General features: G+C 39.9%; 1 protein-coding gene across 4 annotated transcripts; it reads left to right on the forward strand.

The window, feature by feature from the left end:
* The first annotated feature begins 55,962 nt into the window (after positions 1–55,962).
* On the forward strand, positions 55,963–100,413 carry LOC126267161 (guanylate kinase-like). 4 transcript variants are annotated; one of them, XM_049972110.1, is made up of 8 exons: positions 55,963–56,139; positions 68,971–69,024; positions 73,374–73,461; positions 79,980–80,179; positions 80,295–80,562; positions 83,313–83,536; positions 86,241–86,351; positions 99,779–100,413. In XM_049972110.1, exons 4-8 carry the CDS (start codon positions 80,101–80,103, stop codon positions 99,796–99,798), a joined length of 702 nt encoding a protein of 233 aa, XP_049828067.1. In that variant the 5' UTR covers positions 55,963–56,139; positions 68,971–69,024; positions 73,374–73,461; positions 79,980–80,100; the 3' UTR covers positions 99,799–100,413. The 4 variants fall into 4 exon arrangements, with proteins under 4 accessions (XP_049828067.1, XP_049828066.1, XP_049828070.1 ...); XM_049972109.1 differs by lacking the exon at positions 73,374–73,461 and having other exon boundaries at positions 55,988–56,139; XM_049972113.1 differs by lacking the exons at positions 73,374–73,461; positions 79,980–80,179 and having other exon boundaries at positions 56,021–56,167.
* Positions 100,414–140,794: the final 40,381 nt, after the last annotated feature.

Raw genomic sequence — 140,794 nt, forward strand, 5'->3', positions numbered from 1 at the left:
ACTGGGCACCCTATAATTGACGAGTGGGCAGAACACAATAGAGGCAACGAATAATCCTGAGTTGAAAACGAGCATCAAAGCGGATACAGAGATCAGTGAACATAGGGTTGTCGTAGGCAGATTGAATACCGTAGCTCATAAATCAACCTAAAATAAATAGAGAACATATCTATTCAAAAAAAACTGATAAAAATTCGCCTGGTGGCTTGCTGAGAGACTATCACCACTCCTTCGAAATGGACAATGTAAGTGTAGAACAGATGTGTCTTGAATTTATAGAAACAGTATCGACAGCAACAGAGAGACTTATACCAAATAAATAAACAAACGACGAAGCTGATCCCACATGGTAGACAAAGCAGGTCGGAACCCTGTTGCAGAAACAACGGAAAACGCATGCCAAATTTAAACGATCGCAAAATCCGAAAGACATGCAATCTTTTACGGAAGCTCGAAATTTAGTGCGGACTTCAATGCGAGATGCTTATAATAGTTTCCCAAACGAAATTTTATCTAGAAATCCGGCAGAAAATCCAAAGAGGCCGTGCGAGATGGCGCAGTGGGTAGCACACTTGACTCTCCATATGAGCCAACACAGGTATGTGGTTGAATTGAAAGACTTTATGCCAAATCGCAGACAGTATTTCCACCAGAAAGTGCAGCACTACAGATCTGAAACGCCTGTGTACATTTCTTACTACCTCAATCAGCACACCATCTTCCTTCTCAATCAACCATAGCCTATAAACCAGTGGAAGATATATTGCAGAACATCTGACATGGGATCCAGACAGAATGCATTACAAATACTGGAGAAATATCTGGCAGCAGCATGAGGGAGTTACAAGTACAGGCTTCATACGCGTTCCTTAGTCGAATCATTTCCTAAATTCGGCGGTTCTATCACGAGCTTAAAACCGTCGGCGACTTGTAACCGCACTGTTGGTCTGATAATATACACTCCTCCGGTCACCGTCTATATTCAGTCTCAAGGTATTTGTCTGGAAAAACCACTTCATTCAGAGGTAATGACAGACCTCGATTTGCCGGCCGCGGTGGCCGTGCGGTCCTAGGCGCTGCAGTCCGGAACCGCGGGACTGCTATGGTCGCAGGTTCGAATCCTGCCTCGGGCATGGATGTGTGTGATGTCTTTAGGTTAGTTAGGTTTAAGTAGTTCTAAGTTCTAGGGGACTGATGACCTAAGATCTTAAGTCCCTTAGTGCTCAGAGCCATTTTCGAACAGACCTCGATTTATAAGGCTTGTATAGTTTTAAGATGGATAACGTTAGTGATACCTGTGTGAGCACCTGGATAAACAAGACCTATTATAATAGTAACACGGTCGTTGAGATAGTGTTTAAAACATCTGGCAGTTCGTAAGACGATTACACCTCTCTCTCTAAGACACAGGGTCACCACTCCCAGGAAAACCTTATGAGAAATGTCCACCCATCGCTGGTTTTCGTTCGCTATTGCTTCGTATCGCCAGCAATCAGTTATCGGGGAAGGATGAAGTTTCCTAGGACGAGTATCTCCGGGGAGTGCAGGGAGCCTGGCGGCGATGACCTATAGTGGGAATGATTCTCGTTTCCAGCTAACAGCAGGAGCTGTTGAAGTGGAAAACCCCGTTGGGATACAGGACTGTACTTGATCTAACCGAACTAATAATCAGTATGTGTTGGACAGCCTTCATGATCACGTGTGTTCCCTGAGGAAATTTGAGAACATTCAATATGGACGTGTGTTTGCGGTGGACCATTATTCCCTCCAATGTAAATTCTCTGGTTGACTGCTTCTGCACATTTCCCATCTTTATTTGGTTGAGAGAACATCCATTGTGGTGTGTGTTGTGTGTATCTAGCAGGTGAAAGGCGGGTGGAAGAACGTTTGCTCGTTTTCTAGACAGGAGAAACACCTTAGCTGACTCTGTGAATTACAAGAATTTGTTATATCACCGACATGGTATTCGCTACTGGAAATATCAGTTTCCTCTATCTTTTTAAAAAAATTTCACGTAAATGTCTTCATAGATGATATATGTGTCTAGTTAGTCAGTGGTTTACAACACGCTCCACCTCGCTAAAGTTTTGGCCTCCTATAGAAATAATTTCTAGTCTATATCTTCGAAATTATATTGCACAAGCAATACTTCTATGGAAGCGACATTGCTGTGTGCTTGATATCGGGAAGTATCTCGAAAATGGAATAAAATTCTAGTAAACCATGTGAAAATGCATATGGTCTTGTAATGCCAGAGTCTGGAGATGGGTGTAGAAAGCAAGCAAGCAAGCAGGTCGGCGCCAGAAACAGTAACGCCTTTGTGACGAGGGAAACTGACCCAGTCTTAGTACAACAGTTTGGAGAGTGGCGTCAGTCTGCTGAGGGTGCTCTGGTCACATGTTGGGCCAGTGTGTGTGCGGGGGAAGATGACTTGTGACTGTCGGCAGCCGTGAATGACCTATCGAGCTCGTGGGAAATACCTAGTTCTCTGAGGACTATATATAGTCCATTTACTTATGCTATCTGTCTTCGTGGATTATGTACGACTGACTGGTGGTAGATAGCTATATGCAAGATGCAGAGGTGGTGATTCTGTATGGCGCAGGATATGAATTGTGTGTTTACGAGTACTACATCGAAAGAGTAGCCAAATTGTATATTGGTTTCTCGCTGACATATTCAAGCTTCTGTCGTCATCAGCTGAGTGGTGTAATTGAGGAAGTGTCTTTCCATACTTGATGATCTGTAGACCACATTTGGAAGGTTTAACTGACAGTGCAATATGTCGATCTGTACAAAATAGTTTTGCCGCTGAAAATCTCATCTGCAGAAAAAAAAATGGTTCAAATGGCTCTGAGCATTATGGGACTTAACTTCTGAGGTCATCAGTCTCCTAGAACTTAGAACAACTTAAACCTAACTAACCTAAGGACATCACACACATCCATGCCCGAGGCAGGATTAGAACCTGCGACCGTAGCGGTCGCGCGGTTCCAGACTGTAGCGCCTAGAACCGCTCGGCCACTCTGGCCGGCCATCTGCAGTAAACAAAGGCAGACAACGCTTCCACAACAGCCGCATCAGCAATTTGGTGGTTAAATTCAGTCAGAGCCATTCAGAATGCTCCACTTATTCACAAGACATCCTTTATATTGGGACATAGCAGCCTGTACTTAGCCGTGAGAATGTTTACTGTTTCGGAGATGTTTGTTGAAAGTATGACGGCACGATTTCTAGGAAAGGTAACAAGGGATGGATGGGGTGCCTCGTTAGAACTATCATGAAGAATGCTTTTGGTGTTACTCTGCGCTATTTGCGTGAATAGGTGACTCTTAGGTCAAGAATTTCCATGCAGACAAGCCGAGACATCATGAAAGCTCCCACAACAAGAAAAGCAACCATTAACTATTTCTGCGACTCTTTAATGTTTCAGAAAGGGAGATTTGGCTCTTGTTTACATAGTCATATGACGTCAGTATAACACTGACAACCTTTTAGCTGCTCCTGTGAGGGAGAGCTGCTGTGCAAACATCTCACTTGGCACTGGACCCACACCTATAAAAGCCACATCAGTCACAGTCACTAGGTAAACATGTATGTGGTCAGAGGCGTCTTGGAGATGTCAGCATAGCACTTGATTGTCAAATATTACCAATTCATTTATGTCATCTCATGTCATTATAAACTATCACTAGAAGATGATTGCACGAAGTGCTCCACTTATGAACAAACACAGAACTTCAAATTGAATGAAATACTTATACACCAAATCACTTAGGTATGAAGCAATTACTCAAATCTTATCAGTATTAAAATGTGAATCATAATTTACACCAATGAATGAAAAAATACAGTAATTTACTTTCCTTTTAAATAATAATCCAGAATGAAACACAATCACAGCCACTGCTACACATTTTGCTATTTAATGTTGTGTACATTTAAATAAAATCTTAAAAAATTGTTGAACGAATGTTTTAAATAAAATCAATTATTACTTCAAGGTACACACTCCTGTAACATACAGTTTTATACAATAAACTCAGATCAAATTATCCATCCATTCAGATTCAAATATCACTTGCACATTCAAACAAATCTCACTTGCACATTCAAACAAATCTCACTTGCACATTCACACATGCATAAGAATGCGAATGCAGAAAAACATTACTTACAGAAGCTGTGGCTGTGCAGGTGAGTCACTAGGGAGTCATCTCATGGCTACACATCATCGCGCCAGCGACGATGCCTAGGTAAACACGTGCGTGCAGTCAGAGGCGTCTCGCATATGAGACAGATTGGACTGGCATCAGCATGCCACCCCAGAGTGAGTGCCTTGGAAACTCTGTAGGGAACAGTTCACTAATATGTCGCAGTCGAATATCTTAACGATAGATCAAAAGCTTTTTCTAGTGCAATGTGTGTGCACTGCATATTTGCGGCTGTCGTGAGCGTGTTTGCCGAGCATTATACATGCATTATTCTTTGACAGTTTTATGTATAGTCAATGAGTCGGTGCATCAGGGTACTGTATTATTTTGTGAACAGGTCTGTTGGCTGTGCAATGCATTATTTCTACAGTTTATAATTAAAGAGCTGTTTGCAATTTGCTTTACATGCATTATTTTGACAATTTACGAGTTGTTTGCGCCTCTGTACATCAGTGTACTGCATTATTTCGGTAATTTACGAGTAGTTTGCAGGTTTGTAGGCTATTTACTCTGATCCCAAACACTCATGGCAAGTGTTTTACATCAATATAATAAATAAACGACATGAAATCCAGTCCTAAATAAATTGTTGTAACTCCCCAGTGAAAAAAAATAATAAAAGTACACTGCTTCCTCTCTCCAGCAGCTGGACATATATTAGGTCCTTTTCCCGCCATTTTTTCCCAGACCGCCATGGGACAATAGCGTCCTTTGGTTGCAGTACTGTGTAGTAGGTCAGTTGGACTCCTTACTGCCTGGCGAACACACTAGATGGAGCTACTGCCTATGAAATCCCAAATTGTTTAAATAAGCACTGCATGCAAAATAAAGTCTTACGTCCGTCCTATCCAGCAGCCCTGCACAGGCTGAGTCGTTTTCGCGCCAATTCCAGGGAAGTGGTAGTGGTTTGATGACTTAGGTTAGTGGAGTTAGCCGAGGTGACCTTTTTCCCACCATTTTCTTAGGGTAGTGGAGGTAGCCCAAGTGACCTTTTTCGCACCAAAATTTGAACTTCCCGCCATTTTCTTGGGAGGGGGATGGGGAGGGGAGGGGAAGGGAGGAGGTTAGGTTAGTGGGGGTAGCCCAATTGACCTGTTTTTCCGCCAAAATTTGAACTTACCGCCATGACGTTATTGCGATATTGTCACATCTAGGTTGGATCCGCCATCTTGAATGAATTTGGCAACAATGCAACGTTGGATGGTACATAGTCTACCCAGATTTTGAAAACATCGCCCTTTACTCACACAGAGTGTTGAATGCTATCCACAAATGATTTCAAATTGATTCCGCATTTCTAGATTTCCAGATTATTTTGGACACCGTAGCTCACAAGCGGCTTGTAATCAATTTGCGTTGTTATGGAATATCGTCTCAGTTATGCGACTGGATTCGTGATTTCAGGTCAAAGATGTCACAATATGTAGTAGTCGGAAAGTCGTCGAGTAGAACAGAAATGATTTCTGGCGTTCCCGAAGGTAGTATTATAGGCCCTCTGCCTTTCGTTGTCCATATTAACGATTTAGGAGACAATCTGAGCAGCCGTCTTAGGTTGTTTGCAGATGATGCTGTCGTTTATCATTTAGTAAAACCATCAGAAGATCAAAACAAATTGCAAAACGATTTAGTAAATATATCAGTATGGTGAGAAATTGGCAGTTGACGCAAAATAATGAAAAATGTTAGGTTATTCACACGAGTGCTAAAAGGAATCCGTTAAACTTCCGTTACACGATAAATAAATTCAACTAAATACCTAGTAATTAGAATTACGAACAACTTAATTTGGAAAGAACACATAGAAAATGTTTTGGGGGTTTAACGTCTCGTCGTAGAAAATGTGATAAAGACGAACCACAGACTGCGTTTCAATGACAGAACGCTTAGAAGGTTCAGCAAGTCTACTAAAGAAACTGATTGCACTACGCTTGTCCGTCCTCTTTTGGAGTACTGCTGCGTGATGGGGGACCCTTACCAGATGGTATTAACGGAGTACATCGAGAAACTTCAAAGAAGGGCAACACGTTTTGTATAATCGAGAAATGGGGGAGAGAGTGTCACAGACATTATACAGGATTTGGGGTTTGACGACGATGCTTGGTCTGTGGGACGCTCAACTGCGCGGCCATCAGTGCCCATACAGAGTCCCAACTTTTACACAGTCCAATTTTTTGACACAATGCAGTCTAGCCATGTTACGAATGGTGATAAAGATGAAATGATGAGGACAACACAAACAACCAGTCCCCGGACAAAGATAATCCCCAACCCGGCCGGGAATTGAACCCGGGACCCCTTGATCCAGAGGCAGCAACACAGGATTTGCGGTGGTCTTCATTAAAACAAAGGCGTGTCTCGTTACGGCGAAATCTTCTCACCAAATTTCAATCAGCAATTTTTTTTCCTCCAATGCCAAAATATTTTGTTGACGTCGACCTCCATACGGAAACACGAAATAAGGGAAATCAAAGCTCGCAAGGAAAGATATAGGTGCTCGTTTTTTCCGCGCGCTGTTCGGGAGTAGAATAATAGAGAATTATTGTGAAGGTAGTTCACTGAACCCTCTGCCAGGCACTTAAGTGTGATTTGCAGTGTATCTATATAGACGTAGACTAGCGCCACTCTAATGCGACTGGCGTGAAAGTGGAATAGACGTCATCTTTCAGATGTAGAAATACACCTACCAATTTCCATTTATGTCGCACAACTCCTTCTTGTTACTGTGATTTTTTCTCTCAGTGTGTAAATATGTATATATATATTTCAAGTTGTACGTTAACCGGGGACCTATAAACGACGGAGAGGCTCCGTCCCCGCGTCAGCTGCAGTGGTCCACAACCCCACGACGACTACCGCAGTCCATTTCAACCCGCCCCCCTCCCCTTCCCCCCACCCCATACAGAACACAGGATGATTGTGCGATTTAGCCTCCGGTGGACCTCCCCCCCCCCCCCCCCCCCAGGGGACTTCTCACACCAGACGAGTGTAACCCCTATATTTGCGTGGTAGAGTAATGGCGGTGTACGAGTATGTGGAGATCTTGTTTGCGCAGCGATCGTCGACATAGTGTAGCTGAGGCGGAATAAGGGGAACCAGCCAGCATTCGCCGAGGCAGATGAGATGGAAAACCGCCTAAAAACCAACCATAGACTGGCCGGCTCACTGGACCTCGACACAAGTCCGCCAGGCGGTCTCGTGCTGGGGACCAGGCGCTCCTTCCCTCTCCGGAAAGCCGTGCGCTAGACCGCTCGGCTAACCGGGCGTGCTTTTTCAAGTTACTCTGAGATATATTTGTTCGCTATGATTATTCTCTATATTAGAGGAAACACTTCTTCTGAAACGCCCACTTAATCTTATACCCTGACAGTTGTGCAGTTGCTTTTAGATATTTGATGTGTAGTCATATTCTTCTGTCCATGAGTTCCGGTCACTGACAACTGTTTGCGAATCGCTGTCTAATTGTCTGCATGCTCTCTCTATCTGGAAACTGAGTCTACTGAAAACGACGTGATCAACACAACGATCTTCTCCACATTGACAGACTGGTGTGTTACTACCTCCACACCACTCGGTGCAGATGTTCGGGAAACGGGCCATGACCTGTAAAACACTTGCATCAAATCTCGAGTAGGGGCAACATCACGTAATGTGAATTTGTTCCTAGTGCTTGGGAATACGCTGTATACCCGCCTTACAGTGCTCCCAGTGTCCCAGACAGACTGCCATTCATCTGACTTCCAGGCTCTTCAGTGTGTTTTATCGGTAATATGAGCTACTGTGATACACACAGTCATATACTTCTCGCCCCAGTCAATGAAAAGCTACCCTACAACGTACCGCTGTTTACATCGGACACATCCTGAGAATCACCAATAAACCCTCGACAGATATAGTGCAAAAGGCACGAGTGAGCCTCAGAAGTACGCTCTGGTGAATTCCTAGAAAGGATGTATTGCTCTGTAGCTCTCTAGTCAAAGGCGACGAGACTAGACGCTGGCAGCGAAACGCACAATAAGGCTGAAGATAGTTTCGTGATATGACCGCACCACATGCAATGGTAATTTATAGTAGGGATTATCAAAATGGTTCAAATGGCTCTGAGCACTATGCGACTTAACTTCTGAGGTCATCAGTCGCCTAGAACTTAGAACTAATTAAACGTAACTAACCAAAGGACATCACACACATCCATGCCCGAGGCAGGATTCGAACCAGAGACCGTAGCGGTCGCTCAGTTCCAGACTGCAGCGCCCAGAACAGCACCGCCACTCCGGCCGGCTAGGGATTATCAGCACTGCAATCTTATGCATAACCGTAGCTACTTTCGGAGTAAGGGATCTGATATGTTCTATAAAACTTGTTGCCTGTCTAGAATCATGCCTGGATACCTGCAAACAGTGCTGTGTTTTACAGGGATACCGTCAAACTTTAAGGAATCACTTGTGGCAGAGAAGGTTTTCCCTTCAGAAGTACGAGGACAGGCTGAAAGGTAATACACTCATGCTTGTAGAAGACGAACAAAATACTAGAGTGAGACAAATGAAAACCTTAAACATTGTTTATTGTGCAGAAGTGGTACAAAGCTGTATCATTTTTCAACATAATCTGCTCCAAGGTCAATGCAAGTCCTCCAGCGCTTACAAAGTGCATAAATTCCTCTAGAAAAAAAAAAATCTTTTGGTAGTCCGCGCAACCACTCATGCACCGCGTGGCGTACCTCTTCATCAGAATGGTACTTCTTTCCGCCCACTGCGTCTCTGAGTGGTCCAAACATATGGAAATCACTTGGGGCAAGATCTGGTAAGTATGGTGGATGAGGAAGACACTCGAAGTGCAGCCCTGTGATTGTTGCAACTGCTGTACGGTCAGTGTGGCGCCTTGCATTGTCATGTTGCAAAAGGACACCTGCTGACAGCAATCCGCATCGCTTTGATTTGATTGCAGGCCGCAGATGATTTTTTTAGGAGATCTGTGTATGATCACTGGTGACAGTGGTCCCTCTAGGCATGTAATGCTCCAAAATGACGCATTTTTCGTCCCAAAAGAGAGTCAGCATAACCTTCCCTGCTGATGGTTCTGTTCGAAACTTCTTTGGTTTTGGTGATGAGGAATGGCGCCATTCCTCGCTCCGCTCTCTTCGTTTCCGGTTGGTGGAAGTGAACCCAGGTTTCGTCCCCAGCAACGATTCTTGCAAGGAAGCCATCACCTTCTCGTTCAAAGCGCCGAAGAAGTTATTCACAAGCATCAACACGTCGTCTCTCATTTCAGGAGTCAGCTGTTGTGGCACCCATCTTGCGGACACTTTTGAAACTGGAGCACATCATGCACAATGTGATATGCTGACCTATGATTAATCTGTAAAAATGCTGCAATGTCATTCAGTGTCACACGACGGTTTTCCTTCACTATGGTCTCAACTGCTGCAATGTTCTGTGTAGTCACAACTCGTTGTGCCTGACCTGGACGAGGAGCATCTTCCAGTGAAGTCACACCATTTGCGAACTTCCTACTCCATTCGTAGACTTGCTGCTGTGACAAACATGCATCACCGTACTGAACCTTCATTCGTCGATGAATTTCAATAGGTTTCACACCTTCACTACGAAAAAACCGAATAACAGAACGCTGTTCTTCCCTGGTGCAAGTCACAGGTAGGGCGGCCATCTTTATACTGATACTGCGGTGGTATGTGTGCATCTGCACTATGCTGCCACCTACAGGCCATTCTGCACGTTGTTTGTAGCACGCTCACCAACTTACAGGATAACGGCGCGAAATTTCGATTTGTTCTTACAAATCTAAGGTTTTCATTTGACTCACCCTCGTAATTAGGAACTTTAAGGTACAATTCTTAAGCTTCAAAATCATATATTTATTTTTTAAATCAGTCATCTTTAAGAACAGCGCATGCCTCCCAATGTGTAACTTTTTTTTCCATTTGGTCACTGAAAAATTCTACCGACTGTTCTCGAATCCAGGACTTGGCAGCTGCCTTCACCTCATCGTTCGAGGCGTAATGATTATGCTTGAGGTCCCTCTTGAGTAGAGGAAGAAAATAAAAATCGCAAGGTGAAAGATAGAGGGAATAAAAAGGGTGTGGAATTGGTTCAAACTTCAGGTTTCGCAGAGCCTCTTCTGTTGCGTGCGAGGTGTGAGGACGACGTTGTCATGTTGTAGGATTATTGGCACCAGACTGCCTCTAACACGACAAACACCATGTCGGTGATGTTTTAGAATCTCTATGTGTTAAGAAGAATCAGATAATCGGTCACATAAACTCGCTCATGTAGAATAAAATCGTCTACGAGTTTCCGATGTTTATCGTCTGCATCAGAGATCGGACGTCCGCAGCGTGTTTCGTCAACAATTATGGCTTGGTCACGGAAAAATTCTACCGACTGTTCTCAAATCCAGGACTTGGCAGCTCCCTTCACCTCATCGTTCGAGGCGTAATGATTATGCTACAGGCCATTCTGGCTCATTGCCACGAAATTTTTTACCCTATCAATTCACAGTAGAGGAGTCATACAGCCAAGAGTTTTGAAAGAATTTTACTAAATCGAATAAGTGAAAAGATAGCAAAGGAGCTGAGTGAAGAACAGCATGGGTTTAGGAAAGGAAGGAGCACGATCGACCTGATATTTTCTATCCGTCAACTGATGGAAAAAAGTTGGGAGTATAACAAAAGGGTGATAATGTTTTTTATAGACATAGAAAAGGCATATGACTCAGTTGACAGGGAAAGACTCTGGGAAGAACTGAATAAGATAGATATAGAAGACGGATACATTAATGTTATAAAGACAATGTACAGAGGCCACAATTGTAGAATTAGAACACCATTGGGGAACTCTGAATACTTCGAAATAAGACAAGGACTTAAGCAAGGAAGTATTCTACCTCCTGCGCTTTTTAATGTTGTGATGGAGGGAATGAATAGGGCAGTTAAAGATATAGTAAAAGAAAAAGACAAAAAGATGATTTTTGCAGATGATATGGTAATATGGGGTGATAAAGAGGTAGATGTACAGTTACAGCTTGATGTGTGGAAGGAAATAATGAAAAGGTATGGATTAAAAATAAATAAAGATAAGAGTGAAGTAATGATATTTGGAAGAGAGAAAGGAATCAATGGAAATATTACCTTGAATTACGCCTCAAAGTGGTAGAAAGTTTCACTTATTTAGGGAGTGAAATATCTAGGGATGGAAGAATAACTAACGAAATTAATAGGAGGTTACAGAAGGGAGGCAATTTCTACCAAACAATAAAACATCTGATTTGTAATAATGAGGTTTCAGAAAGAGCAAAACTCCTTATGTATAAGTTTTATTACATCCCTATTGTCACCTATGGTGGAGAAACATGGACAATGACAGAAAGGGACTGGAGCAGACTGCAAGCAGGGGAAATGAAATTTCTCAGAGCAGTTAAGGGAAAAACAAGAATGGGCAGAGTAAGGAATGAAGAGATTAGAAAGGACCTCAAACAAGAAAATATGAGAGAAGAAATTGAAAGCAAGAGATTAAGATGGTATGGGCATGTTAAGAGGATGCATGGGCAGAGACTCGCCAAAATTATCGAAGAACTAAAGATGGATGGGAAAAGACCTAGAGGGCGCCCAAGAACACGGTGGAAAATGAGAGTGAGAATATCTGTTGAAAGGAGAGGTGTGATCTGGCAGCAAGTGGAGGAAGAAAAGTGGTGGGAGGACCGGGCCAAATGGAGAGGACTCGTCAGCACCCAGACCCGGCAGTAGCTGGAGCGGGATTCGGATATAGATAGATAGATAGAATTCACAGTAGACCTGTCAACAGCATCGTCACCATAAACCGGCATTAACGACGATGAATCTCACTAGGAGACTCCTTTCCATCAATTAAAATTTGATAACAACGCCCTGTTTAATCGCGTTGACATATCTGTAGAACGTACCTCGATGCTTCCGCTACTCAAAATACAGTGAATGAACGCAACGCATTCAAACAGCGCATGCGTATAGAGGGAAAGTTACCTTCCACATGCCACCAGCGAGTGCTCGAGGTCAATTTGGCTCTGAGCACTATGTGACTTAACTTTGAGGTCATCAGTCGCCTAGAACTTAGAACTAATTAAACTTAACTAACCTAAGGACATCACACACATCCATTCCCGAGGCAGGATTCGAACCTGCGACCGTATCGGTCGCTCGGCTCCAGACTGTAGCACCTAGAACCGCACGGCCACTCCGGCCGGCTCTCGAGGTCACTTAAGTCGCTTTCTACAAGCATGTGTGCATTACTTCTCAGCCAGCTCTCGTATCTACGTGGTTTTATGAACAACTATTGACAGTTTGTTGTCCGTGCACCACCATTGCATCTGAACGAGCACATAATTCGTCTTATCCTCAGTTCTCACCCTGGAGTCAGCAAACGTAAGTACTGGGAGTCATCATCGTATGCAACAACAGCTTCAGCAGTATCTGCCCGGTCTAACCCATGTAATAGGAGTGTAATGGTAAGATACTAGAGCAACGGACCATTTATGGAGCCTTGAGGACGGCCTATGGTAATTCTTTTGATTACCTTGCTGTGCCCAGCAAACCACTGGACGCTAAGTCCACTGCAATAATCGACAAAGTTCTTGTACAGACATTTGGGGAACTCTGAGATATAGGAGGTGCGTGAACACCGCAGGCCACCAGACATTACCGAAAGCGCCTGAAATGTAAATCATGATCGCAGCTGCATACACAGGGTCGAATTTTTTACAATCTGAAGAGCTTTATTAAGCCTATCATCTATAGACTTCCCTTTCCTGAATCCATACTGATATTGTTTCACACCCTGTGCCTTCTTGGAATACGGCCAAAACGTTTAGTAGGCAAATGGGCCCATAACTTTTCTGTACTCGACGTTAGGTCGCTTACACTTTTCATTCACTAACTTATACTGTCTTCCCCATATACCAAACTGCAATTGTCTTCGAAGAAACTTCTCCCAGTGTGTTCTTTTAGTTTCCTGTAGCAATACGATATTGCAGTGCCTGTGTTATTCTGATTACAATACAGAGTTGCTTTGGACATGCCAGACGCAAACTTCCATATGTTGTCAACCATACATCTATTATGTATATTCCCGTACAGGTGAGACGTTGTACTTGGAAGTCGCTTGCCCGGTATCGGCAGATAAATACTATGTTGAAGTGCTTGTGTTATTCTGATTAGGTGGCCCTGAGTCGTGCACAGATAGCCGAAATGTAAGGTGACTGCTCGCGACAAGCGGGAAGTCCGAGTTCGAGTCCCAGTCTGGCACAATTTTTCATTGTCGTAATTCCATTCTACAGCTAATTGTTGTAGCAATTGCGAATACATTAAAAGTATTTCATAACGGCTGTAGTCGCCGCAGTGCCTGTTCCTTGTAGTAGAATGCGAAGTTGCTGATGCCAGGGTATGCCACGATGCCAATTCCTGGCTACTACGGACTTAGATTTCTGTTTCCTGTGTAACGTGTCTTCTGCCAACTGACTGACATACACTACTGGCCATTAAAATTGCTACACCAAGAATAAATGCAGATGATAAACGGGTATTCATTGGACAAATATATTATACTAGAACTGACATGTGATTACATTTTCACGCAGTTTGGGTGCATAGATCCTGACAAATCAGTACCCAGAACAACCACCTCTGGCAGTAATAACGGCCTTGATACGCCTGGGCATTGAGTCAAACAGAGCTTGGATGGCGCGTACAGGTACAGCTGCCCATGAAGCTTCTACACGATACCACAGTTCATCACGAGTAGTGACTCGCGTATTGTGACAAGCCAGTTGCTCGGCCACCATTGACCAGACGTTTTCAGTTGGTGAGAGATCTGGAGAATGTGCTGGCCAGGGTAGCAGTCGAACATATTCTGTATCCAGAAAGGCCCGTACAGGACCTGCAACATGTGGTCGAGCTTTATCCTGCTGAAATGTAGGGTTTGGCAGAGATCGAATGAAAGGTAGAGCCCCGGGTCGTAACACATCTGAAATGTAATGTCCACTGTTCAAAGTGCCGTAAATACGAACAAGAGGTGACCGAGAAGTGTAACCAATGGCACCCCATACCATCACGCCGGGCGATACGTCAGTAAGTCGATGACGAATACACGCTTCCAATGTGCGTTCACCGCGATGTCGCCAAACACGGATGCGACCATCATGATGCTGAAAACAGAACCTGCATTCATCCGAAAAAATTACGTTTTGCCATTCGTGGACCCAGGTTTGTCGTTGAGTACATCATCGCAGGCGCTCCTGTCTGTGATGCAGCGTCAATGGTAACCGCAGCCATGATCTCCGAGCTGATAGTCCATGCTGATGCAAACGTCGTCGAACTGTTCGTGCAGATGGTTGTTGTCTTCCAAACGTCCCCATCCGTTGACTCAGGGATCGAGACGTGGTTGCACGATCCGTTACAGCCATGGGGATAAGATGCCTGTCATCTCGACTGCTAGTGATACGAGGCCCTCGGGATCCAGCACGGCGTTCCGTATTACCCTCCTAAACCCACCGATTCCATGTTCTGCTAACAGTCATTGGATATCGATCAACGCGAGCAGAAATGTCACGATACGTAAAACCGCAATCGCGACAGGCTACAAGCCAACCTTTATCAAAGTCGGAAACGTGATGGTACGCATTTCTCCCCCTTACAGGAGGTATCACAACAACGTTTCACCAGCCAGCGCCGGTCAGCCGCTGTTTGGGTATGAGAAATCGGTTCGAAACTTTCCTCATGTCAGCACGTTGTAGGTGTCGCCACCGGCACCAACCTTGTGTGAATGCTCTGAGAAGCTAATCATTTGCATATCACAACATCTTCTTCCTGTCGGTTAAATTTCGCGTCTGTAGCACGTCATCTTCGTGGTGTAGCAATTTTAATGGCCAGTAGTGTAGATTAGATATGGAGTTGAGCACTTACGTCTGCTTGCATTTTAGATGGGTCCTTGGTCTGTGCTAAGTATTTCTCTTTCTACCAGCATTGCGTAAGTTACACAATCTTTTCCAGGTGAGATACATGTTCTGTTCCGATTGCAACATGGAAAGCACACAAGTTTCTCTTTGATTTTTGTACTTCTGATTTTTGTACTTGCGCTTTTCTGGTGGCCATCTGTTCCGCACTGGGAGCGCACTCACTCCTTACAGTTAGAAATCATCTTGATGTGACCGAAGCCACAACATTTATAATTTTCTGGCACGTCCACATAATCGTTCATTCTTAGAGCGCGGAGACCGAGAAACATCTTTTGCTTTTATTGCAGAAGCTTACGAACACGAGGAGTGACTTCCAATACGTGACTGGCAAAATTTTCTCTCGGGGCCCCGTTCGGAGTATCAGTCATACATATTCTTCAAATTCCTTCTTTTGCATGTGCTCAGGCAGGTGAAGCTCAGATATACACTCCTGGAAATGGAAAAAAGAAAACATTGACACCGGTGTGCCAGACCCACCATACTTGCTCCGGACACTGCGAGAGGGCTGTACAAGCAATGATCACACGCACGGCACAGCGGACACACCAGGAACCGCGGTGTTGGCCGTCGAATGGCGCTAGCTGCGCAGCATTTGTGCACCGCCGCCGTCAGTGTCAGCCAGTTTGCCGTGGCATACGGAGCTCCATCGCAGTCTTTAACACTGGTAGCATGCCGCGACAGCGTGGACTTGAACCGTATGTGCAGTTGACGGACTTTGAGCGAGGGCGTATAGTGGGCATGCGGGAGACCGGGTGGACGTACCGCCGAATTGCTCAACACGTGGGGCGTGAGGTCTCCACAGTACATCGATGTTGTCGCCAGTGGTCGGCGGAAGGTGCACGTGCCCGTCGACCTGGGACCGGACCGCAGCGACGCACGGATGCACGCCAAGACCGTAGGATCCTACGCAGTGCCGTAGGGGACCGCACCGCCACTTCCCAGAAAATTAGGGACGCTGTTGCTCCTGGGGTATCGGCGAGGACCATTCGCAACCGTCTCCATGAAGCTGGGCTACGGTCCCGCACACCGTTAGGCCGTCTTCCGCTCACGCCCCAACATCGAGCAGCCCGCCTCCAGTGGTGTCGCGACAGGCGTGAATGGAGGGACGAATGGAGACGTGTCGTCTTCAGCGATGAGAGTCGCTTCTGCCTTGGTGCCAATGATGGTCGTATGCGTGTTTGGCGCCGTGCAGGTGAGCGCCACAATCAGGACTGCATACGACCGAGGCACACAGGGCCAACACCCGGCATCATGGTGTGGGGAACGATCTCCTACACTAGCCGTACACCTCTGGTGATCGTTGAGGGGACACTGAATAGTGCACGGTACATCCAAACCGTCATCGAACCCATCGTTCTACCATTCCTAGACCGGCAAGGGAACTTGCTGTTCCAACGGGACAATGCACGTCCGTATGTATCCTGTGCCACGCAACGTGCTCTAGAAGGTGTAAGTCAACTACCCTGGCCAGCAAGATCTCCGGATCTGTCCCCCATTGAGCATGTTTGGGACTGGATGAAGCGTCGTCTCACGCGGTCTGCACGTCCAGCACGAACGCTGGTCCAACTGAGGCGCCAGGTGGAAATGGCATGGCAAGCCGTTCCACAGGACTACATCCAGCATCTCTACGATCGTCTCCATGGGAGAATAGCAGCCTGCATTGGTGCGAAAGGTGGATATACACTGTACTAGTGCCGACATTGTGCATGCTCTGTTGCCTGTGTCTATGTGCCTGTGGTTCTGTCAGTGTGATCATTTGATGTATCTGACCCCAGGAATGTGTCAATAAAGTTTCCCCTTCCTGGGACAATGAATTCATGGTGTTCTTATTTCAATTTCCAGGAGTGTATCTTCAAGAAGTTTTCTGTCGCCCACTTCATTGGGCACATTGTACACCATTGTTAGAGGCCTCCTCTTCTTCAATGGTTCACATTTAGTGCTGTATATCTGATTATCTTTCTCCTGAAACTTTTTGTAGTTATCATCACTCTTCGTTCCACCATAACAATGCTACTGTCTGTCTTGATGGATTTGATCCTAATTTTGTCTATTCTCAGGTTTAGTGAATCACTAAATTTCCTCTTGAAATCTTTGGAACCCTTGTCCATTGTTTTCTTGCCTGCTGATTTCTGTATTTTAGCTGTTGTACTTACCTTTCTATCCTCCTATCGCAGTTCCTGCATCTGACCAAGCAACCTGAACTGAAATATGGCCTATTTGGGAATTTTCTGGATCAGTTCATTTGTTGCAGCAGCAGGAACCTTCTTCGTTTCGTGAAGGATATTGACGATGTGATCGTGTAATGCCACAAGTGATTCTCCTGCCATATTCAGTGGTCGGTGAGCACCTAGTTTTACGTCGCTAGTTGACGGTGCCTTCGAAGCACTAGCACATACTTGGTGTGATATGGTCTATACCATATCATTCGTTACTGAACGATGCATAACAGCTCCTCATTTAGATTGAGAATACAGCGCAATTAAAAGTATCAGAGGTGGGGAGTCTCTAAAATTCAGACCATTGTTGACAGTACATCAGGTGCCTACTGACAAGGACTTTCTCGAAGAGCTGTGTGAAGTAAATCTTAATGGACACACCACCAAGGACGAAATCAATGAGGAAATAAATACTAAATTTGAAACAGGACAGAGAGGAAAACGTACTGTTAACAATGTTCTGGAAGTTACTCCAATGGCCCACCTGCTGCTATTACGAAGTGAGAGAGTGTTGTTGTTGTTGTTGTGGTCTTCAGTCCTGAGACTGGTTTGATGCAGCTCTCCATGCTACTCTATCCTGTGCAAGCTTCTTCATCTCCCAGTACCTACTGCAACCTACATCCTTCTGAATCTGCTTAGTGTATTCATCTCTTGGTCTCCCTCTACGATTTTTACCCTCCACACTGCCCTCCAATACTAAATTGGTGATCCCTTGATGCCTCAGAACATGTCCTACCAACCGATCCCTTCTTCTGGTTAAGTAGTGCCACAAACTTCTCTTCTCCCCAATCCTATTCAGTACTTCCTCATTTGTTATGTGATCTACCCATTTAATCTTGAGCATTCTTCTGTAGCACCACATTTCGAAAGCTTCTATTCTCTTCATATACATGGGTGAAAATGCACCACCAATATGAGGAATCAATGCTCAGGGTCTCTTTGAAAAATGGAACACTCAGACATCTGTGGCCCTGTCACTGAAAGATGAGATTAACGTAGAGGTCATCAACTTTGGAGAGCTGTTTGGAAACATTCCACAAGGCAGCAAACTCGTCCAGTTTCCATAAGGAGGAATGTCCTCCACATTTTTGTCAATTAGAAATACTGCCCTTGTCTTTCATTTCAACCATCATGTCTGTTGTGGGAGCAACATACTTTACACCATGCGATGTCCAGCTTTCTCTGAGGGCCAATGGATCGAAACACGTTAGCGTCTGTTTAGCACCTGACACAGACTTCGAAGTCATGATGGTAGAGGAAAATGTATGACAGGCTACAAACCTAACACTGCTTGGATGAGTTACATAAAAAAAAACAATGTATCAAACTGTTTATGAACAGGAACTCTCTCTTGTGATTGATAGTCTGTGCGATATAGTCCTCTCACAATGTTGTTGTTGTGGTCTTCAGTGCTGAGACTGGTTTGATGCAGCTCTCCATGCTAATTTCTAATCTATCCTCTGCAGGTTTCTTCGTCTCCCAGTACCTACTACAGCCTACATCCTTCTGAATCTGCTTAGTGTATTCATCTCTTGGTCTCCCTCTACGATTTTTACCCTCCACGCTGCCCTCCAGTACTAAATTAGTGATCCCTTGATGCCTCAGAATATGTCCTACCAACCGATCCCTTCTTCTAGTCAAGTTGTGCCACAAACTCCTCTTCTCCCCAATTCTATTCAATACCTCCTCATTAGTTATGTGATCGACCCATCAAATCTACAGCATTCTTCTGTTGCACCACATTTCGAAAGCTTCTATTCTCTTCTTGTCTAAACTATTTTTCGTCCATGCTTCATATCAATACATGGCTACACTCCATACAAATACTTTCAGAAACTACTTCCTGACATTTAAATCTATACTCGATGTTAACAAATTTCTCTTCTTGAGAAACGCTTTCCTTGCCATTGCCAGTCTACATTTTATATCCTCTCTACTTCAACCATCATCAGTTATTTTGCTCCCCAAATAGCATAACTCCTTTATTACTTTAAGTGTCTCATTTCCTAATCTAATTCCCTCAGCATCACCCGACTTAATTCGACTACATTCCATTATCCTCATTTGCTTTTGTTGATGTTCATCTTATACGCTCCTTTCAAGATACTGTCCATTCCGTTCAACTGTTCTTCCAAGTCCTTTGCTGTCCCTGACAGAATTACAATGTCATCGGCAAACGTCAAAGTTTTTATTTCTTCTCCATGGATTTTAATACCTACTCCGAACTTTTCCTTTGTTTCCTTTACTGCTTGCTCAATATACAGATTGAATAGCATCAGGGATAGGCTACAAGCCTGTCTCACTCCCTTCCCAACCACTGCTTCCCTTTCATGCCCCTCGACTCTTATAACTGTCATCTGGTTTCTGTAGAAATTGTAAATAGCCTTTCGCTCCCTGTATTTTACCCCTGTCACCATCAGAATTTGAAAGAGAGTATTCCAGTCAACATTGTCAAAAGCTTTCTCTAAGTCTACAAATGCTAGAAACGTAGGTTTGCCTTTCATTTATCTTTCTTCTAAGATAAGTCGTATGGTCTGTATTGTCTCACGTGTTCCAACATTTCTACGGAATCGAAATTGACCTTCCCCGAGGCCATCTTCTACCATTTTTTCCATTCGTCTGTAAAGAATTCGAGTTAGTATTTTGCAGCGGTGACTTATTAAACTGATAGTTCGGTAATTTTCACATCTGTCAACACCTGCTTTTTTGGGATTGGAATTACTACATTCTTCTTGAAGTCTGAGGGAATTTCGCCTGTCTCATACATCTTACTCACCAGATTGTAGAGTTTTGTTAGGCCTGGCTCTCCCAAGGCTGTCAGTAGTTCTAATGGAATGTTGTCTACTCCCGGGGCCTCGTTTCGACTTATGTCTTTCAGTGCTCTGTCAAACTCTTCACACAGTATCATATCTCCCATTTCATCTTCATCTACCTCCTCTTCCATTTCCATAAAATTGTCCTCAAGAACATCGCCCCTGTATAGGCCAACTATATACTCCTTCCATCTTTCTGCTTTCCCTTCTTTGCTTAGAACTGGGTTTCCATCTGAGCTCTTGATATTCATGCAAGTGGTTCTCTTTTCTCCAAAGGTCTCTTTAATTTTCCTGTAGGCAGTATCTATCTTACCCCTCGTAAGATAGGCGTCTACATCGTCACATTTGTCTTCTAGCCATCCCTGCTTAGCCATTTTGCACTTCCTGTCGATTTCATTTTTGAGACGTTTGTATTCCTTTTTGCCTGCTTCACTTACTGCATCAAGTAAATTCAGTATCTCTTCTGTTACCCAATTGTTTCTACTAGCCCTCGTCTTTTTACCTACTTGATCCTCTGCTGCCTTCACTATTTCATTCCTCAAACCTACCCATTCTTCTTCTACTGTATTTCTTTCCCTCATTCCTGTCAATTGTTCCCTTATGATCTCCCTGAAACTCTGTACAACCTCTGGTTCTTTCAATTTATCCAGGTCCCATCTCCATAAATTCCCACCTTTTTGCAGTCTACAGTTCATAACCAATAGATTGTGGTCAGAGTCCACATCTTCCCCTGGAAATGTTTTACAATTTAAAACATGGTTCCTAAATCTCTGTCTTACAATTATATAATGTATCTGAAACCTTTTAGAATCTCCAGGGTTCTTCCATGTATACAACCTACTTTCATGATTCTTGAACCAATTGTTAGATATGATTAAGTTATGCTCTGTGCAAAATTCTACCAGGTGTCTTCCTCTTTCATTTCTTAGCTCCAATCCATATTCACCTACTACATTTCCTTCTCTTTTTCTACTGTCGAATTCCAGTCACCCATGACTATTAAATTTTCGTCTCCCTTCACTATCTGAATAATTTCTTTTATCTCATCATACATTTCCTCAATTTCTTCATAATCTGCAGAGCTAGTTGGCATATAAACTTGTACTACTGTAGTAGGAGTGGGCTTCGTGTCTATCTTGGCCACAACAATGCGTTCACTATGCTGTTTGTAGTAGCTTACCCGCACTCCTATTTTCCTATTCATTATTAAACTTACTCCTGCATTACCCCTATTTGATTTTGTATTTATGATCCTGTATTCACCTGACCAAAAGTTTTGTTCCTCCTGCCACCGAACTTCACTAATTCCCACTATATCTAATTTTAACCTATCCATTTCCCTTTTTAAATTTTCTAACCTACCTGCTCGATTAAGGGATCTGACATTCCACGCTCTCATCCGTAGAACGCCAGTTTTCTTTCTCCTGATAACGACGTCCTCTTGAGTAGTCCCCGCCTGGAGATCCGAATGGGTGACTATTTTACCTCCGGAATATTTTACCCAAGAGGACGCCATCACCATTTAACCATACAGTAAAGGTGCATGCCATCGGGAAAAATTACGGCTGTAGTTTCCCCTAGCTTTCAGCCGTTCGCAGTACCAAAACAGCAAGGCCGTTTTGGTTAGTGTTACAGGGCCAGATTAGTCAATCATCCAGACTGTTGCCCCTGCAACTACTGAAAAGGCTGCTGCCCCTCTTCAGGAACCACACGTTTGTCTGGCCTCTCAACAGAGACCCCTCCGTTCTGGTTTAGGTAGCATTCATTTCATACTAAGTGAGGAGAGCCCTACGTGATAGTGACGTAGGTTCGCGTCATCGTGACGTAAATAACCTAAATCGACTAATGAGTGCATGTATCGATCTTTGCAGTTGTATCGAAAACGTCGAAGGTAAATGTAAATACATGTGTTATGTGTACAATCGAAGTGACAGGAGTTGTGTGATATGCTTATCCTAGTTGAATGAATGTCTGACCGAATGTCTGAACGAAGGAACCATAACGAAAGTACACTCCTGGAAATGGAAAAAAGAACACATTGACACAGGTGTGTCAGACCCACCATACTTGCTCCGGACACTGCGAGAGAGCTGTACAAGCAATGATCACACGCACGGCACAGCGGACACACCAGGAACCGAGGTGTTGGCCGTCGAATGGCGCTAGCTGCGCAGCATTTGTGCACCGCCGCCGTCAGTGTCAGCCAGTTTGCCGTGGGATACGGAGCTCCATCGCAGTCTTTTAACACTGGTAGCATGCCGCGACAGCGTGGACGTGAACCGTATGTGCAGTTGACGGACTTTGAGCGAGGGCGTATAGTGGGCATGCGGGAGGCAGGGTGGACGTACCGCCGAATTGCTCAACACGTGTGGCTGAGGTCTCCACAGTACATCGATGTTGTCGCCAGTGGTTGGCGGAAGGTGCACGTGCCCGTCGACCTGGGACCGGATCGCAGCGACACACCGATGCACGCCAAGACCGTAGGATCCTACGCAGTGCCGTAGGGGACCGCACCGCCACTTCCCAGCAAATTAGGGACACTGTTGCTCCTGGGGTATCGGCGAGGACCATTCGCAACCGTCTCCATGAAGCTGGGCTACAGTCCCGCACACCGTTAGGCCGTCTTCCGCTCACGCCCCAACACCGTGCAGCCCGCCTCCAGTGGTGACGCGACAGGCGTGAATGGAGGGACGAATGGAGACGTGTCGTCTTCAGCGATGAGAGTCGCTTCTGCCTTGGTGCTAATGATGGTCGTATGCGTGTTTGGCGCCGTGCAGGTGAGCGCCACAATCAGGACTGCATACGACCGAGGCACACAGGACCAACACCCAGCATCATGGTGTGGGGAGCGATCTCCTACACTGGCCGTACGCCTCTGGTGATCGTCGAGGGGACACTGAATAGTGCACGGAACATCCAAACCTTCATCGAACCCATCGTTCTACCATTCCTAGACCGGCAAGGGAATTAGCTGTTCCAACAGGACAATGCACGTCCGCATGTATCCCGTGCCACCCAACGAGCTCTAGAAGGTGTAAGTCAACTACCCTGGCCAGCAAGATCTCCGGATCTGTCCTCCATTGAGCATGTTTGAGACTGGATGAAGCGTCGTCTCACGCGGTCTGCACGTCCAGCACGAACCCTGGTCCAACTGAGGCGCCAGGTGGAAATGGCATGGCAAGCCGTTCCACAGGACTACATCCAGCATCTCTACGATCGTCTCCAAGGGAGAATAGCAGCCTGCATTGCTGCGAAAAGTGGATATACACTGTACTAGTGCCGATATTGTGCATGCTCTGTTGCCTGTGTCTATGTGCCTGTGGTTCTGTCAGTGTGATCATGTGATGTATCTGACCCCAGGAATGTGTCAATAAAGTTTCCCCTTCCTGGGACAATGAATTCACGGTGTTCTTATTTCAATTTCCAGGAGTGTATAACAATCGTGTGTTCAGAAACGTGCGTGTTTCATGAACATAACGAATGTCTGAAGGAAAGAATCATAACGTAAAAAAAACTTTTTTTAATGCGATGAATCGTGCATAAATCTTGTGGACAGAAACGTGAAGTAATTACCTATTAAGCTGCAATCCAAAGAAACTGGAATTTTATTGCGTTTCATGAACACAACGAATATTTTAATGAAGGAATCATACCCATAACGAAAGTTAAGAAAAGTGTCTAGTCATTTTTAAAAATCCGATTAACTGTGCGCAAATCATGTGCATAAAAACGTGAAATAGGGAGAAATTAAAGTGTTTCGTATTTTTAGAAAAGCCAATGAATTGTACACGATTAATGCGGGCAGAAACGTTAAACTGAAAAATTGTGGTGGTTCCGATTTTGGTGGAAATATTATACCATCTAGTTCCATTTAATTTTGCCTTCATGTTGTAAATCAACTAAAAAAATTTTGCTCTCCAGAAATGCTGCTGATCATAATGTACTGACCTTTTGCGACATACATCATTATTTTTCTGTATAAACTGTATATTGTGAAAAAAACAACGACAAGTCACATTTACCAGCATCTGATAGCAGTGAGTACTCTGCCATGTTTTGCTACTTTTTGTGTGACTTTCACTCATTATGGAAAGAGCTACAGTAATCATGCCATACACCCACAAAATATATCCCATGTCTATTGAGAGAATAAACACAGTATGCCACCATCACATATGAAACATCACATAGTACAAGAATCATTTACAAGTACTCTTTGGTCACAAACTTTAAAAGGAACTTCACCCTTTGTGTATTGATAAACAAAATGTGCAGTTACTCATAACTTTTGCTATTAGGTGTATGGCTGACATTCATATGCTTCTAAGAAGATTCTTAATGCCTCGAAACATTATCACATTCGTCCATATTACAAACAATCGGAAGTTTTTTTAATGGGAAGAGTGTGATTGAAGCTGAGAAGAATCAAGAAAACTTTCGGCGTTGTGCCAGTTATTTGGTTAAAGATGCTGTGGGTACCTGGTGCTTAAAGGTGAATGACATCTCAGTATTTGGATCTAGCAAGTGGATCTATCCTCTAGGTGATTCTCAGGCAAATCAACAACGGTACTTTGATGTTTTCCTTTTTGGCTTTCAGATACTGTGATAAAAATGGCATTCCAACAGAAACTTAACCTTATCTCTGATTTCCTGAGGAAGTTTCTAAGAAATTGATAATATATCTGCCTGCTCTGAGTACTTGAGGAAACGCCATATACCTGTACATCGAACAAATTTCCATAACAAGGATTGTAAGTGGTGTAGAGCCAGATCTGCCATGATATAGGTATCACAAATGCATCATACCGTGTAATAACATCCCAGCTTCCTCAACCAAATTATAATGTCCCAGGACTTTCTGCACCAAATAATAACATTTCAGCTCCTCCACACCAAATTAAAACGTTGCATTAGGAGGTGTCTGCTTCGTGCAAAAGGTCTTGAGTTCATATTGACGACAACAAGTAATTCTTCATTACAGACGTTTATTTACAAAACAGAACTGACAGACTTCACAGACTCAACAACTGATTCTCCGAGCTAACCGCACTGCATATCCGAACTGAACTGACAACTCCTAGGTGTATTAATATCTTTCCAAACAATGAGAGTCTTTGACAATGTTTTGTTTACAATACGATAGCAATTCACGACTTAAAACTAAATTAGACATTACAGAATTTTAGTACAGATTAAAGTAAGTAAAAGGATCAGTACATATAAATTCTTACAAGCATAATTTCCAAATAGATTTTATAACATTTTTCTACCAGCTTCTGGATAACCTTCACCAGATTTGTACCGATGTTTCCAGAAATATCTTGACATTTGATTCTGGATATTTCTTGAGTGATTTAGAACAACTATTTATATGTAAAATGATTTAAATCGTGTTTCAAAACGTAAATAAATCTTTTTAGCAATATTTCTTGATACAAATCGTCTTTCGAAATTAGGTTATGAAACAGTTTTCACAAGTTTTCGTATTTTTGCGATCATAATATAGAATTTCTCCATAGAAAGTTCCAGAAGTGTGCATTAAACGTTCATTTTCAGACTTTCTCTTTAGCTGGTGAGTTTTTAAAAGTATCTTGTCCATATTATACGAAATAACTTAGCTCAAAACTGATAATTTATACAATTAATCAGAGCTACAGCAAACAGTGAGTCTTTCTTTTACAAAATGAAATATAATTACAAAATTGAATGAAAATAGGTTACTAACACTAATATATATTTACATTAATTCTATTTTTGTTCTTTCTGTGCAAAATGTCCTAATATTGACACAGTACAATATTTAAACATCACCAAAGTTTCCCTTTACATTTTGCATATCTGTATCGACATCCCCTAAAAGTCTACAGTATCGAATACTTCAATATGTCCCAATATGTCCTGTAATGTTACAGTGTGAATTGCTTTAAATTTTAGTCTGGATTTTATACTTCAGGGAAACATACCGAAAACAATGGAAAATTTAACAGCGAGTAAGAAAAGTGTAAGTGGCACACACATAAATGTTAATTCAGAGCCTCGCTTCCCAGAATGCTATCTCAATAAATTGTATCCCATGATATACCTTTTCAAGAGCACATACCCCATGATATACCTTTTCAAGAGCACATACAGATCACTACTCATAAAACCTATCAAAATTAGGCACTAGAATACAGGGAAACTCGTTTGGCAAAATCTGTTATGTCAAACATACACACTCTGACCTCATCCAATTGGGAAATATGAAAGTCACATGACACGAAAACAGCGCATTTGTTGCAGGAAATACGGAACACTCAAGACACCTAAGTGAAATTTTCATACTTTCTGCGTTATGATTGGCGCTCTCGCACCTCATTTGTGTTTATGAGACAATATTTACACAGTAGACACCCAAAATGATATAATGTGTAGACCTATACAATTACCAAACACAAACTGTTTCGAAACAGCTTTTCGAAACATTATATCGTACTGTCTCATTTGTTTCAGTTTGACCATGTCCAACACAAACAAATAGCAATGCATATCGAAGAGGCACACAACAGTCGATGTATATAGCAAACACACAACAGTCGATCGGACATCTCGTGAAACATCATGACGCGTGCCTACGTCACTATGACGTAGGGCTCTCCTCACTTAGCGTGAAATGAATGCTACCCTTGTGGTTGCACCTACGGTACGGCCATCTGTATCGCTGAGGCACGTAAGTCTCCCCACCAACGGCAAGGTCCATGGTTCATTGGGGAGGGTGGGGGGGGGGGGAGTGGCTCCCACAATACATGTGACAAAACTTTACACTGGTCTGTGCAAGCGACTTTGATCACTGACCACCTACTCCAGTCAGCCAGTAGATGTGTATTTAATAGGATCGCCACATATGCTCGATGTGAACAGGCGGACGGTATTTGTTCTCGATGTATTGGAAGAGGGGGACACAGTAATATCTTATCGAGTTATCTACCGGGTGACACTAAGGAAGTGTTTGTAGTTCGTAGTTTTCTCTGTTGGATGGTGCAAAATAATGAGGAGAGAGAGACAGTGTGCTGTCAAGGAAGTCTCTGACGCAATTACATTGTCGTATTTCTAATAATAGTTTTCATAAGAATACGATAATGGAGATTAGACTGTCATTCCATATCGATGAATTATAGATGTTACACATCTGAATTCCTTTGTGCATTCTGTGTATACTCTGCATGCTTGTGGATTTCCTCATGTGCATCAGTGTGCTATACTTCTCGTTGTGATAACCCTCCACCTTGTCATTGATGGGTGGGAGACAAGACATCCTTCTAACGAATGAAACAGTGCTGCTGGAACGTGATGGGGATTTGAGAGAATTAGCGGAGGTCTGTGACTTGATGGGGGACATCCCTTAGTCATGGAAATGATGCGGATTCAATTGCTATATATCGTGAGAATACAGTAGGTAGGCGATACTCTGAAGAAAGGGGAGTTGAGAGGTGAGCTTTATACCGTTTCTTCTAAGTGCTGTAGGCAAACATATTACGATATCTCACATTCGTCTCACGAAATGATTGCAATGAGAAAATTGGAACCTAATATGAAGATTTTCCTGAGAGACAAACAGCAGCGGAATTTCCATCTCATGCTTTCTTGAAAAAAAAGGAGACAATATTCTCGCTTGAATTTTCTGTCCCTGTAAATAGATGTAGTGACATCTTAATAGGTGGACTAAATTTATATTTGCATCCATATGCTTACTTTGCAAGCCAACGTGCGGTGTGTGGCGGAGTGTACTTAGTACCACTACTAGCCATTCTCTTACCAATTCCACTCCCAAATCGAACGAGGTAAAATACTCTCTACATGTCTCCTTATGAGCGCTAATTTCTCGTATCTTACCTTCATGGTCTTTGTGCGAAATGTGAGTTGGTGGCGGTATAATCCTTCTGTGGTCAGATTCAAATGTCGGTTCTCAATAGTGTTCCTCGAAAAGAACATCGTCTTCCCTCCAGGGATTAATATTTCAGCTACCTGGCGAGTGTAATCCAATTGCTGAAAAAAAAATTTCGCCATGCAAAGCGTCTCCCATGATCGATTTAATACAAATGACGTGCCGCCTGGCGGGTGGAAGCAAGGGCTAGGGAACCACAGATATGATTCAAGATTTGGAGCGGTAATCAGGCATTTTTCGTTGCGACGATATTTTTGACGAAATTTCAACTACACAGGGATATATGACCATTGTAATTAAATTATCTACACTGCCGAATTTGTAACGTGATATCTAGTATAAACCCGATATTTACAGCCTCTTTGTGCTGTTACCTTAAGAGATTTTGTATGTCGCGAATCGTCTGGTTATTGTAAGCTTTAAAAGAGTTCCAAAGTGAGGAGGCATCCCGAGACAAAGGTAGATCTTAGCACTTTGTCACGCGCTAAAAATGAATTTAATATTCTGGTCATATGGTGCAGGACCGTAATAGATATTAAGCTGACTAGAACAAATTTTTTGCCTGACGAGATAATACTTATAAAATATAGCTTATGCCATACTGTTACAGGATTTTCACAACAAGTAACGATACTTTAGCGATGTGAAAGCACGTGTACCTCCGATTTACTCTCTCTTCGAAAATAACTCGTATAAATTGGAAAAAAATCTACATTTCGCGTGAGAAAAAAAAATAGTTCAAATGGCTCTGAGCACTGTGGGACTTAACACCTATGGTCATCAGTCCCCTAGAACTTTGAACTACTTAAACCTAACTAACCTAAGGACATCACACAACACCCAGCCATCACGAGGCAGAGAAAATCCCTCACCCTGCCGGGAATTGAACCCGGGAACCCGGGCGTCGGAAGCGAGAACGCTACCGCACGACCACGAGATGCGGGCTTCGCGTGAGAAATTCGATGTGTATGGTCAACAACATCGCTGTCTAAGATGGGGTAAAGTGGTTTTTTAAACTGAGATATCTACGTCGAGGTGGAATTGGTTAGAACTATTGTGCACATCGAAGCTAGTGCTGCATGACTCGCAGTGTGCTGCAGACGGCGGCTGGATTGGTCACTGGCAATCGGCGACCGAAAGTTGTGGATGGGATTGGCTCAGCATGCGATTATGTACAAAGAATGGACTGACCTGTGTACTCTTTGTCAGGGAGCGGTTGGGAAGCAGGGGCGTGGGGGCGGTAGCGAAGTGACCAGTGTGCTAGATGCCTAGGTGGGCGGCGACAGGAGCAAACGTCTGTGTTGTGTGAGAAGATTCAATATGATGGGCGTCTGCATTGGACGATTATTCCCTCCAAGTAAATTGGTCGGTTCACTGCTTGGTGATACTATCTCCGATGGCTGAGCGTCTGGTATGGCAGGTGTCTGAATACCGGGAGATTGGTGCTTAACCATCCGTCTGTGGGGTCGACGTGCGCAGCGCAGCTGTTTCTCAACGGCCCGGTACTGTGGACGGCAGACGGCGAACCCTTCGCGACCGTGAGTTTCACTGATCGCTCGGATGTTTGTCACTTCATGTTTAGTGGAAACGTTGTAGTGGAGGAGGGTGCTTGTGTTGTCAAATGTCAGTGCACACAAGACCTCAAATATATTTGGCGCTATGATCCATTTGTGGCGGAAATTTAATTACTTGATTTGCACAATGCTTGTGTGTGATACTCAAGTGTTGAAAATACGTTTTTTTATTCAGAATGAGAGTTTCACTCTGCAGCGGAGTGTGCGCCGATATGAAACTTCCTGGCAGATTACAACTGTGTGCCAGACCGAGACTCGAAATCGGGACCTAGAGCACTTGCCCACGAAAGGCAAAGGTCCCGATTTCGAGTCTCGGTCCGACACACAGTTTTAATATGCCAGGAAGTTTCATATCAGCGCACACTCCGCTGCAGATTGAAAATCTCATTCTGGAAACATCCCCCAGGCTGTGGCTAACCCATGTCTCCGCAATATCTTTTCTTTCAGGAGCGCTAGTTCTGCAAGGTTCGCAGGAGAGCTTCTCTTACGTATGGAAGGTAGGAGACGTACTGGCAGAAGTGAGCTGTGAGCACGGGTCGTGGGTAGCTCAGTTAGCCGGCACGGTAGCTCAGCGCGTTCGGTCAGAGGGTTAGCTCCTTCTGTAAAAAAAAAAAAAAACTTAGTTAATCGATCAACAACGAACTTAAAACGGATGTCTTATGACGTCCGCCCCGAGCAGATGCTACGAACAAAATCGAACAAAATGAGTAAAAAAAAAAATGTTGGTAGAGCACTTGCCCGCGAAAGGCAAAGGTCCCGAGTTCGAGTCTCGATCCGGCACACAGTTTTAATCTGCCAGGAAGTTTCACGTTTTTTATTATGAAGAAGTATCATCGTTAGCTGGACGTGAGTGTGTTAAGCGAATTGTTTGACTCCTGTAAATTGCTAAACAATTAATTTGATAGGGTGGTGCAAACGGACTATTTCCCAGTATTTCTGATACCGAAATTTCGTCAGTCCTCCCATTTCCCGCAGCATTGGCCAATAGGAAGACAGTACTCTGAGGAGAGATGAAAATATCTGTCTGCGTGTTTGGAGACGTTGGTTCGCACACATAAAGAGGAATTTGCCTCTTAAGAGAGATACACTACGTTTACATGTGACACATTTTCTGAAATACGAAAACCGACTTTCCGAAACCGTGCTTTGCTGTCATGTTTACATGTTATGGTCTGAAGTGGATTTGCTAGCCCAGTTAAAATGGAAAACAGCTGATCCAGTTTCTGATTCAACAACACAATCGTTATTTCCCTTTTCTTAAATATTGCAGGTAGACAGCTTCATGCTCAATCTAATATTTCTCCTTTTCCTTCACCACACAAAGAGTCCATATTAACCGAATATTCTGAAAACAAGACGTAACTTGACAACCCAAGCACAATTTAAAACCAGTTGCGTTTATAAGGGGCGCTCAAAAAGAAACGAACCGGAGTCAGGAATGCGCAAACCGATAGCAGGAGGGTAATATCGTGGCGTGTGTAACGAGGTGGGGTTCCGACCAGAGCGTGGAAGTTCACGGCCCGTCGCTAGAGGGCACACGTGCACGTCACGTGACTATACAGAGCTAGGAGCAGCATGCATTAATCGATCAACGCTGCCAGTCGCATTGCAAACAGTAACATGGAGGCGTCAAAAGAAGAGCATTGAGATGTCCGTTTTCTGACAGCTGACAACTGAAGGAGTAGGAGGAGCGAACATTCATCAACGAAAGTCACAAGTGTACGACGAACACTGCATGTCCCTTGCAAGGGTCAAGGTGTGGCACAAGCGCTTCAGGGAAGGACGAGTGGCGTTAGCCGATGATGCACGGTCTGGAGCACCACACTGCATTACCGATGACGTTGTCCAGCTTGTGGGTGCACTTATTACCCAGGGCTGCCGAGTGACAGTGAAAGGCATAGCTGCTGTGGTCCAATTGAGCGTGGAACGACTGCACATGCGCAAAGTGTGTCGTCAACCACACCAGGAAGCATGTCGAATGGCCCCGTCTTGCTCATCTGCAGCGCTATGTTCGGGAAGGGAATGCATTCCTGGCACGAGTGGTGGCTGGAGATGTCGTGGTGTCATCACTTCGTACCAGAATCAAATTGACAATGTCTCCAGTGGAAGCATCCAGGATCACCACCACCAAACTAAGCCAAGGCCATCCACACGAGTGCAGGAAAGGTTATGCTGACGTTCTTCTTTGAGCAACATGACCCCCTTCTGATTCACTTCCTGCTACACAGGACAACAGTGAATGTCCAGGGATACTCGCAAACCTTGACCACCCTTTGCCAAGCAATCAAATCAAAATGGCCAGGCAGTCTCACCTGTGATGTCATTCTGCTCCACGACAATGCAAAGCCTCGTGCGGCCGACACACTTGCGGCGCTCCTACAGAAATTCAAATGGGCGGCTGTTGGCCACCCTCCATAAAGTGCGCACCTCTCTCCCTGTGATTATGCCATTTTTCTCCCCTTAGAAAGTTCCTTATGGGCAAACGATTCTCCTCGGATGAAGACATCTAGCTGTATGTGCAGAACTGGTTAACATCACAGCCCCGGGAATTTTATGAGATAGCCATTCACCGCCTTACGTCACAGTGGGACAGCCAGGGTCAATACTTCTAACATACAAATACTGGTTTCTGTAATTATGCCTCCAGCTCGTTTCTTTTGGAACGCCCCTTATACATGGGAGCAAAAATTGACTGTGGAATTGGAGCACTGGAAATTAGAAGCGGATTTCCAAAAATCGATTCTGAACTGTTGACATGACTACCCAGAAATAGTATTGGGAAATCGGTTTACATAATATGGTTTTGGGAGCCCCATTTAAATGGGATGACAGAGACAGGAAGTGAACCTGTAATTTCCCTAAAAACAGAATGCTATGACATGATGCTTTGTTTGGGGATGCAAGATCAAAGGAGGCCGATATACAGTCCGTGGTAGGTAGCATTTCTGTCGTGATATGTAATTCTGACATTGGGCAGTTTTTGATCTTTGTGGGGGCGCCCGGACGGTAGACACACACATAGGAGATTCAAACTGTGGCTACTATACAGCACTTCATTCCATTCCTTGGTACTTACAGTTTTTACATCATGGGTAGTAGGGATCACGGGTGCAGGCATGAACTCTACCCAAGCAGGGGAGACCAGTCTCCTGCAAAATGATTAAATAAAGTTTATGCATTAATATATTATTGGTGTTGATCTGAATTTCATGGCGTGGGATCCTTCATTTCCCACACAGATTGACTCTTTTTTCTAGGAGGGTGGGGAGGTGGCGATGGGTTGTGAGTAGGACATCGCCTTGTGCTGGTATTGTGACCTAGCTCAGTCGATCCTTGCATTTCAAGGTTAGCACACACACAAACACCCATGCACACACACACACACACACACACACACACACACACACACACACACACACACACACACACACGTGCACACACAAACATTTTCTAATAAGACAACACCTTCAATCTGCAGAAGTGTAATTAGACAGTATGTCTTCTGTTATGTAATTGACATTGACTTCAGATTCATATCAGGTGATCCTTTCTCTCCAGCACTGACTGAGTCCTTTTCCCGACTAATTTCCAGATAGGGGAGGAGAGGGGGAAGGGGTGTTGTGAGCGGGATAGCTGCTTTCTCAGAGGTGGAGACATTAATTAATTGATCGAATTAATTAATTATTCAATTAATCTGATATCAAAAGTGTGCTTTTATAGGGGGAGGGAGACGGGCAGGAGATTTTACAGAGGGGGGAAAGCAGGAGGGAGAAGGGAGGGGTGTTGGGTTTCTCAAAAAGATGGATTATACCCAGGGGGTCATAAATCAATCCTCAGCACATCATAAACCATTTTAATTTTTCTTCAAAAGCCCCAGTGTAGTCTATCCATTTAGAATGACATGAACTCAGCAATTTAGTGCTTTCGAACAGTCATGGCACAAAAAGGTGCATCCTTGCTAAATCACTTAGTAAAACCTAAGTTCGCGCAACTTCTGTATGTAAATCAAATCTGTGCCTTGGGAATGTAGTAGCACGGGCATTTGAACTAATTAGTGACTTCAAACATCACAATGCATTATTATTTTGCAGGAACGAATGACAGTTGTAATAAAACCAACTTTTTCTGTGATTTAGAAAAGGTGATCTGAAAACTTGATCACACAAACGTATTAATGTGTACCATTCCTTACTGTTACGTCATACCAGAAATCAACTGGACCTTTAGAGTCCTCCCTCAGGCATGGGTGTGTGTGTTGACCTAAGCATAAGTTAGTTTAAGTAGTGCATAAGCTTAGGGACCGATGACCTCAGCAGGTTGGTCTCATAAGACCTTAACACAAATTTTCAAATTTTCCAACCGGACAGTGTATAATTTTAACAGATATGTAATGAATATATCATCAAGGTTTGCTAGTGTGAAGGTAATTGATGTCAATCCGTTTTTGCAAGGAAGTACTCACGCTAACTGTAGGCTACACAACCACAGAGACATCATCGAGTGGACAAACTGCTCACTGTGACATAGTCACAGTAGGGACAATTCAGTTCTAAGTGAAGAAGTGAAATATGGTGTAAACATACAAAGGGACCCACAACAGGATAGTGAAGGTAGCTCTAACAAACTTATTATTTTTCATCAAAATGTCAGAGGTCTCAAAAATAAATTAGACTTTCTATCTTTAAATCTATGTCATATGGATTTTGTTAATCAAGGACATGTATTATGTCTTACTGAGAATCATATGGCAAACGGAATTGAAGGGCTGCTACTTGAGGGGTACAATTTAGTTACTTACTATTACAGAACAAGCAGAGAGAAATGTGGCTCTGTAATTTATATTGACAGCAACATTATTTTTAAACCTTTAGATCTAAACAAATATTCTATGCATCAACATTTTGACATCCGTGAGATTGAAGGCTGCAAAGAACTTTTAGCTGTAGTGGTCACAATTTACAGAGCTCCAGCAGAGAAATTTTGTATTTTTCTGAATACATTAGAAACGCTGTAGTGTAAACTTTTTTCCAAATTCAACAATTTAATAGTTCAAAATGGTTCAAATGGCACTGAGCACTATGACAATTAACTGCTGTGGTCATCAGTCCCCTAGAACTTAGAACTACTTAAACCTAACTATCCTAAGGACATCACACACATCCATGCCTGAGGCAGGATTTGAACCTGCGACCGTAGCAATCATGCAGTTCCAGACTGTAGCTCCTAGAACCACACGGCCACTCCAGCTGGCAATTTAATAGTTACTGGGAACTTTACTGCAACTTCTTAACTAATGGTAACAATAGAACTGATCTGGTACATTTAGGAATTCTTGCAACTTGGCTGCTGTGGTTAACTTTCGTACTAGAGTTACAAAAAAAATTCTCAAGTCTGATAGACAATATTTTAATTGGCAACAATGCAAGTGTCAGCCAAGTGACAAATGACCTTGCTGATCACAATAGCCAATTGCTTAAGGTTAATAACATCAGTTTGTGCAGAAAAGTCTCCTACACCTATCAGTCCTTTAGATGTATAAACACTGAAACATTTTCAGAGTTTAATTACCATCTATTACAAATAGATTGGGACCAGTTTATAGGGTACCTGATGTACCAGATAAATTTAAAATTTTCTTAAATGAATTTATCTCCCTGTTTGAAATGTCTTTTCCAAAAAGCACTGTCAGAAAGAACACTGAGACTCTTTCTAGTGGATCATCGATTACAGAAGGAATTAAAATTTCTTGCAGCACTAAGAGGGAATTACGTGCCTCATTAAGATTGTCAAATAATATCCATAAGAGATCTAATTAGATACTGTACTTTAATGTTTAAAAAGCATGATAAACAAATCCAAAAGCTTATATATTAAATCTGAAATCGATAACTCTAAAAACAAAATTGAAATCATTTGGACTGTTGTAAAGAGGGAGTCTGACAAAAAAACAGAATGATAACACCATAGAGATAATCCATGATGGCAATGTGGTAGATAATTCTGTAGCAATTTCTGACTTATTCAACAACTGTTTCTTAACTGCAGCAGACCATCATGGTTTGTAAGGGTTCATTAAATATGGCCATGAATTTATTACAAAGAGCTGACTACAACATATATGATCCAATTTTTATAGCTCCAGTCTCAATTAGTGAAATCAAAAATATAATCAAATTCTTATAAAACAAAAATTCCACAGGTATTGACAGCATTTCATTGAAAGTGGTAATGCACTGCAGTGATTATATATGTCAGTTCCTGTGCCACATATTTAATGAATCTTTGCATCAAAGTATTGTCCTAGAAAGAATAAAGATTGCTATTGTGAAACCACTTTTTAAGAAGTGTGACAAAACTAATTAAAACCAACTACTATCCAATATCTCTATTACGTTGCTTCTAAAAATATTAGAGAAAGTAATTTACAAAATAATTGTAGAGCATGTCACCATTCACAACATCCTCAACAAAATTTAATTTTACTTCCAAAATGGTGGATCAACAGAGCAGGCTATTTTCTCCCTCACAAATAAAATTCTTGAGTCACTACATACCAAAATGTCACCTATTGGAATTTTCTGTGACTTGTCAAAGGCCTTTGACTGTGTTGACCACAAAATTATCTTTAAGAAGGTCAATTTTTATTGTTTGAAGGGAAGTACTGGTAGATGGATTGAATCATATCTACACTGCAGGAAACAGAGGTGATACTAAATAGTCTTTATGGCTGTCCTGTCTCATCTGACTGGGCCATTTTAAGTTATGGAGTGCCACAAGGATCCATTTTGGGGCCTTTACTGCTTCTTATCTTTGTCGATGCTCTCCCATTCTGTACAAACACTGAGAGCAAATGCACTCTTTTGCTGATGACACTGCTATTATGCTTGAAAGTCAATCAATCAGTGAACTAGTAAACAAATGTACTGCTGTACTTGTAGATATCCTACACTAGTTTAAGCCAAGTGGATTAACACTAAATATTGAAAAAACACAACATATGCAATTTCACGCATCACCAGAAGAAAATGAAACATTCAGCTTATACTGTGACAGTCAATCTACAGGGTGATTAAACTTTTAAAACGTCGTAGAAATAACACCACTGGTCAGAATGACGTCAAATTGCAACATAATATTATCGGGGAAGATGGAAAACGTATGGCATAAGAGAAAAAGCAGTGTGTAAATTGGTCAATAGATGGAGCCGTATGTGTCAGAATACGTCAATGAAAACACCTGTCATGCACATGACCCATTGAAGTTGTTATAAACATGCCAGGTACACTGCCTTTTCTCCTTTCACATCTGCAATGTTCGGCATGACTGTCTCAGTGCAGGATCACACTCTACTTGTAAAGCGGTATTACAAGAATGATGACTGTGCACATGTCGCTCTGCAAAAGTTCCGGACACTGAAGGGTTTCAAAAAAGGCGTTGGTCCAATCACTGCTGTGGGTCTGGAGAAAATGATTAGGAAACTGGAAAAGACAGGTTCTTCTGGTGTGTAAATTGGTACAGGGATGAAAGGAATTGATTTGACATCAGTGGAAGTAGTGGCCAACCCAATGCAGGAGGAGACCTCGTCTCTGGTGTGCAAATGTGTAGTGTGTGGAGAAGTGGCCAGACATTAGAAATACCCGTGAGCACTATGCATAAAATCCTACGAAACATCCTTCTTTGTTATCCATTCAAAATTACCCATGTGCACGAACTGCCAGCAAGAGAGACCTTTCCTTTAGAGTTTCTTGCTCGCATGGAAGTGGACAATGATTGGCCATGGAAGATTTTGCAGACAGAAGAATCCCACTTCCATGTGATGTTATATGTCGAATATGAGCAACAGAAAATCCACACGCAAATCAACCAGTACCACTTCATCCTGAAAAGGTCACAGTGTGGTGCAGGCTTACAGCATCATTTATCACAGGGACATATTTTTTCAAAGAGACATGTGCTTCCAGTCCTGATTCCTGTACCATCACTGGTAAGCGCTATGAGTGTCTTTTGCGCAGCCACGTCATTCCAGTTCCCCAACAGCGTGGATGGGATCATTTTTATGCAATATGGCGCACCTCTGCATATTCGAAATCCAGTTAAGCAACTTCTGAAGCGCCATTTCGGAAATGCTAGGGTTATCAGCCGCCATTTGCCTACAGCCTGGCAGTCACGATCACGTGACCTTAATCCATGTTACTATTGGCTGTGGGGCTACCTAAAAGATGTTGTGTCCAGTGTTTCGAATGTGAACTTTGCTGCATTGAAAGCACGCATTACCCAACATATTCTGAACGTGACCCTGGAATCACTTCGATCAGTTGCGGAACATGCTGTTTCTTGATTTCAACCCATTGCAGAAAACAGTGGACAGCATATTGAATATGTTATGCGCCATCACATGGAAATTAATAATCCGATTTAATTTTGATTCATGCTTTTTATGCGGGTTTTGGTCTCAGGACAATTAAAAACCGATGTGATGCTTTTCATGCGGTTTTTGGCCTCAGGACAATTAAAAATCGATTTTTCCCATCCACTGTCATATGATCTTGCCATGGTTGATGGCATTACGTAACTAAAAGTATCACACCTGTACACTAATATACACTGAGTAGTACAGTTCGTTTCACGTCAGACATACAGCTTAGGCATTGTTGTATGATTCATTTGGCATTTGTAGTCAACCACTATTAAATTATGATGCATACAGTGCCATCTGTTCTACCTTTTTTAACTATTTATTTTTCTTCTGCCATACGTTTTCCCCTTCTCTGATAATATTCTGTTGCAGTTTCACGTCATTCCTATCAGTGGCGTTATTTCTACAGCGTTTTAAAAGTTAACTTCAATTATAATCACTCCGTACAGGGTGGAGAAAAATTGTGTCACTAAATTTTAGCCCTGGATATCTGATGACAGTAGGAACCAAAATTACAAATGTTGTGTAGGTTGACGATGCACCATTTTTAAACTACAGAAACTTGGTGCCACACTCTCCAATTGGATTCCCTTGCTGCCGGATGCTGTGGACAACGCATGACCATGAATGCTTTGCCTGCCGGAGATTGCAATGTATCCAAGGCGACCCACGTGCTTGGTGCTAGTGTGTCTGCCTTCCACTCGCAGGGCCTGGTTTCATGATAACACGTACTGGGAACAAACCCGTGAATAGCTGCTAGTTCGCGTACAGAAAGTATTTTACAAATTGTATCGGCCCTGAAAAGGTGCTCGAACTAGCGACCCTCTGACACGACACAGGCTTGGTAACGTCGAACGTTCTTTACCGAACTCTTTCAAAGATTCCTGGTGTTGCTTTGATGTGATTGGCGGCGTGTTAAATGCGATCCATTAATTCATCTTCGTTTATAGGTGGTTCTCGTCTGGGTGGGTGAAACTATTCGACATGTGTGAGTCTCATATTGTTGCAGTGACAGGGCGAGGGACGTTTGTTTGTGTGAACTGACGACCATATGCTGCCTGTCAACTAAAGAACGGCAATCCCACAGCCAATCGGAGCGCGTGGCGCCAAGTTTCTGTAGTTTAAAAATGGTGCATTGTCGACCTACACATTATTAATTTTGGTTCCTATTGGCATCAGATATTCAGGGTTAAAATTTCGTGACACAATTTTTCTCCACCCTGTATATTACAGTGTGACACATCTAAGATTCTGGGCATTATCACTGATGACAAGTAAACTGATCTGGGCATATTCTAGCTCACCATAAAAGACTAAGTGTAGCAACTTATGCCTCTGCATATAATTATCCCTATTGGTGACATGAATACTATAAAACCAGCTCACTTTGGCTATTTTCACTCCACCATGTCATATGGTATAATTTCTTTGCGGTAATCATACTTCAGCCAAAAAGTTCTTTACTGCACAAAAGAGGGCAATTAGAATCATGAGTGGTATTCATCCAAAATATACTTGCAGAAACCTGTCCCAGAAGCTCCAAGTTCTAACCATCACATGCCAGTACTTATTCTCTTTGATGATTTTGTCTTGAATAACAATTCTCTTTTTACATCCAGTAATGCATACCATGATCACATTACAAGGTCTAAAATTATTTATACAGCGATCTAAAACAGCTAAGTATCATTTAAAAAAAGGTGTTCATTATTCTGTTATAAAAACCTTCAATTCTCTTCCACCTGATATCAAACCCACATTAATTCCCCACCTACATTTAAATTTAAACGAAGAAAATCCCTTATGGATAAATCCTTCTACTCTTTGGGTGTGTACCTGCAGAGTAGGCCTAATCAGTGATTGTCTTTGTATCTTTTTATTGTATTTTCTATTTATATTCTAGTCTCTGTTTATATAATGTTCATCTTCGTTGCCTAAGATGATCAATGTAAGAATTTTCTTTTTTCTGTACCAATAGTTATTTTTAGTAATTTACAACATGTTTATTTGAACTGTATGTATTTAATTTTAGTTCAGCCTTTAAGCTTATATCACCAGATTGCTACATTCTTCTCATTGCACGTTATCTTGTATATCTGTAAAGTTGTAAACCTGACTCGTTCCACATCCTTGCGATTCATCACTATATGGATTCATTGAATTTGAAATAAATAAATTAAAAATAAATGAAAGAAACATATAAACTAGCATAAGTCCATAAACATCTGTTACATTTTTTGTAGAATTTTCTCTGCAGCATTACTTTGTGGGTGGAATCTTGAGATAAGAACGTATTCAATGCCTTGTTCCTTTAGAAAATCTCTCCACTTCTTTACTTGTGAAATTTGTTGCATTGTCCGTAAGAATTTTGTCAGATTTTCCTGTCATTGTCAGATAGTGCTGTGAGATTCTTCATATTATGACAGATGCTGTCAGTGACTTTAAAGCATAAACTTTACACATTTTCTGAACACATCATTAAACGCTACTAGATTTTTTGTACTGCCATGTCCAGCTGTGACTGGACCTGTGATATCAGCACAGAGTAACTCTCTGGGTTTGGTTGGTATGATTAGGTGTAACACAACGTCACTGCACCTGCTTGTGACAAATCAGATAAGTTTTTATCTGGTTGTGTATGCACCTACACATATTTGGAAAGTAAAATCAACTGTTGAGTTTTCTTAGTCATTTATCTGTTTCATAGTCGCCCCAAAAATAATGAGTATGCCATACTAAAGCATGTTTACAAGAATAAGAAATACACACACACACCAGTTGTTTCACTTAGCGTTTCTTGAATAAAATAATACATCATTATGAATTTTAAGTGTGTTTTTACATTTTCAAAGGTGTTCTGAATAAACTGTGTTTTTACAGTCTACCGTCTGTCATCTAGATTTTGTAGTAGAGCCATGTATTTGCACATGTCTAAATAATACTGACTGTAGTGTGTGTCTTTTGTTAACAAAGTTCTACGATTTTAATCTGTTCTGAAATTCATTTAAGTCTGTGAGACCTTGCAGTAACCTTGAGAGTGCAACCAGTACTATGTGGTCCTTATCTGGGACATGTGCGGTTTCAGATGAGTACTCTTGAAGGGTAGCAGTCCCCCTAGCAATTCTTGCGTGTAGTAATATGCACGGCAGTAGAAAAATTAGAGCCTGGTGGTCACAGTATGCGCATGTATGTTTACCCCAGATGTAATAGTTGAACTTTTTGAAGGCTCATAGAATAGCCAAGCTTCTAATTCAGTGGCCAAATATGAAAGTTCACCCTCTGAAAGTGTTCTACTAACAAAATGAATTATGGTGATCTCTTGTTTTGAGTTGATTGTGTTTACATGGAACAGACAAGCTCCAAGACCATGTAATGAAGCATCAGCTATTATACAAAAATCTAAATTCATATTTGAATAGCATGAGATATTTGAACTTAATAAGGTATGCTTTATACCCTCAAAATTTTCTACAGGTATCCATCCAACACCTGATGGTTTTCTTTTTCAAGAGCTTCAAAAGTGGCAGACTAGTTAATTGTTGTTCAGAAACGCAAAGATGAAAAAATGAAGTTAATTTCAAAAATACTTTTAACCGCCGTTTCATTGTAGGATGAGGGAAGATTCTTATAGCATCTAACTTAATGGGATCAGATTTGCTCCCTGCTGACAAAACAATATGTGCTACAAATTTTATTTCTTCTCCACCAAACTTAGATTTTTGTAAGTTAGCTGTAACATTGGTTTTGAAAATTCAATGTAAAATTCTGTCAAGTAGTTCAAGATGTTCTGACCATGTTTCAGTAGCAGTGAGAATGTCATAAACATATACAGTCACTTTATCTAAAAGATCAGTACCAAGCATTGTTTCAAGAACTGCAATAAAAAATCCTGTATTTACATTTAATCCGAAAAGCAGTACACAAAACTGGTAACCCCTTCTCGTGTAAAAAAAAAAACCTGTGTATTTTCTTTACTCTTCAAGAGGCTTTACCTGCCAATAAGAATTCCTCAAATCTAGGCTAGTGAGGTATTTAACATAATAGAATTTTTAATTGTTTCTCTAAGGTCTCCAGTTGAATACGACCTGGTAAAACAATTTTATTAATGCCACTTGCATCTAAAACGAGTATTGCCTGTCCATTTGCTTTGTTTTCTGCACATAGTAAGTTACATTATCGAGATAAAGACGATTCTATAACCTTCCATATAGTCATTTTGTTAATTTGTGATCAACATCCTTTAACTTGGTCCAAAGAATGAGTTATGATTTCCTACAATACGTTTCATGTGGCTTGAAACTCATTTTATAGACATATATATCAATTATGCCTGGTTTTTCGTCAAATGTGTGTAAATGTTTAATCAGCACATTTGCTGTTATGTTTTACTTAAATAAGTGGAGTCTGTGGTCTTAGTATTAATGTGTTCCCTATTGTTTACACTACTCTCATTTTGAGTCATAATATATTCACACAGCGCACTTTTGTGTTTGAGAAACTGTACCTTTAACCCTGGACAAAACTTACATTGTCTTTCAGACATGTGAAAAAAATCACCTTTCATTTGTTTACCATCACACATCAAAAAGAATTTTCATTTGGAGAAGTCAATCACTGCATGCTTTTCTCTAAAAAAAATTCGATGCTGAGAAGGCATTCCACAGTTACACCACTTATTACTAGGGCCAGGCAATATAACTCCATTCCCTATTATTATCTTCACCTGCATTTGCTATTTCACTAATATAGCTTTTGCACCAATAACAACTGAGCTTTGCAACCTTCTACTGGCAGCACAGGATTTTTGTGGATTCCCATATTCTTTCGAATAATGTTTGCGAGGCACAATTTGTCGTCACACCTGTATCGAAAACTATAGTGCTAGGTATTTTACCCACAATTCCTTTTATTTTAGTCTGCACTGCTACTTGTGCTTTATGTTGGCATGTGTGTGACATCTTTGTTAGTTCGTCCCTGATGTCAATACCATCATTGTATCTATGTAAGTAGGTTTGGTTTTACTTGTTCTGTACCCCCAGACCATGTTATGACCGGCATTCAAGGGCTTAATGTGGTCGGTTCTCCTTTGTCGATGCAGACTGTACACTAGGTGGCCACTGCTCATTTGTAACCTCCACTATATTTATGGCATACCCTTATTGTGCATATGGAACCCAGTTAACATAGTCACTTGGCGTTCTCACTATATGACTGTTTTGCAGACTATTGTTACTATCGTTGGGTGGAAAGTTATTCACGTTCTGGTTAGGCCTGTTCCAGTACTGTGAGTTTTGGTTGGCATAATACTAACTGTTGCTGTTGCCCTGATACCCAGGTCGACACATGTTGTTAAACTTCTTTTTGTTTTTAAAGTTCTTCTGTAGAGCGGTAGGCCGACCGTCATAGCTAGGTGACAGGCATTGACTTCATGGACTGTGCCCCTGGCACCCTTGCGGCCTGCCATAGTTGTTGCCAATATTGCAGCTGACCTGGTCGCGAGGACCCATTCTTATTATTCATGTTATTTTGATTATCGTTGGCTTTCACATCCTTGTGTATCAGATCAATTGTATGGAGGGTGGCCTTAAACTCATCCAGGTTTTCTTTGGAAGTGTACACCGAATCTCTACATTTCCTAATCTCTACATTTTCTTGTGGGAAGCTTTCCTTTAAGAATTATTATCATGTTTTTGCGTGAAATGGGCTCGTCCCTGTATCACGTTTTGTTCATTTATTTTTTTGAAAAACCACCTAAGGCTGCCCCTTTTTATTTAAATTTGTTTTTTCAGTTGACACTTAATGGAGATTTGTGCAGCAACACCCATCGCCATGTTCTTGATGATGTCGATGGTTTTTGGCAGGAAGTCCATTTGGCGCATTGACTCTATCAGGTGTTTGTGACTAATTTGATCAAATGCCTTATGGAAGTCTATGAAAAGCAGTCCCCATTTTATGTTACTTGCCTACACTAGCGCAATGCCACCACGATACAAAGCTGCAGTTTGTAAAATCGCCCTTCTAAAAGCACAAGTCTGCTGCTGGCCTATGATGTCAGTGGTGCATGGTGTAAAGCGTTTATTAATTACTCGAGCTATAATTTTATAATCCGAATTTAAAAGTGAAGTCGGCCATTGGTTGTTTATTTTTTTTTTTTTTTTTTTTTGCAGCCTCTGATCTTCGGGATCAACACGATTTTGCATTGCTTGAACTCTGCAGGCACTGGCTTTCCCTGTAAGACTTCACTGAAATTTTTGGTGAACTTTTCTCCTATTAGGGTCCAAAATCGTTTATAGAATTCAGTGGGCAGACCATCAGGTCATGGAGATTTTCTAGCGGGGGAGCTGCACACAGTTTCCAATACCTCTTTCTTGTTGATGTCCAAAGAAATGTTCTCATCATCATCTCGCGATATTCGTGGAAGATATGTACCAAAGAGCTCATCGTTTTCTCCTTCTTTTGTTTCCCTGACACATACATATGTTCATAATACGCTGAGATCTCTTTAATTATTTCGTTCAGGGTGGTGATTATGGCACCATTATCGAATTCAAGGTCGTCCATGAAACTTCTTCTTCTATTCTTGGCGTGTACAATGCTGCTGTCTCATCTTCAGTGACTGACTTTGCTTTTGATTTTTATCTTAACTACCTGCAGTTCCTTACGTTTCAGACTTGTTAGCTTTGCTTTTATTTCCTTAATGTCTTTACTTGTAGAGGTCACTGAACAACTTTCCAGCTGTGATAAAATGGTGGACCCCAATGAGCGAAACCGAAGTTAAGGAAAGTTTTAATATCTTTTAGGATAGATATGGCCAGAGAAATGAAACAGACTGTAGAATTCTACTACAGCATACTAAGCACTAACGAGCATCTATTTACCACCACTTTACGTAACACTGACCTCTGCAGCAAATGCAACCCTCGTTGATAGTGTGCCTCACCATTGCACACGTGGAGATCAAATTATCAACTGGAGGTGGAACAGGGAGAAAATTTGTCAAATAACTAGAACTTCAGCAAACAATGTATCATTTTATTCAGACCAGAAGAAATTTTTACCCTCAGGCAAAAATTAACACAATAATTTGGTTAATGGGCAAATATACAAGTTACATTTTTAACGATATAGGGAGTGATGAACATATTGAATACAAGATGTATTTGGAAAATGAATTCCAGAAACCGCTTAAGTATCAGAATCACAATAAGAAATATGATAACATGCTCCAAATTGTCTTCAACAGAATGGGTATAAGTTAGGAACACTGGATTCCTCATGGAGATGGGATGGGTTCGATCATGTTCCCAACCCTAACCTCACCTGCACGTCACACATGAAAAAGAAATCAGTAGTACAGCAGATACAAGAATATGACAGCAAAAATCTGGTGTCCGTTATAAATGAGGATGCGTTTAGAAGGCTGAAACTGACAAAAAATAACAAAGCAGTGAAGGACTTTATAATGTCGCTGTTCAGGATTCCTCTTCTGTCCACATAATTTACCCTGGAAGGAACACACATCAAGGATTTACTGAATGATTAATTAGGGTCTGGGAAATGATGATGAGGAATCTCGGGCTGCAGAAGAAGAAAATGTGCATGCTGGACTGCCACCAGTTGAAGGTGACAGTTAAGATGCTAAAGGTGATGATCCTTTGAATGCTCTGATTTATGACTGCAATTATCTGTTGCCTTATTTATATCATTTTATTGTAAGCTAGCCATTTTGTTACTGTTTTTGTGGAATAAAAAAACTGCTGTGGCAAGAAAAGCGAGGTCTGCAGTATACAAATTTTTCTGTTGATTAACTGTTTCATTGACCACAAACCAATGTCATTATTCAAAGTTGTTTCCAAAATTAAATAACTGTAGATACAGTACGAAAAATGTGGGAACTTCAACCTTATTCATTTTTACCAAATATGATCATGACCTGCTTATTTTTACAAATGTTTGTGCATGGGTGGCCATAGCTGCTGCAACTGCATTACGATCATTGATAAAAGGTCTGTTTCCTGTTGTTATGCTCAATTTGCTTCTGCAGTGAGAGAATTACTAGTGTGCTGCATTTGTACTAAAAATAACAAACAAATATGTCACATATGTGAAGATGCACAACCGCATTCTAACAAAAGCGATTTTGGTTCGGTACTTACCTTCTGTTTTGGGTTCTGACTACAAAATGTCAAGTCCCTCAAATATACATCTATTTTTTGCTATGTGATCATATATAAAATATTAAAAGAAATGTCATGTGCAAATGCAATTTATTTAAGCACACAAGATAGCAGTTAATGACAATGAACAGTCATAATCACAAGACTGCTAAGAACACTTCGTTTTTTTAGCTCAGAGGCAGTGCAGACAGTCAAAGAGTTTACACTGCATGGTTATTTAGCAGATGAGTCACTGTTCGTATCACTGTACACTTCCTCCCTCCCTCTTACCAATGTGTCAGTGGTATTTATTGTTCAAATGTACATGATGTGCAAAACAAGTTGTTACTTGCAATTAATATGGAGTCATAGGCAGTGGCAGATTAGTTATGACTGGTGTTGTCATAGAACTACAAATATAGGAAGCATCCCAGTTGTAGTTGGGGTGAAGGCTGGTTTGAGTCTGCCGATTGATAATGTGACAGAAGAATCATTGATATTAGCATTGAACATTTTATCATAGCGTCATAATATCGTTTATGAAAAGCTCTGTGATGGTCAGAGAGCTTTTCAAATGGCGTTGTGTTAGATTAAAATCTTGTTTTCATGACATTAAATCACATAAAAAGAAAGGTCACTGGGTAGAGCATTCTTTGGAAATTGCAGGACCAAGCTTGCATACCTATGAGCAAAGATGGTGTGCAAAATCTGGGGCTCCCGTAGTACTTTTTAATGTGTCGGTAAAGAACTACCCTAGCAATCAATGTGTCTGCTCATATATTAATTCAACCATTGTTGCACTGAGATGTTCTTTGAAGTCTGTCCAGAGGCCTAATAAAACAACAGGTTGGCTGTCAGTCCAGTGCTCAGTGGTAAGGCATCTGAGAGATGTCTTTAACTGGTGATGAAGCCATTCCACAAGACTATTAGCGGTGGGCTGGCGAGCTCAGGTTCAATATGTCTTATACCAAACAATGCTGAGAGTGCTTTAAAGAGATATAACTCGAATTGCTTGCCCTGATTACTAGTGACATGGAGAGAAATGCCGAATTACAGGTTCCACTCACGGAAGGAGCTTATTGCTACAGTTGCTACTGTTCTGTCTTTCCTAGGAGAGACTTCAGGTCAACTAGAGAAACAGTCAGTTGCTAGCAGGCAATGTTGATACCCTCCTAACAGTGGTAAAGGTCCACTCTTGTTGATGAGGACATGTTCAAAATGTTGACTCAGTGGGGCAAAGGTACCAAGCAGAGCTATTACATGCTGAGTTACTTTGTTGTGCTGACAAGCACTGCACTGATGATCAAATACTTTAGAAACCTTCCTAACGTTTGCCTAACCAAATGCCTTCTTCACTAGAGATGCAGTACCCCGTACTCCTGGATGAAAGAGCCTGTGAAGAGACAATACAGCTTGGTTGCAAAAAACTGCCATAATGAATGGTCGTGCTTGTAACACTGATATATTAGGGTATAGCACTGTTGAGTGAATCAGAGCTGCTTTAAGCCAAGCCTTCAATTCATTGACTCCTTCCTGAGCATTGGTAAGTTTTACAAAGTAAAATTGCTTCACAATGGCATCAATGTGAGACAGTGCATCCGCTCATACATTTTGCTCGCCATCAACATTCTGAATATCCATAGTAGATTGCGCAGTGAAGTCTACATGCTCTGACTGGTACAGAGATGCCTTGTTTGACTTCTGGCAGAAAGTGGACACAAATGCCTTATGATCTGTGTAAGGTGTAAAATGTTTACCTTCAAGCACACACCTAAACATTTAAATTGAGGCATATACCACATAGAGCTCACAGTCATACATTGATCAGTTCACTTGTGAAGGTGATACTTACTTGCTGAAGAAGGACAGAGGCTGCCAATTGTTTTGCACATATTGTTGTAGGGCGGCAGCATCTATAGTTGAATGTGTCTACCATAACTCAGAGAGGTGCATAAGGAAGAGGATGTGCTAACAATGAACCAATTGTAATAGCAGCTTTTACTCTGACCAAGGATGATTTTGTTTCGTCAGTCCACTATAGCGAGTCTCCAGGTTTAGGCAAACATTTTAGCATTTCGTTGAGGTGTGGCAGTAGTGAATGACCGCATGGAAAACGTCGGTAGAAGTTTGTCAGTGGTGTAATTTTCATATTGTAGTGGGCTTGAGCAACTGAGAAATAGCTTCTATTCTCCCCTAGGTGGCAGAATTCTGTATGCATTGATAAAGCACCAAGGAATTTTACTTCTGCCACTCCAAAGACACACTTTGTGGTTAATCACTAACACATGATCTTGTAGTCAAGGGAATAGTTGATGAAATGATCAATGCTCTGCCTAACTAGGTGACATTACATCCAGGTCATCAATGTAGTACTAACAGAACTCTGAGTCTATAGTTACTTCTTCCATGAAGTGCTGGAAAGTCTGAGCTATACTCATAGCCCATACTACATCCACACAAATTCGTGAAGTTTTGGGTATATCTTTTGGTGTGATTGGTACATGATAGAAAGTATCTATGAGGTCAATCATGGAGAAGACAGTCTTACCATGAATGGGCATAGCAAAGCCTTTGATATGTGGTGCAGAATAATGATCAGGTACCTTCCTGGCATTCAACTGATGATACTCGCCGCATGGGTACCACTCGTTATCCTTCTTAGGAAATGTATGATGTGGAGAGCTCCAACTACTGTTTGAAGGGTCACATATCCCTTGTACTAACAATCTTCAGTTTTTACAGACACAGACAATGAGACCATGTGTGAACTTGGTGACTCGGTGACATGAAAATGTACTGCACTGTTGAATGTCTCAGCAATGCTGGCACAGATGATGGAGAGGTGATGTCAGGGAACTGATAAAGTAGGTCATTGTACTGTACATGCATGCAATCATTTTGATGCTAGTATGGTTACAATAGACAACTGTGTTGCAGAATAGACGATGGTGTTGCAGAGTCAAACAGGCACTGATTGTGAAGATGTGGAAGGAGACTACAAATAGACAAGACAAAAAAGCTCCTTGAACAGTAGGTTACAGCACATCATCAACAATGAACCTCCAGATGAATTCACATCGAAGATTGTAGTTTAGATGTAAGTTGATGTAGCCATAATATGTAGGTCACTGGTGTCACATTTCCACTGGGGAAAATGAGAAGGAGACTAATCTGAGCGATCAGCGCCTGAGTGAATGAGAAACTGCAGCTTACTAGAGTGATCTGTTCTAAATAGTCAACAGCTAACCAGTTTCAAATCAGTCACCATTGCTACTGATTTCTGGCAATGTTTCCCCCTCTCAGAGTGGTAGAACTTCCAGCTCCATATTTTTTATAGTACCCGCAGATATTCTCACTGTTAGGCAAAAATTGTTTCTTCTGGAAGAGTGTCACTGTCGCAGCACATGTGGGGCATCACAGCTACTTATGCTTGCAGTGCTTTCAGAGAAATCTCTCTTTCGGCAGACGCAGTTGCGATACCATTTGCTGTATACATTTCAACTATTTAGTCATCAGTTTGAGCGTGTGCGTTGAGCTCACCAGTGTGAACTGTGGGTATTTTCTTCATGTAAGTGCGACAGCCATATATTCTGCAAAATATCGTCGTTAACTGGATTGTCTGCCAACATGAGGAGACGACAAAGTAGTAGATTGTGTATGGTCATAAATTTCTTCAGTGTGGAGCAATTTTTAAAAAAGCTTAGCTTCTGACTGCAACAAGCTTGCTACAAGTCCATACTTGATAGAGGGATATCATTCAGTGTTTGATGATGAAGTTAGGATCTCTTCTATTTCCATAGCCATTTCCTCATTAAGTACAGTCACCACATAACTGTATTTAGTTTTGTCCAAAGTGATGTGGTACAAGACAAACTGGCTCTTGCGTTGAGTGATCAATAGTACTGTAAGGGCAGGGATTTCCCTACAGATGGACTAGGTATCACATTTGCAACTAGCATGTCAGTGTTGTCATGGTAGGCATTAATTATGTGATACAGTTATTCATGAGCCTTTTCTGCAGCACAGCTGACATGAAAACTTATGTACGATGCATTTTATCATGCCAGTAGATGACTCAATTTCTCTGGCATGCAATGTGATTGTTCTGGCATGATTCGGACATTCAGGGTCACCAAATGTTGTGTGCAAATGGCGTTAGTTTAAACACTCAACATAACAGCTAATTACAATGTGTAATCATAACTGTAAGACTGCTGAGGGTGTCTATATCAATACATTGTTTTTTAGCTCAGAAGCAGCCTGGAGCAGGAAAGAGTTTACACTGCATACATGAAATATCTAGCAGATGATTCACCGTTCTCATCAGTGTCCATAGAAACAAACAATTTGCTTCTGAAGTTTGTTCTAGCAGTGTTCATTTACAGAAGCCTCATTTTGGAGCTTTTTGTATTTTCTGAGCTTCTTTGTCTGCAGCTTCCTTTTTCAGTATCAATCTCTAATATTTTGTAGTTCTTTTTGTTTGATTTGTTTTTAAATGAACTGCTATGATACAAGATGTATTAGAGTGATGGCACTAATGACCACACTATATTAAACAAGAACAGTGGAATTTTTCTCTTTAATTATCCCTTTATCAGCCTTACACAAAGTATCCAAGTCATTGTATGCTAATGCGTCACAAAACGATTTCCATATTGTCACAACTAATTCATTGTTGAAATTATACAACAGGAAACAGGATGTAATAAGATATCTTTTAATAGGTATTATCGTATTTTCACCCTTTTTATTCACTTTCCATGAAAGATCACCATTGTTTACATATTTTTAGAGTTTTATTTATACAAAATTAACACATGCTTACGAACAGTTAAATGCGACTCCAAATTTAATTTCACTTTAGGAGTAAAGACTGCTTCGATACAGTCAGCCTGTATGTTTTGTAATGAGAATAATAATAATAATGACAATAATCTAAAAATACATAAAACTGAGACACTTAGATACAGTATGTGCCTTTCAGGGCTGAAACACTTGTTTAAATAAAAATAGCAACACTGATGAAACACAAAAGCGAGAATGAAGAGTAATCCAGGAAATTTTAGGCCCACATTCTACTTGGGAAGGTACACAGACACTAAGAGCAAATAAAGAAATGGAAAGTGTACCAATGTTTACTCACCTATGAATTAAAAACAGACTATAATTCTGTAGGGTTGTTAAAAGGATAGAACCATCCAGACTAACTGCATATGTTGTGAATTTCTATAGCATTCTCAGTAAAGCTTAAACTGAAATGAGAAAATGGATTGGATCTGTTAAAGGGGACCTGAAGAATCAGCGATAACATAACCTGCAAGTGAATAATCGTCAGTTGACATAGCAGAGAAACCCAAGGAGACTGGAAAAACTTGACTTGATGAGCAAAAACGAGACCATTCTTTGAGAAAAATGCCCTTTGTTCTACATCATGTGGGCCACTGGGGACCAAGTGTACAATTATATGGGCAAGTCACTTTAAAAAGGTTTATAATACACAGAATGCAGATAAGCTCTTGTGAAAAATTGATTTGTCTTTATTATGTACAAAACAATGAAAATAGTGCTGTGTAATACTTCTATACATTTCTTCTTACTTTCGCTGTCACTCCATCAATAAAAGTTCACCCACTCAATATTATTGCCGTTCAGTAGATGTTGAGGGTATCCATCTGCACTGAAACAATCAAAAGAGCAACAAGAGAAATATTTACGACAGACAGAGGAAATACATTGTCGAACAAAGTCTTGTGTTACTCTTCATATAGGCCGATACTTCAGTACAATTGACAGATATTTGTCAGATAGTTTTTTTCGACTCTTTCTTACAGAATCCTGTTTCATGTTCTTATTTCTGCAGGCATTGCATTGAAAGTTATTTTCGGTAAATATAGCATACTTTTCAGAGGAAGATGTTAACTACATAGTTATGTATGAATGCCATGTTTAGCTACTCTTAGTTTCATAATGGTGAAAATTAAATTCTAAAAATATTTGCAAAACTTGCCTTTTCCTAGCACAGCTCCACATACTGTATCGAACTATATAATATTGTTCCAGGGTTAGGCAGTATCTCGTAATATTCTTAAGACATTACAAAATACTTACTGAATCCTTTTCTTCAGTATTGTATTGTATTTATTGGTCCAGTAAATCTTACATGCACAGTACAGCACATCAGATATTGAACAGGTCAAAGTATATCTTACAATCAAAACACTTTAGAAACTAGAAAATTATGTTCACAAAATTTTACAGCACTTCATATACTGGGCAAGTCAATGTGTAAGTTATAATTAAACCACATTAGAGACTTGAAGTTTACAAATGAATACATGTATAAGCCAATATTAACCATTAGAGTATTTGCATGATCCTCACTTCAGGTCTAAGGATTTTTGAGGAACTCTTCTACACTATGAATTGACATGTACACTAGAGAATTACATTCACAGAATTTTACTTCATATACTGGGCAAGTCAGTATACAACTTATACTTGAAACCCATTAGAAACTAGAGAATTACATGTGAATGTATTTATTGGCCATTATTAATGGTTACAGTATTTGCATAATCAGCACTTAGACTCTTGAGGATTTTGGAGGAACTCTTCCACACTATAAAAGCAATGTGTCAACATATATTCTTTTAATGCTGGTTTAAAATTTTTTACATGTCTTTACTTTAATTTCTCTTGGCAATTTATTGTGGATAATTTTTCCATGGCGTAATGTTCGTTTTTGGCACAAACTGGTTTTTTTATGGAGTACTTGAAAGTCAGTTTTCTGTCTTGTATTATGATGATGAACATTTTCATTTTTGGGGAGGATACTAGGATTTGTTATTGTATATTTCTTTATAAACATTGCACTTTCAAATAGGAAAATACATGGAAGAGGAAGAATCCCCATCCGTTTAAATAATGGTCTACGTGGTTTGTTCCTTTTTATTCCAGCCATGATTCTCACTATTCTTTTTTGCATCCTGAAGACTTTTAGGCACAATGGCGAGTTACCCCAGAAAGTGATCCCATATTTTAGGACAGAATGTATATTAGAATAGTAAACTGTCATTGTACAGTCCTTATGACAGCAGTTTTCTGGCACTCTCATTAAATAACACATGGTACTTAGCTTCTTTAATATGTTGTCAATGTGAGATTCCTATCTAAGATTATCCTGTAGCCAGACCCCCAGAAATTTTGTATTAGGCACACTTGCAATATCTGTGTCTGACATCTGGATTCTTATATCCTCTTCAGTGTTTCTCTTGACATTACGAAAATTTAATGCTACTGTTTTACTTTTATTTATTATTAGTTTGTTCTAGTTGAACCAGTTTGCAACATTTGTTAATGTCTCAGACAGTCTTGTCTGTAGTATCTCTGCAGTCTTCCCACTGACTAATATGCTTGTGTCATCTGCAATCTGGATAGTGCTATGGTACTGGTTGGTTGATGTTAGGTCATTTATATATAAATATCAAAAATAGGATGGGGCCCAGTACCGAGCCCTGCAGTATTCCATATTTTTTTACTGCTTTATAATCAGAATAGTGTCTTGTTGATTTATTTTCTTTGTGAAAATGTCTTTCTACTACTTGCTTGCGGTCAGTGAGATATAATCTAAGACAGTTGTTAGGCATACCTCTGATACCAATTCTTTCAAGCTTCTGCAGCAATAGGATGTGGTCTATGATGTCGAAAGCCTTAGACAGATCAAGGCATATGCCAGTTACTTTTTGTCCACTATCAATTTTCTCGAGTACTTCACCCAGAAATTCATATATTGCTGTTTCTGTTGATCAGCCTTTCCGGAAGCCATGTTGGGTTGTGGATAATATTCTGCACTTTTCCAGAAAATATAGTAACCTCTTATGAAAAAATTTTTCTAGTATTTTTGAAAATGTAGATAGCAAGGCAATAGGTCTATAATTGGCTATGTCTTCTTTCTTACCCTTTTACACAGTGGTTTCAGTTTCACTGTCTTTAAGCAGGAAGGATAGACTCCATTTGTTAATGAACTGTTGAAAATGTGGGCTAATGGTATTGCAATGAGGTCACCCACATTTTTAATGAATTAATCTGGAATCTCACCCACACCTTTGAAAATTTTGTTTTTAACTCTCTAATTGATAGTATAATTTCCTTTGGGTTGGTTGGAGTAAGAAATAGGAAGTTCGAGTTTCTACTTTGATTTGATGGTGTTGTAGCAGTATTTTTATTTGAAGATTTCATGTCAGAGAGTAATTTTTCACTAATATTTGCAAAGAATGTATTAAAAGCATTGGCCACTTCTTCTGCATTTGCAATTTTTTTTGCCATCATGTATTACCTGGAGATTTACATTTTGAGAGGTCTCATTTCCTACTTGTTCTCTGACTATCTTCTACATGGCTTTCTTTTTGTTCCTGGCCATTTTTATATGGTGATCATTTGTTGTTGTTTTAGCTGCTTTTATGACTTTGTGAAGCACTCTCTTATAATTCTTGAAATACATCAGAAATTCTTCTGTAACATTTTGTGTTTTTGAGATTTCATAAAGTCTCCTCTTTTCAGCACATGATATTTTAATGCCTTTCGTCAGCCATGTAACATTTCTTTTTCTAGTTTTTAATGTTTGGTTTTTAACTGGAAAAGAAATATTGAAATAATGGGAGAATATTTCCATGAACATGTCAAACTTTTTACATGTGTCCTCATAGTTGTCTATATCATTCCCTGTTTCTTTTTTTTAGTAAGTGCCTGAAGTGTTCTAGGTTGTGCTTGCTAAAATTTCTTCTTTTCTTGTCATTTGTTGTTCAGTATTTCCTGCAGTCTCTACTGGGAATTCAATAAACTGTGCATAATTATCACTGAAGCCTGTATTCATATTTCCAGATTTGTATAAATATTTATCTGTATTTATTAGTATCTGCTCTATAGCACTGCTTGACGATTTGGTGACTCTGGTGGGGGATTTGATAGTTGTATGTATATTGTAGGTTTTTAATAAAGCCTCAAGGTTTAATCTGTCTTTTGAGTTCTTGTTGATATCTATATTAAAGTTACCACATATAATGGTTGTTTTACTAACTATTTTTATACTGTTAAGTGCCTTCTCAAGATTTTCAGTGAAAGTAGTTACATTTCTATCTGGGCTTCTATATATGCAAATAACAATTATATTTAAATTTGTAAATTGTGTATCTACCGACAACATGTTTTCCCATTTTCAATGATCATCCAACTATAACTACACAATGCCACACTAATTCCGATTTTCACGTCGTCTTGCCAAAATGGGCATCAGAAATTATTTTGCAATCGGACGCAGAAAGAAAATCGTTCGTTATAAATGTCGTCGCTATGGAGATAATCTGTACATAAGTAGATATAAAAGTGACGTTGGAGCCAATACTCACCTGTTGGTTCCAGGAATGGAAACAGCATTCTTCAGTGAACATGTAAATTCTAGGGAACATGTAAATTCTAGGGCGCAGAGACACAAAATGCCAGTTTTCATAAATTTACTCTCGCTTAGTATAACTAGTATTAATTCGTCAACGAAGAACGTAATGTTAACATATTTATGCAAAACGTTCGTTATATCATTCTCATCTTCGGTTTCTGTCAATGATTGGGGATGATGCATCTTCTGCAGTTTTTTATTTTTGACAATTCGAAGTATACTGCTATCTTTGCGATGTTCGTAGACAGTAAGATGTCAAGTTTCCGGTAGAAGCCGCACATAACCCCAATCCTATTAACTATAGTTACTAACTTTCCAGCGTAATATTCTGTACCAGCCTTGGGACGCTGGGAACCGAAGTGGAATTCTATTAAGTACGTTCTTATCTGAAAGAAGCATTATGTATGTTTATAGTGTTTTGAACTGATTTTTTTTTGTTACTACTTATATGTATGTTCGCGTCTCTGTTGCTCCATACCCTTTACTGTTGTTACGTGTTCTTGTAATCGGCGGTTCCAACCATGGCATTCAACTGTAGGGCGAATTAGTGTAACTCCACTTCAGCGAATGCCAATCATTAATCCTCCATTAGCACATGAATTCGTGCAAGTGTACGTTCTCAGATTTATGTACTTTGGATAGTATGGTTGATATTGATGAACTGTTGCAGTTGACTTATTCGTATAATCACCTAGAAACTCTTAGCTAATTTTACTATTACACCGCACAGTAATGGGGCTAAAAAGTTCATAGACGCGGACACAGTATACTACTAGTTTGAAAGCTGATAATAGGTTAATCGCATCGTGTAGATATTTGTTTAGTCGGTAGATGACAGTTCTCAGACTAAATCAGTTTCAAACAATTTTTCGTTTATTTTAATGAGTTTATTGGAAATTATAGAACTGGCTTGCTAGTGTCTGTTGTTTTCACTTACGATGTAATGGCGTCTCTTTCGTAATTAATTTGGAATAAGTAAAGTTTGGAGAGTCTACCAGACTGTGTGTACATAATTTATCCCTATGTAAATAAACACCAGATATTTTTGGTATTTTTCAACGTTTATGAATAGTTGTTTTTGAGAGTGCTTTACCGAATTGTGTTTTATTAAGATAAATGTTAGTATCTTATTACTCCAAATTTATTTAGGCACCAAAACAAGTCGTTATTTTAGTTCATTTGTGTTCATGTCGCACAGCTGTCAATTATGGTTAAGGATATTTGTAAATAAATTTTCTCAGTAACTTATAACTGGCTAACATTTTTCTTCCCAGGACTGCCTGTGTTGATGTATCTCCCTCCCAAACTACCCCAGCCATATCCTATCTGATGTTTGATTTGACTTATGTTGGAGTTCGTTGTACAAAAACTGCTACATTGAATAAAGATACAATGTATAAGGCTACGTTTGTGGAAATTTAGCATGTTTTATTCAGCCTTTGTCAATGAAATGGAAATTGCTAAGAATTCAGTTTTTGTAGTATTTTATTTGCTTGATTTAATTTCTGCTATTAAATATCACCACCCATAGAGAACAGTGTCTGTATTTGTACTATAATTTCTGTTGAAGTAAAGGAAATCAGTGTGTGAAACAGAAATGTGTGTAAATAACAATACTTTCATTCACTGTTTGTAGACTTACATACCACAAGACAAATAGTGAACCCTTTTCTAAATTTTTTCACTACAAATGTCGTGTTATATGAACCATGGGTGCTAAGTTTCTTAGTTTCTAGAAACAGGCTAAAACGTGTATTTTTAGTTATAAACTAATATTTATTACATTTGGGATACTGCTATTTATCTTGTGCTGTGTTTGTAAGCTATTACTTTGTATATAGCCTATTTTTGGCTCCACGGCAACAAGTATTAACCAAGAATCTTACTCGGACACTCCCCCGTATGTTATTCTCAATGCACATACCTAATCAAATGTCTGCATATCAACTCCTGACTATTACACAGCTTCTATACAAACATCAGTTTCTATGTGCTCATCCCATGTTTTTAATTTCATACCTGGAAAGGAAAACAAAAATATCTAAATGTTATATTTAGTGTTGTACTTTGCATTGGTCTCACTGTTTGTTTAGTCTTTCATACTCCAAACAGCAATATGGCCCCATTATCAGACACCATGGATTATAGTGGTTAAGGCATATGACTCAGAATCAGAAGGATGGGGCTGAAACAACCTCCTCCCCCTCTTACAATTCGAATTTGGATTTTCATGGTGTCTGTTAATTGATTTTAGGAAAAATTCTGTAGCCATTCCTTCTGAAAGGACATCACCAGTTCCCTTTCTTATCCTTGCTCAACCAAAACCAGTGCACTGTCACTTATAACCTCATTGCCAACAGGATGTTTAAACCCAACACTTTATTTCCAGGCACACGCTTTGTTTGATTAGGACATTGGTTGAAGCTTAAATTGTTGTTGTTATTTCTCTTCTGAAATTTGCAGTGTTGTTATATTAAACATAGTTGATTATCTTCATTATTCCACTAGGTTTTGAAATTGTATTGCATTGTAGGAAATACACACATTAATTAAAGATAGTAACACCTGGCAGTGTTGGAGCTGTTTCACAAGGACTGGCATTCTGTTATGAAATATAAGGAAATGGAGTAGTTGTGTCCCAGAGAAGCATTTGTAATTAGCTGGAAATACCAATCTTATGCTGCCGGTGTGTTCTATATAGAAAAATAATTCAGTATCCATTAAGATTCTCCCTGCAGGTAAAACAACTTGAAGATAAAAAAAGTTATTAACTGTCTGATGCACTCTGTTGTGTAAATCTGAAATGTGCAGTACAGTTGCTAATAAGGTTAGTTTGTATTTAACCAATGAAAACCAAGAGACATGCTCAACCACTGTCAATTTGAACTGTTGTCTTCCAGCTAGCAGAAAATTGTTTACTTGTCAAACTGTTGGCTCACTCCAATGCCTGTTCTTTTGTAAATCTCATATTTTGTAATGATACTAAATTTTTGGCTTTAATGCAAGAATCACAGTAAAGTCTGCCAAAAACACCTGATCAGGAGAGGTTAGTGGAAATGAGATTTTGAATGCTGGTCTGTAAATTGCCTATCACAGTAATGGTGCAGCAACATGAAATATCACGTAATAAAGCAATGTATACAGGGATAAATTTCAATCACACTGATAAGAATGATAGAAATCACATAGATTTATGAAAAGCTCCGTAATATGAGTTCATCAGTTTTTGTTGTGTGTAGCACCTAGTTCTGGTATTAAAATTTAGCCTTAATTGTTCGTTTTCATGTAGGCTTACCTATAGTTATTTTTTCCAAGCACTATTTGTGAATGAAATGTGGAAGAGTAGGAATGATAATAGTGCCAAAAATAGCCTCCTCCACCCATTGTGAGGTGGTTTGTGGAGTACAGATGAAGTAATATTCTGTGTTTTTATATTTTTGAGCAAATATTCATTTACTCATGAACTATTCATTATGCAGAAACAAGCAGTAAGCATGCAGTGCACTTTTTCCACAACTTGGTGCATTAAAAATCATCTCAAAGTACGTTTACCCCAGATGGGGTTTGTATTCGTAACTGTGGTACCCCAGATGGGGTGTGTATTCATAACTGTAAAAATTCAAGAACAAAACGTTCATAAATATAAAGGTTATGCCAATAGCCATAGTATACATTTTTTTCTATGGCAAGAAAATCAATAAAAACATGCATCATTGAAAATTAATCTGTCATACAATTTCAGTTGATTTTTGAAGGATGCAGTGAACCACAAATTGCAGTTTGTGATTCCTTTGTACTGTTCCCCTAAATCGTACCCTTTATAAACAAGTAGAACTCGGAAAGAAATGGGCAGACCTGTATTGCAAGCAGAATGCACTAGGATTTCAGTCACATTTGGCAATTTATTTCCTGCTTCACTGCTGACTTATGTGGTATGCACAGCTGACTTAAGTGGTATCTAATGACAGGTGCAATCTCCATCAGACAATGTGGTAGCAAAACACTTGTCCTCCTTCCAGTTCCTGCATGATGTGCAACCTTCCTAATTTCCCGATAAGAAACACCACTGTAACTGCTTGTACTTTTTTTCTTCTTCTTCTTCACTTGTGTTGCAGGAGAAAGCTTTGTTTGATCTTACAATGAAGGTATTTAACAGAATGATTATAAGTGATAGATAACTTCATTGTTACACAAACAATATTGGAAATTTTGTTAGAAATTGCATCTGTTGCACAAAAGGTACAAAGCAAAGCATAAAACATGGGTAGGCAGTTATTAATTGAAACAGTCTTAGCTACCAGAATGGCAGTTCTTGAAACTTCCACCAACCACCAAAAAACCACTGTCGTCAGAGCTCTGTCAAGACACCTTTTTTGCCATTTATGAAGGATACCCATCGCACAAAAATAAGTTTCTGGACAATTCTAACACAGGGCCTTAACCATAGCTGCCAAAAAAAAGGCGCGGGGGGGGGGGGGGGGGGCAGAGAGAGAGAGAGAGAGAGAGTTGAATTCTAAATATTCCTTTACAAAGAATCAACAAGTATTGCCACTATTTGTCATATCCCCATAATGATAGGCGACATAATAATCATTGCTAGTGATGTGAAAAGCAACTGAAATCACTATAGCTCAACAGATTTTATGCCGAATTTGGTTGTGGTTAGCTTCACTCTTCACCATGATTTACTGTATAACCACTTAGCAATGAACATTGTCAACAAATCAGAATGAAATGCAAGCCACATCCTGTTACAAAAACGAAGCAGACTGCATCCACAGAGTTACCACTCTGTGTGTCACCTCCATTTAAAGCAAAAGTCTAAAATACAGAGTGTTTGAAAAAGAATAACTTGATTTAAAAACTATATTTTTTATGAAAATGAACTACAAACATCGGATAAATTGCAAAATACTCATAAAATCTTAAAGTTTTACTATGCTATTGCAAATGATCTGTGTGTCTACCAGTGGCAGCACGTTAAACATCTAGACAAAAGCTAAATTCATCATAAACTTTACACAATGTAGCTGCTTTTACAGAAGTTACAGCCGCTGTTATTCTGTTCTTCACTTCTTCTATGTGATGAGGCAAAGGGGGATGAATACACTTTCCTTGACATATCCCCACAAGAAGAAGTCACATGGGTCATGTCTGGTGATCTTGGAGGCCAGTGCTGAACATGGTGCACTGGACCCAAGACACTGTCCTGCATTCTTGGTCTCCAAGATTGCCAGACATGGCCCATATGATTTTTCTTGGGGGGATATATGAAGGAAAGTACGTTCATCTCCCATTTACCTCATCGCACAGAAGAAGTGAAGAACAGAATAACAGGCACCATAACTTCTGTAGAAGCAGATATATTGTGTAAAGTTTATGATGAATCTACTTATGGTCTAGATGTTTTTCATGCTGCTGCTCATTGACACACAGAGAATTTGTAATAGCATAGCTAAAACATGTTTTTATCAGTAAATATGTAGTCTTAAAATCGGGTCATTCATTTTGAATCACCCTCTATATTCTTTATTCAAAAATAATAATCTACTGGAAACATTATGACCTTTCCAATGGAAATCAGTGTGGATTCCAGAAACATTTATCACATAGATCCCAACCTGAACTCTTTATACACAATAATTTAATCATCATAAATAAAGAGAAGAGTGGTTTCCGTGTTTCTTGACTTTCAATAAGTATTTGGTTCAATAAAATACTGCTCTGACACACACACACACACACACGCACACACACACACACACACACACACACACACACACACTAAAGAAATTGAATGTTATAGAGTATCGTGACAGGATTACAATGGGATTGATTATTTCTTGATAAGCAGAACATAGCATATTATCCTTGATGGAGAGTTGTCTAGTGACACAAATGCATTTAAGATCTGCTGCCAGAAAAGTAATTGAAATGTACCTCAGAGCAGTGTGATATGGTTATTCTGATCCTGTTATACATAAATTACTTGGCACATTGTATTAGTTAAACTATCGGGCTTTCAAAAATGATTCATTCATAAAGAAGTTGCCATAAATATAAATTTTGTTAACATATACTTACCTGAGGATAAAATGTCTATCTTGTGTAAGGACTGGGTACAAGCTCTTAAAGTAGATGAAGTGATCCTTTTACATTGCAATGCATAATAAAATGTAAGTTAATTCAGGGTAAAAACAGTCCTGTAATGTTTGAATACAGTATTTATAGTATGCTGCTTGATACAGACAAGTTGGTTAAATAACCAGGCATGCTGGTTAAAGCAATATAAAATGGGATAAGCGTGTGAGGACAGTAATAGAAAAAGCAAAAACAAATGGTCAACTTTGGTTTATTGGGAGAGTTTTAGGGATGTGTGGCTCATCTACAAAGGAGACTGCATATAGAACTCTTGTGCAACCTGTTGTTGAATATTTCTCAAGTGTTCAGGATCCCCAGCAGGTAGGATTGAAGGAAGAGATTGAAGCAAGAGATTGAAGCAATACAGAAACATGCTGCTAGATCTGTTACCAGTAGGTTTGATCAACAGCCAAGTGTTGTGGAGACACTTTGTGATCTCAAATGGGAATTCCTTGAGGGAAGATGGCATCGTTTTCAGAAAACACTGTTGAGAAAGTTTAGAGAACAGTTGTTTACAGGTAACTGCAGAACGATTCTACATACATTTTGTGTAAGGACCATGAAGACAAGAAAAGAGAAATTAGTGCCACATATAGACAGTTGGTTTTACCTTGCCACAATTGTGAATAATTGGAAAGGAAATGTCTACTAGTGGTATTTGGTACCCTCTGCCACACACAGTATAATGGCTTTTGGAGAATGTATGTTGATGTAGATACGATTAATGGCTACACCTAGAAAAACTCAAGTCATATGGCTGAACAACAATGAAGTGGTATAATCATGTAGATTAAGTTGTAACAAAATGGCGGTGGTGGTTAGTGTTCAATGTCCCGTCGACAACGAGGTCATTAGAGACGGAGCGCAAGCTCGGGTTAGGGAAGGAAATCGGCCGTGCCCTTTCAAAGGAACCTTCCCGGCATTTGCCTGAAATGATTTAGGGAAATCATGGAAAACCTAAATCAGGCTGGCCGGAGACGGGATTGAACCGCTATCCTCCCGAATGCGAGTCCAGTGCGCTCGGTTTGTAACAAAATGATTCACAGGATTTCATTCACTGCAGAATATTAACAAACTCTCGTAAGGGAGGAATTGTGGAAATATGCTACATCCTGCTACTTATCTGCTTGTAGAGAACATGCAGTAAAAATTAGAATACTAGCAGCACACTCAGAAGTATATAAGTAATCATTCTGTCTGTAAATGAATGGGAAGAAATATATGGCCCAAAGAATATTTAAGAATATCTTCTGCTATGTGCTTTATAAGGATATGCAAAGTACAGATGTAGTTGCAATGTACAGATTCTGTCATTACCCACTGAGCAAATCTGTCATACATGGAGTAATGTGTGAACATGATTATGTAAAGTCATAGAGTTATTCACATATAACATTCACTGTTCCAAGTTCTTGTCCAAGGTAATGAGGACAACCAATCAAATCATTTTTTTTTTATTTTTTATTTATTTATTTATTTATTTATTTATTTATTTATTTATTTATTTTGCAACCATACACTGCTTGGCACTTTCAGTTTTCGACAGTGAATAGTTTTGTAGAAAGCATTTCCGTTAACAGAAATTCCACCGATTACACTGTCAAAGTTGGATGTTGCAGTGAGCAATAGCTTGTTGTAGGCTATTTCATTTTCATTGTCAGATACCTTGAACACCCTTTGAGGCACTGAAATCGGTTACAAGATTTTGGAATGATACCTTTGTTGTGAAAATTGAGTCTAAAACTCAACACAGTTCTTGTGAAACTGAAAAAGCTTGCAAGATTATTGAGTCATAACCCATTATATAAAGAATATGCAAATGTCCAGGAAATTTGTGTGTATAAGTGCTACACTGGGATTTAAAGTGTTTCATGGAGTGTGCACGAGTTAAATGAGACATGTTTTAAAGCGGGTGAAAGGAAGAATGTGGAATACATCTTCATTACATCAGTTTTGATTTACTCATATTTCCAAATGACATCAAGATCATGTTCATTATTTAAAGTACATACTGTTAGCAACTAATACATATTATCTAAATGCTTAGATTCTGCATATCCAAATCCCTATTGGCACTGTACTTATTATCACATTAACACATTTTATTGTTGATATTGTTATTGAAATCAGTGACTCATTACAACTGGGGGAATGAATACATGTACTTGGGGAAGGGGACAACAAACTGTGAACCCCTCTCACAGAGCCAAACCTTGGACCCACACTTACTGAGCATTATTTCATTAATGATAAGTTAGTTATTACTGTACACTACTGATTGAGTTCACTGTTGGTATATTTGTGTAATAATGTTAAGTTTTGACTCCTTCCACACCCTTGAATCAGTCAATGGAGTACAGTGCCTAAATTGATAAATTAATTATATGTGCTCATACACAAGAGTTATCCACAAAGAAAATGGTATCTATGTACAGGAAGAGAATACACACCATTTGCTACATTCTACCATTTACTTACAACAGTCATGTTGAATATTTAGGTCTTGATGTTCCTCAGCATTTGTTCGAGTAACATCCCTCTTACTGTGTAGTCATCTGATGATTCAACCAGTCCATGACTGGAATGTCATACATTGATCTGTTTGGTACTTCACCAATTTCGATTCAGTATGAGGAAAAGACTAAGAAATGTCCAATATTTGGTAAAGCACGTGATAATGAACATAAGCTCAAAGAAACTGAACCTGTCAGTCCAGATGACATGCAATGGATCACATGGAAAATCTTTAAAGAAAAACAGTGAGGAAATTCTGGAGCCAGAATACCAACTGAATTTATCGGCATCATTCACAAAATAATTAGCATGTTTTTTGCCCTAAGCCATTGACAGGTGTCTTAGGAAATACCACATTCAGTACAAAGATCAACCACCATGAAAGGATGCAGGTGATAAAGAATAATATTCATGCAATTTACAGCCTTCACAGTTCTTCCATAGTAACCAAAGGTGTTGCTACCGACCTGGTGGATATACCCCCAGGTTGTCACCACTGGCTTGTGGTAACTGTGAATCTGGTGTTCTTCTGGAAGATGGCATACCCTTGCATGATAAACTGGAAACAGGATATGGCACATCCTTACATGATAACCTGGAAACAAGATTCATGTGATCAGACAACTCATCTTCATTGTTCAATGGTTCGGAAACTATGTTCTCCTACCCACTAGAATTCTAATGGTGAAAAAGTTAGTTCAATAGTGGAATATACATGGGATGTGTGCTGCAGAGCTCTGTTTGAAAAAAACTTAGATTGATCATTGTGCTACATACAACACATTCGAGACTCTCCCAGCACTTTGTTGTGCATTGTGGTGCCACAAAATCATCTCTACACTACTTTAAGTAACAGACAAGCCTGTGATTTTCACATTTTTTGACTTCTATCACCTTGTCATATACTAATAAATTCATTGGCATACATGCTATTGTGATAGGTGTAATTGGCATCAGCATGTGTTCTTCCAGTGAGCCTCAATGTTCCCATGATACTCATCAGCTGATATGCTATCGCAATCTGTTCTTCGTCAAAATAGCTTAAAGCAGCAGCATTTCTTATTTTCTATGCATGAAGTTGACTCGATAATTTATTTCTATCTTCGTCACGTTTTTGGTGGTTTTGTGGTTAATTGACAATATGTGGATCCAAATGCCTGGCATTCAGTTCTTAGTCAGAGTATATTTACCTGTCATTATCACTTCTTTCATCTCTGGCAATGTTTAGTAATGTGATACATGCTGACTTTCATCATGATTTGGAGTCCTCATTAAAATGTAGTTGCTTCTATAACTGATTGGGTAAGTCAGTTAAAAGGCAAGCATACCTCATCCTATGGGAATGTGCTTAGTAGAATACATCCTATTCCTTGAATGAGAGGTATCATGTCTTTAAATACATATGTCAGAGAAATGATGTTTGTGACAGAGTAGTCACCGCCCGGCCGCTATGGTCACAGGTTCGAATCCTGCCTCGGGCATGGACGTGTGTGATGTCCTTAGGTTAGTTAGGTTTAAGTAGTTCTAAGTTCTAGAGGACTGACGACCTCAGATCTTAAGTCTCATAGTGCTCAGAGCCATTTGAACAATTTTTGACAGAGTAGTCTATAAGTGGTGAGCACTCCTTTGTTGGGAGGTGCTTTAAATTGTAGGTGCTGATACCAGAGATAACAATCCAGTGACTGTACTGAAGTGGATATCAGTCAGATGACCCTATCTGCTTAGTTGGAGGTAGGGTCCTATGGGGCGGGTGGTGCAGAGAAAAGAGGCTCATGAAATCTAAGAACGCAAAATGTCAGACATACTGAATGTACTGTAATTGTTAATTATCAAGTTGAATATCAGATCTGTTAATTACAGGATGGTGGCTGTCATCATTTATCATGTATTGAATTGTAATTTTGAATATAATATAAGAAGGTGAATTGAATCCCACTTTTTATTTATGTGGTGGAGTGAATGAGAACAAGAAGTTAATTTTCGGTAGTTTTATCTACAGACTGTAAGCAGGCAAAGTCTTAGCCAAGTTGGAGAAGAAGGCACATGGAGTCAGGGTACAGACTAGCTGGACTGTGATTAATAATACTTAATGACACCAAATATTCAATTAGCAACATACACTTTATAAAAAAGGAGTGTTCATGTGGCAACTTATTTGAGTGTTTGGTGCATGGGGTGAAGCACAACAAACTACCACACAGCCCAAGATGATCTGAAACACTTCACACTTTGGTGTTCAAACCAACCTTCATATTCCGCAGCCTCCTCCTCCTCCTCCTCCCCTTTCTTCATGGATTACGTGCTTTCACTTTTTCCGATCTATAAGGTCCAGCCAGTTCGTCCATGATTTTCCCCTGTGTCTTGTCCCTGTAGGTTTGCAGACAAGAATTCGTTTTGGAAGTCTATTTTAACACTTGGTACCTACATGTTCCTGCCATCCGTTACTGCTTGGATTTATTTGCTTGTGCACTGAATCAACTTGTAATTTATTCCTAATGTCTTCATGTATGAAGCAGCCTAGATCATGCTCATATCTGTTTGGATAGGAACCCGGGTTTGAGATCCATGGAGAACAGTAGATATTGCCATGACCTCGTAAAACTTCATTTGTGTCACTTTTGTAGATTTTTTGTACCATATTACTAATTCTTTCCAGGTTGCATTGAATTTTAGAATCTTGTTATCAACTTCATTGTCAGAATTTCATCATGTGTCACAGCTGAGAACATGAAAGTGGGTTTTGTTGTTCCAATATTACATTATTTATTACAAATTTCGATCTTAATAGTGAATGTTCCATCGAATTCTGTACCTTTGTTTTTGTTAGTGGAGATGTTTATGTTATATTTAGAAGCCAGTGAACTAAGATGATAAAAAGATCTGTAAAGTTTATCCTCTGTTTACTGAATTATTAATTCATCATCTGCATACAGTAGAATATTAAGATATTTCTCTCTGTCAATCTTAATGCAGTAGGTGATTCCTTGTTCCCAACAAGGCCTTTTATGTAGATGCTGGAAAGAGTTGGAGTCTGCCTAACTCCCTGTGTTGTTGGTAATTGATCAGACAAGTTATCTCTACCTTTGGTTATAATTTTTGCCTCTTTGTAATGAACATTTACTGGGTTAATTAAATGTGTTGGGAAACCTCGTTTTCTTAATAAACCATACTAGTCCTCTGTTGGCTTTGTCAAATGCTTTTTTTTAATCTACAAAAGCTATGTGCATCTCAAAGTTAAATTCTTTCCTTTTTTCTGTCAGCTGTTTTATACTAAAAATGGCGTCAATATAGGATCGTTCTTTTCTAAAACCTATTTTTTCTTCTAATAAAATAGTATCTGAGGCAGGGTGCAGTCTATTACTTAAGATAGTATTATAGTTTTTATAGCCTGTGTTAACTAGGCAAATTACTTTATAGTTGTTTGGGTCACTTCTGTCGCCTTTCTTAAATGTGGAGAAAATTTTAGGTAGATTCCACTCTTCAGATACTTTACCCCTAATCCAACATATGTTAAGGAGTTGTAGACTTAATTTTGCCTGCTTAATTGTGAGGATGGACTTAGTTTGTTTTTTCTGAAATGTATGATGTTCTGCTCATCAGGCTACGTTTTCAGATGTGTACATTGTAACATTCCACAATGTGTTATTCTTCATACAACTGATTACAGTAATGGGGCTAACCAATATTCCTTTTGATCCAGAATAGTTTTCTTGATATTAGTATTACAATAGTGCATTTTTCAAGCTACTTTAAGTGTTCATGTTCTTTCAGAGACGTGTACTTTATAGTTTTTAGAAGAGTATAGCTCTGAGTCTGAAATGGGACATACTGTATATTTTAATTGGTAGTGAAACTTAATATGTTCCATGGTAACTGGCTCACTCGTATTTTGAGAAACTTCTTACCTTGATATTTTAAGGGCAGTAATAAAGATAGGAAAGTTTGTCTGTGGATTGTAACATCAATATAATAGTCCATACAACATGTCCCAATTCTTTGAATGTTTGAAACACACAAATAAAATGTGGTAAGATACTCAATACAGGAAACATAATTTAGGAAGTAAGTGGAGACTGAAGAAGGAAAAAAGTTATAGAATCTTCTGCTGATTGAGAAGTGACACAAAAATTAAGATATTGGTTTGATGAGATGGAATAGCTACGGCAGAAAGTGCAAATAGAGAAACATTTCAGTTTAAGTGAGGGACTACAAATATCTTAGAGTCTAAAATATCATATACATTAAATGATAAATTAAAGACACAATTATCAGTTTTAAAGAAATCTGAAGAAATAAGGCAATATATAAAATGTTTGCTCTAAGTCACAGGATTTATTTAAGAGAAGGAAAATAGATTAAATAAGTATATTTTGCAGAGTGGCAAAGATATGTAACATATGTACTCTGATCTCATATAACACTAGACTTCATCATGATGATTTTATAGCCTGTATTTGTCTGAATGCTTAACCTACTTAGTGACTGAGGATAGAGCAGCTACACAATAAATATTGGAATGCAATACTGTATGTACATATTTTTGTTGACAGGTGAAAATCATTTAACTGCATTTGGTGGGAGTATTAGTGCTGAGGCGAAATAAGGTAATGACCTTTGATATTACAATATTTATTTTTAATAAAAATTTAAGCAAAGCTGAACAGATGATTTGATATTACAAAAATTTGGAAGTTCCGATTAACCACAGTTCATAGAATATTTATGTTGTAGTTATTCATATTGCTTAACTCAGAACGCCAGCTAGCAAGACTACAGTACAGGTGTTTGATGAAGACTGTGCAACATTTCTGTTACTTCTTTCTTATATCTAACACATGGATCACAAAAATAATACAAAAGAGATTAGAGTGATAGTGATGCAGTCTATTGTAGTTCACATGAATGGGATAGGGGAGACGTGACTACTAATGATGAAATGAACCATTTGTCGGGCACTGTACAGTGCATTGTGTTGAATGGACTCATGTTTGCTCCATAAACACAACACAGGAACAGTTAATGCATAAAATCATGCAGAACAAAATTTAAACAATTTGTAGACAGATAGTGCACAAAACCTCCACTTTAACCTTCAACTCTGTGTATATGCAGAAGGGATCTGATCACAGAAAGAAAATAATGTCGGACTTAAATTCCATTAATGCCAATCATGTGCATATTCTAAAAGAGAGTGATAGTTTCTATTAAAGAGAGAGCTTTCTAAAGGTCTTCCTATATATGATGTATCGTAACAAGCACCTCATACTGCTGTTGGTTGTCTTTTAATTTGTTGGAGTGAAAGAGACATCTTTACACTTCTGTGCTTGCCATGAAACTTCAAATTTTATCATCATGGATTTCACATAGCACACATGATTAATCGGGAGAATTTGATATACATACAATTTCCAAAGAAGGCAGAATACTATTGAACTATCAGTTTATTAAGCCATAGTCACAAAATACTGACACAAATTATTTACAGAAAAATGAGAAAACTGGTATAAGCCAACACAAGAGAAGACCATTTTGTGTTCCAGAGAATATGAAAACACAAGAGGCATTACTAACCCCGTGACATAGCTAATATGCTGAAGACAGACAGACCTACATTTATAGATTTAGAGAAAGATTTTGACAGTGTTGACTTGACTACTCTTTTTGAAATATTAAAGCTTACAGAGATAGAATATAGGGAGCGAAAGGTTATTCACAATTTGTAGAGAAACCAGACTGCAGTTATAAGAGTCAAAGGACACAAATGGAAAGCTGTAGTTAGGGAGAGGGACAAGATTATAGCCTATCCTCAGGATTATTCAAACTGTGAAGGAAGCCAAGGTGAAATTTAAAAAGGGAATTGAAGTTTAAGGAGAAGAAATAAAAACTTTTGAGGTTTGCCAATGTTTTTGTGATTCTGGCAGACATGTCAAAGGACTTGGAAGTATAGCTGAAAGGAATGGATTGTGTTTGGAAAATAGTTTATAAGATGAACATGAACAAAAGTGAAACAAGGATAATAGAATGTTGTTAAATCAAATCTGGCACTGCTGAGGCAGATCAAAGTAGGTAATGAGGTGCTAAAAGTAATCTATGAATTATCTTATTTGAGTAGCAAAATAACTAATAATGGCTGAAATCAAGAGGATATCAAATGCATATCTATGAAAGAGAAATTTGTTAACATAAAAAAAGTAAGTGGTGGCAAGTCTTTTTTGAAGGGGTTGTCTGGAATTTAGCCTTGTACGATAGTGAAACTGTATGATAAGCAGTTTGATGCTACAGAAGAATACCGAAAATTAGGTAGGTTGATCGGGTAAATAATGAGGAAGTGCTGAATCAAATTGGGAAGGAAATACAGCTCAATTTGACTAAAAGAAGGGGTTGGTTGATAAGTCACATCCTGTGGCATCAAGGAATATTAAGAGGAGTTAGGGGGCAGTGGTAAAAATGTACATGGAGACCAAGTACATGGGTTCAAATGGATGTAGCTTTCAGTTGTTATGCAGAGATGAAAAAAGGCTTGTGCAGTAGAAAACTACATCAGACCATCCTTTGAACTGACAACCACAACGATAACATCATCATCTTATATGAGTTGTTGCATAATCCTCTTATAAAATAAAATAAAAAATCAAGCATAAATTATACATATCATCTACATTATTCAGACATGTGTAGGAATAATGTTATTGACATTGTAGTAGCTTTCACCTAAGTTTATGCATTATTTTACATTTAGTTTTGTTTAACATGAACTGAAATTTGTCACAGGAAGTCATGATATTTCATAAATCTTTCTGAATGTCACAACCAGCCCCATCTGAAATCACTTTAAATATTGTCATCGACGAACAATATGAAACAGTTCATGATGTACTGTGCTGCTCATGTTAGTCCTGTATTTAGCCATATTTGTAATTTTTCCTTTAGGAATGGTCAGTTTCCTGAGCGATTAAAGTACTCAGTAGTAAAGCCGCTTTATAAAAAGGGAGAAAGGGATAATGTAGATAATTTTAGACCTATTTCTATGCCATCAGTGTTTGCAAAAGTTATCGAAAAGGCTGTGTATGTAAGGTTAATTGATCAATTTATATCACACAATTTGCTATCAAATGTACAGTTCGGCTTTAGAAGTCGTTTGACAACTGAAAACGCTATATTCTCTTTTCTCTATGATGTACTGGATAGGCTAAACAAAAAGTTTCGAACGCTTGGGGTATTTTTTGATTTAACAAAGGCATTTGACTGTGTTAATCACACAATATTGCTCCAGAAGTTGGACCATTACGGAATAGGGGGAGTAGCTCACAATTGGTTCACCTCTTACTTTAGCAACAGACAGCAAAAGATCATTATTCACAATGTTGATAATGGCTGTGATGTGGGATCTGAGTTGGGTACTGTCAAATGGGGGGGGGGGGGGGGTGCCCCAGGGATCAGTGTTGGGGCCGCTCCTGTTTCTTATTTATATAAATGATATGCCCTCTAGTATTATGGGTAACTCTAAAAAATTTCTGTTTGCTGATGGTACTAGCTTGGTAGTAAAGGATGTTGTGTGCAACATTAACTCGGTTTTAAGTAGAGCAGTACATGACCTCAGTTCATGGCTTGTAGCAAATAAACTAACGTTAAATCACAGTAAGACTCAGTTTTTACAGTTCCTAACACACAATTCAACAAAACCTGACATTTTAATCTCACAGAACGGGCATATGATTAGTGAAACTGAACAGTTCAAATTCCTAGGTGTTCAGATAGATAGTAAGCTGTCGTGGAAGGCCCACGTTCAGGATCTTGTTCAAAGACTTAATACTGTCACTTTCACTATTCGAATGGTATCGAAAGTGAGTGATATTTCGACACGTAAATTAGTCTACTTTGCTTATTTTCATTCACTTATGTTGTATGGTGTTATGTTTTGGGGTAACTCTTCCCATTCTAGAAGGATATTTTTGGCTCAGAAACGGGCGGTTCAGGCAATAAGTGGTGTGAGTTCACGAACCTCTTGTCGACCTCTTTTTCACGAGTCTGCATATTTTGACATTGGCCTCGCAATATGTATATTCCTTATTGTCATTTCTTGTTACCAATATTAGTTTATTTCCAACAATAAGCAGCTTTCACTCGGTTAATACTCGGCAGAAATCAAACCTCCATTTGGATCGGAGTTCCTTAACTCTTGTGCAAAAAGGTGTGCAGTATACTGCTGCATCCATTTTCAATAAGCTGCCACTTGAATTCAAAAATCTTAGCAGTAATCCACGCTCTTTCAAATCAAAACTGAAGAGTTTCCTCATGGGTCATTCCTTCTATTCTGTCGAGGAATTCCTTGAAAAATTAAGCAGATTTTCATTGTATTGTTGATAGTGTTTGCTTAAACTTATGGACTGATTTTCTTTCAGGTTCATTAACATTTATTTTTATCTGTTATTACTTTTTATATTGTAAGTTCATGTACTGACACGTTCCATGACCTTGGAGATTTGCTCCTCAATTTGGTCCTACAGAACTTGACATTTAAATAAATAAAATAAATGAATGTCATGTATGCATATTGTTAATGTCAATGTTGTATTTGCTCAACAAGCACTGCATATTTAATTTTTCCTGACAGAAAATTCATGTATCAGATGGATGTTGGATTAGATATTACATAAACCTATACTTAATTAATTATATGCAGTTGTGTAGTAAACCTTTTGAAAGTCAAGGAATGCAGCACCCATCTGATCACACTTCTCAATAGCCTTTGCAGGTTTGTAGTCAGAGTGAGTTTCACACAGTTTTTGCTTTTGAATCTCATGCTGATTCAAGTAGAGCAGCTTGTTAGATCAATATAATCACATTTATGTATAAAATATGTTCCAAAACATCTACAGAAGAATGATGTTCTGATGTAAGTGTCTATCTTGTTACACTTTTTTGAAAATAAGACACTGTGTCTATCTTTCAGTCAGACGACATGCAGTAGTGCTGATGCTGTTAGCAGTAAACACAAGTTAGACTACTCTCTAACCTTCATAGGAACTGCAAGGAAATTGGTAAATGGATTCAAACAAGAAAAATGAATTTCACCTCTGTTTTGCTGCTACCACATTTGATCTCTTTTGAAGTATTTAGAGTTTTTGACCTTCACACCACTGAAATGAGATATTAATGCTCTTTGATACCTGTGTAGACATAATTTGACTTTCAAGTATGTCGAGGTGTTCTCCCATAAACTTTCTTGCTTTTGGCTTCACCTGGCAGACTTGCAACTTTGGTTTATAAGCAGCTTCTTACTATTGTCAAACCTCAATCAATACTTGAAGCTTACTGGCAATAAAACTGTGTGCTGGACAGAGACTATTAACTTGAGACCTTTGCCTTTTGCAGGCAAGTGCACTGCTAACTGAGCTAGCCAAGCACGACTCAAGACCTGTCCTCACAGCTTCAGTTCTGCCAGTACCTCATCTCCTACCTTTCAAACTTGCTGTGGGGATGGGACATGAGTCGTGCTTGGGTAACTCAGTCAGTAGAGCACTTGCCAGCAAAAGGCAAAGGTCCCGAATTTGAGTCTTGGTCCAGCACACAGTTTTAATCTACCAGGAAGTTTCATATCAGCACACACTCCACTGCAGAGTGAAAATCTCATTTTCAATCAATACTTATTTGTAAAATACCTCACTAGATTGGTCAGTGCATACTCTTTGAAAAGTGTGCAACAATATTTAAAATTGCAGTTTATAGTCTACATCTTTTTTCAGCAGACCAGACTGTAAGGCAATGACTACAAAAGTTACTTTTGATTTACCTTTCTTAGGTTTTATTTTTAGGTAGATATTACAGTACTGCTGAGGACTATCACAGTCCACTGTGTGGTAGTTGTAACTGAGGAATCTGTTTTTCAGTGATTTACATTGTAAAAAAAATGTATTGAAAGTTTAAACAACTAAAATAATAGATATGTATAGCTGTTGTCAATTTCTTAGATTAACCTTTGTCAATTGAATCAGAAGCCATCAATAGTGCATAGAATTAAACGAAGAACAGTGGTGTTTTAGTTTTGTAAAACCAAAAGAGGGGAGGGTGGAGATTGTTACTGATGTCCTGTTTGCATGCCCAAAAAAAGATGCTAAATGTGGTAGCTGATTGTATAAATTATACAGGCTTAACCATAACCTGGCATACAATGCAATCTGATGTAGTTTCACCATTGAGTTTTGTCTTCACTGTGCTGAGTTTTATTTTCTTTTTCATTAACTCCGTGTGTCATATACACTTTTGTATACAAAAGCAGGTGCTGTTCTCAGTTCAGTGCTGTGTGCTAATGCAGTGGAGCTAGGTTGGGAGCCAAGGTAACCAGTAAGTGCTGGTTAAGTACCTTCAATTTGTATCAGTTGAGCTATCCTCTGCCAGCCATTGCACAGAGTTTCCTCTTGTAAAGTGTAAATAGTATGTCTACTTGCAGAAAGGTTCAAAATGACTCTAAGCACTATGCAACTTAACATCTGTGGTCATCAGTCGCCCAGAACTTGGAACTAATTAAAGCTAACTAACCTATCACACACATCCATGCCCGAGGCAGGATTCGAACCTGCGACCATAGCAGTTGCGCGGTTCCGGACTGAGCTCGTAGAACTGCAGAAAGGTATTGAATATTGCAGTGGACTATATTTTCGCCTCTCTCTAGTTGCCAAAAAGTTGTTGTTGTTGTGGTCTTCAGTCCAGTGCCTGGTTTGATGCAGCTCTCCATGCTACTCTATCCTGTGCTAGCTACTTCATCTTTCAGTATCTGCTGCAACCTACATCCTTCTGAATCTCTTTAGTGTATTCATCTCTTGGTCTCCCTCTATGATTTTAACCCTCCAAGCTGCCCTCCGATACTAAATTGGTGACCCCTCGATGCCTCAGAATATGTCCTACCAACCGATCCCTTCTTCTAGTCAAGTTGTGCCACAAACTCCTCTTCTACCCAATTCTTTTCAGTACTTCCTCATTAGTTATGTGATCTACCCACCTAATCTTTAGCATTCTTCTGTAGCACCACATCTCGGAAGCTTCTATTCTCTTCTCGTCCAAACTATATATCGTCCATGTTTCACTTCCATACATGGCTACACTCCGTACAAATACTTTCAGAAACGACTTCCTGACACTTAAATCTATACTCGATGTTAACAAATTTCTCTTCTTCAGAAATGCTTTCTTTGCTATTGCCAGTCTACATTTTATATCCTCTCTACTTCGACCATCATCAGGTATTTTGCTCCCCAAATAGCAAAACTTATTTACTGCTTTAAGCGTCTCATTTCTAATCTAATTCCCACAGCATCACCTGACATAATTCGACTACATTCCATTATCCTCATTTTGCTTTTGTTGTTTTTGCTTTTGTTGATTATCCTCCTTTCAGGACACTGTCCATCCCGTTCAGCTGCTTTTTCAGGTCCTTTGCTGTCTCTAACAGAATTACAATGTCATCGGCGAACCTCAAAGTTTTTATTTCTTCTCTGTGGATTTTAATTCCTACTCCAAACTTTTCTTTTGTTTCCTTTACTGCTTGCTCAATATACAGATTACATAACATTGGGGATATGCTACAACCCTGTCTCACTGCCTTCCCAACCACTGCTTCCCTTTGATGCCCCTCGACTTTTTATAACTGCCACCTGGTTTCTGTACATATTGTAAATAGCCTTTCGCTCCCTGTGTTTTACCTGTGCCATCTTCAGAATATGAAAGAGAGTATTCCAATCAACATTGTCAAAAGCTCTCTCTAAGTGTACAAATGCTAAAAACGTAGGCTTTCCGTTTCTTAATCTATTCTCTAAGATAAGTCATAGGGTCAGTACTGCCTCATGTGTTCCAACATTTCTACAGAATCCAAACTGATCTTCCCTGAGCTCGGCTTCTACCAGTTTTTCCATTCGTCTGTAAAGAATTTGTGTTAGTATTTTGCAGCCGTGGCTTATTAAACTGATAGTTCAGTAATTTTCACATCTGTCAGCACCTGCTTTCTTTGGGATTGGAATTATTATACTCTTCTTCAAGTCTGAGGGTATTTCGCCTGTCTCATACATCTTGCTCACCAGATGGTAGAGTTTTGTCAGAGTTGGCTGTCCCAAGGCTATCACCAGTTCTAATGGAATGTTGTCTACTCCCAGAGCCTTGTTTCGACTTAGGTCTTTCAGTGCTCTGTCAAACTCTTGACACAGTATCATATCTCCCGTTTCACCTTCTTCTACTTCCTCTTCCATTTCCATAATATTGTGCTCAAGAACAGGCTAAGAAGTATAGAGGTAAAACTACTTCTTTCCTCCAACCGACAGTGACAGTATCTTATATCCTCAGTTTATTTGACTTATTGTACTTCTTCCCTTTGTCAATACTTGTTTTCCTTTTATATCAACAATATAATAAGGAGATTGCTAGTCACCATAAAGATGACATGTTGAGCTGCAGACAGACACAACAAAAGTCCTGTTACACAATTAACTTCCTGCCAAAGACGTCTTCAGAAAAGAAAAAAAAAAAACAAAGCGCCGGTAGACAGGCACAATAAATAAAACACACACACAGAATTTCTAGATTTCGCAACCGACGGTTGCTTCTTCAGGAAAGAGGGAAGGAGAGGGAAAGTTTTTCCCTCTTTCCTGAAGAAGCAACCGTCGATTGCGAAAGCTAGAAATTCTGTGTGTGTGTTTGTGTGTTTTATTTATTGTGCCTGTCTACCGGCACTTTCCTGCTTGGTAAGTCTTGGAATCTTTGTTTTTAATATATTTTTCCCATGTGGAAGTTTCTTTCTTTCTATACACACACACACACACACACACACACACACACACACACACACACACACAAAGATGATGTGACTTACCAAACAAAAGTGCTGGCAGGTTGGTAGACACACAAACATACACACAAAATTCAAGCTTTCGCAACCAAAGGTTGCTTCTTCAGGAAAGAGGGAAGGAGAGGAAAAGACGAAAGGATGTGGGTTTTAAGGGAGAGGGTAAGGAGTCATTCCAATCCCGGGATTGGAAAGACTTACCTTAAGGGGAAAAAAAGGACAGGTATACACTAGCGCGCGCGCGCGCGCGCGCGCGCGCACACGCACACACACACACACACACACACACACACACACACACACACACACACACACACACACAAGCAGTTTGCTGAAGGTCTCACCAAGGCCTTCACAAACAGGCACTATTCCTCAGACCTAGTCTGCAAACAGATCTCCCGTGCCATTTTCCCCCAAACCTGTAGTCCTCTCACCACCTCCCAGAAACAGCTTCAAAGGAGTGTCCCTTTCATTACCCAATACCACTTCAGACTGGGCCATCTGAAGCACATCCTTTGTCAAGGCTTTAATTCCTTAACATCATGCTCTGAAATAAGTGACATCTTAACCAAGATCCTTCCCACCTCTCCTAAAATGGTGTTCCTTTGCCAACCCAAGCTCCATAACATTGTAGTCCATCTTTGTGTCACTCCCAGTCCCAACCCTTTTGCCACGGAAACATATTCCTGTGGAAGATCCAGGTGCAAGACCTGCCCAATTCACCCACCCAGCACTTCCTTTTCCAATCCTGTCACAGGCTTGCTTTACCCCATCAGAGGCCAGGCCATCTGTGAAAGCAGCTGTGTCATATAACAGCTCTGCTGCAAACTCATTGCACAGCTTTTTATATTGGTATGACTACCAACCAGCTGTCCACCAAGATAACTGGCCACCGCCAAACTGTGACCAAGGGTAAAGTAGACCACGGTGTGGCACAACATGCAGCTGGACATAATATGCTTGATTTCAATGGCTGCTTCACAACCCAGGCCATCTGGACCCTCCCCTCCACCACCAGCTTTTCTGAACTGTACAGACTGAAGTTATTCTTTCAACATATTCTCCACTTCTGAAAATATCCTGGCCTCGAAATACAGTAACCTATTGTCCCCACGCCATCCATCCAAAAGTTTCTGTCTCTTCTCTGCTATCGTCTCCTCTCTGTTCACATTCACTTAACCTGATTGCGTGCACCCATCTGTCTTTCCATTTCCCTGTTCCTCTTCTTTTTGGCTCCCCCCTCCCCCTTTCCCCACTTCCCAATCCCTCAGCCTCCCAATGCTGTACCTTGTAATCGTGTCTTCCCTCCATCTAGTCCCTGCACGCACTGTGAGACAGCACTCTTCTCTCCCCCCAACTGTACCCCGCTATCCTTCCCCTTCCACACGCTCTTCCGGTTACTGCTGTCATTCAGTGCGACAGTTGCATTCGGATCCAAGCTGCCGGAGATGGCTGTCATGTGCGCTTGGTTGTGTGAATGAATGTTTGTGTTTTCTTTTCTGGGGAAGGCTGTGGTTGAAGCTAAATGTGTAACAGTTATGCCATTGTGCTTTTCTGTAACTCAACAGGTCATGTTTATGGTGAGTAGCAATCTATCATTTTCCTTATATTGTTGATATTCCAACCTGGAGTTTCCATTGCTTGTTTTCCTTTTGACATTTCTCTGACACAGAAAGACAATAAAAAAAATCTGGAGACAAATCTACAACTGGTTTCAGGTTCCACATACGGACTACAGTCTCACACTTGGTATCCTGCAGTTGTTTGGTTTTCCTCTTCTTCTTGATTACACCCAATTTTTCCATTTTGTTGTATAGAGATAATAATAATAAAAATAATAATAATCTTGCCAAATGACTTAACGTAGCTACCTCTCTTTTGTCAAAACAGTTACTTTACAGGCATAGCCCTGGTGTCTTGTCGAAAAGAATAATATAGCAGTCTGTTGCAAATTAACCAACCAACTGTTGATAAACTGTTAACAGTGGTATAACCTGTGTGTGAGAAGAATAAAAAGTAGTATAGTTTATGTAGCCTTCTTCTCTGCCGAAGTGGCGTCAACTAGAAAGACTTGCACCAGGCGATCCGCCTACCTGACGGGAGACCCTAGCGTTACGACAATATTATTATTTATCTCATTTTATTTTGAGTGCCCTTTATAATAATAGTTATCTTTTTCATTTCATTCCAGGAATGATTATTATATTGATAAAAATTTTAATTCTTGGCATGCGAAAAGCTATGTATTTTCAAGATGCTAAAGTTAAATGTCCTGCATAACATGACTATGTAGCTGACATATTTGAGTTTCCTATATAAATATATAACTGAGTTTCATTTATAATTCCCACTAAGTATTACAGTATTAATGGTGTTTGCATTGCTTTTACTGTTGGTGATATCTGTCTGTGCCTGCCCTGTAATACCTTTTGTCCCCCTTTTTTACCTAACCCATCTTTTTCATTAAAATTGCTACCATTTATAAATCACATTTAGTATTCAGCTGTATAGAGGGCTGTATATGATTGCTTTTGTCATGACACTCGTGCACTTTCAGATATGTTCACGTAACTAAACTAACACTTACCTCTGCCATTTGCATCATCACTTTCCAAATGCTTTAAACAGGTCCATACTTTTTATATTACAGAATGTTATATATATGGAATATCAATGAGAATGTTTTGGTTACTTGATATGTTTTGAAAAGTATGTATTTGATTAAAGGGATCTCACTGAAGAGGATGCCTTGGTATTCTCATCATAAATTTTTTAGTGGTATACCATCGGTATGGGTCAAGCTTTAATAAACTAAAGTGCACCACTTCTTAAAAAAAAAAAAACAAGAATGTCAGTTGTATTTGTGAACCTTTCAAAAATATGCTTAAATTTTTTGCAAAACAAGATCTCATTTACGAAGCAATTAGGTATGTAAACCGTTGCTCTCATGAATATTTATTTGATTGTTATGGTCTTCTGTCTACAATACAAAACAGTATATCTGATGCTGAGACATTATAAGATGTCCTTTCTTTATTACAGTTTATAACACAATGGTGAAAGAAAATCCAAAGGCCATGGTGATATGTGGCCCATCTGGATGTGGAAAATCAACTCTATTGAAGAAGCTCTTTGATGAATTTCCAGATAAGTTTGGTTTTTCTGTGTCTCACACAACACGAAGTCCTCGTAGTGGGGAAGTGGATGGTGTACACTATAATTTTACAACAAAAGAGGCAATGAAAGCTGCAATCAACAATGGAGAGTTTCTTGAGTCTGCAGAATACAACCATAATCTGTATGGAACAAGGTACAGCATGTTTAGAGAAATCAAGAAATAAATTAAAAGACATTCTTTTTCCGTACTGAATGCTGAAAAGCATTTTATATTTCAGCAGTCTTGTCTCTGCCAGCCACCAGTCATCCAATATTTCTTACTTTACTAGTGTACACAAATAAAATAAAATCAGTGAAGCCTGATTAGGATATGTAGTCTGAAATCATATATAAGTCTGGTGTGTTTTCTCTTTCTTGCGCCAACAAGAAGTTAAGATATTTCTTTAACACCACAACACTTTATTCTTTACTATCTAGGAAGTATTGTTGTTAGGATGAAACCGTGCTGAATAAAAAAAATAAAAAAAAAAACATACACACACACACACACACACACACACAAACAGATTCCAATTTTCTTTGTCTGCCTATAAAACCAATTTACAAAATGGTAATCAGAAGAACAAATTGCGAAAATTGTGTTATTCTCAAATAACACAAGCTGTGACATTGTTGCAAATAAAACAGTGACCCGTATATAGAAATTCTATAATAAGTTGAAACAGTTAAGATCTTCTGATATGCAGTCATGCTCTCTTCCTGTTTCTTTAAAATAAGAAATGTACTTCTCCATGATTGGTGCCTGTTCTTTCGGACATGTGCAAAAGAGCAGATACCATTTGTATTTTTGATCCCATGACTGGACATAGAATATGTTCAGAAAGGAGAAATTCCAATCTCTGATGCATTTGGGCAATGAAAGAATTCATTGGTGACAAATGTCAAGGTGGTGTGGATGGCTAAGACACTTGATTAGTTAGCAGGAGACTCAGGTTTGAATCCTGGCCTTGGTACAAATTTTCATTTGTCGCCAGTGAATTCTTTAATTGCCTAAATGCAACAGAGGTAAGAACTTCTCCTTTCCGAAGATTTTGTATTTACGGCCATGGGATCAAAAACAGAAATGGTGTCTGATTTTCAGGACATGTCCAAAAGAACAGACACCACTATATGTTTCATGAAGGATAACATGGTCATTCGTGAAGAGAGCACTGAGCACTCTTCGCCCAACATTGTGTGGTACTTCGCATGATAAGATGATCAAAAAGAAAAAAAATGGGCTAGGGAACACTACTTTGGTAGTGTTCAGCAAATGGGAATTTGGATTGACGCTAGAGGGATGCTTGTAGTTTGTGCAGTTGTGTCTAACCATTGTGCAAAGGTAGCATAAATGGTTAATGAAGCTGCGTTGTAAGTAGAAGACCCAGGTTTGAATCCTGGCTTTGATAAAAATTTTCTTTTGGTGCCAATGAATTCTTTCATTGCCCAAAATTGGCAGAGACACCAATTTCCCCTTTCTGAATACACACACTTCTGCTTAAAACATGTGCCAAAATTATGCCATTCGAACTCAGATAAATTACATTTTCTGTCCTTCTAGTTTATCACACTCTCTGAACTTTTTCAAATGGATATGGCCCCTCAAATCCTCTTCCTCCCACCTGCCCACAAAAGAAAAAAAAGAAAAAAAAAATGTTTTGGATGTGCAAGATGTACATTTTAAGTTAGTAGATTTACTTCTCAAGGAAGAGAAAATACTGTAAATTCAAGGAGCACATAAACATGAAAAGAATTTTAGATTAGCCACTGCATGCTTAAAGAAATGACAACTTGTGTATTTGGACATTGATAATTACTTTTTAAAGAAGTAAAAAGTTTGTGCTAGCAAGGACTTCTTGACAAGATTCAAGATTTGAGAAGCACACATGTTTATTTGTAGACTCTGTTACTTAATAGTGATGGCATTAATCTTCTTGCTGCCTTTGAATAGGCACACTAAACACATTGAATAACTGTTAACACTGAAAGATCACTTAGAAATGGTTTATTGATTGACATTGAATGCACCACACTGTACTGCCATTACTGTAAAAGAAGTGATCAGTAATGTAAATGTTTCTCTTATTTTTCTGTGTGTAGTGCAGAATGGTGGATTCTTAGAATTATTCAGAGGTCACAAGAATGTTATAGTGTATGGTTAAATGTGATACACCATGAAAGCTGTGACTCATATGCCTTCACAAATGTGACCAGCCAAAATGAGTTTTGATGAAACTGGAAAATTTTAAGTGCTACACTCCGCTGGAAATGTGCAAAAGAGATTGGAGAATATTACTGAATAAATATACATTAAACTTAAAAAAATTTCAGTGGTTGATTGATCATTTGTTACCTCACTAAAGAAGTTGCTGGCAAGTTGCAGCTCTGTCACAGTTTGACAATAAGGAAAGCACTTTGAGTCACATCATTGTATAAAGTGCCAGAAAATTATAAAGCTGATTAAGGGCTTTGTGAGGCTGATGGAAACTTTTACTATTTACTGTGTGTTCATGCATGTGCCCCCTCCCCTACACACACACACACACACACACACACACACACACACACACACACACACACGAGAGAGAGAGAGAGAGAGAGAGAGAGAGGTGGGGAGTGGGGTCAAGCTGCAGTGCTGGTGTGTGTGTGTGTGTGTGTGTGTGTGTGTGTGTGTGTGTGTGTGTGTTCTCTGCTTGCATTAGTTAGATTTGAAAAAGGAAACTGTCTGAAAGCTTAGAAACATTTTCAATCTTGTTTATGATTCTCAGTTGCCTTTGCACCTTGTATTGATTATATTTATCTGAATGTGTGTTTAATGTGTAGTTGACTTTAAATGTATTCACCACAGAATGGATGTTTGTCCCTCGTATTGCATTTGATAACATATGTTTATCCATTTTGCAGCAAAGCAGCTGTTGAAAAAGTGAGCCAGAGTGGTAAGATATGTGTGCTTGATATAGAGATACAAGGTGTGAAACAAATAAAACAAACAAGTTTAAAACCTTTATATGTCTTCATAAAACCACCTTCTTTGAGCACACTTGAAGAACGTCTAAGAGGTCGAGGGACTGAAAGTGAGGAGAGCTTGCAGAGACGCTTGACCATTGCTGCTACGGAACTGGAATATGGTACTATAGTAGTCCATTTCCCATTCATAATTGTTGATGTTATTGTTTTGAAATTTGAACTGCTTTGTTTTTCCTAAAGTAAAGAGAGTGAAAGTATTTCTTATATGATGTATAAAATGAAAAGTAACAACCCAAGGATGTCTGTCGGTGCCTAAGTTGAAGAAGGTCGATGAGAGAAAAAAGATATTTACTGTACTTATATAATATAGCTCTGGAAAATTCAGAACTTACTTGTTGCAACTTTTCAGTTTTTCTTAGTCTTCTCTGTGGCTGTAACACTAAAGAATGCAGAGTACATTTGTTGGCAAGTCATACAGTTGTGCAATTTCAGCTCAGCTGATGTCATCGAATTTGCCATATACAAGCAGCACATCAGTCATTTCAGTATTTATAGAGGGGGTGAATAAAAATGTGGAAACACTGCATGCATGACACATTACATCGCCTAATAAGATTTAGCAAAACTGTTTGTATTCAAAACAACTGGCAGTCGTCTGAGAGGGGATAAATACTGGTCCTGTATGGTTTCAAGGGAATCTTATACCATTCTTCCTGCAAAATAGTGGCAAGTTCAGATAATGATGATGGTGGTGGATAGTGATCATGTACCCTTGTCTCCAAAGTAGACCAAAAGGCTCAGAAATATTTAGATCTGGTGACTGGTGGCCAGGGGAGATGCAACAATTCTTCCTCGTGCACACAAAACCAGTCCTGGACAATGCAGGCTGTGTGAACAGGAGTCCTATCATCTTGAAATACAGCGTCACCATTGGGCAATAAACTTTGTACAATGAGATGGACCTGATGAGCCAATACTGTCACACAATTCTTGGCAGTAATTTGACCTTGCAGAGTAACCATGGGGTCTATGGAGTGCCACAATATGGCTGCCCAAATCGTCACCAAACACCCGCCATATTTTACTCTTGATACATAATCTTCGTCAGAAGTAAGAAACAGTGTTAAACAAGACTCATCCTACCAAATGACATTCCTGCATTGATCCACAGGCCAAATTTTATGGCTTCCACACCACATTTTCCCATTACAGGCATTTATGTCACTGATGAGCAGTTTGGAAATTCCGGCTCGCCCTGGACCTGCAGTTTCCTGCTTTTGGATCTCCATTTGTATTGCTTAGATGTAGACAGGGTTTGTAAGTGCAACATTCAGTTATGCAGTGATTTTTGCAGTTGTCATCCCCTTATTTTTCATCACAATCCTCTTCAGCGATCAGTCAACACACACTTTGGTCCACATTGGGACGTAACAGATAATGTTTTTCCACTTTCCCTGGATGCTGTTTAAATCGTAAATTGGTGTCTCTTGGAACACCAAACACTTTGGCTAGCTTGGTTACAGGAGCACCCACATACAAGCCCCAATAATTTGCCCACATCTGAATCCTCTTAGCTCTGACCTAGTGCACTCCAACTACACGGAACACTCTTCTGACGATGACTGACTCTTAAAACTTATTGGAGACATTTTACAGCTGCTGTGCATGGTCATATATAACAGTAGAACATGCAGGCTTGGCTAGCAACTGCATTTATGTTTAAGCATGCATTTCTTACAGTATTTCCATAATTTTGTCCAATCCCTGTATAGTGGTAATTTCATAATGCTATTAACAACATTGCTGCCCAAAAATACCACACAAACTAACCACTTAATTATGAACTGTAGCCTGTTGTTGGCTGTAGCACATTCACAGCAAAGTTAAAGTCCTGTTATTTTACACTAGTAGCTAACAGGCTGCATAACTTTATATTAAGACACCACAACCAATACAATGAAAGTATGTGTCAGATTGGATTCCTACTTCGGAAGTGATCCTGCTGAAAATATTACCAATTGACCATTACACCCTCTACATATGTGTGACTTAAATGGAATCATAACTGTTTCACCTTCATGGATTTGCAGTATGCTGGGTTAATAATGGGACAGCAACTTGTGTTAACCAGTTTGATGTAGAAAACAGCCAAAGTTGCAAGATTTATTTATTTTTTTATTTAATGGATGACTAGTTTCGGTTTCCCAGAACCCATTTTTAAATAATCTAAGCATACAACATGGTACATTCCGTAATAGCATGCAAACCTTGTTAAGATTGTACATACACTTACATCAAAGTCAAATTTTTTAATGAAATTGGCAGGACAAACCTGCACATCTGCGGAAAAAGACATGAACATGCAATAGTACTACCTGCCAAGTTGGCAGACCTTTTTCCAGCCAATGTTCATTGAAAAATTTGACCAGTATAAGTGTATGTTCTATATGAACATGGTTTACATGGTATTATGAGATATACCATTTTATCTGTTTGGATTATTTGAAAATGGGTTTGAGGAACCCAAATTTAGCCACTAATTAATGTAGAAAATTGTGTCTTTGCAACTTAGCTGTTTTTGACTTTTACATTTTTTGGAAACTACTTTTAGAATGTTCATTTTATTGCTACATTAGCTCATAGTTCAAGATAATTGTATTTTAAGAAATTATTAATTTTGTTCTGATTGGTGTAATTTTGATTGAACACTATGGATGATTCTTGTCTGCATTAAAAATCATGGAATGCGGAAGTTGTTCTAATATATGTATATTCACATAACTCACTAATTAAGTTACAATGAGCAGTTACATTTTGCTGTTAGCACTTAACTAAATTTAATATTTATTTAAAAATATTTTTCAGGTGAGACGCCAGGCAATTTTGATATTATAATTGTCAATGATGTATTGGAGAAGGCCTATTCTGAGCTTCGAGAATTTGTATTGAAAGAACTGCAAAGATGTAAAGACATAGGTTAGTAGTTATATCTTAATGTATTGTGTGGCTACACATTTTTGTTTAGATTTAAAGGATGACAATGGTGGTGGTGATACAAAACATGATACTTCGTGAACAAGAATCAAACAATGGAAAATCCAGGATGGAATGTACCAATACCAGTGACGGAAAGTTGCAACTCACCAGATAGTGGCGATGCTGAGTCGCGATGGGCACAATAAAAAGATTCACACACTCATAGCTTTTGACCATTAAGGCCTTTGTTAGCAGTAGACACACACACGCACGCACACAGGCGCGCGCGCGCCCACACACACACATACACACACACACACACACACGCAAACACAACTTGCACACACGTCTGCAGTCTCAGGGAGCTGAAACTACACTGTGAGCAGCAGCACCAGTGCATGATGGGAGTGCGAATGGGTGGGTGTAAGGACGAGGCTGGGGTGAGGAGGGGGAGGGATAATATGGTGGGAGTGGTGGAGAGTGAAGTGTTGCAATTTAGACAGGGGGCAGGAGAGATGGTGGGGGGGGGGGGGGGGGGTAAGCAGCAGAAAGGAGAGAAATAAAAATAAAAATAAATTAAAAGACTGGGTGTGGTGGTGAAATGATGGCTGTGTAGTGCTGGAATGGGAACAGGGAGGGGGCTGGATGGGTGAGGACAGTGACTAACGAAGGTTGAGGCCAGGAGGGTTACGGGAACATAGGATGTATTGCAGGGAAAGTTCCCACTTGCGCAACTCAGAAAAGCTGGTGTTGTGGGAAGGATCCGTATGGCAGAGGCTGTGAAGCAGTCATTGAGATGAGGGGTATCATGTTTGGCAGTATGTTCAGCAACAGGGTGGTCCACTTGTAGTTTGGCCACAGTTTGTCGGTGGCCATTCATGTGGACAGACAGCTTGTCGGTTGTCATGCCTACATAGAATGCAGCACAGTGGTTGCAGCTTAGCTTGTAAGTCACATGACTGGTTTCACAGGTAGCCCTGCCTTTGATGGGATAGGTGATGTTAGTGACTGGACTGGAGTAGGTGGTGGTAGGGGGATGTATGGGCCATCTAGAGGAATCCTTCCTAAAAACCCAGAATCCTAAACCCCACACCTGGTTCAGATTCATTGATGACATCTTTGCTATCTGGATTGAAGGTGAGGACACCTTATTCACATTCCTCCAGAACCTCAACAACTTCTCCCCCATTTGCTTTACCTGGTCCTATTCAACCCAACAAGCCACCTTCCTAGATGTTGACTTCCACCTCAGAGATGGCTACATCAGTACCTCTGTCTATATCAAACCTACTAACCACCAGCAATACCTCTACTTCGACAGCTGCCACCCATTACATACCAAGAAGTCCCTTCCGTACAGCCTAGCCACCCGTGGATGTCGCATCTGCAGTGACGAGCTGTCCTTCTCTAAATATACCAAGAGTCTCACTGAAGCCTTCACTGACCGTAATTATCCTCCCATCCTTGTACAAAAAAACAAATCTCCCATGCCTTATCTTTCCAGTCTCCTACCACCTCCCATCTACACTGTATTTTTCAACCTGAACAGCATTCGTAAATACTCGAACAATCGCAATGGTGTTATTACTGTGGTCTTTGGTATGTCATATTCTGCTATGGTATCCACTTTTATGCCCTTTTGCAGTCAATCACATGGAAAATAGTTATTCCTGTTAGTACATTAATAAAGTCATCGACATTTGATACTGGGTAGTAGCTTGTGCTCATACGGGCATTTAATGCTTGGTAACTGTGCAGGACCTCCATGTGCCATCTATCTTTCTAACAAGATGAAAAAGTGACACCAACAGGCTATCAGACCTTTGTATCATGCCCATTCACAGCTTTTTGTGACACACTGCCTTTACCAACACAAAATGCTGAAGCACTAACCTTCTCGACCACTGTGAGACGGGTTGCCCCAGTGTGGGCGTAATATAATACAAGGGTCATTCAATAAGTAATGCGCCACTTTTTTTTTTTTTTTTTTTTGTAAAGTCATTAATATACATAGACAAACACCCTTGTTGGTGCTTCACATCTCATGTATGCTCTGTGCACCGGTGAAGTTTTGAACCACTCTGGCAGATGGCAGGGCCATAGTACAGTGTCAAAATGGCATCTACATATGACTCACGTTACAGGCAGCATTGAAGTTATTGAATTCTTGTGTGCAGAAAAAGAAACCATGGTGAATATCCGTAAACATTTGTGTGCAGTGTATGGCGATGCTGCAGTTGGGCGATGGGTAAAAAAAGTTACAGCCTCATGAAATACAGAAACAGAGCTCTGTGATTATCCGCACTTGGGGTGTCCTGTCACAGCCACTGCTCCAGACATTCTGGATCATGCGGATGCCATTATTCATGCTGACTGGTGCATCACAACTCGACAATTGGCTCTACAGTTGTCGGTCAGCATAGGAAGTGCATCTGCAATGATCAAGACTCTCGGAGATTCAAAGAGATGCTCATGAAGGGTTCCATGAATGCTCACAGCGGACCACAAGATTCAAAGAAAGGCCATTTCATATGAATTGTTGGAGCGTTTTGAGACCAACAGAGAGGCCTTTCTGTCATGGATCATTACCGGGGACAAAAGTTGGGTACACCACTCTGTGCCGAAAACAAAAAGCCAGTCCATAGAGTGGTACCATTCACATTCACCAAAAAAGAAGAAATTCAAGACAACTCCCTTCGCTGGAAAAGTCATTGTGACAGCTTTTTGGTGTCATTTTCATGGATGTGATGCCAAGAGGGTCAACCATCAATTCAGAGGCATGCAGAAGACTCCAAATAAACTCAGGAACCATTTCTGACATGTTCAATTGGACAAGAATCCAGCAGAAATCTTGCTCCAACATGATAATGCATGAACACAAATGTCTTAGAATTCGGGAAAATATCACCAAACTGGGTAGGACATCATTGCCTCATCCACCCTGGCACCCTCAAACTTCCATCTCGTAGGGCTGCTTAAAGATTCTCTACAGGGAACACACTTTGAAGATGACGAGAGTGTCAGTCATGCATGTTACTGGCACAAATTGGTGCACCCAGGACAAGAGCTTTTACCACCAGGGAATACATGCTCTTCCACAATGTTGGCGTAGGGCCATAGAACGTGATGGAGACTGCATAGAAAAATAGGACATGGACAAGACATGTTTATGTATATAGTCACCAAATTCTGACTCTTAACAATAAACATGTTCTGGGAAAAAAATGTGGGGTATTACGACCCTCATACACCATTTCATGTGACATCGCTTATACTACTATCCTTCCGCACCACCTAACAGTGTGTGTAGGCATGGTATTTATAGTGTTTCAGTCTAGGAAACCTGTGATGACTTCTCCACCCCTCCTGATACGAGCAGTGCTGAAACTGATCTCAGTCCCCTTCTGACTAAGAAAGTCTGCTCCCAATATGTGCTCTGCCACCTTAGTGAGCACAAATTGCCACGTACAACTCTTATGAAACCCTATGTCTACCTCCACTTCATGACTTCTGTACATCAATGTTTGTAAATTAATTGCTGCTCTTAGGCTTGTGGTGAGGTTGCAGGTGCATCTCTATATTAATCGACTGTCAATATGCTGACATCTGATCCAGACAGAATCAGTGAGGTAATAACAATTTGACTTTGTGATGGTGTTGGTAAGCCCGTTAGATCACTCACCTCGTTGGGTCCCTCGCCTCTTTATATAAGGCGCTCTTGCTGGTTTTTGCGGCCCGCCATGCATATTGCCAACCACTGAAGCCATTTCGGTATGTACATGATGACATATATCTCTTAGCCCTCTCACCAAAATGCCAATGATATGAACATATTGAGTCATTTTATTTTGGTCCACCATTGTCTCCTGTACTGTGCCTGGGCATTGTTCTTGTTTCCTCATAGCCATGCCAACTGCTTTTGCAGTGTGTCAGTCTTTTCTTTAAGGCAGCGTTTGTGTTTTTTGACATCCAATTGTTGCCCTTTTTAGATAGTTACAGTCTCTTGTGTAACACATTCTTTGGTAAACATTGTTATGCATACCGTAATTTAATAATTAAGTAATAAAAACTTAAATGTGATGCACAATGTGCAGTTTTTTATGCATCTCATTAGTTATGACATCATATCTACTGAACTATGATAGGCAGACGCTTTTTACCCCCGCAGTTCCTGTTGCCTGATAATAATTTTTGTGTGTACCAAGTTTGGTTGAAATTGGTCCAGTAGTTAAGGAGGTGATACAGAACATACATAAAGATATACATTTTTATAATTTGCATGGATTTGGACACTGTTTCTAAAGTCATCAATTTATTTTTGTAAACTTCTTGGTTTGTAGCATTGTGCATGTCTTCCAACTACCTATGGAATTCATTTACTTTTATAAATCATGGATTTATATGATTATTAATCAAATAAATAATATACAAAGCTGATAAACTACAGTAGCACAAATTGCTACAATTTCAGTCAGTTGTTTTCCCATTAACATCACTCTCTACAAAATGTGTAGATACACTGTGATCAGAAGTATCCAGACACCTGGCTGAAAATGACGTACAAGTTTGTGGCGCCCTTCAGCGATAATGCTGGATTTCAACATGGCCCACCCTTAGCCTTGATGATAGCTACTACTCTGCTCAGTCAGGTGCTTGAAGGTTTCTTGGGGAATGGCAACCCATTCTTCACGAAATGCTGCACTGAGGAGAGTAATCAATACCATTCTTTGAGGCCCGATACGAAGTTGGCAAACCAAAATATCCCAAAGGTGTTCAAAAGGATTCAGGTCAGGACTCTGTGCAGGTTAGTTCATTACAAGGATGTTATAGTTATGTAACCACTCGGCCACAGGCTGTGCAGTATGAAATAGATCATGTTGAAAGGTGCAATCACCATCCCCGAAATTCTCTTCAACAGTGGGAAGCAAGAAGGTGTTTAAAACATCATTGTAGGCCTGTGCTGTGATAGGACCATGTGAAACAAAAAGTGGTGCAAACCCCCTCCATGAAAAACATGACCACACCACACCATAATTCCAGCGCCTCTAAATTTTACTGTTGGCACTACACACGCTTGGAGATGATGTTCACTGGTCATTCGCCATACCCACACCCTGCCATCGGATTGTCACATTGTGTACTGTGATTTGTCACTCCACACAACATTTTTCCACTGCTCAGTCATCCAATGTTTACACTCCTTACACCAAACGAGGCATCGTTTGGCATTTACTGGTGTGATGTGTGGCTGATGAGCAGCTGCTCAACCATGAAATCCAAGTTTTCTCACCTCCCACCTGTCATATTACTTGTAGTGGATCCTGATGCAGTTTGGAATCCCTATGTGATGGTCTGCCTATTACACATTACAACCCCCTTCAACTTCTGGCAATATTGTGTCAGTCAACAAATGAGGTCAGCCTGTACGCTTTTGTGTTTTACAGGTCCTTTGACATTTTCACTTCACTATCATATCAGAAACAGTGGAGCTAGGGATGTTTAAGAGTGTGGAAATCTCGCGTACAAATGTGCGACACAAGTGACACCCAATCACCTGACCACGTTCGAAGTCTGTGAGTTCCGCTGAGCACCCCTTTCTGCTCTCTCATGATGTCTAATGACTACTGAGGCCGCTGATATAGAGTACCTGGCAGTAGATGGCAGCACAATGCACCTAGCATGAAAAACATATGTTTTTGAGGGTGTCCGGATACTTTTGATACACATAGTGTATATGTGTACAATCACAAGCTCTACTATACTCTTAAAATTTAGCTCATTTTAAAATAGTTACGGCAGAGACCAATAACTAATGTTATGAACTGGGTGCAGGAGAAGAGACCAACACAGTCTGTCCACAATCTCCAGTCACCAATTCCTAGCCACTGTTGCATTCCAACCCAATCTATACCTCAGGCTATGCTACAACTCAGTCTGTCACCAAAAAAAGGTTTTTTGCTTTTACATTCATTGGCTTCTTCATCTCACAACCAAACTGTTCCATTCAAACCTAACCTAGGCTATGCTATAGAGCAATTTGTCACCACAGGAAGGTTTTTCACTATAACATTGGTTGGCTTTGCCAGTTCACAATCAGACTGTTGCATCCACTGTAACATAGACCTAGGGCTACACTACAGATCAAGCTGTCATGATAACAGATATTTTTGCACTCTCATCTGTGTTTATGATTTCATGCTACTTTGCCAGTCTTTGAGGTTACCATAAGACTGAAAACCTAGATCTGTGTCCAAACTCTGCAAACTGTTGAGAAAAGCATGGCAGAGAGTACTTTACTTCCTATTTTACTAATTATTAGGGCATCTTTCAGTTCCATTCACATACTGCTCATGGGAAGAATGGCTGTTTAACTGCCTCCGTGTGTTCTGTAATTAATCTGATTTCCTCCTCCTGTGGAAGCAATATGCAGAAAGTTGTTTCATATTCCTAAATCCATCATTTGAAGCCAGTTCTTGAAATTTTGTTCATTGACTTTCTAAGGATAGTTTCCATTTGTCTGTCATGACATTCTGAATAATTACAATATGGTAGTGTTTACAGTTACTCCTATTTTCTCAATCCTCACTTTCATTCATCTCATATTTTCCAACTTATGAAAGTTAACCCATGAAAAAGATTTAATAGTTAAGACACAATTATCGTTTTCACTAACATATCATTTTTAATGCCAATAACCACTGAAAATATGTGTAATGTAATAAAGACAGTATTAGAATTATGACTAAAGCACTTCCTAATTTCGTTATTTCTGGACAATATGAAATCTGGAAAAAGCATATTTTTGCCATCAGCTGTACAAGTTTTTGTCTATTCTCTACACTTTTGAATGTTACAATGAACCATACAAATATAGAGCATATATAACTGTCATAATGGTCTGGTGTAAGACAGTCCATATAAAAACACTGTTCCTAGGCACAATTACAGTAGTGCAGTTTCATTGCCAAGGCACAGCATGTTTATATGGAGTGTGTTAAGACAGATTATTATGGCAATTATATGTGTTATGCATCTGTATGGTCCTTATATGACGGAATTGTTTGGTTGATCCATTGATCATAATGTTTTTCTTCATGAAGGTGATTGTAACAACCGAACCTGGTAGAGAATAAACATAAAATTTTACAGTTGGTGGCAAAAGTAACGTTTTGCCAAATTAGTTAACAGCTATAGGCAATTATCTACAAAAATCTGTAATATGAAATCTGTTCCATTTGGAATAAAGTTAGTCTATACAGCAGATGAGGATCTTTGTAAGTGTAAAGTTGTTGGACTGGAGGTGAATCATAAATCTTTTGTTTTGTAAATTTGCATCTCTCTGCAACAATAACTAGCTTTTCAAGTTCATGCTTATTCCAGTAGGTGTGCCACATATGTTTATTTCGTCTAAGGTTTGGCATTTTCCCCACCAAAGGCATCATAAACATCATGTTGTTTCTGATTGACTACTTTCAACCAATAAGATTATTACATATTCTCCAGATACCCATCCTAAGTTTTGTTCCCACACATGATCCATATTTTAGAGAATGTCATTGATAACTATTTAATCATAATAAATAAAGGTATTGAAACCACACATGTGACCCAAGAAATCATCAAGGTATTTGGCAGATGGAACTTTAACTGGAACATGAAACAGACTCTCTCTTTGGCTGGTATGTTCCAATTCCTATTTTGTGCACACACTGTAATATCCTGTTGCAAAAATATATGCAGTTCTTGATTATGACAAAGGGAGAAAAACATAACCATTTGCACACCAAAAAGTTAGTCTAGTGATCACATACAAGAAAGTGTTATAAAAAAGTGTTCAAATATGCTCAAGACATTTCCATCACAAGTTACATTGATGTGAGCAATGACAGTGGATGGAAATCACAGAGGTGAAGATGCTATTTTCTTACAATCAACATCATACCATATTCTGACACATTCTAAAGTTAACTCATTCTTGGAATCATTCTCAGTTTCACTGTACAATGACAAATTACTGCCAGACTGACAAGCAAGACATCAGATTCACTATCCCAACTTACTTCACTGTCCACCTATTAGCTGCAAACAGGAACACAGTCACAACACTCATTTGTAGCAGGGGACAGGCCAGGTATGACAGTCACACACTTGCAATGCCAACATGTTTTCCACCACTTCAGCAAATGAAGTAGTGGTACAATCAAAACAGGTCCATCTAGTCAGTAGCAAACGACAGCTGTAAATTGCTCAGAAAGTGATACAGACATCTATATGCTGCATACGGCACTAAAATGAACTGCAGACAAAATAATGATCGGTGCATTGCATGAAATGGAAAAAAAGTGTACACACACACACACACACACACACACACACACACACACACACACACACAAATTAATTCAAAATAAAACTTTCTGAACAAATCGACCTGCCTGAAACAGCATGAAATCATTGGTCAATGGGTTAAAATTCATCACAGTTCTGCTTTTATCTTTTCAGATGACTTCTCCACTATGAACTGATTATACCGGAGTAGAAGCATGAAAATATTTTTTGCTACCATATGCTTAAATTCATTAACATGTTGCACTTGTGAGATTAGTTGTGTAAATACTTGTATGAAAATACTGTTGAGGTAATACAGGGTGTCCCATTCATAAAGGGTTCCAGGAAAACTGTATAATAATCTTCATAAAACAAGATATAAAACCAAATTTGTGCATTATGTACCTTTTTTTTGAGAAATGAAGATACATTATAAGGTATGCTTGAAGTGGCCTCCCCTCACCTGTATACACTGTTCAATATGACAGGCACTGCAAGTTCGTGATTGCCACCACCAGACTATTGTATTTCATGATGCATTTTCTCATGTAACTCGTTGATTGTGTGTGATTTGTTCTTGTACACATTATCTCTAAAAGCGTTGTTGTGGTCTTCAGTCCAAAGACCGGTTTGATGCAGCTCTCTATGCTATCGTATCCTGTGCAAGCCTCTTCATCTGCAGATAACTACTGCAATCTACATCCTTCTGAATACAAGTACTGTAATCAGTAAGCAGATTTTTACCCTACACACTTCCCTCCAACACTAAATCGGTGATCCCTTGATGCCTCAGATGTGTCCTATCAACCAATCCCTTCTTTCAGTCCAGTTGTGTCACAAGTTTTTTATCTCCCCAATTCTATTCAGTACCACCTCATTAGTTATGTGATTGACTCATCTAATCTCTGGCATTCATCTGTAGCACCACATTTCAAAAGCTTCTATCCTCTTGTCTAAACTGTTTACCATCCATGATTCACTTGCATACGTGACTACACTCCTGGCAAATACCTTCAGAAAAGCCTTCCTAACACTTTTGTCTGTATTCAGTGTTAACAAATTTCTCTTCTTCAGAAATCCGTTGCTTGCCATTGCCCTGCATTTTATACACTATATGATCAAAAGTATCTGGACACTGTCAAAAACATACGTTTTTTTCATATTAGGTGCATTGTGCAGCCATCTACTGCCAGGTACTCCATATCAGCGACCTCGGTAGTCATTAGACATCATGAGAGAGGATAATGATGTGCTCTGAGAAACTCGTGGACTTCAAACCTGGTCTGGTGATTGGGTGTGATTTGTGTCCATACATCTGTATGCAAGATTGCCACACTCCTAAACATCCCTAGGTCCACTGTTTCCGATTATATAGTGAAGTGGAAACCTGAAGGGACACGTACAGCACAAAAGTGTACAGGCTGACCTTGTCTGTTGTCTCACAGAGACCACCGACAGTTGAAGGGCGTCGTATTGTGTAATAGGCATACATCTATCCAGACCATCACACAGGAATTCCAAACTGCATCAGGATCCACCACAAGTACTATGACAGTTAAGTGGGAGGTGAGAAAACTTGGATTTCGTGCCCTAGAGGCTGCTCATAAGCCACACATCACATTGATAAATGCCAAATCATGTCTCGCTTGTTGTAAGGAGCATAAATATTGGACAATTGAACAGTGGAAAAACGTTGTGTGGAGTGACAAATCATGGTACACATTGTGGCGATCCGATGGCATGGTGTAGGTATGGTGAATGCTCTGGTGAACGCCATCTTCCAGCACGTTTAGTGCCAACAGTAAAATTCAGAGGCTGTAGTGCCAACAGTAAAACTCAGAGGCAGTGTTGTTGTCGTGTGGCCGTGTTTTTCATGGAGGGGTCTTGCAGCCCTTGTTGTTTTTTGTGGCACTATCACACCATAGGCCTATATTGATGTTTTAAGAACCTTCTTGCTTCCCACTGTTGAAGAGCAATTCAGGGATGGCGATTGCAACTTTCAATGTGATTGAGCACCTGTTCATAATGCACGGCCTGTGACAGAGTAGTTACATGACAATAACTGAACAGAGTGGAAGCTGCCAATCAAGATTAAGGGTGGGCCAACACAATATTGAATTCCATCAAATGGAGGACGCCACGAACTTGTAAGTTATTTTCAGCAAGGCATCCAGATCCTTTTGCTCACATATTGTATGCTCTCTACTTCAGCCTTTATCAGTTACTTTGCTATCCAAATAGCAAAACTCATCTACTATCTAAAGTCTTACAGTGTCTCCTCTCTTAATCTAATTTCCTCAGCATCATCTGATTTAATTTGACTACATTCCATTATGCTTTTTTTTCTGTGAATCTTAAATCCCCCTTTCACGACACTGTCCATTCCATTCAATTGCTCTTCCATGTCCTTTGATTTCTCTGACATTATCATCGGAAAACGTCATAGTTTTTATTTCCTCTTCCAGGACTTTAATTCCTACTCCAAATTTTTCTTTTTTTACCTTTACTGCTTGCTCAGTGTACTTGAATAACGTTGGGGATAGGCTACAACGCTGTCTCACTCCCTTCTCGGCCACTGCTTCCATTTCATGGCCCCTCAGCTGCCATCTGGTTTCTGTAAAAGTTGTAAATAACTTTTCATTCCCTATATTTTATTCCTGCTGTTTTCACAATTCCAAACAGAGTCAGTATTGTCAAAAGCTTTCTGTATGTGTACAAATGCTAGAAACATAGGTTTGCCTGTCCTTAACCTATCTTCTAAGGTAAGTTGTAGAGTCAGTATTGACGTGCATGTTCCTACATTTCTCAAAATTCAAACTGATCTTCCAAGAGATCAGTTTCCACCAGTTTTTCCATTCTTCTGTGTTTCTACCAGTTATTCCATTCTTCTGTAAAGAATTCAGTTTAGTATTTTGCAACCATGATTTATTAAACTAATAGCTAGGTAATTTTCACACCTTTCTTTCGAATTGGAATTGTTACATTCTTCATGAATTCTGAGGGTATTTCGCCTGTCTCGTAAGGTGACCCCAGAGAAAAAAATCAGCGGACATCATGCCAGATGACCCTGGGAGTCATAAACCTTTGTCAGCGTAAAATGATTCCACCAAAGCCTTACTCACTTTAGATGTGTGACCTATTGTCCAATCTTATTGGTACCAGCCAAGTGTCAGTTTTTCATCATCCAGCTGGTTCACGAATTCAGGAAACAGTACTTTGTATACTCCACTGGTGACAGTAGTGAAGAAAAAAACTGACCCAAAATTGCATTGCTGTGGTAATGCACAGAACATGGGCACCTTCTGTGAATAAAGGTGTTCCCCAATTGACAAGTTACATGAGAACATCCACCATGAAATACAACTCTCCTATAGTAACATTCATGAAGCTGTAGCACCGTGTTGAACTATGTATAAAGGGGTTGGGCAAGGGGGCAGGCAGCATAGATGATCAATTCCACCATCTCTTGTAATGTTCCTTCATTTGTAAAACATAAAGTTATAACATCTACAAATTTGGTTTCATATTCTCTTTTATTAAGATTTTTATAACACTTATACAGGGCCATGTATAAGTGAGACACCCTATATGTCCCCACTGCCCAGGGAGACAGAGGAAGATTATGAGAACGTCTGTTGTACAACAAATTGAGTTTTCCAGTGTTCAAGGTTCAGTGTCAAATATGTCACAGGGTGAACACTCTTCTCCTTATATCAAATGAAATGCCAAGTTTTAGAAATGTACTTCATGAGAGATGAAGAATAGGAATTGGAAGTAGACCAAAGATGTGGTTGAACCTTCAAAGAACATTTTACAAACACAATGAGCTCATTTGTTTTTGGATTAAGTTTGAGATAAACATTGCTTTCAGAACTTAGTGACTTTTCATTTATTATGTTTTGGATTAAGTTTGAGATAAACATTGCTTTCAGAACTTCGTGACTTTTCATTTATTACCCGCCCACAATATTATTGCACTTGTCCTCTTCAGCCTTTTTCAGAAATATGCAGAAACCTTAGAGTAAACAAGTACAGTGTGAGTAAGGAAACTCCATAACACTGTGAATGATTTTAACTCAGTTGTGCATACACCATCAAGTGGTTTAGCATATCCTCATGAAATATCACTTTTTAAAAATCACAATAAACCAACTGATGCACCCTAATTCTCACATGCAGTAATATTGTAGTTGACTGATAAAACCAAACTCTTGTGAGAAACAAAATAAAAAAGGGAGGAATGACAGTGCAGATGAAGAAATGCAGTGAAATACCTACTGTATTATAAATGTAAAAAGTACTTGTTCCATTTTCACACGTAAAAAGTTGAACCAAGTGGACTAAAAGCTAGTTTTCTTATAAAAGATACTGCCAAAATGAGGACCTTTGAGAAAATATTCCTCTACTGAAGTTAAAGGAAAAATTTCATTGGTCAGTGAGTTGTTTGTAAAGAGGGAGTTTAGTATTTGTGGAAACAAACCAGTTGTTTCTCATTTCTACACAAATCGCTTTGTTGGTAAAAGTTATTACTTGTATGTGAGAATATTACGCATTGGAATATATTTATCATACAGAGACGCATACACAGTTATTCTTACAAACTGTTCACAAGTGAGATTGGATGGGATATAACTACAGTGGCTTGCAAAGTACAGATGCAGATTTATAGCTGTCTAAAGCTGGCCAGCCAATAAAATTTAACATATCTATTTCTGCATTATTGTTAATATTATGAAAATGGATTATAAATTGTTAAGGTATTGGGAATATCAAGGATAAAATACACTAAATAAATATTTAGCATTATCCTATGCAGCGAAAGCAAGAATTTATTACCAATGTGTTGGATGGCACACTGCTTGCAGGATGGTGTAATATTTATCATCTGATAAAATCATTGGAAGATAAAAATGATTTATTAGTATAAGAAGGCAGTTGGATGAAGGTTAATACCGTAACAAAAATGAAGAAACTTTTGGGGGGAATATTACCACTGTAATAAGTCCTACACTTTAATATATGGTTCCATCATTGTTCTTTCCATTACTACTATATACTCGTAGTTCTGTTAAATTAAATCTTCCTCTTCCTGATTTCAGATGGTGCTTCTGATTCTTAGTGAAGCTAAATATGAAGGCAGAAAAAAATCATTCCAGTTTGATCACTGTAGTTCCATGCATGTTTTTCATAATTATTCTGTACCTGACATAAACTGATACCAAACAGTTGTTTAAACAGTGACAAAGGTAGCTATATTAGCTTCTACAATATAAATTATTTTTAGCACTCGAATAATAGAATTGTATATTAAGTTGTCGAATTGCAGGAAAAATGAGGATGCAATAACTGTGTTGTTATATCAAAATCATTGATCAGATTGAACTGTAGAAGTATTATTGTAATTAATTGGAAGTTTGTATTAGACTTGCTTCAGAAACTTTCTGACCATGTACATTTCTTGCCAGCCAACTTGTGATAGCTTTAATAACAAAAGCAGCAATCATGTACCTAATTAGCTTGCCTGTAATAATACCGATGAATATATTAATGTATACATATTTTGTGTGCTCTTTAGAAATGTGTTGTAGTGGTTCATTATGAACATTAAATATAAATACACATAAGCAAGCTATGCACACCACTAAAGCCAAGTCTGCTACATTCCCTCTTAAATATTCAGAGCCGTAGCAACAAACATAAATGGAAACTAAATAAAATTAAATGTTAAAATTTAGTAGGAATTTCATTTCATTGAATCTCATTATATCCTGGCACCCCTCCTTTTTCTACCACTCCCTTGTCATATAGCTCAATTTATTCCATTTGTTCCTGCAGAAAATAGTAAAATATGATCTTTGACTTCAGATATTTGTTATGTGCTTTCCCAAAAGCAGGTCTACAAAAATTTTTTTTTGAAAAACTTTTTTTACTTTGATGGCTGATCTTTACAGATTTTTATGAGCTGAATTCAAATCTAGCCTCAGTGTTTTCTTGTCACTCAATATTATATAATATAAAAATCCTATGCTATATAGTAAATAGAAATTAATGGAATTCTTTGTTACAACATAAGCGTGGTTTGTATGCGGGGTGGTCCATTGATAGTGACCAGGCCAAATATCTCATGAAATAAGCATAAAATGAAAAACCTACAAAGAACAATACTCGTCTAGTTTGAAGGGGGAAATCAGATAGCGCTATGGTTGGCCCGCTAGATGGAGCGGCTATCAACTGCGTGTTTTGATATAGGATCCCCCTTTTTTTATTACATATTCGTGTGGTACGTAAAGAAATATGAATGTTTTAGTAGGACAACTTTTTTCACTTTGTGATAGATGGCGCTGTAATAGTCACAAACGTATAAGTACATAGTATCACGTAACAGTCCACCAGTGCGGACGGTATTTGCTTCATGATACATTACCCATGTTAAAATGGACCGTTCACCAATTGCGGGTTAGGTCAATATTGTGTTAATGTATGGCTATGGTGATCAAAATGCCCAATGGGTGTGTGCTATGTATGCTACTCGGTATCCTGGACGACATCATTCAAGTGTCCTGACAGTTTCCTGAATAGTTACGTTATTTAAGAAAATCAGAAATGTTCAGCTATATGTGAAATGTCAACCACGACCTGCAACAAATGATGATACCCAAGTAGGTGTTTTAATTGCTGTCGCGGCAAATCTGCACATCAGTAGCAGACAAATTGCACGAGAATCAGGAATCTCAAAAACGTCAGTCTTGAGAATGCTACATAAACATTGACTGCACCCGTACTATATTTCTATGCACCAGGAATTGCATGGCAATGACTTTTAACATCGTGTACAGTACTGCCACTGGGCACAAGAGAAATTATGGGACGATGACAGATTTTTTGCGTGCGTTCTATTTAATGATAAAGCATCATTCACCAACAGCGGTAACGTAAACCGGCATAATATGCACTATTGGGCAACAGAAAGTTCACGATGGCTCCAACAAGTGGAATATCAGCAACCTTGGTGGGTTAATGTATGGTGCGGCATTATGGGAGGAAGGATAATTGGCCCCCATTTTATCGATGGCAATCTAAATGGTGCAATGTATGCTGATTTCCTACGTAATGTTCTACCGATGTTACTACAAGATATTTCACTGCATGACAGGATAGCGATGTACTTCCAACATGATGGGTGTCCGGCTCATAGCTCACGTGCGGTTGAAGCAGTATTGAATAGCATATTTCATGACAGGTGGATTGGTTGTCGAAGCACCATACCATGGCTCACACAGTCACTGGATTTGACGTCCCTGGATTTCTTTCTGTGGGGAAAGTTGAAGGATATTTGCTATCGTGATCCACCGACAATGCCTGACAACATGCATCAGTGCATTGTCAATGCATGTGCGAACATTACGGAAGGTGAACTACTTGTTGTTGAGAGGAATGTCATTACACATATTGACAAATGCATTGAGGTTGACAGACATCACTTTGAGCATTTATTGCATTAATATGGTATATACAGGTAGTCACACTGTAACAGCATGCGTTCTCAGAAATGATAAGTTCACAAAGGTACATGTGTCACATGGGAACAACCGAAATAAAATATTCAAACGTACCTATGTTCTGTATTTTAATTTAAAGAACATAACTGTTACCAGCCGTTTGTCTAAAATTGTGAGCCATACGTTGTGACTATTACAGCGCCATCTATCACAAAGCGAAAAAAGTGGTCCAACTAAAACATTCACATTTCTTTACATACTACATGAATATGTAATAAAAAATGGCGGTTCCTATCTAAAAAAAAAAAAAAAAAAAAAACGCAGTTGAAATCCGTTTGACCTATGGTAGTGCCATCTAGCGGTCCAACCATAGTGCCATTTAGTTTCCCCTCTTCAAGCTAGACGAGTATTGTTCTTTGTAGTTTTTTCGTTTGACACTTATTTCATGAGATATTTGGTCCAGTCACGATCAATGGACCACCATGTATACAGTTAGCTACTTAAAACAATGATATGTGTTAATAGAGGTTTCACTTGTCAGCTGGAATTGGTTTGTATTTTCATTCTCTTTTTTCTTGAAGTTTCTTGTGTAGCTTTTTCTATGAAGAGTCGCTTGTTGAACTTCTCAGTGAAGTGACCAACAGTCTGGGTCTTTTTCATGTCCTAAAAATGTTGTAATAACTTGCTTGAATGGTACCCATGCTTCTTTGTCATTTAAGGTCATTGTGAATTCAAAGTTAACGTCAATTTTCTAATGTCAGATCCAACAGAGATGCCTTCATTTAGTTTAGCTTCTGAAAGATGTGGAAACTTTTGGCAGATATACTTAAAACATGGTCAATCTTTAGGCAACGCCTTTACAAACTGTTTCATTAGGCCTAACTCTATATTAAGAGGTGGTAGGAGTACGTTTTTGGATCTACAAGGTTTTTGCGTAGAATGTTAGTCTCTAATGGTTTTGAAGACTCCCTACAGGCCAGTTCTTTCTGCACCAGTGTTCATCCCTAGCCCAACTGTCCCATCCACACAAGAAACATGGAAATTTGGTAAAGCCCCCTTGCTGATCAAGGAGTAAGCATGTTACTTTTAGATTGTCACATATCATCCAACCAAGAGCAGAATAGCCTATTTTATTGAGCACTATTTCTAGGTTTTCATAGCTTTCTTTCATATGTACAGAATGTCCAACAGGTAGGTGCATACATGTTACCATTGTGTAATAAAACAGCCTTTAAACTAGTTTTGGATGAATCAATAAACAGCCTCCAGTCTTCCTTTTTGTATTCACTACCAAACTCATTCATCAGACTGGGAATGTCTGAGCAGTACACTAAATCACTCTCTTGTTGAAAAAACTTGGAAATTTGCTGCTCTCTGTTTCTATACATGTATATGCTGGTTCCAACTGCCAATAAGTTCTTTTCTTTTAATCTAGAGCCAAGAAATTCAGCCTTTTTCTTTTGTTGAGCCCAGATCCCCAACCAAATCGTTAAGCTCGGTCTGAGTAAACAGTTTGGGCTCTACTCTTTGTGTATTACAGTGGAATTCATCATCATCTGGTTCATCTAAATCACATTGTACATCAGAAAATACTTCTGTTGGAATAGAATTTAAATCATGTGGTGATTCAGGAGCTGGCAAATCTACACCCTGCCCTACTAGTCGGCTGGCGGACTGAGGGTTAGGGTAGCTTAATACCCTGTTGTTTTTTTTTAGTTAGGAGTAGTATCAACACTGCAAAATTATCAATCATTGGAATGATTTCTTGGCTCCCTCCATATCATAGGAAAAGCAAATCTAAAGGCTTTTTTCTCCTTTTTGGACAATTTTCTCATATCTTCAACACACACATAACATACCTTATGGGGTGCCCAAGATTTATCTTGATCACAAAGTTTAGATCCAAAGTATGATAGATAAACCTTTTTCAAAAAGTCTGTAATGTTTCTTTGGTGTGTTTTAATCACAAATTCACTACAAATATAACAAAAACTGTCAGAAGAGTTTTTACAACCACAATTAGACATTGTACTGAGCACATGTACAGGAAATGGGAGAGTGAGGTTAGGTTGACAGTAAACAAAACGCCATCTGTTAACACCAAAATAGAATAGACCTTTTTTGCCAGCAAATGTTTTTCACCAGTGCTACCAATGTCATCTACATTCATTACACCTCCTTTTTTTAATTATTTTAACTTATAAAAGCTGTTAAATTCTTTAAAAAATTGCTTAATTTAATAAATTTAACTGTAAAATGTGAAGAAATGGTGGGTGATACACTTTTTTAAGTATGATATTTGGATTTCCCACCCTAAAAAACATAAGAATAAGATATTTTCAGCAAACACATTTTTCCATCGCTGAGCTGTGGAATCAGTATTGCCAGTGATCTCATTGATTAGCTTGCAGTATATATTTGCTAACCTGGCATTCTGCATATCCCATAATTATATATAGAACAAAAACTAATAGTGTATTAATTGCTACGAGGAAAATGATTTGTTATGAAGCTGAGCAGAAAAATATCAATTTTCCGTAAAAGGTGTCTTTATTTTTTAATTTTTTAAAGCTCTGTTAACTTTTTTATTTCTTTAATTACTGGAATTATGTAACTTCAAATGAGTTACACAATTAGTGAAATAAAAAGATAAATTCAATTACTTTTCTTATTTTAAATAAAACTTTAGTACATGGGCTGTATTAATCATATGCCTAAATGTTGTGACCATCGTTTATATTATTCCACAGTACTTCTAAATGTATCTCTTGAAACTTCAGAATAATCAGATAATTGAATTAACTGTGTAGCCTATTTAATATTTAAATCAAACAATGGAAACTCCAGGTAGGAATATCAACATTGTAGGAAAAGACAGATTGCTACTTACCGTAAAGAAGACACGTCAAGTTGCAGACACTCAAACATAGCTTTCAGCCACAGCCTTCGTCAGTAAAACACACACACACACACACACACACACACACACACACACACACACAGCACACACACACACACAGATGGGCCACCTCCAGCAACTCGGGCCAGAATGCAACATCACGTGGGATGCAAGCAGCAATCTGGAGAAGATGGGGAAGGGGAAAGGAAAGGGATAGTAGTGTATAGGTGTAGAGAGACGAACGCTATCTGGTGGAGTGTCAGGGACTATACTGGCAACAGTCGCAGCATCAGAAGGTTGGGGGGCAGGGAGGTGGGGAGAAAAGGAGAGGAGCGCAGAAAGACAGGCAGTTGCATTGCCAGAGGGCTTCAAATAAACAGGGTGTGAGATGAGAATGGGGAGGAAGTGATAGGACAGACGGGATGGAAACTGTTGGGTGGAGGGTGCGGGGATGGTATGTTACCATAGGTTGAGGCCTGGATAATCACGGGAACAGAGAATGTGTTGTAAGGACAACTCCTATCTGCTCAGTTCAGAAAAGCTGGTGGTGGAGGGAAGGATCCAGATAGCTCAGGTAGTGGAGCAGCCATTGAATCCAGTGTTTATGTTCAGCTGCATGCTGTGCCACAGAGTGGTCTACTTTGGTCTTGGCTACAGTGTGGCGGTGGCTGTTCTTCGTCCTGGTAGACAGCTGGTTGGTAGCTATATCAACATAAACAATTTCGCAAAGATTGGGGTCCTCCACAGGGACATGATCCTTGTGACAAGGGGTTGGGATTGGGAATGGCATAGGGATGGACTAGGATGTTGTGAAGTTTGGGTGGGTGATATAGCACCACTTTAGGAGGGGTGGGAAGTACAGTGTGTAGGATGTCCTTCATTTCAGGGCACGATGATAGGTAATCAAAGCCCTGGTGAACAATGTGGTTCAGTTGTTCCAGTCAGGGGTGGTACTGGGTGATGAAAGGGTCACTTCCCTGTGGCTGGTTATTGGAGGTGTTGGGAAGGTTGGGGGTGTGAAGGGAAATGACATTTCCTTTGGCTTCGAGTAAAACCATGTGCATCACATAAATTCATTTCAAAAGCTTAGGTATAAAGACTTGACATAAAGTTCAAACACATTCTTTGTACTGATTTTATCAAAAGTAGTGTGGGTGGTGTGATATATTGTGTATTACTTAATCATCAGTTGTAAACATAACCTGTGCTTTACAGAGAATTATGTATTATATAGTATTATATCATCATAGAGAAACTTAACTGGGCTATTCAGCAACTTCGGCCACAACTAATGGTTCCCATGTTTCATTATGTATTTACATGAAAAAGATAATTTCTGAGAAGTGTTGGATGCTTGCAAAGATTTTTATAAATAACAAGTGTTTTGCATAATCTTTTGTGCAATAAATCAGAGTTTGTGATTTACAGTTACTGTAAATAAGTAACATATTGTGTCACATTAGTTCTCTCTTTTAATAGGAGTGTATATTGTCTGCTTTTATTGCGAATTAACGCCACTGTCGAATTTGATATCCATTTCTTAATTTGACATCCATTTGTTGTAGAATTATGGAACATATTCTGAGCTCAAATGTAATGAGGTATCTTGAACAGAATGAGCTGCTTCGTGCCAGCCAGCAGAGATTTCGTAAACATATGTCTTGTGAACCCCAATTTGCACTTTCCTCTCATGACATCCAGAAAGCTGTGGGTCAAGGCAATCAAAGAGATGCAGTATGTCTCAATTTCCGAAAATCATTTAACTCAGTACTACACCTATGCTTATTATCAGCAGTACAGTCATATGGGCTATCAGGCAAAATACATGACTGGACTGAGGATTTCTTGTTAGGTAAGCCGGTATTACACTATCAAATTTCTTTGTCCAATATCTTTGTCAAAGAAATTTGATAATGTAATAGCGAACTTTGTCAAACGTCATCAAATATTTGATCAAATCTAGGGCCTCGCTGCAGATTTCATCAAAGAAGTTGCTTGTCTTCTGTTCACTGGAATGTGACATGTTACCGCATGGAGTGGTAGCATCGCTGCAGCGTTCTGTCATCTGTAGTGTTTTTATAAACATTGCCGGTAAATACAATTGGTGTGTATCGCCAACTATAAAATTGAGACGTATGAAGCTTATGAGGCACTTTACAACGTGAGGCATCCTGAATACAAAAAGATTGGAGACCTGACCTATCCTAACCCAACGTTCTCCTATAGCAAGGAATCTGAGTGTTGCAGTGAGCCTGTCTTCTGCAGATACAGCAGTTCTTGAGTGAGTATTGTGCTTTGTGATATGAGGATACAATTCACTGAGCACATTTAGAAATGTTTGCTCATCCATTCTTAAGTAATTGATGTACGATTTGTCGTCCTCCACTATAGCTCACGTAACAAGTTTAGTTGACTGCTTTTACTGTGGCATCGTAAAACCTACAGCTTCACCCAGGTACGTTTCCTTTTTTTTCCCAGCTGCTCTTTTGCATGTGCACACAGTGCAATTGTGGTACACGCAACCGCTGCGGTTAATAACAAGTTGTTGTTGTCAGCCATCTTGAACTTTGATGAAAAATATGATGACAGTGTAATACCCCCTTTTAGTGCCACATCAAAGATCTTTGTCAAACATATTTGACGAATATTTGATCACATCTTTGATCAAATGTTGCCAAAGAAATTTGATAGTGTAATACCGGCTGTAGGATGCTGCATATTGTCTCAGATGGAGAGTCACTGATCAGAGAAGAATGTTGGATCCCTTGCTTGCTGTTCATGTTGTGTACCAATGAGCTTGAAGACAATACTACTGCAACCTTAAGACTTTTCATAGATGATGCAGTTATCTACAATGAAGTACAATCTGAATGAAGCTGCACAAATATTTAGTCAGACCTTCATAAGATTTCAAAGCATTGCAAAGATTGGCAACTTGTAAATATTCAGAAATGTAAAATTGTATACTTCACAAAATGGAAACAACAATAGTATCCTATGAATATAATATCAGTGAGTCACAGTTGGAACTGGTAAACTCATACAAATATTGATATACAACAATGAAGAAAGCAAGTAGTGAACTTTAGTTTCATTGTGGAGCACTGGTTTTTGAATTTGTTTATTTGGTACAACGCATTATGGCACAACATGCAGTAGCATGAAACCACTCAAAGGTGATGCAAGGTATTAACATAACAATGTCCACATCTTGAGGGCTGAATGATAAGTAACAGCTGACAGCATGGCATAGACTGAGGCTGAAAGGCTTGCATCAGCCTAGATATAGACAAGTGTAGACATCACTGATGTCTGTGGTGCTAGTGCTAGTTTTGAATCTGTGCATGCAGCTGGTGTTGTAGACTTACTGTGGAGGCCAACGGTGGAGCTTCTGGTATCGATCCTCACATCCAGGGGTAGTGAGCCTTAGCTCAGTGCATTGAATAATAGTCAGTTTCTGATGTGACCAGCACAGCATACAGATCTGGAGCGAGGCGGACAGCAATAGGTAGTGGTAATTGTGGTATTACCACATACCTGCCCTCCTGGAGGGTTGTAATGGGGCAGGTTGATGACATGACATTGCTGGGCGCAGCCCTGCACCACACATAGAGCAACCCCCCCCCCCCCCCCCCCCCCCCCACCACCACCACCACTCTGTGCCCTGTTGGCTCAGGCTCCAGGAGTCCCCAGTCTCCAGGCATTTGGACATAACCCAGCTCACACTATTCGTCCATGAGACTCGGGGCCATAGACATAGGTTCCCAGATAGATGCCGTGTTTCTTGACTTCTGCAAGATGTTTGATACAGTTCCCCACAGTTGTTTAATGAACAAAGTAAGACATATCAACTATCAGACGAATTGTGTGATTGGATTGAAGAGTTCCTAGATAACAGAACGCAGCATGTCACTCTCAATGGAGAGAAGTCTTCCAAAGTAAGAGTGATTTCAGATGTGCCACAGGGGAGTGTCATAGGACCTTTGTTGTTCACAATATATATAAATGACCTTATGGATAACATTGGAAGTTCACTGAGGCTTTTTGCGGATGATGCTGTAATATATCAAGAGACTGTAACAATGGAAAATTGTACTGAAATGCAGGAGGATCTGCAACGAATTGACGCATGATGCAGGGAATGGCAATTGAATCTCAATGTAAACAAGTGTAATGTGCTTCGAATACATAGAAAGAAAGATTCTTTATCATTTAGCTACAATGTAGCAGGTCAGCAACTGGAAGCAGTTAATTCCATAAAGTATCTGGGAGTAGGCATTAGGAGTGATTTAAAGTGGAATGATCATATAAAATTCATCATCAGTAAAGCAGATGCCAGACTGAGATTCATTGGAAGAATCCTAAGGAAATGCAGTCTGAAAACAAATAAAATAGGTTACAGTACACTTGTTCGCCCACTACTTGAATACTGCTCACCGATGTGGGCTCTGTACCAGATAGGGTTGATAGAAGAGATAGAGAAGATCCTATGGAGGGCAGCATTACAGGATCATTTAGTAATTGCGAAAGCTTTATGGCGATGATCGATAAACTCCAGTAGAAGACTCTGCAAGAGAGACGCTCAGTAGCTCGGTACAGGCTTTTGTTGAAGTTTCGAGAACATACCTTCACCGAGGAGTCAAGCTGTATATTGCTCCCTCCTATGTATATCTCGCGAAGAGACTATGAGGGTAAAACAAGAGAGAGATTAGAGCTCATACAGAGGCATACCGACAGTCTTTCTTTCCACGAACAATACGAGACTGGAATAAAAGGGAGAACCAATAGAGGTACTCAGGGTACCTTGCGCTACACACCATCAGGTGGCTTGCAGAGTATGGAATTAGATAAGGTCAAAAGTGGCCGGGCTGGTGGTGGCTGCAGTGGGTGGGCAGTAGTGGGAACAGGATGAGACAGCGGACATTGAAGGCAGCATCATGACCATGCCTGGGCTCCAAAGTGGTGGCTGCTCCATTGGTGCACCCTCTAGTGACATCCCCAGCTGCAATATCTTAAGACAACGAGTTGGTCTGCTCCAGGGCAGGGAAGCTGGCAGTGTAACGAGACTCACCCTGTGGCTATCGTTGCCTGGAACAACTAACAGTTGAAATAGAGGAGGACGGGAACTTGATGATGTGTAAATTGGGCTTGAGGATGAGATCTTCTGCCGAAGGGGAAGAAAATGAGGTGCAGTGGAAGGACTGGGGGGAAAATGACTGGGGTGCAGTGCTGCATAACTGGAGCTGGTTCTGGTGTTAGGCAATGGGCCAGTCTCTGGTATAAGGTGTAAAAACTCATCACCTACATTGCTGATGAAAGGTGCCAGGGAACCACCATGCTTGTTGGCTCAACTCTCAGGCCCACACCTGCGTGCCATACTGGAACTTCAGAGAGAATGGGGGGCTGGGTGCAGGCAGAAATATAAACAGGAGTGAATGTGATTGACATTCATGTAAGAGCTCCAACAGGCTCTTCCTGCCAAACAGTGTTGCTCAATATGAACTTAAAGAAAAGAGTCAAGGATCTTGCATGGAAGCACCTTGGATGTACTTCTTCATTTGCTGTTTGAGAGGTGAACGTCTCAGCCTCTCTGTTCAGCTGGGGATGGAAATGAGGGAAACAGATGTGCTTCACTTTATTCTTGGCACGGAAATTTTCAAAGACCTCCACTCTAAATTGTGGACTGTTGTCTGTCACTAGTGACTGTGGCAGTCCCCTGATGTTACATAAGATCAGCATATTTTGCATATTTTGCTTTCTTTCAAAGTATCATATCATATGGAATCTTATTGTAGGGGCACTAGCAGTTACGTAAAGAGCATTCTACTTTTACAAAAAAAAAAAAAAAAAAAAAAAAAAAAAAAAAAAAAAAAAAATAGTAAGAATAATAACCAACTCAGATAAGTTAGAACACTGTAAACCCTTGTTTGTTAAATTGCAATGCCTGACGGTAATAAACTTGTGCATCTATAATGTTCTATTGTATGTTAGGAACATATTAGGGACATGTCTTTTTAAGTTTCTAATTATGTAAATAAAATAGAAAGAAACTTCCACATAGGAAAAATATATTAAAAACAAAGATTCCAAGACTTACCAAGCGGGAATGCGCCAGTAGATAGGCACAATAAATAAAACACACAAACACACACACAGAATTTCTAGCTTTCGCAACTGACAGTTGCTTCTTCAGGAAAGAGGGAAGGAGAGGGAAAGATGAAAGGATGTGGGTTTTATGGGAGAGGGTAAGGAGTCATCCCAATCCCGGGAGCGGAAAGACTTCCCTTAGGGGGGAAAAAGGACAGGTGTACACTCACGCACACACACACATCCATCCGCACATACACAGCCACAATCAGACATTTGTAAACAGAATGGTGAAAACTATCAGCATTCAAGTATCGATAAATGTGCGTTCGTTTCCTGTAGATTGAATGACCAACGCAGCCTCCTGCCTTCCCCTCAACTAAAACATCGAAGAACGGAAACTTGCCATCCTTCTCCATCTCTGTGGTAAATTTAATGTTGTGATGGACACTTTTCGTGTGACCAGCAAACTGTTGCAGTGTATTTTCACCATGAGGTCATATCAGGAAAGTGTGATTCACGTACCTTGGAAAGAAAGACGGACACAACACCGCAGAGTTCAGAGCCTGCTCCTCAAAGTGCTCCGTGGCGAAATTCACGACTGCAGGAGACAGTGGTGAGTCCATCGCTGTGCCAGCCATCATTTCATAATATTTGTCAAAGTACAAGAAGTACGTTGTCATTAGAACATGACAGAACAACTTGACAATTCCAGACAGAAACTGTTAGGCCAACATGAAGTTATTACACTGACACTGTACAAAAAATAATGCTTCCAATAAAACTGCTGAGCCGTTGGGCATATTAAAGGAAATTATTTGTTGTTCCTATTGTGGCAAATGTAGCAGATTGTTATACGCAAACATTCTTTCATGGTAGGCCTAAGTACTGACTAAAATTAGTAGGCTTTAAAATAATGTTCTTTCTTGCCTTTGATGTGACTGACTGGTTACTTTATGGATACAATGTTTTCATCATATTCAGATTTTCCTTTTTTAACTGTTAATAATGCTTTTTGATTTGGTAATGTATCCGTGTACATTTTCAGACAGCTCCAAATTTAGTATAAGGTGCTGTTGTTGTTGTTGTTGTTGTTGTTGTGGTCTTCAGTCCTGAGACTGCTAGTCTACCTTGTGCAAGCTGCTTCATCTCCCAGTACCTACTGCAACCTACATCCTTCTGAATCTGCTTAGTGTATTCATCTCTTGCTCGCCATCTACGATTTTTACCCTCCACGCTGCCCTCCAATACTAAATTTGTGATCCAGCCTCAGAACATGTCCTACCAACCAATCCCTTCTTCTGGTCAAGTTGTGCCACAAACTTCTCTTCTCTCCAATCCTATTCAATACTTTATCATTAGTTATGTGATCTACCCATCTAATCTTCAGCATTCTTCTGTAGCACCACATTTCGAAAGCTTCTATTCTCTTCTTGTCTAAATTATTTATCGTCCACATTTCACTTCCATACATGGCTACACTCCATGCAAATACTTTCAGATATGACTTCCTGACACTTAAATTTATACTTGATGTTAACAAATTTCTCTCCTTCAGAAACGCTTTCCTTGCCATTGCCAGTCTACATTTTAAATGCTCTCTACTTCGACCATCATCAGTTACTTTGCTCCCCAAATAGAAAAACTCCTTTACTACTTTAAGTGTCTCATTTCCTAATCTAATTCCCTCAGCATCATCCGACTTAATTCGACTACATTCCATTATCCTCGTTTTCCGTTTGTTGATGTTCATCTTATATCCTCCTTTCAAGACGCTATCCGTTCCATTCAACTGCTCTTCTAAGTCCTTTGCTGTCTCTGACAAAATTACAATGTCATCGGCAAACCTCAAAGTTTTTATTTCTTCTCCATGGATATTAATACCTACTCCGAACATTTCTTTTGTTTCCTTTACTGCTTGCTCAATATACAGATTGAATAACATTGGGGAGAGGATACAACCCTGTCTTACTCCCTTCCCAACATCTGCTTCCCTTTCATGTCCCCCGACTCTTATAACTACCATCTGGTTTCTGTACAAATTGTAAATAGCCTTTCGCTCCTTGTATTTAACACCTGGCACCTTCAGAAGAAGAATGGGTAGCTCTGAGGGATGAAGTAGTGAAGGCAGCAGAGGATAAAGTAGGTACAAAGACGAGGGCTGCTAGAAATCCTTGGGTAACAGAAGAAATATTGAATTTAATTGATGAAAGGAGAAAATATAAAAATGCAGTAAATGAAGCAGGCACAAAGGAATACAAACGTCTCAAAAATGAGATCGACAGGAAGTGCAAAATGGCTAAACAGGGATGGCTAGAGGACAAATCTAAGGATGTAGAAACTTATCTCACTAGGGGTAAGATAGATACTGCCTACAGGAAAATTAAAGAGACCTTTGGAGAGAAGAGAACCATGTGTATGAATATCAAGAGCTCAGATGGCAGCCCAGTTCTAAGCAAAGAAGGGAAGGCAGAAAGGTGGAAGGAGTATATAGAAGGTTTATACAAGGGCGATGTACTTGAGGACAATATTATGGAAATGGAAGAGGATGTAGATGAAGACGAAATGGGAGATACGATACTGCGTGGAGAGTTTGACAGAGCACTGAAAGACCTGAGTCGAAACAAGGCCCCCGGAGTGGACAACATTCCATTAGAACTACTGACGGCCTTGGGAGAACCAGTCCTGACAAAACTCTACCAGTTGGTGAGCAAGATGTATGAGACAGGCGAAATACCCTCAGACTTCAAGAAGAATATAATAATTCCAATCCCAAAGAAAGCAGGTGCTGACAGATGTGAAAATTACCGAACTATCAGTTTAATAAGCCACGGCTGCAAAATACTAACGCGAATTCTTTACAGACGAATGGAAAAACTGGTAGATGCAGACCTCGGGGAGGATCAGTTTGGATTCCGTCGAAATGTTGGAACACGTGAGGCAATACTGACCTTACGACTTATCTTAGAAGAAAGATTAAGAAAAGGCAAACCTACGTTCCTAGCATTTGTAGACTTAGAGAAAGCTTTTGACAATGTTGACTGGAATACTCTTTTTCAAATTCTAAAGGTGGCAGGGGTAAAATACAGGGAGCGAAAGGCTATTTATAATTTGTACAGAAACCAGATGGCAGTCATAAGAGTCGAGGGGCATGAAAGGGAAGCAGTGGTTGGGAAAGGAGTGAGACAGGGTTGTAGCCTCTCCCCGATGTTATTCAATCTGTATATTGAGCAAGCAGTAAAGGAAACAAAAGAAAAATTTGGAGTAGGTATTAAAATTCATGGAGACGAAGTAAAAACTTTGAGGTTCGCCGATGACATTGTAATTCTGTCAGAGACGGCAAAGGACTTGGAAGAGCAGTTGAACGGAATGGACAGTGTCTTGAAAGGAGGATATAACATGAACATTAACAAAAGCAAAACGAGGATAATGGAATGTAGTCAAATTAAATCGGGTGATGCTGAGGGAATTAGATTAGGAAATGAGACACTTAAAGTAGTAAAGGAGTTTTGCTATTTAGGAAGTAAAATAACTGATGATGGTCGAAGTAGAGAGGATATAAAATGTAGACTGGCAATGGCAAGGAAAGCGTTTCTGAAGAAGAGAAATTTGTTAACATCGAATATAGATTTATGTATCAGGAAGTCGTTTCTGAAAGTATTTGTTTGGAGTGTAGCCATGTATGGAAGTGAAACATGGACGATAAATAGTTTGGACAAGAAGAGAATAGAAGCTTTCGAAATGTGGTGCTACAGAAGAATACTGAAGATAAGGTGGATAGATCACGTAACTAATGAGGAAGTATTGAATAGGATTGGGGAGAAGAGAAGTTTGTGGCACAACTTGACTAGAAGAAGGGATCGGTTGGTAGGACATGTTTTGAGGCATCAAGGGATCACAAATTTAGCATTGGAGGGCAGCGTGGAGGGTAAAAATCGTAGAGGGAGACCGAGAGATGAGTACACTAAGCAGATTCAGAAGGATGTAGGTTGCAGTAGGTACTGGGAGATGAAGAAGCTTGGACAGGATAGAGTAGCATGGAGAGCTGCATCAAACCAGTCTCAGGACTGAAGACAACAACAACAACAACAACACCTTCAGAATTTGAAAGAGAGTGTTCCAGCCAACATTGTCAAAAGCTTTCTCTAAGTCTACAAATACTAGAAACATACACTCCTGGAAATGGAAAAAAGAACACATTGACACCGGTGTGTCAGACCCACCATACTTGCTCCGGACACTGCGAGAAGGCTGTACAAGCAATGATCACACACACGGCACAGCGGACACACCAGGAACCGCGGTGTTGGCCGTCGAATGGCGCTAGCTGCGCAGCATTTGTGCACCGCCGCCGTCAGTGTCAGCCAGTTTGCCGTGGCATACGGAGCTCCATCGTAGTCTTTAACACTGGTAGCATGCCGCAACAGCGTGGACGTGGACCGTATGTGCAGTTGACGGACTTTGAGTGAGGGCGTATAGTGGGCATGCGGGAGGCCGGGTGGACGTACTGCCGAATTGCTCAACACGTGGGGCGTGAATTCTCCACAGTACATCGACGTTGTCGCCAGTGGTCGGCGGAAGGTGCATGTGCCCGTCGACCTGGGACCGGACCGCAGCGATGCATGGATGCACGCCAAGACCGTAGGATCCTACGCAGTGCCGTAGGGGACTGCACCGCCACTTCCCAGCAAATTAGGGACACTGTTGCTCCTGGGGTATCGGCGAGGACCATTCGCAACCGTCTCCATGAAGCTGGGCTACAGTCCCACACACCGTTAAGCCGTCTTCTGCTCACGCCCCAACATCGTGCAGCCCGCCTCCAGTGGTGTCGCGACAGGCGTGAATGGAGGGACGAATGGAGACGTGTTGTCTTCAGCGATGAGAGTCGCTTCTGCCTTGGTGCCAATGATGGTCGTATGCGTGTTTGGCAACGTGAAGGTGACCGCCACAATCGGGACTGCATACGACCGAGGCACACAGGGCCAACACCCGGCATCATGGTGTGGGGAGCGATCTCCTACACTGGCCGTACACCTCTGGTGATCGTCGAGGGGACACTGAATAGTGCACGGTAAATCCAATCCGTCATCGAACCCATCATTCTACCATTCCTAGACCGGCAAGGGAACTTGCTGTTCCAACAGGACAATGCACGTCCGCATGTACCCCGTTCCACCCAACGTGCTCTAGAAGGTGTAAGTCAACTACCCTGGCCAGCAAGATCTCCGGGTCTGTCCCCCATTGAGCATGTTTGGGACTGGATGAAATGTCGTCTCACGCGGTCTGCACGTCCAACACGAACGCTGGTCCAGCTGAGGCGCCAGGTGGAAATGGCATGGCAAGCCGTTCCACAGGACTACATCCAGCATCTCTACGATCATCTCCATGGGAGAATAGCAGCCTGCATTGCTGCGAAAGGTGGATATACACTGTACTAGTGCCGACATTGTGATGGCTCTGTTGCCTGTGTCTATGTGCCTGTGGTTCTGTCAGTGTGATAATGTGATGTATCTGACCCCAGGAATGTGTCAATAAAGTTTCCCCTTCCTGGGACAATGAATTCACGGTGTTCTTATTTCAATTTCCAGGAGTGTATGTTTGTCTTTCCTTAATCTTCTTCTAAGATAAGTCGTAAGGTCAGTATTACCTCACGTGTTCCAGTATTTCTACGGAATCCAAACTGATCTTCCCCGGGCTGGCTTCTACTAGTTTTTCCATTTGTCTGTAAAGAATTCGTGTTAGTATTGTGCAGCTGTGGCTTATTAAACTGATGGTTCGGTAATTTTCACATCTGTCAACACCTGCTTTCTTTGGGATTGGAATTATTATATTCTTCTTGAAGTCTGAGGGTATTTCGCCTGTTTCATACATCTTGCTCACCAGATGGTAGAGTTTTGTCAGGACTGGCTCTCCCAAGGCCGTCAGTAGTTCCAATGGAATGTTGTCTACTCCCGGGGCCTTGTTTCGACTCAGGTCTGTCAAACTCTTCACGCGGTATTATATCTCCCATTTCATCTTCATCTACATCCTCTTTCATTTCCATAATACTGTCAAGTTCATCGCCATTGTATAGACCCCTCTATAAACTCCTTCCACCTTTCTGCTTTCCCTTCTTTGCTTAGAACTGGGTTTCCATCTGAGCTCTTGATATTCATGCAAGTGGTTTTCTTATCTCCTAAGGTCTCTTTAATTTTCCTTTAGGCAGTATCTATCTTACCTATAGTGAGATAAGCCCCTAGCCATCCCTGCTTAGCCATTTTGCACTTCCTGTCGATCTCATTTTTGAGACGTTTGTATTCCTTTTTGCCTGCTTCGTTTACTGCAATTTTATATTTTCTCCTTTCATCAATTAAATTCAATATTTCTTCTGTTACCCAAGGAGTTCTACTAACCCTCGTCTTTTTACCTACTTGATCCTCTGCTGCCTTCACTACTTCATCCCTCAAAGCTACCCATTCTTCTTATACTGTATTTCTTTCCCCCATTCCTGTCAATTGTTCCCCTATGCTCTCCCTGAAAGTCTGTACAACCTCTGGTTCTTTCAGTTTATCCAGATCCCATCTCCTTAAGTTCCCACCTTTTTGCAGTTTCTTCAGTTTTAATCTACAGGTCATAACGAATAGATTGTGGTCAGAGTCCACATCTGCCCCTGGAAATGTCTTACAATTTAAAACCTGGTTCCTAAATCTCTGTCTTACCATTATATAATCTATCTGATACCTTTTAGTATCTCCAGGGTTCTTCCATGTATACAACCTTCTTTCATGATACTTAAACCAAGTGTTAGCTATGATTAAGTTGTGCTCTGTGCAAAATTCTACCAGGCGGCTTCCTCTTTCATTTCTTTGCCCCCATCCATATTCACCTACTACGTTTCCTCCTCTCCCTTTCCCTACTACCGAATTCCAGTCACCCATGACTATTAACTTTGCGCCACTCTTCACTATCTGAATAATTTCTTTTATTTCATCATACATTTCTTCAATTTCTTCGTCATGCAGAGCTAGGTGGCATATAAACTTTTACTGCTGTAGTAGGTGTGGGCTTCATATCTATCTTGGCAACAATAATGCGTTCACTATGCTGTTTGTAGTAGCTTACACGCATTTCTATTTTCCTATTCATTATTAAACCTACTCCTGCATTACCCCTATTTGATTTTGTGTTTATAACCCTGTAGTCACCTGACCAGAAGTCTTGTTCCTCCTGCCACCGAACTTCACTAATTCCCACTATATCTAACTTGAACCTATCCATTTCCCTTTTTAAATTTTCTAACTTACCTGCCCGATTAAGTGATCTGACATTCCATGCTCCAATCCGTAGAATGCCAGTTTTCTTTCTTTTGATAACGACATCCTCTTGAGTAGTCCCCGCCCGAAGATTCGAATGGGGGACTATTTTACCTCCGGATTATTTTACCCAAGAGGACGCCATCATCATTTAATCATACAGTAAAGCTGCATGCCCTCGGGAAAAATTACGACCGTAGTTTCCCCTTGCTTTCAGCCGTTCGCAGTACCAGCACAGCAAGGCCGTTTTGGTTATTGTTACAAGGCGAGATCAGTCATTCATCCAGACTGTTGCCCTCGCAACTACTGAAAAGGCTGCTGCCCCTCTTCAGGAACCACACGTTTGTCTGGCCTCTCAGCAGATACCCCTCCGTTGTGGTTGCACCTACGGTACGGCTATCTGTATCGCTGAGGCACGCAAGCCTCCCCACCAACGGCAAGGTCCATGGTTCATGGGGGGAGGTATAAGGTGCTATGATTTTTATATGAACAAAGAAATTAATATATATTTGTGGTTTTACCATTTACTATACATCTGTGTCTATGGAATATTCCATCTGCAAATATCATGACTTGTACTGTGCATAGGAAAACCACTCCTCCTTTCTGGAACTGTACTAATACCTTTCTTTCTGGCTGTCATAAGCCTTACTTTACATCACATTAGTGTAACTTAAGATTCATTGTGGCCATCACAAATCATAATTTTACATAATGTAGTTATTAAATATATGTGCAATAGAAATACTATTAGTAAAGGATTCACGCTGTTGTGCAGTATTTTCCAAAAGTCATGTTAAAGCAGCCAGGGCTCAAGACTCAAGTGTTCTTATAGAGGCTAATTTGAAACATCCACAGAATACCTCTGTGCTGTAGCGTTTTGTACATAAATCCACTAGTCACTTGTAATAAATGGACACAACAGTTTAACTCATGACTGATTTCAGGTTTGTGCAAATCTAGTTTAAGAGGAACAACTTTTTTTCTTTGAATTTAACACACTGTTTCTAATACATTTTGAACCCTTTTTTCCTTTTCATTGTGTTTTTTATAATATGGCTTTGGAAAATAGACGACCCTCTTTAGTGCTGCTATTAATAGCCATTACAGAAAATATTGTTGCAATACAACAGTGTGTGTACATTAATCATAAATATGATTAAATCCTTCCTTGAGAACCGCCAACAAGTTGTTTGCATTAACAAGGAAAAGTCAGATCTGATTAATGTTAGGTCTGGCATGCCACAGGGCTCAGTACTTGGACCTCTGTTGTTTTTACTTATGATTAATGACCTGCCATCTTTTGTAAACAAAATTGGAAAACCACACTTAATATCCAAACAAATTCAAATATCACATCTCAGCCAATACAGATTAAGCGTAGAATATACCAAGGAGACGAATTAAGTCCTTTCTGGTTCTGCCTTGCTCTGAACCCAGTATCCAACATTCTAAATAATACGAATTAAGGATACAATACTACTGGAACATACCAACAAAAAATCACACATTTGCTATACATGGATGATGTAAAACTACTGGCAGCAACAAATCAACAACTCAACCAATTACTAAAGATAACAGAAGTGTTCAGCAATGACATAAATATGGCTTTTGGAACAGACAAATGTAAGAAAAATAGCATAGTCAAGGGAAAACACACTAAACAAGAAGGTCACATATTGGATAACCACAGCGACTGCGTAGAAGCTATGGAAAAAACAGATGCCTATAAATATCTAGAATACAGACAAAAAATAGGAATAGCTAATACAAATATTAAAGAAGAACTAAAAGAAAAATATAGACAAAGACTAACAAAAATACTGAAAACAGAATTGACAGCAAGAAACAAGACAAAAGCTATAAATACCTATGCTATACCAATATTGACCTACTCATTTGGAGTAGTGAAATGGAGTAACACAGACCTAGAAGCACTCAATGCACTTACATGATCACAATGCCACAAATATAGAATACATCACATACATTCAGCAACAGAAAGATTCACATTAAGCAGAAAGGAAGGAGGAAGGGGATTTATCGACTTAAAAAACCTACATTATGGACAGGTAGACAATTTAAGAAAATTCTTTCTAGAACAAGCAGAAACTAGCAAAATACACAAAACAATCACTCATATAAATACATCGGCTACACCACTGCAATTTCATAACCACTTCTACAACCCTTTAGATCACAGATATGAAGAAAGTAAATTGGAAAAAGAAAACACTACATGGCAAGCACCCATATCATCTAACACAGCCACACATCGATCAAGACGCATTCAACACACGACTAAGAAAAGGCAATATATACAGTGAGATGGAAGGATTCATGATTGCAATACAGGATCAAACAATAAACACCAGATATTACAGCAAGCATATTATTAAAGGTTCCAATACCACAACAGATAAATGCAGACTTTTCAAACAACAAATAGAAACAGTAGATCACATCCCAAGTAGGTGTACAATACTAGCAAATACAGAATACACCAAAAGACATGGCAATGTAGCAAAAATAATACATCAACAACTTGCCATACAACATAAACTAATAAAACAACATGTTCCCACATACAAGTATGCACCACAAAATGTACTGGAGAATGATGAATACAAATTATATTGGAACAGAACTATTATAAAAGGTAAAACAACACCTCACAACAAACCTGACATCATACTCACCAATAAAAAGAAGAAATTAACACAACTAATAGAAATATCCATACCCAATACAACAAATATACAGAAAAAAAACCAGAAGAAAAGATTGAAAACTACATCCAACTGGCTGAGGAAGTCAAGGACATGTGGCATCAGGATAACATTGACATTATACCAATTATACTATCAACTACAGGAGTCATACCACACAATATCCACCAGTACATCAACGCAATACAGCTGCATTCAAACGTATATATACAACTACGGAAATCTGTAATTATTGATACATGTTCAATTACCCGAAAGTTCCTAAATGCAGTGTAACATATACCGTACAGTTAAAAGGAAGTCACACTTGATCAAGGTCCACGTCACTTTCCATTTTTAACCAGACATAACGTCTGAGAAAGAAAATAAATAATAATAATAACAATACAATTTTGTTATATATATATATATATATATATATATATATATATATATATATATATAACACTTAATTACCTCTTGCTCAAATTATTATTTCAACATCTATGAATTCTTCAACTGAATCGTAGCATTTCTCCCAGCTGCCGTTGGATAAGCAGCTGCAGCAGCAAGTCGTATAACCCTAGCTTACTTATTTGTTAGATAGTTTAATTAATTTCTTTGCGTGTTTTTGGGTACTTGCATTGTTTAATTCATATATTTCGGGCGTATTATAGTATTTGAGAGTTGTAGCATCGCGCTCTAGTGTTTACTTGGTAGATTCTTATTTAAATTGTGTGTGAGTTTCGTATAGGAGGTGCAATTTCGAGTTTTAGTTACTGTAATCGTAAATTCAGCAGATTGTAGCGCAGTCGTTAGGCATTTGTACAGGTTAGTTGATACATTCTTTGCGTGTTCCACTTGCGTTATCTAGGCACGGACTCGTGTTTCGGTAACTGTTGTTAAACATCAATTAGAATGGACAGGGACTGCGATTGCTGTGTTCGGATGAGGGCTGACTTGGCATCCCTTCACTCACAGCTGCAATCGGCACTGACTTCGGTCGCGCAGCTTGAGGCTGTTGCCAATGGGCACCACTGTGGGGAGCCGGACTTGGGTATCACGGGGATGTCAACCTCGTCCCGTCTGTCCCCAGATCGGTCTGCCACTGTGGTTGCCCCGGTTGCTGCCCGCAGCGAGGCTGAGCCCTCGCCTGTGGTTGATTGGGAGGTCGTTCCAAGGCGTGGCAGGCAGCGAAAGGCGTCCCCGGAGGCTGATCAGAAAGCCTCCCCGGTGCGTCTGACAAACCGGTTTCAGGCACTGTCTCTGGCTGAGCCAAATGCAGCTGCCTGCCCTGTTTCAGAGGATCATTCTCAGCCTTCAAGGTCCGGGCAATCGCAGAGGGTGGGCTTACTGGTAGTTGGGAGCTCCAATGTTAGGTGCGTAATGGGGCCCCTTAGGGATATGGTGGCTAAGGAGGGGAAGAAATCCAGTGTGCACTCCGTGTGCGTTCCGGGAGGAGTCATTCCTGATGTGGAAACGGTCCTTCCGGATGCCATGAAGAGCACAGGGTGCAGCCAGCTGCAGGTGGTGGCACATGTTGGCACTAATGACGTGTGTCGCTTTGGATCTGAGGAAATTCTCTCTGGATTCCAGCGGCTATCTGATTTGGTGAAGGCTGCCGGTCTTGCTTACGAGATGAAGGCAGAGCTCACCATCTGCAGCATCGTTGACAGAACCGACTGCGGACCTTTGGTGCAGAGCCGGGTGGAGGGTCTGAATCAGAGGCTCAGACGGTTTTGCGACCGTATTGGCTGCAGATTCCTTGACTTGCGCCATAGGGTGGTGGGGTTTCGGGTTCCGCTGAATAGGTCAGGAGTTCACTACACTCAGCTGGCGGCTACACGGGTAGCGGAGGCTGTGTGGCGTGGACTGGGCGGTTTTTTAGGTTAGAAGGCCTCTGGAAAGTGCAGGATGGACTGCAGTGACAAAGGGTGTTGGCAATTACAGGACGTGCTTGAATCAAGGAACAGTCGGAATTATAGTTGTAAATTGTTGTAGTTGCGCTGGAAAAGTCCCTGAGCTTCAAGCGCTAATAGAAAGCACAGAAGCTGATATCGTTATAGGTACAGAAAGCTGGCTAAAGCCTGAAATAAGTTCTGCAGAAATTTTTACGAAGATGGGCTAAAATTTACAGATTCGCGATATTTGGCACGTACTTCGATGCGAGATGCCTTTAATAGGTTCCACAACAAAACATTGTCTCGAAATTTGGTAGAAAATCCGAAGAAATTCTGGTCGGATGTAAAGTACACAAGTGGCAAGACGCAGTCAATACCTTCGGTGCGCAGTGCCGATGGTACTGTTACCGACGACTGTGCCGCTAAAGCGGAGTTATTGAACGCAGTTTTCCGAAATTCCTTCACCAGGGAAGACGAATGGAATATTCCAGAATTTGAAACACGAACATCTGCTAGCATGAGTTTCTTAGAAGTAGATACCTTAGGGGTTGCGAAGCAACTCAAATCACTTGATACCGGCAAGTCTTCAGGTCCAGATTGTATACCGATTAGGTTCCTTTCAGATTACGCTGATACTATAGCTCCCTACTTAGCACTCATATACAACCGCTCGCTCACCGATAGATCTGTACCTACAGATTGGAAAATTGCGCAGGTCGCACCAGTGTTCAAGAAGGGTAGTAGGAGTAATCCATTTAACTACAGACCTATATCATTGACGTCGGTTTGCAGTAGGGTTTTGGAGCATATACTGTATTCAAACATTATGAATCACCTCGAAGGGAACGATCTATTGACACGTAATCAGCATGGCTTCAGAAAACATCGCTCTTGTGCAACGCAGCTAGCTCTTTATTCGCACGAAGTAATGGCCGCTATCGACAGGGGATCTCAAGTTGATTCCGTATTTCTATATTTCCAGAAAGCTTTTGACACCGTTCCTCACAAGCGACTTCTAATCAAGCTGCGGAGCTATGGGGTATCGTCTCAGTTGTGTGACTGGATTCGTGATTTCCTGTCGGGAAGGTCGCAGTTCGTAGTAATAGACAGCAAATCATCGAGTAAAACTGAAGTGATATCAGGTGTTCCCCAGGTAAGCGTCCTGGGACCTCTGCTGTTCCTGATCTATATAAATGACCTGGGTGACAATCTGAGCAGTTCTCTTAGATTGTTCGCAGATGATGCTGTAATTTACCGTCTAGTAAGGTCATCCGAAGACCAGTATCAGTTGCAAAGCGATTTAGAAAAGATTGCTGTATGGTGTGTCAGGTGGCAGTTGACGCTAAATAACGAAAAGTGTGAGATGATCCACATGAGTTCCAAAAGAAATCTGTTGGAATTCGATTACTCGATAAATAGTACAATTCTCAAGGCTGTCAATTCAACTAAGTACCTGGGTGTTAAAATTACGAACAACTTCAGTTGGAAGGACCACATAGATAATATTGTCGGGAAGGCGAGCCAAAGGTTGCGTTTCATTGGCAGGTCACTTAGAAGATGCAACAAGTCCACTAAAGAGACAGCTTACACTACACTCGGCCGTCCTCTGTTAGAATATTGCTGCGCGGTGTGGGATCCTTACCAGGTGGGATTGACGGAGGACATCGAAAGGGTGCAAAAAAGGGCAGCTCATTTTGTATTATCACGTTATAGGGGAGAGAGTGTGGCAGATATGATACACGAGTTGGGATGGAAGTCATTACAGCATAGACGTTTTTCGTCGCGGCGAGACCTTTTTACGAAATTTCAGTCACCAACTTTCTCTTCCGAATGCGAAAATATTTTGTTGAGCCCAACCTACATAGGTAGGAATGATCATCAAAATAAAATAAGAGAAATCAGAGCTCGAACAGAAAGGTTTAGGTGTTTGTTTTTCCCGCTCGCTGTTCGGGAGTGGAATAGTAGAGAGATAGTATGATTGTGGTTCGATGAACCCTCTGCCAAGCACTTAAATGTGAATTGCAGAGTAGTCATGTAGATGTAGATGTAGCCTCTTTTTCAAAATTTCTGGCTTCATATTAAATATGCTTTTGCCAATAAACTTGTTATATACTGTTATCCCCATATACTCTGGAGTCCATGCATAGAGTTTCAAATGGTATGAGGATAGATTCAGTTGTTTTTATTTCTCGTGTTATACGTGTGGTTAAAATGGTTCTCATCAAATAATTTTTGTCTGCTGTGTAGGAAGATTATAATTTCATAAATCTGTATGGAGGGAACAGTTAGGATTTGTAGGTTCTGAAATAATGGGTGACAAGACTCTGTGTACTGCACAGTACATATATATCTGACAATTTTCTTTTGTAGTTTTATTATTTGAGATGCACTGCTTGAACTTCCCCAGAAAGTTATCCCATATCTAACAGAATATTTGAAACAACTATGATAAGCCATTTTTCATGTACTCAACTCAGTGGAGTTTTCCAGTTTCATTATTTGAGATACACTACTTGAACTTCCCTAGAAAGTTATCCCATATCTAACAACATATTCAAAACAACTATGATAAGCAATTTTTCATGTACTCAACTCAGTGGAATTTTCCAGTATTTGCATTTCAAATGCAAAACTGCATAGTTTATTTGATAGGAAGTCAGTATGTGTGCTCCAGCTTAAGTCTTTGTCCACATTTAGTCCCAGGAATTTGACCATGTCAACTTCTTTCATAAGCTGACTGTTATGTTGTATTTTAAGTACCACACATTTTTAATGTTTGGTTTTGAAATGTACCATACGGGTTTTTGCAACATTCAGTTTCAAACCATTTAACTGGAACCAGTTTTCTAAGATATCCTGTGTGCTTACGATGGAGCTTGGAATTTTTTTCTGCATCATCATCTTCAATTACAACAGAAGTATTGTCTGCAAATGGAATTGATGGGGAATTTATACTTATGAGGAACTCATTTACACACAATAGGAACAGGATTGGCCCTTAAAAGGGAGCCTTGAGGCACATCTTGTGATACTGTACTCTGTTTAGAATAATAATTTACTGCATCTGTGTGACAATTATCCTTTGTTTTCTGTTGTGTAAGAATGGTCATCCTGCAGACATCTATTTAAGGATCTAGGGATCCTCACAGTAACCTCACAGTATATATATTCCCTTATGAAATTTGTTGATAATAATCCAACCCAATTCAAAAGTAATAGCAGTGTGCATACCTATAACACCAGGAGAAAGGATGATCTTCACTATGCAGGGTTAAATCTGACTTTGGCACAGAAAGGGGTAAATTATGCTGCCACAAAAGTCTTTGGGCACCTACCAAACAGCATCAAAAGCCTGACAGATAGCCAACTAACATTTAAAAATAAATTAAAAGAATTTCTAGATGACAACTCCTTCTACGCATTGGCTGAATTTTTAGATATAAACTAAGTAAAAAAAAAAAAAAACTTAATCATTAGTGTCATGCAATATTTTGTGTAATGTAATTTCTTGTACAGACATCTTTTATTAACCTGACACGTTCCACATCATTACGAAGTGTCGTATTCATGATCTATGGAACAAGTATTAATCTAATCTAATCTGGTGTGCGCCAATTTACAGCATTGTTCTTAATCCCGTATTTGTCTAATTTGTAGATAAGCAAGTCATGGTCCATGGAGTCAAATGCTTTTATAGATTGCAGAATATACCTGCAACTTTACTCCTCTGATCCAATAATTGTCATACCTCTTCAGTAAAGTTATTCACTGCATCTGGAGTGTCTTTTCCTGGTTGAAATCTAAACTGGTTTCTTATAATAATATCATTTTTAACAATAAAATTTTTGATCTGGTCTGCAGCTACCTTCTCTACGACTTTTTACAGGACTGGAAGAATAGAAATAGGGTGATAGTTTTCCATGTCTTCCATTAACCCTTCCTTGAACAAAGTTTGACTTCAACCTACTTCAGAACATCAGGAAAACATCACTGTTCAAAAGATTGGTTGAATATTCTAGATACGGGAGGTGCTATTATGCCACACGCTGTTTTAATCACTTTAGTGGGTTGCCCATTCCACCCAGCAGAATTTTTTTTTTTTTTTTTTTTTTTTTTTTTTTAATGAGAGTATAAAATTTTCCACATTATTTATTGTGACTTTTTTAAAATTTGTAAGATACTCAGTTTCTTGGTGGAGTCCAAAGGGATTAACTTTACTCTGGTACTCTGCTACATCAACATCTGACTTTGCCACATTTATTATGAATTCATTTAAACAATCTGATATTTGAGCTGCATTCACAATAAAGCTATCATCTACTTTAATCCTAGATATTTCACTTGTACTAACTCTAACACATAACTCTGATTTGACAACAGACCATACTGTTTTTGTTTTACTTTTTTGCTGTACAATGAACTTACTGTTTGCCTTTTATTTACCTGCCTTTACAACTTTTTTAATGTAGCCTTATAATGATGTGTTCACTCTGTAAAATATTGGGCTGCTGATTTGCATATGCTGTGGTGACACCTGATAACAACCCAGCTTTGTTCCATAGGTGAATTTGATCACTGAGACATCAACGTAAGTTCATTACAATACTCCTCAGACCGTTTTACAATGGTTCTGAGACATGGACAGTTATATTAGCGAAAGATGACATCCTGGATAAGGAGGAAGGTGGGAGAGGGAGGGATACTAGGGAACGGGAGGAGCATGGTAAAGTGCTGCTTGTGGAAGCAAGCAGGGATGAAGTTGAGAGAGGGTAGGCCAGTTAGGTACTGTCAGGAGGTTAGATGCACAATGGGGGGGGGGGGGGGGGGAGGGAGGGGAGAGGGAGTGGCAAAGGAGGGAAGTAAAAAGACTGTGGATGCATTGGTGGAATAGAAGGCTACTTAGTGATGGAATGGGAACTGGAAAGGCGATAGGCAGATAAAGGACAATGATTAATGAAGGTTGAGGCCTGAACCTTCATTAATCATTGTCCTTTACCCACCTATCCCCTTCTCTGTTCTCATTCCAGCATTGTACAAGAATCTTTTTTACAAACATACCCACAGTCGTTTTACTTCACTGGTTTTCTGCTCCCTCGCACCCCCCCCCCCCCCCCCCCCTTCACCGCCCCCTCCCCTCACCTCACCCTCTGTTTAACTTCCTGGCTGCACCTAGCTGCTCTACCCTCTCTCCACCTCATCCTGTATGCCCCCACAAGCAGTACCTTAACATACCCCACTCCTAACCTGGTATCCCTACCCCTCTCAGACTCCTCCTTACCTCCACCACCAAATCGCTTCTCCCATCATATCAGCTGCTCGCAGTCTGGCCTCGGCAGCTAGAGCCAGTGGTCGTATGCTTGAGAGTTGCATTTGTGTGAATATATGTGTGCGCATGGACTTTCTGACTCAAAAGGAGGTCTTTTGGCTGAAAATTTAATCGTTTAACAATCTTTTTGTTGTGCCTGTCTGCAGCTCAATATTTCCACTATATGGTGAGTAGCAATCTATCTTTTCCATAATATTGTCATTTTTCCATCTTGGATCCTATTATAATTTTCCTTTTCCCAGGCTTTGTGAACGTACTGGAAGTTAGGAACAATTGTTAGAGTGAAAATAGGTCTTAATGATTTAATTCCTGAGCAGTATGTAATTTTTTTGGTATTTTGTGAACACTTTTTTTGCCCCAGCTGAAGTGCCAATGCATATTGTTGAACAAATGATTACTTCTCTTAACAGTCTTAAAAGCAATTCAGACATCAGCAATAGTTGAGGTGTATAATGTTTAAATGCATTCAGAGACTTTTACTAAGCTGAACATATTTAATTAAAGCCGCACACACATACTACACATGAGGCAATGAGACAATTAGGATGTCAACACACACTTCTCTTCTACATCTACATCTACATCCATACTCCGCAAGCCACCTGATGGTGTGTGGCGGATACATGAGGCAATGAGACAATTAGGATGTCAACACACACTTCCCTTCTGACGCTAGTTTTTTTATTTATTTATTTTTTTCCTTTACTGATTTTCAATTCCCCCCAAAGGGGGCAGGCTGGCTTCAGTGTACAGAATTTTTAAAACATGAGAAGAAGATAATAAACAATAAAAGCAGGCGATAAAATGCTGACTTAAATTGTAAAATGATGGAAAATTGTGGAAAGTTAAAACATAAAACAAAGGGTTGGCGATGCTAATAAAATACACAGGAAGCAGACAGGTAAAATACTAGACAGACAATTAAAAAAAGGTATAAAAATCACACCCAGCGAGAGTATGATTTCCATTCGCAACACTTCGGAAAAGACGCACAACAGTTAACACTCACTAGAAACACTGCACTAAAAAGTCAGCATGAAGATGCCACACCACAGCCAAGGGCAGATTGGGGAGGAGGGGGAGGGGGTATCTGGACAGATGACGGGAAAAAAGAGGGGAGGAGAGGAAAAACAAAGGGGTGAGGAGGGGGGAACCAATGGAGGGAGAGGATTCATAAGGGGGCAGGGCAGATGTGAGAGCGATTAGGGGAAGGCAGAGGAGGGGAGTGCAAAAGGACTCGGGGGAGAGAAGGGAGGCAGAGAAAGGGTAGGTGGGGAAAAACAGGATGGAAGGGGGGGGGGAGAGGGAGCCTGGGAAAAGGAAAGAGGAAGGGAGGGGTAGGTGACGATCAGAGATGATAGGAGGGATAAATGGAGGGAGAGAGGGCATCACCCGGGAGGGGGAGTCGACAGAAGCCACCTTGGGAAAGGAGATGAAGGATGTGATCCGAGTGGTGGACGGGAAGCATATATGGAAGGTGAGGTGTATACGGAAGGTGAGGCAGAATGCGTGGTGCTCTAGGGTCTGGAGGGACTTATAGAATTTGGGGGGTGGGGGAGCAGATATCCAGGCGGGACTGAAATAACAGAGGATGGGACGGATTAAGGATTTGTAGGTGTGGGGGATGGCAGAGGGGTTCAACCCCCATGTCTGACCAGAGAGGAGTTTGAGGAGTCTGAGCCGGTTATGGTCTTTGGATTGGATAGAACAGAGATGAGACATCCAGGTGAGGTGACAGTCAGTGGTGAGGACAGAGCACGTCAGGGTGGGGGACAGACGAACATGATGGGTGCAGACAGTAAGGGAGAAATCAAGGAGCAAGAGGTACGACCTATGATGATTGCGTGGGTCATGAAAGGATTGATCTTTAGGAGCCACTGGTTATACTACACGGCAAAAAGGTCAAGGTGATTCTGGAGAAGGCATTGGGACCATTGAAGGGTAGGAGCGAGGGCAAGGAAGGCGGTCCCATTGGCATACTGCAGGAGGTGGACTGGAGGGGGGGGGGGGGAGGAAGTTGGGGCATATCTGCCATGTACAGGAGGTAGAGGACAGAGCCCTGGGGCACACCCACGGAGGGGTAGAAGGTGCAGGAATCGGTGTAATGGATGGTAACATAGCAGGGGCGGCGGGAGAGGAAGGAGGCAATCAGATGGACATAGTTGACAGGAAGGGCGTATGTCTGCTGTTTAAACAGGAGACCGGGATGCCAGACACAGTCATAGGCCTTTTCTGTGTCGAGGGAGACAAAAATTGCAGAGTAACGGGCATTAAGCTGGAGGAAGAGGAGATGAGTGAGGCGTAGGAGTTAGTCATTGGCAGAGAGGGAAGGTTGAAAGCCACATTGGCTGTTGGGGAGGAGGTGGTGTCGGTGGAGGTGGTGATGGATGCGCTGGGTAAGGATTGCTTCCAGGAACTTGCTGAACACTGAGGTGATACATATAGGCCGATAGGAAGAGGCATCAAATGGAGGCTTGTTGGGTTTGGAGAACATCAGGATATGAGGGGTTTTCCTCAGGTTGGGGTAGAAGCCTGTGGCAAGGAATGAGAGAGGGCAGTGTTTGAGGCGGCAGTAGCTAACACTGTCGTGGCCGGGAGCAGTGTTGCGTTTAGTGTGGAGTGTGAGGCTGATGCCCTGTGTAGTGATGGGAGTGTTAAGTTCTGATGGTGGTCTGTGGTCCAAGTACTGGAAGCTAGGAGCAAGGGGAGGAACAGAGGTATCCGTACAGTCGATGATGTTAGGAAAGAGGGAATAATGAAATTGGGCATCATCTGGGATGGAAAAAAACCGATAGGTGAGAGGCAAAACGGTTGGCCTTACTGAGGTTGTCAGGAAAGGGACGGTCATCAAGGAGGCTGACTGTAGTCACATTATTACCATATATAGACTGAAAGTGTACACTTAACGCTTTATACACCATTCCACTGCTGGGTACAAAAGGTGCCTCAGTGGTGATATAATGATCCTGAACAGGACCTGTCTTCTGTCATAAGTACATACGGATTTACTCATTTCTATATGTCTCTCTATAAAGAACATATTACACGATGTACCTAAACTGTACACGTATGCACCAGCGCCCCTAACGTGCATATCTGTAACTACAGACTGGTTCACTTCCGACCTATTACACCATCCATGCAATATACCTAGCGTGCATGTGCAGCAGCAGACGATACGCGCAAAAAGAAAATAGAACTCTCTGATGTCTTGTAAAGTTGTCCTTTCTAACACGTGCAACTGAAGGGCGACTGCATGATATACAGGAACGTCATATGTTCAAATTATTTCTGTGAGCTCGAGGTTCCTATTTAATGAGAAATTGTTTTTTAGCATTCTTTATTAAGTAATTGCTTTTCTCTTGTGTAGGTTAGTACTGTTCTGAATTACAGACTCAACAGTTTTATATTACGACACTTGGTTACACAGGCATACGTATTTCGAAATTTACATTTATACAGCATATTGCACATGGATGATCTACGTGTTTTTGGAGCTGTTGCCGTCGCAGTGACAGTAAATATTCGAATTAGGGCAGAATGGCGACGAAAACAAGAAGTCAGACTTGTTGGTTTCTACCTTGGCTGAAAAGAAGGACAAAGGCAGGGGAATATATTCACTGTTAATGAAAGGCCCAAAGATCCGCAAGAATTTCGGAACTTCGTTAGGATGGACATGGCGTGTTTCGAGAAGCTGCTGTCTATGAAGGAAGATGGAATCAGTGTGACAGTCATGAGGGAGGCTATCTGAACTTCTCGAAGGTAAGAATTATATGTTTATACGTTTTGTGATCATACCAGCCAAGATCACTGATAAAATACCGGTAAACGCCCTGTTATGTTGCAGGCTGGTTGTAACATTGTTTCCTGGCGAATGGGGAATCTTTAAAGAGTCTGGCTTTTAGCCGCAGAATAGCACAGCCCACCATTTCAGAAGTTGTTGTGGATGTATGCACTGCAATTTGCACCACTTGAAAGGACCAATACTTAAAGATCTTATTTTTCCAACTTTTGAATATACGGTATATAAGTGCTCCGCAGTGTTTTTCAGTCCTCGTCTATCGCGCTGGGCGAAACTGCACGGACTTTGTCGCCAGTCACTGTAAGTTTCTCTTTTATGGCATGCTGAAATAAACAAGAGATGCAATCAAAACAAATAAAACTTTCGTAAGCTAATGCATTACGATACAAATCGAAAATCACCATGTGGCGTTATATGTATGTTACTCAGAAAGAAACGATTGCCGCCATATTGTATTATGATACAGCGAATCACATGTACACCTTTCCTCTCTGTATGCCTGAATTAAGATGCTTAACGCCTCTTTGCTCCATTTCATTTCTAGAATACGAAGTAATCAATATAAATATTGCTTTCTCAAACAGCCAGCATAAAAGAAAGTCTACTGACAAGAAAATTCTCTCTGCATTCATAAAAACCTAATTACTGAATAAAACAACGCGGAAAATCCCAAACATTAAATTCTGAAATGAGCTACTAGCCACCAAGCAAATAACAAGAAGAAAACACTGCGGTAGCCCCTTCTGCACACGCGCGAGTTATCGCTGCCTAGTGCGCATGCGCGGATTGACGGCAGTTTAGAACTGTTCTCTATTCCGGCGCGCAAATAATTTTCATAGTTTCGCCCGTTCTACCGCTAGATGGCTGTGGCGCTAGACCAGTACCGTTCGCGGCGGATCGTCGTGTAATACCGGCTTAGCATTGTATGTGTTTAGGCTGACGAACTTCACACATTGCCCTTTTACCCTGGAGGCATTTGAATATTTGACCATTCTGAGACCTCAAGGTTGTTGTGATACTTTTAGTGCTTACTGGGACAAGGAGAAAAAGGGGGAGGGGTTCAGGGAATTATCAGAATTATTCTGTAAATTGCTTGCTGGAACCTGGAAGATATGCTGTCTAGTATCTATATTAAAAGCACTTTGAGGTAATTTATTGTTCAACATATGGATGAGAATATGGTATAAGATCATTATTTTTTGATTATCGCATAATAATATGTGTTCATCTGCGTGTGCATTACCTCATCTTTCCAACATTTTTACTATTTTTTTATAGTCTAATCCATGAATAATGGTGGTTTGCACATGTAAAGGCACGGACGTGTTTGCACTGTTGGCGATTCCAAGCAACAGTTGTGGTACACACATGCACATGGCTTTGTGCCTGAAGAAAGCATATATCCTGCAAATTATGTTTCTCGCTTGCTTATGCAGAATTTATCACTTATGACTCCATTAGCTATGACACCAAGCAACAAATGGAATAGAAATTCACTGAACAACACCTATGATTGTGTTTAATGTTCTCATTACCTATGGCATTCACAAAAGAGTGCTCAAACAGTTCTGCACGCTCATGGGCTATCGGAGAATGCCTGATGTACATGGGTAGAACAAGCCTAAACTCGATCGCCATCTTTTGTGACTCCAGTTATATATTGTACCCACAGCATCTATTGATAACCGTTAAAGCTGATACAGCTAACGTGACTATGGCTCTTTTTAACATGCTTGTGTCCTTGCTTTGTAAAATCAGTGCATTCAATTGTTGAAGGTCATAACGATAAATAATAATTCTTAAAAACTGTGTTTTTATTTCTTGTGAATAAGCTCTACAACCCTTGTTAGTGCCTTATTCTTTAAATTGAAGTGAAGTATGTGCTTATAATTACTAGCTATTTCCTGCTAAGAATTTTCATTCTGTAATGGAGCTGTCTATGGGAGGGAAACATTGGTGAAAATCTCTTAGGTTTGATGCTCCACGGCTAGTATTTGTTGAAAGACATCTTGCTGTGCACTGTGAACTCAATGTAAAAATATTTAATTTTCATACCAGTATTCAGACACACAGTCCATTATCAGTTAAATATACAGCGTACATGTAGGTTATATCAAATTAAGTATGAAACCTTTATGTCATAATTGATGTAGATTTGTGTGATACACAAGTTGTTGTGTGTAAAAATAAACTTATGGGTTTTATTACAAAATGAAACTGGTGGTCAGGACACTTAAACATTTTTCAATGCAGCTCATGGTGTACAGAAATATGTATTTTAATGAAAAAGCCATATTCTGTATGCACCATATCTACAACAATTTTTTAAAAATTGTTAAATTCAGTGTGTTACAACAAGCTAAAAACTTGAGTGAATATGATTATGCTGTAGCAAATCACATTGCTCAATATATTAATTGCAACAATCTTAAATGTGGTGGCTGAATCCTGAGGTAGAGTTTCCAGAAGTAGCCCTTTCTCTCTCTCTCTCTCTCTCTCTCTCTCTCTCTCTCTCTCTCTCTCTCTCTCTCTCTCGGAAGGATACAAATACGAGCTCTCTGGGAAACGAGCATTTCACGTCACGTGAATTAAAACAAAGTGCAGACCCAGTGGGCATGAGTACTATGTATAAATGAACAAGTGAAAAACTTGAGAATAAAAGAGATGGATGTCATAGTATCAGAAGTGTACCTAAAAATGAATTTCCCATAATTGGCGATTCCATGTGAAAAATGTCGTAGTGCCAACCTGTGAAATTGAAGTCCACCCAGGAATTAGGTCCCATCAGCTCAATAACCATTTTAAATAACATAAATTCAAGAGAAAACCTCGAATAAGAAGCGAACAAAAATTACAAAGGCATTTTCATCCATGTTCGGACAAATTCGCTCCGAGGATACAGTCAAGAGGAAAAAATATAATCCGATCAGGAAGAAAAATTTACTCTGCTTCCAGGGCAATGATTAGCGGAATCACAAACAGGAGGCCGGTGAATGACAGGTATATCGATCGAATCAACTGCAGAATTCATGAAGGTTGTGATAGACTAGGTGCTATATTTATAAACTCAGATAAGTTTGTAGGCAAGGACTGTCTGGCCATGACTGGACTGCAACCAAATAGACTAGCACAGATGACCTTCAGTAAAATGTTTATTCCTGTGGATGTTTGTAAAATGATTAAAACTAAGGGAATGTAATATTTACTGGAGGGAGTGTAAAAGAAAAAAAACCTGTTATCTGAGACGAAAACTGCCAAACATTGTTTACGGAAATTTGTGCTTAATGCCATTAAAACAAGCGAAAATTCGTATTTGATGCACTGGACAGTAAACTGCTTAAATTAGGAATCTTCCAATAAACTAGGCTACAAACTTGATGGCTTAAAAATTCTTCCCTCAGAATGTAAAAACATAAAAATTATTTGTTTAAATGAACATTGGCTTAGCTCTAATACAATAAATTTTTTAAATGAAGTTGAGAATTTCAATACTCCAAACATCTATTGCAGGGAGAAAAAATGTTGGGAGATTACTGCATACTCCTGGATTCTTCTATAGACTATGATGTGAAAACAAATTTTTATTGTTTAAATGAAGACTGTATATTCGAAAGCAGCTTAATAACCTTAACTTGTTAGTCATTTCAGTTTATAGAATTCCAGAAAGGACATTCGTAACGCAATTAAATTCCAGTGCTTGCTGGATAAACTAAAGAACAAAAGGAGAAAAAAGTTGCAATAACAGCTGATTTTTAATATAAACACTACAAATGACAAAGAACCAAAAAAATTTATTGTTTATACACCATTCCAATGAAGTGTCTGGTTTTAAACAAAAGTTTCAGAGTGGTGAACTACGAAAAAAATTGTTTAAAACTAGACTCTTTATTGAAACAATAAAATGTTAACTCAGAAATATGCGCTGGTAGCATTGTAACATATAACTACTTTGATAATGTACTTAAATTCTGCACAGAAATAGGACTTTTTGATCACTTAACATAGTTTGTCTCACTGCCAAAAACTGATAAACATAATGCAAGAAAAGCTTATATCAAAAGAAGTTTCAATAAAATGAATGTTGAAATATGGTATGAGAAACTAAATAAGGTTTTGTGGTGTCTCGGGGATGGTGATTCAACAAATAAAATTTTTAAGTGCATTCTTAAACAGTTTTTGTGAAGTTTTTAATGAAACTTTCACACCAATATCATATTTTAATAAACTATCAAGTAAGATAAGATGGATCATACCAGGAAAACGAAGCGACACTATCAGCTAGAGTACAACAAAGATCCTGATTTTTTAAAATAGCTTAGGAACTATAAAAGTATTTTTTTAAAAAAGTTGTGAGTGTTCCAAAACAAATGGCAGTATGGTCTGTCATTAAGTCGGAATTAGGTGCCAAAATTACAAGAAACACATTTCAAAAATCAGACCTAAGGAAAAATCTGATGTAAACCCAGCTCAAATACTTTGTAAATATAGCATAACCTGATTTAGATGTAGCAAATTATGAACAAAATTTAAATGGTATTGGGTTTAAAGGCAACTACAGAGTGTCTTAAAAAATTCAACACAGGCTCAACAAAACTTGTTGAAAGTCTCATATTCTCTTAAAAAAAAACAAAGACTCTGGTGGTTGGGATGGGATACCCACCAAAGGAGTCAAACAAGTTTACAACATAAACAAATCTTCCCTGATCTCTTTAAATATGCTGAAGTAAAACCGTTGGTTAAAAAAGACTGAAAAGATCATATGGAAAATTTATTGCCCCATTTCTGTACTCCAATCAGGTCAAAAATATTAGAAAAAATTGCTGCTTTGCAAATACAAAACTTCACCACACAGTAATGATATCATTTTAAATAACCATTTCGTGTTCCAACAAGGTAAAAACACAATAGATGCCATAAATCAGTTTATTGAAAAAATTACTTCATTGTTAGATACGAATGCTAAAGTAGCAGTAATATTCTGTGATTTTACAAAAGTATTTGCCTCTGTAAAGCATGCCCTGCTGCATTTCAAACTCATAGGTATTGGAATAAGGGATATTGCTTTGGTATGGTTTAAACCGTATCTCATTTAAAGGAAACAAAGGGCAATAATCAGATCAAGTGGAGCAGATTACTTCTTAGAGTGGAAAACTCTGTCACAAGATGTTCTTCAAGGCTCAATCTTTGGACCAATTTTATTTCTGTTCTACGTAAATCATTTCCTCTGAATACAAATAGTCATCTAATCTTATTTGCAGATGAGTCTCCTGCCCTAATTGAAAATGAAAATTCTGACAGTATACCAAACAGTGTCATGAATATGTTAAGTAACCTGGAACCATGGTTCAATCTACAATCTAAGTGGCTTAAGACTAAACATTTCAGAAACCCAAAGAATGACTTTTAAAACCAGACAGTTAAAAACTAAAGAAGACCGTATTGTGCAAAGTAATAAAAAAAAAGGAAGAACTTGACTCATTCAAATTCCTAGGAATAAATTAAACAGAAATTTGTGTTGGGATTTACATATAGAATATCTAGCAACTAAATTAAACATCCTTGTATTTTCTGTGGAAATTTTAGCCAGTGCAACTCACATGGACACCAGGAAAATAGTTCTTCAATATGGCATAATTTTTGGGGGACACTCAGGAAAAATTACACTAATTTTAAAGCTGCAAACGTGTGCATGGCACAGCCAATGACATCATGCCAACCATTATCTAAATACCTTAGAATATTAACTGCTCCCTCTTTGCACATCTCTGGGATGATTCTTTTCCTACATAGCAGTGCTGATCTATTTAAAAAACTGTTTTGAACACTCATACAACACTAGCCACGAAGAAAACTTTATGCTCACCTTACATTGATTAAAATTGTATTCACAGACTCCCCAGTATATAGCCATGAAAATTCACAACAAAATAGAAAGGTATGACAAATTGAATATGAAGCTAAATATATTTTAAAAGCAAGTCACATGATTTTCTAATTGAAGGATGCTACGGCTCAGAGGAAGATTTTATGAATGACAAAGTGCTACCTTGAGCTGGATCCCTGAAATGTAAAAAAATATACGATAGTTACAGAGTATGTAATTATGATATAGCTTTAGAAATAATCTTGCATAAATTCTTCAGTAAGTAATATTGCAAGTGTGACAAATTTTCAAGTAGGTGATCTGTAATCTTGACATGTCTCTTATACATCAGACCTACATTCTGAAATTCTGTACAATATGAGATGAATAAAACACATTTCACACTTGTAAAACACATGAGGTTAAACATGACTGAATGTGTACAAAGTGACTAACTGTAATACGATGATGTACATTAAAAAATAAAGGGAATTCTGAAAATTTCCATGTTTTATTAGTCTGACTCATGTGACTTTTTTGTTGATCTGTCTACAGTTTTAGCCACGTCAGATATTTGGTCTGTTGTCAGATTTCAAAAAGGTAACATGTGTTTTGGTACTATCAGGAGTTATTTATTTTGTATAAGATAAAAAATCAGAGAATTTTTACTAAATTTTGCTATAAGAATGAAAGAAAGCACATTAAAGTTTTACAAATGTGAAATATCACTTCTGAACAATGAAAAGCCCAGATTTGAATATCAATAACATTATGAAAAGGACAGCTTGCTACTCACTGTAAAGATGAAACGCTGAGCTCCAGACAGGCAGAATGAAAAGGCAGACATTGAGCTTCTGGCCAAAACCATCTTCAGAAGAGTAAAGGAAAGGAAACACAAACTAACTTATTCACACAAGTGGTACACCTGACACACATATGATATCCAGCCTCTCTTGCCAGAATGCAGTTATTGCATTGAATGAAAGCAGGAATCTGGATTGGGACAGGGAAGTGGGAGGACTGTATGGTACAGGTGAGGGGGGGGGGGGGGGAGTAAAGTGCTGTCTGGTGGAATGTACAAGAACTAGATAGTGGCATGACAAGGCTCTCAGGCGCAGCATCGGGAGGCTGTGGGGGATAGAAGGGGAAAAGGGAATGAAGATTGGAACTGGAGAGGAGAGGAAAAGTGGAAAGGACCAGTTGGAAGACAGCTGTAAAATTTAAAATTTTCCTGGCGTATCAACTGGTCAAAGAAATTTCAGGATCGCAGTCGGTCATCGTAAACTTCGTTCCACGATATTTCGGCTGGACAACTGCCAGTCATCTTCAGGTGAGCCGAACGAGGAATGATGAAGACGTTCTCTGCTCCATCTTAAATAGTGCGCTGATGGCACTGCCATGCATGCATTGAAGTCGCGGAGGCAGAAGGACCACACTGCCCATTGACAGTGCCCTCACTGGTGGAACTGCAAGACTCAGCTGCCTTTGGTTTTGTCGCTGGCTGCAATTATAAATGTCTTCTGGCATCTTCATCTCGAGCAAATTTCGGAGATGGCGGGACTCCACCCGTTATTCAGTTGGTAACCACTGTCATGGTTCATTAGATTTTCTGAAATGCGTATTTTAATGAATTCTTTGATAATGGACTCACAAAAGGTTATTGCTTTGGCCAAAATTGAAGTTTTCTCATACTCCATTGAATGTCCATTGGAAATACAATGTTCGGCAACTGCAGACATACTGGGTTGAAGTAGGCGAGTGCAATGCTGATGTTCCGTACAATGCTCTTCCATCGTACATGTTGTCTGCCCTATATGGGCCATACCACATTGACACGGTATTTTATAAATTCCCACCTTCAACAGTAACAAATCATCCTACACCGATCCCAGCATATCAGAAATCTTAGAAGGTGGAAGAAAAACTACTTTCACATGAAAATTATTAAGAATCCTCGCTATTTAAAAGGAGATATTTCCAATGAAGGGAAGAAAAGCTAGTGACTTGGTTGGCATGTTCTCCTCTTTATCCACTTCCTGGTTCCTGGCTTTAGTTGAGAAGGCCCTGTTAATTTGCCAGGTCGAGTATCCATTGTCTCTGAACACCGTCCTTAAATGCGCAAGTTCCTTAGGCAAATTCTCTGCATGCGACACCATATGTGCCCTGTGCACAAGGGTTTTAAGCACACTCGTGGTATGGGATGGATGATGGCAACTTGAAGAATGCAAGTACAGTGGGCTTATGATAAACAGAATGTCCCACCAAGCCATCACTCTTCTGTTTAACCAAAACGTCCAGGGATGGAAGGCAACCATCTTTCTCTAGTTCCATAGTAAATCGAATATTCTCATTGATGGAGTTAAGATGATGAAAATACTCCATTAACTTTTCTTCTCCGTGGGGCCACAGTATGAAAGTATCATTGACATATCTCCAAAAAACAGTTGGTTTACAAACCGCTGATTCAAGTGCTCTTTCCTCAAAATCCTCCATAAAAAAGTTAGCCAATAGAGGTGACACCATCAGACTGTTCAAAATATTCCTGGTTAAACATAAAATAGGTTGAGGAAAGAGCACGTCGAAACAAAGCAGAAGACTTTGACAGCTGCAGCCAGCGACAATACCAATGGCAGCTGAGTTTTGCAGTTCCACCAGAGAGGGCGCTGTCGCTGGGCAGTGTGGTCCTTCTATCTCCACGACTTCAATGCATGTGTGGATATACCAGCGGCGCACTA

The sequence above is a fragment of the Schistocerca gregaria genome, chromosome 4, assembly GCF_023897955.1.
Source record: "Schistocerca gregaria isolate iqSchGreg1 chromosome 4, iqSchGreg1.2, whole genome shotgun sequence".
NCBI lineage: Eukaryota > Metazoa > Arthropoda > Insecta > Orthoptera > Acrididae > Schistocerca > Schistocerca gregaria.

Excerpts from the sequence above, each read along its gene's own strand:
- LOC126267161 (XM_049972110.1), top strand. The coding sequence starts at position 80,101 with ATGTCAGTTGTATTTGTGAACCTTTCAAAAATATGCTTAAATTTTTTG. Across the intron at positions 80,180-80,294 it reads CTCATTTACGAAGCAATTAG|TTTATAACACAATGGTGAAA; the intron begins GTATGTAAACCG and ends TCTTTATTACAG. Across the intron at positions 86,352-99,778 it reads GCAAAGATGTAAAGACATAG|ATGGTGCTTCTGATTCTTAG; the intron begins GTTAGTAGTTAT and ends TCCTGATTTCAG.